This window comes from Dermacentor andersoni, chromosome 2, assembly GCF_023375885.2.
Source record: "Dermacentor andersoni chromosome 2, qqDerAnde1_hic_scaffold, whole genome shotgun sequence".
Lineage (NCBI taxonomy): Eukaryota > Metazoa > Arthropoda > Arachnida > Ixodida > Ixodidae > Dermacentor > Dermacentor andersoni.
Genome location: NC_092815.1, coordinates 79,243,996 through 79,388,174, shown reverse-complemented (window position 1 = coordinate 79,388,174; position 144,179 = coordinate 79,243,996). Strand labels below are relative to the sequence as shown.

Sequence of the window (144,179 nt, the reverse complement as noted above, 5' to 3'; positions counted from 1 at the left end):
CTTTCTTTGATGAAGACACTTACTGCTCAAATAGACAAAAATCATGCAGAGGTGCTCTCAGAACTTTATACAGTAAAGGAAATTCAGATGAATCTGGAAAAGCAAATGACAGATTTAAATGACAGGTTGACAGCTGTTGAAGAAAAATTAGAAGCAACTGAAAGCTGTGCCGAGGTGGAAGTTGCCCGAGCAGTGACTGAGGCTGTGGGTAGGGAGACGGCCGGCATTTACAGTCGTTTCGATGAATTCGAAGATCGGTCAAGGCGCGATAACTTGATATTTTATGGCGTCGCTGATGACCGGACAGAAACGTGGGCTGCTTCTGAAAAAAAAGTGCGGGACATAATTTCTTCAGCGCTCAAGATGGAACTGTCGAATGAGGCCATATCTCGTGCCCACAGACTGGGAAAGTTTTCGCAAAATAAATGCCGTCCGATAATAACTAAGTTCACTAGTTTTAAAACAAAAAGCGAAATATTTTCCTCGAAATCCCAAATGAGAACGACAGGTATCACTGTAAGTGAAGATTTTTGCATTTCCACCCGCACAGCGCGCAAAAAACTAATCGAGTTTGGAAAAGCTAGCGGTGAACAATTTTCAGTACGCTACAATAAATTGATAATCAAAAAGAAGGCTTATATGTACCACCCATCTACTAACAGTGTCTGTGAGATCGAGTCCGGAATCGAGGCTGATGAATCATCCTTGCATCTTTCTCAAGCCGGTGTTCGATCTACTGCGCATGACACACCTCCGGCATAGCTAAACTCGAACACACACCACCTTGCACCTGATATTAATCTGCTCTTTTCTAACATTCGTAGTGTTGTAAATAAACGTTATGACATATCTTCCTTAATCGATACATGCACTGCCGACATTGTCACTTTGACAGAGACCTGGCTATCGTCAAAAATATCGAACAAAGAAGTATTCGAATGCCAACAACAATATTGTATCTATCGGTGTGACCGTGGTACTAGATTAGGTGGTGGCGTGCTTATCGCAGTGGCCGACAGGCTCAATTCGTTTCACATTCCTCTTTCTTCCGGTTTAGAAGCAGTTTGTGCAGGAATTAGAATAAACCACCGTGATGTTATTTTTTGCGCATGTTATAGGCCACCGAGCGCTTCCTCTACGTTTTGCGCTGAACTTCATGACCTGCTTAATACCATCGTAACAAGGTTTCCACACTCGCCCATTTTCCTAATGGGGGATTTCAATTACCCCAACATAAACTGGTCCTATCCTGTGCCAACTGTATCCGACTCATCCAGTGATAGCAAGGCATTTCTCGATTTGTGTTTTGATTTCCATCTTACTCAGCTGATTACTCAACCTACTCGAACTACAGCAACCAGTGCTAACATCCTTGACTTGGTTTTCACTACCGCTCCGGATCTTGTCAATTCTTTAAGTATTTTGCCAGGGCTTAGTGATCATTCCTTTATTCATTTCCAGCTGAAAGAAAATGTCAACCGTCCCAATAGCAAACAAAAATACATTCGAGACTACAGTAAAGCCGATTACGCATCAATGAACACACAACTTGAAGCTTTTGTAGAAGAATATATGCCGGACTTTTACACTCGGAGCGTTGAACAGAACTGGTCGCTCTTTAAAAATAAAGTTAATGAATTAGTACAAAAATACATACCCCTCCGAGTTGTCCGGTGTAACCATCGAGCAGCGTGGTTTAATGCATCCCTAAAACGTATCTTGAACAGGAAGAAGCGGCTGTTTCGCCAAACTAAAAAACGGAACACAATTGATAGCTGGCGTGCGTATCAGCAGGTTGCTTCACTGTTTAAAAACGCAGTCAAAGAAGCTAAACGCGTGTTCTTTTACAATACACTTCCATCTCTGCTGACTGAAAATACTAAAAAATTTTGGAAAACTGTGAAGGGTTCCGAGTGTAACACAATATCGTTAACTGATGTAAATGGTGCTGTTGTTCCACAAGAAGAATGTTGTTCTGTACTCAATGAAGTGTTTTCTAAATCATTTTTGAATAACGTGTTGCCCTGTGCCTCTCTACCTGAAATTGTTAAGATGAAGTTTCCTCCGATGGAGCCCTTGTTAATTGATTACGATGGTGTCGTGAACTTAATTCGTAAGTTAAAGATTTTGTCATCGTCAGGAATAGACGATATTAACTCTAAATTTTTGAAAAATACTGAAGTGTACTCATCCATAATTTTGTGCAACATTTTTTCGCAATCTATTCTGTCGTGCTCACTACCAAAGGACTTTAAAGTCGGCAAGGTGATTCCATTATTTAAGTCTGGTGACGTGCATTCACCTTTAAATTACAGGCCAGTTTCTCTAACTAGTGTGCCATGCAAAATTCTAGAGCATATAATATACTCTAATCTCATCAACTTCCTAGAAACAAATTCATTTTTTTCATCTCGTCAGCATGGGTTCCGTAAATCATTTTCCTGTGATACCCAACTTATTTCATTTACACATGACATCTGTGCCGCGTTGGATAATGGATTTCGCATTGACACCATCTTCTTAGACTTTTCTAAAGCATTTGATCTCGTCTCTCACCAATTACTTTGTCTAAAATTAAATACACTTAACATTGACCGTAACATTATCACATGGATTGAACACTTCTTATCCAATAGAACACAATTTGTCTCAGCTAACAATTTTGACTCTTCACGTTGTTCTGTCAGTTCCGGGGTGCCGCAAGGTTCCGTTCTCGGACCTTTGCTTTTTCTCATTTATATTAATGATTTGCCTAACTGTGTAGCGTCCTCCATAAGGTTATTTGCCGACGATTGTGTAATTTACAGAGTAATATCATCAAATTCTGACACTTTAACGCTACAATCTGATTTAGACAAGGTAACTAACTGGTGCGACACTTGGAAAATGCGACTTAACAGCCAAAAGTGCAAACTAATGAGGATTTCCCGCAATAATGCTTCGTCTAACCTATCCGACTATCACTTGAAGAACTCTGTACTCGAAGAAGTCAGTTCCTATAAATACTTAGGCGTCCACATAACATCTAATCTTTCCTGGCAAACACACATAAACCACATCACTAACAATGCTAACCGTACGCTTGGTTACCTCCGTCGCAATTTCTCTATGGCACCCGCTAACTTAAAGCTACTTCTATACAAAACACTAATACGTCCTAAGCTTGAATATGCCTCTTCTGTATGGGACCCTGGCTTGGATTACTTAACAAATGCCATAGAATCTATACAAAATCGTAGCGCGCGGTTCATTCTTACTAACTATTCTCGGACATCAAGCGTAACATCTATGAAGGCTACTTTAAACCTCCCTCTCCTCTCATCCCGTAGGAAGTTAGCACGCTTATCACTGCTGCACAAAATTTATTATTACAATCCGGAATTAAAATGTGAACTTTTGTCCGAACCTGCATATATATCATCTCGTACTGACCATCGGCATAAATTGGGCGTTCCACACTGTCGCACGAACCTATTTTTTTATTCATTTATTCCTAAAACTACCAATGAATGGAATCATCTGCCGGCCTCAATTATTAACATAACCGATACATCTGCTTTCAGAACTACTATTGAAGAATACTTTTGTTAATCCGCACTTTCTCATTTTTTTCTTGTTATTATTATACCCTGTTATCTGCACATGCTGTATATTTCCACTCCCTTCTGTAACGCCTTCGGGCCTTGAAGGTACAATAAATAAATAAATAAATAAATAAATAAATACATAAATTACTTAGCTAATGTTACAATTCTGGTGCATAAATAATAATATTGTTATTAATCTCTCGAAAACCAAGTTTATTGTATTTAATTACCCCCAGAAACCATCTTGTTCAGTTCCATTGCTGAGTCTTGGTTCCCATTTAATTCGTTCTAGCACTCATTGCTCATTCTTAGGGGTAAACTAGACTCTAACCTAAAGTTTCATTATCATGTCTCGAATATTAAAAAGAAAGTTGCTTACGGCATTCGGTTACTGATTAGAGCCCGCCAATTCTTTAACCGTTCTACACTTGTCTGGCTATATTACGCTTTTATACACTCACACATTAACTACTCGTTAATATGTTACGGAAATACAAATAATACTCACCTCAGTTCACTTCAAACTTTGCAAAACCAAGCAATTAGAATAGTCACCTCTAGTCCCTATAATACTAGCGCTCTCCCATTGCTACACTCTAATAACATTCTGTCTGTCAAAAAAACTGTGTTGTATAATTTGGGTATATTTATTTTTAAGTTATGGAATAATCAAGTTCCTGCATGTGTAATTCCTAAAACCTGCCTGATAAACGCTAATGTCACTAGATTTGCTCTAAACAATAATCTCATTTTACCGCAGGTGCGCACGAACTATGGCAAACAATCAGTTCATTTTTCAGCTTTTTTAATTTGGAATTCCATACCACTTTACGTTAACACTTCACGTTCAACATCCATATTTAACAAAAACATCTGAAGAATTTTCTTCTCACAGAAAATATTTAACATTACCTTTCTTCTTTTTTTTCTTTTTTCTTTCACCCTTATTACTTCAAATATACCGTTGTTCTGATACATTTCTTTTTTATTAATGCTCATGTATATTTCGAAGCCTTTCTTTGTTGTTTCTATTGTTGCATTTATGGTAATGTATATTTTGAAATTCTTTTTTGTTGTTGTTGTTTGTATTGCATGTTAGGGTAATTTTTTTTTTGTCCGTTAGTGTCAATTTCGTTTAGTTCATTTAGTTTTGCTGCATTTGCTCCTTGCAATTGTATAATTTCCTTCGTTAGATTTATTGTAACTCCTATTCTTGTTTCGCATTCTCCAGTACTTACTTTCTTCCATGTTTCCTTATATATGATTTTATTTGTAGTTGTCCTGGTTGCTTTACAAAACACATATTTATAAGTAACGGGAGGTCCCGATACATTCTTTGCCTATGGGACCTCCTTCTGTATATTATTCTTTTGTATAACGTGTAATCTATAATGAATAAATAAATTTCAATTTCAATCATTCCTTGTTTCACCTGTCTCGCGCTGTGCTTCTGTATGACGCCATACTGAATGGCAGACCTGTCCTTTTATCGCTTTTGAAACCCTCCTGAAAGGAGGCGCTTGATTGAATCAATTGGCGGCAAGTTTCATGAGTCTATATCCGAGTCACTGCATGCATTCGCGCGAACAGGTGCTCGCAATTCGGCACAGCTTGAATGACGCGAACCTTCCGACCTTGGCGATGAACAAGCGTAAAATTGCTTGACATTCTATTAATTTTTAAAGCAGGATATTATAATGTTCCAGCCTGTCCAGTTGAAGACCATTTAAGGCTACCCAACTGTTACACGCTGGATACGACGAAAACAAAGACAATTGTGTGCATCGTATTTATTTGCGTAGCAATTAATAAACAGCTTTAGTAAAGCTTCGCTTCTCATGCACTCTAACATGCGTGTTCGATCTGCATAATATGAGCAACCTGAGATAATCGTCAGAGAAACACGTGGTATAAGGCTTGCATACATAACCGGCGTTTAGTAACCGAGCGGTGCTCTCGGACCCCCGGTCGTCGCCCGTTCCAATTCTAGCGAGAGAGATCGTGGCTTACCAGCGTTTCACGAGCCAAGGGTACGGAACGCTTCACAAGTTTCTGGAGAAAAGGCGACCGACCTAAGTTGGATACAGACGAACGTATATCCGCATCTCTTAAATTTACATGCCATACATCCAGCGCGTTACCCGGTTAAATGTGGATGGTGCCGCAGGTAGCCCGACACTCCACCACGTTTCGTGGAGATGTGTGCCGAAGCCAAAAGACCTGAACTTCAGGCACTCAAAATGTAAATTAGTAGGGAACAGTGGAAGGCACAGCTCGCCACTCTGAACCTGGCAGTGCAATAAGGACTTATGGATCAAGTCCGGTGAGTGGCGGAGCTAGGTCAGTGGAGCCCTGGACGGAGGGCCCAAACCACAACACTCTATATGACCCCTTCCCCCTTTTTCTTTTGAATAAAGTATCTAATTAATTCGTTTAATTTTCAGCTTACACAAGTGGAAGTGACGATCGCGCCCAATCGGGTCAGATTTCTCGATCGCGCTTGCCTCTTTGCCTAAAGAGTGCCCGTATGACACTCGTACGACAATCTGAGCACTTGCATGTTAAGGCAGTGTTGGCATCACATTTCTCGCCGCCTTGTGCTTATTCTTATGGTGCTTGCGTATCGCCGGCCAAAGTGCAAGCCGAGCCTCAACGCAGGCGACCAGTGTTTCATTATTTATAGTGACCATCGTACAGTGCTGCCAGCCTTCGAGGCAAGTTTTCCTCTATGTCGGATAGAGAAATTCTATAGATTTCCCTAGTTTGTTACCATACTTTGCGTACTTTGCATACTTTTAGCGTACTTTGCTTTTTTAGTTCACTTTGCCAATGTGCTTTTCGTAGAGAGAAACTTTTGTTACGCAGGTAGACTGCGCAAGTATAGTTTAAGTTCACTGTCAAGCTCGTTTTTAAAAATTTAACTGATGAAGTCGTCGCGCTCGAGCAAAAATCATGTTATAGTACAACAGTTCTGCTTTCATTCACAAGTTTTCCCCAGATACAAAAATTTTTCCTACGGATGACTTGAAATCCCTAGATCTAGGGAAATGTTCCTATCGTTGGCAGCACTACCGTCATCTTTGCGCGGCACGGAACCAGCGCCGTCTCCCGGCGTCTCCGCACGATTCCGAAACCACAACCACCTGTTTCAAAATCCGTGCCGGAAGTTCACATGCCGGCCAGGTGATGGGAGGTAGCAAGGCGCGTACGATTTGCCGCGTGTGTGGTTGGGCCACAACTTCTCGTACGCCGACAGTACGCCGACAACGCCACATCGCAGTAATCACGTAGGAATAAGAAGCATTCTGTCTTCCTGTAGGCACAGGAAGCATTCTGTCTTTATCGCCACGTGAACAATAAATCTGTGCGGAAAAACGGTTTTCTTTTTCATCAGTTCAGAACAGCGACAGCTGTTCTGGAGTAATATGACTTGCTTGGCTCTTTTTGTTTTTTCATTGAAGTTGTCTTTTTCGTCGTCGGCGTTTGTCGTAGCACGCTGAACAAGTAATGTTTGCTTAACACAGCTACATAAAGAGTGTTAATTTTTTTTTGTACGTTTATAACCTGTTTGGAATCCCTCAGTCAAAAAATAATTTTAAATGAATAAGAGTGAGACCCGCTCCACGAAAGCTGTGGGAGGCGTAAAGGCAATAAATAAAAGAAACGAACCCCTAAGGCCAATTGTGTAATAATGCAAATTATGGAAAGAAAATAATAGGGTGTAAGTTCTGCGGTTCTTTGTCAAAGAAAGCAGCGTCTATAATAAAGGAACCGAATGAAAACGGAATACATCTCGCGCAAACTGTTTCGTAATTAGGCTTTGCGCTTTTTGGTGAGTTCTTATAAAAGAAGAAAAGAAGGAGTCAGAAGAAAGGGAGTGAACAGACAGGAAAAGAGTGAAAATAAAGGGGAAAATAAACGAAAGGAAGGTCCAGGTAGAAAGGAAAGCAAAAGAGAGACAGTACGTGGAAGGCATGTACAGGGTCTTTCACGTAACTTGAGACAAAAATTTAAAAAGAAAAGCGGTTAGTCGCAACTGAATGAAACCAACGTCATATGGTTGGCCACCACGTCGCGCTCCTTAGAGAATTTTTATATTCCACTGAAGTAGTCGTACGTGTGCACTAGAGGATGGCAGAAGACTAGGTGGGGGGAAGAAATGAAGAAATTCGCAGGCGCTAGATGGAATCGGTTGGCGCAGACAGGGGCAATTGGACATCGCATGGAGAGGCCGTCGCCCTGCAGTGGACGCAATTTCACTACCCCTGGCTAAAAATTGAAGTGGATCACTGCCTCTTCTTTACGTTTTTTGAGGTAGAGGGGTGAAGGGGTCGAAGTAAGTAGCCAGCTATCGTCTTCTTCGGTCAGGCGTCTTCATTCATTAATTCACAAAACTTTATTAGAGTCCTGAAGCCCGGTCTTTTCAGACCGAGGCGGGCCGCGTCCACGTCGGCACCGCCAGGCCGAGCCTTATGGAGTCATCGTGGACCCCCCTCCGGACAGCCCGTAGTTGTTCTTGATATGAAGAGCTGGATATCATCTTGTGCCAGTAAAGCCATTTTTCTTCGGTGTCGGCGAGAGTGGCGGGACAGCCCGCCTAACTTTTCGAGCTTGATGACATTCATGTTAATATAGTTCAATATAATGAACATGCAATCCCGATTAGATCCGCACTTAAGGAGTGTAACGAAGGCGAACTTTATCAGGTACTAAGATCAAGACTGCACGTTTGTTGCCTCAGTATTACGCAACTTAAGCTTTAGCACTACTTTCGAACTGAAGCGTCACGTTTTTCTGGGCCCGTGTGGAAAAAAAAACAATTCGTTCGTAAGCTTGGGCAGCACTGTTTTTGATTGGCCGGTCACCTTCTCCAACATTATATTCGCTGCGACAAATTGAAGAGACTCCTTACGGACTGCTCCAGTGCACGATACGCTTCAGGAAATTAGCACCCGGTTCATACTCCAGCGAGAAAGACGAAGGACAAAAGAAAGTAATCTACGCAACCGCGACTCGTGTCTCTCCCCTAATCACGCGCATAGAAAAAAGAACAAAAAGAAAGTAGCTGGACAGGAAACCATGCGCCGAACCGTAACTCGTGTCTCGAACCTCTGATTTTGACGGCGAAGACCAATTCAATTTTGGTTTTAGCCTTTGCGGTTTCTTTTGTATAGCAGGCATTGAGAGACACCAACGCCGAACGGCACAGAAGCTTTGCAGAGAAATGTCAACGTTCCTATACGTCTCGGTTTCAGACGAAAGAAATCGAGGGTATGTGTACCTTTTCTGAGAACGCACGACCAACAAGACGCAAATGCAGTCGCAACCAAAAATACTTGGCAACAAAGGCATTACGGAGGGGGGAAAACAGTGAAAATTACTATAAGGAAAAGAGGAGGTGATGAATATGAGAGGAGAAGAATCGGCTCCGCAAATTCAGGACAAGGGACATGCTGCACCCTACACAGGAGCGATAATTTCATTTCGGGTCACTAAATGAAAGCATCGATGTTAGGAAAAAAAAAAGTTCACCCTGGTCTAAACGAAAGCTTTCGTTTCCGCTCTTCATGTATCGTAATCAGGGGCACGATTCCGCATTAGGTGCACAGCATTTAATGAGCAATTTTGACTAAATATAGGAACATCTTATTAGATTCACCGCTCCTGGCTGATGGACAGCAGGAAGGAGAAAAATACGTCCCGTGTGGGTGAGTACTGGCGTAGCATTTAACATTAGATCGAGGCACTACTGGCGCCGACATAGTATTCCTCGTGGCAATTTAAAAATGAATTAATATTCCAAGCTCCTTATAGATATTCGTGAAGGATAATTGGAAAAATCAAGGCACAAACAAAAGACCGCGCCGAAGTACTCAGTCACATTTTAAAAACGCCATCTCCAAAAAAAAAAAATTGTTTTCGTAGTGCTCGGCTACCAAGTGGGAACTATTAATCTACAAACCCACAAGCGCAAGTAATAAAACCCTGCTCGACGAGGGACACGAATACTCCAAAATCACGGCGCGCAAGCGGGTATGTCAGGTGGTAATTCCTTTGGTTTCGCGGGCATCCGCTGTAAGCTGAACAACACTAATACTTAATAGATAGAAAGTTAGAAACTGTCGAATACGACGTTTTGCAAAGGGCTCTACAACTTTCAAATTGGAATTTTTTGCCTAACTTCATTGTTCGAGAAGTTGGTTAATTAATCTTGACTAATTATCTAATTGAGCAAAATACAAAAGATAGCGTCGAGCACTACATACAAAAGTGAGCAACATGCAGTTGGTAGCGTGGTCTTAGATTGGATTGGATTGGAGAAACTTTATGCCTGCAGTTGGGCGCTCGCGCGCCCCGACGAGGGCCTACGTCATCCTCGAGGTCATCGGCATAACACCCTGCGTGTGTGTGTGAGTGGGTGTGTGTGTGTGTGTGTGTGTGTGTGTGTGTGTGTGTGTGTGTGTGTGTGTGTGTGTGTGTGTATATATATATATATATATATATATATATATATATATATATATATATATATATATATATATCCGCCGTGGTTGCTCAGTGGCTATGGCGTTAGGCTGTTGAGCACAAGGTCGCAGGATCGAATCCCGGCCACGGCGGCCGAATTTCGATGGGGCGAAATGCGAAAACACCCGTGTACTTAGATTTAAGTGCATACAATGCCACTCGCGTCAGTTTGTTTCTGGCTATGAATATACGAGCCCTTTGTGGAGCACAGACGGACATTTCCTCTGGACTCTTACTGGAATACTTTCAACAACAGTATATTGCACTTAAAATACATGTCCTCTGTACTTGATATAACCCCCCCCCCCCGGGGGGGGGGGGGCGCTATAACATAAAGCTAGTTCAAATTTTATATTACTATTCTGCAGTAAGCCGTCCACGAGTGGCGAAAAAATTTTCGGCCGACTCCACCTTCGCCGGTCTGTCACGCGACGTCACGAGAACCTAGATAACGCCCCAATTTAATATGACGTGTACGCGATGATTACACATGATCTGAGTGAAAGAAAGAAAAATTAATTATTTCTAACTCGACGCATTTTCGCTATTAGCCATCTGCTATAGGTTTTTTTTTTAATTCCGAGCTGCGCCCACGTCGCCTGTCTGTCACGCGACGTCACAAAACTTAGAAAACTCACCGCGTCAAAGTGAGGTGTACGCGTTATAAAGATGCATTAATATGCCTCACAAAACTTATATATGTTTTTTTTTTGGAATAGCCGGAGACTGCCCCGTTTCGAACATAATAAAATGGCTGCCCGCTGATAGCTCAGGCACTGGCTACTCGCATCTGCCGGAGAGCATGGATTTATTTGCGTATAGTAAAATTGTTTGCGTGGCAGTATAACGTTATCGAACCCTTTCGACACGTATACGACATCGCTCCACCAGCTCTTCTTTGCTGAGGATCTATTTTAGCGGCATTCTTAACCTTCCGTTGGACATCGCCTCTATTTTCGGCCAGCCAGCGCAAGCTAAATAAGAGAAAGCTGACTAATCGTAGACGCCGGTACCACTCTATATATATACGCATCCGGTTATCGATTGTCACTGCGCTGGCTCTACCCCATCGAATACCCTCTCTACTTAAGCGTGCTTCTCACCTGTTGTCATCGAAATGGATGCCAAAAACCGCTTAATGTAGGCGATGTTGTTTGCTATGAAAGCAAAAAAAAAAAAAAAACCTCAAAAAACAAGGAGAGCATTGGGCTTTTGAAACGACGTTGCGCGTTACCGTCCAATGCTTGCGTCGTAAATTTGATGTCAGGAGATTCGAGCAAAAACCGATTGGAATAGTTTTACGTCATAGGGCCCCTGTTCTCCTTGAAAGAGCCTCCGCTACAGCGTGACAGGACATCAGCAGGTCTGTATAGTGCAAGCCAACGCTGCCAGGCACAGACCGCAGTTCTGACGGCTCGCCACTCGAAATTAGACCACTGTCTACCTACACGATTCGCTGCTCTTCGCGATTCGCTTCAGGTTTCGCTGACATTCTGGTCTGCATTACTCATCGCGTTTGAGTTCTCTCAGCTGCCACACCGTTTTCTTCTCTGTGGTATTGCTCCTTCTTGCTCGGCGTAATTCGTCATCGTTTCCTTCTCAAATACCCCCTACGACAGCTTGTGGTGTGCCACCATTCCATGTAATGTTTTCTTTTCCTTTTTTTTTTTTTGACGCTTTGCCGACAGCATCGCAGGCGTGAACACGTCGCTGCCACTTAGGTAGGCCCGATGCGTCGCTATACTGTTTGCAGCAGTTTACCCGATTCGTCGCGTCTGCACACTAGCATCATCACTTCGGAAGAATTACGCGCGCTCAGCTGGATACAGTAACGCCTTTTAATGATATAATACTTCGCAAGCCGTCAGTCGATCAAAGTATACTCGCAATGAAATGTCGTCCTAATGACTCCAATGAGTATTCTGTCACGCAACGGTTGTCGGGTTTTCTGCATTTTCTACTTACTGGAGCTCCTACTTCAGTTCAAGGGTCAGTATTAAAATTCTACAGCACCTATTGTTGTATTCGGCTGAGCTTAAAAACGCTCCTTCAGGAGAGGATACGTTAACTCTGTTGCGAGGAGAAAGGTTCTGTGGATTCTGTACAATTCTGCGAGAGGAACAGGAAAAAAATAAAACTTGACGTCGTTCAGAGCCCGTCCTAAGCCTTTCTTTCATGCCTACATGATGGTCACCATGTAGGGCAGTATAGTACAGCGATTTTCCTGAACTTTGTTCAAATGACTTCGGTTAGAACGACAGAAAGCTGAGCTAGTTAGTAAGGATTCATTATGCAAAAAAGAAGTGAAGTGTGCAGACAGGACACAAGAGTAGAGAAGGGAACAACACGAACGCCGACTATCAACTGAAGGGAGCACTGAGGCGAAAAAAGAAAGAAGACACAAAACTCATCTGCGCATGCTCAGGAATGGTAACACGACGTGTCAGTCGGGTACACGTGCCGGTCTACGTGAGAGATTACTGTTAAGACACTTAATCTTATCCTTATGTAAAGTAATCGAAGGCTGACTCACGCACGCACTTCCACCATTATAGATAGATATGCCATGCCTCTACCATAAGACGCGTATCTTCATTCTTATGCATCTACAATATCGCGCATTCATCTAACTCTGGCGTGCAGTTACAATCTCGGCAATGTAGCGAAAGATTAGAAGGCGATCCACCGGTTAACGACCTTTTATGTTCCATTAACCTCTGATTGATACACCGTCCCGTTTGCCCTACGTAGAACTGGCCACAGCTAAGGGGAATTTTTTAAACCACACCCATACGACAGTCAGTAAAAATGTTGTTCTTATTGTGCTTCACTGGACGAATATCTGTTCGTTTCTTGCCATTTACCCGCTCCTTCTTTCTCTGTACGGCAGCGCATATCTTGCCTAGCTTATTGGGAGCAGTGAAAGCAACATTAACATCATATCTACTTGCAACTTTTTTAAGCCTGTGCGACACTGAATGAATGTACGGAATAGCCACAACTCTTTTTTTGCTATTACTGCTTTCTGTAATCACGTCCGTCCCTCTCGAAACAGACTTCTTTAGGCGCTCAGCCACAGTGGCCACTGCTACACTATGATAACCTGCTTCTAATAGGCGCCGGACCTGCGCATTAAAACTGGCGCTCATTTTGTGCATGCAGGATCTCTTCTCTTGTGTCTTGTCTGCACGCCTCACTTCTTTTTTTTTTTTGCATAATGACTTCGGTTAACCTCCCTGAAAGTAGAATGTCGTAGAGAATTTGCAGGAAGTTAAAGATTTGCCTTATTTCATCATCATCATCATCATCATCATCATCATCATCATCATCATCATCATCATCATCATCATCCATTTTATTTCCACTGCAGTACGAAGACCTCTCCCAGCGATCTCCAATTACCCCTGTCCTGCGCCAACCGATTCCACATTTACCTTATTGCCTTATTTACTCCCACATTTTTCCATTCAAGCTTTCTGATCATTATAAACATATATTTGTTTAATATATCAGAAAGACTATTCTTGAGGAGTGTCCCTGCCAAAATGCGATGTCAATTTCCTTGGGCGAATAAAATAATGCAATAAAGTGTTTTAACCCTCAGCGCAACGTATGTGCTATGATTAAGCTTTGAGAGGCTGTCACAAATAACAGAGAACGATACTGAAGCCCCGAAATTTTCCGTCTAAACCAAATCAGGCCATAAAGTACAGTACCTGATGTGCTAGATACTCCGTATTCCCGCTATGTGGGTTAAGTGATTGCAGCACTGCATTTCGACTTAAAAAGTTTAGTATAAGATACTCTGCAGCTTCAAGAGGGGGAAGGGGGGCGTGCGGTCAGTATGAATATTTTACAGCAGGTATACTGCTCGGCTGAGATTAAAAGCCAGCGCGCATGAGGCGCCACTTAAGCACATGGCTGCGTGTCTGCGTAAGTTGACCCATGGGCTCGGACGCGTCCGAGTGGAAATCGAGCGACTACCCGCACGATTTGCTCACCTGAAGGGAACCCTCATTTGCTGCTTGCACGTATTCGCGGAAATCTTGACACGTTCAGGTCAGCCGTCATGTCGGCCTTACCAGACGACTTCGTTGACGGGCTTTTGCTACCTTTCTGAGCTCCTGTTATTCAGGATCCGTGGAGTCTGATTGGTGCAATGGAACAGTGACTTGGCGTACCAAAGCTAAAAATGCACCCAGGCTCTTCGACGTCCACGCAGAAGGAATGGCAGTGTGCATGCGTCAGATAAGCAAGGAACCGGATAATCTATATTAGGAAAACGAGGGCAGCAGTTTGCACTGCACATAGGTAGGTCTGTACGGTTTAAATGAGATTCGAGGAATTTCGGAGACGCTATCTTTGTTTTGTGGGCCAGTGTTGAGGTGTGGTAAACATAAGTGCCCGCCTTGGCACCCACGCTCCTATGCCGATTTGTGACTTGTACAAACACAGGCGCCTTCCCAACGAGACAGGTATGTAGGTAATGTGCACCGTGCTCTTTGTAGGTCGGGCTTTACGAGGCGGCGGTACATGCCGTAAGGAGCGACATTGTTGAAACCGCCCGTTCTGCGGATTATACTGCCCAAGGGACGCCGAAAACATTAGGTACGGGGTCATAACGTTCGTAAGATGTTGTAGGAAATCATTTGTCCGAACGCAACATGGTCTTATTGTAAAGAGCACAGTTATAGTGGGGCGCATGTTGGTCTCGACACGCAAGATGGCGTGCTGACAAGCTCTTGGCTCGACAGAGGTGTCGAAGCTCCATGTTTGGAACAGGAGGCACTGAGCGCGGGGGTGACGACCACAAAAGGCGCTCGTAGTTCTTCGCAGACATGCTCGTACCTGCAGCCTCAGAACACACAGGAAAGGCTGAAAGGCGATCAGTCCATGTCGTATTGACAGTAAATAGGAACGGCCACATAAATAGTGAGATGATGAAACGAAGGTCACAAAAGATAGGTACTAAGTTACCTCAGGTCTTGGTATCGCACTTTCTTTTTTTCTGCGCTAGCCATTTAGAAGCAATGAGGGTACTATTCCAACACTATGCTGCGCGATCGAACTGATGGATATTATTTAGCCTTATGTTGTGTGGTGCATTAACGTTTCGACAAAGAACCCTCAACGTTATCAGAGCGAAATCACCTTGTTCGGGTATGGCAAAGCTCGCAGGTGTTGATTTAGCGTCAACCATTGCCTTACCTCCGTTTCTTTCTGCAACAACCGGCCGGTACTTTTGCTCTTCGTGATTTTCAGTCGTGTGTGTTCTCCAAGAATTGTGCAACAGCTTATCCAATGGTGTCTTTTGAAATGTAGTTTAGTTCTTGCTGACGGTTTCTTTTAAGATCTTTTTTTTTCTGTAGTTCAACCAGTTGTACTACGGTGGCTTAGCGGCTATGGCGTTGCGCTGCTAAGCACGACGTCGCGGCATCAAATCCCGGCCGTAGCGGCCGCATTTCGAGGGCGCGAAGTGCAAGGACGCGCGTGTCCCGTGCATCGGGGCCGCGGTAAAGATCCCCCTGGTGGTCAAAATTTATCCGGACTCCCCCGTTACGGAGTGCCTCACAATAAAATCGTGGTTTTGGCGCGTAAAACCCCGGAATCCATTCAGGATAGGTTTGTGGAATAGGATTTCCACAAAAAGAAAAATGTAATTCACTAAATGTGGAGAAGAGCATTCTTGCGACTTGCAGATATTACAAGTTTGAAGATCTATCCCTCCAAAACTATTACATGGTACGATACCAAACACTTTTTGCTAACATTAAGCTGTTAGAACTACAAGCCCTATCAAACTTAGACTAATGCTGCTGACAGTACTTTTTGAAAAATTCACACTCTGCTTTATGAGCAAGCGCCTCTCACTGACGCCGAAATCGATGGCACTGTGGGGCCATTGATGCTATGGCGACGTAGCTGAAAAGTTGTCAGACAAATTTTCATATATATTAGTGCAAATAAAATTAAAAAAAATACGCAGCTATTTTGCGTATTTGTCTCGTAATAAAATTCCGAACACGTCAGAATTGTTAAGGTAGCGAAAAGTGACAAAAATTAAGAGCTCTTAAAAAACAATAAGGACCGATATTCCTTAAAGTTTCACAGAATGCCCTCGCAGGGCTGATAAATTTAGTACTGCAAAATCATGTACAAATTTTTTGTTCCAAGTGGGAAAATTGAGCCTATATGTAGAACATAGTATGGCCATCCCTGTGATATGTGTATTTATAAATATTAAAATCGAAATTTCCTTCATGTTGCATTCCGAGCTCGTTGTTTGTATTTCCTACACCACGCTTTATTTGAGGGTGGCGCATTTTGCGACTCTATAGTGATATTTGCGCTCTTCGTCTCAGTTAAGATCGTCTCTTTGTCAAAGACGTATGCGAGATATGTACCTCGGCTGCATTGTTTGGAAGGATATTTAATCCTAATATTAAGATTTTAGTTCAAACAAAAAAATAATATTTGGGGCCCCTTTGGCGATTGTCTTTATCTCAATACACCCAGCTAACACCTCTACCGCAGTGGTGTGATCGCGCTTTCCCAACACATTGGCACGTCACTCATATAATCGAAATCAGCTCAGATAGCAGGTGTAATTAGACAGCAGTGCGAGCAGTAGCTTCCCCAGACCAGCCTTAAAACAGCTCGCTGTTCCCGTTCTCGCGTGCTTGCTACCTTAGCCTAGCGTATTAAAAATACGGATACAGAAGTCCTTTCAATAGATAAAGCGCCAAAAGTGACGGCACACAAGAAGAAATACAGACAGGACAAGGCGCTACTTGCAACTGTTTATTGAAATGACAGGTGGCTGATTATATAGCCATGAGGAGAGGGGAACGAAAAAGGAGGGACACTAAATATGTGAATGCGCACGTGCGAGAACACTGAAGATCAAGGGAATCACGCTTAATCTAAATCTAAAACTTATCTAAAAACATGCTTTCATTCGAGTATATATTCAAAGACGGGGTACTGATACAGTTGTCCCCTCTTTTCTTAATTTGGTTGGCCTCCAACAATTCACGCGCAACAGAATCTTTACTTTTATGCATGATTGTCGTATCATGAAGCCTCGCTTCACATACCCGTTCATCCTCATTTCCGCAGGCCTTATAAGAAGCGGCAAGTTTGAACCATATCCATTTTTCAATGAAAGCTTATGCTCCCGCAGGCGTTCATTAATACATCGGCCAGTTTGGCCCCGATATACTCTTTTCCCCACTTCAGTGGTATGTAGTATACTACCCCTTCTTCACACTTAACAAAGGGGTTCGTATGTTTAATAGAACACCCTACTTTTTTAGAGTCATCCGGACCAATCAGGCGGCACAAAGTAGCAAGTTTTCGCGGGGCGCGGAAAAAACCACAGGAATTTTGTATTTCACGGCGACGTGTTTCAGATTATGCGCCACTTTATGAGAATATGGTATCACTGGTGATACAACGAGAGAGCCCACTGTAGTAGTAGTGACATAGAGATCGCCACTGGCATGTCTTTATTTGCGGGTCGAGAGCCCTTGCGAATAATTTAGCTTTCCAAAGCCCGTGGGGCGGTATGTGCTTGGCCCGTTGGAAAAAAAAAAAAACTATTCCTGTGCCTCACATGCGACGAAGACACTTGTTGACTTGTTTCCAATTGAAGCGTCGAAATTAGTTTCGAACATGCGCGCGCTTTCTCATCTTTTGGTTTCGCGTGGTCGCGGAGTCAGCGTAATATTTCTCCTGCGTACACGGAGTAACATGTCAAGTGTATGGCGCGACTAATATTTCAAGCTTCAGCAAATGCAACACGCCGCTTAGGTGTGCACCAGAAACATGGGCAAACACGTGAAAAAGAAAATTATCTTGACGCCTCTTGTCTACCTTCTACTCCCCGTGATACTCCTCAACGAGCAACTGTGAAGCGTCAGGTAGTGAACAAAAAACATTAAAGATGCGCCAGGGGAGGGGGAGGGGAGAGGTCGAAATAGTCGCGCCTTGTGAACCGCAAGCGATGCATGCGACTTCCGTAAGAGTGTTTTCAGAGTAGGAGACCCCAGTAATTGATCTACGTCTTACTTCACTCTCTCTCTCTCTCTCTCTCTCTCTCTTGACTGCAGAAACACCCATTGCCTGAACAAATAACGTCAAAGCGCGGTTGAGTGGGGAAGACGAGATGGTGGTTCTCGTACGCCAGTCCTCTGCAGTGGTCCATTCGGGGAGGCTGCCTAAATAGAAACGACAACTGAGTTTGGACCGACTAAGGCTTTCACCAAAACTATATTTTCGCTACTTTTACGGTAATTGGTTATTAGAAAAGCAAAGGAACTTTAATGTACTGTTTTTTTTTTATTTAGCGCCGAAACACCAGCGCCGGTGCGGCAATGTGGAGTCACAAATTTCAAAGCATTCTTGTGTTTGTGTTTGAGCTATTGTGGTTCAGTTAAAACGCGAAATTTAGTCGCTCGTTGTATTATTTATTTAGTTATTTATTTATTTAATTGATTTATTTAGCAAATACTACCGGCCTGTATTACAGGCCTTAGGCAGGAGTAGGGTACCGAAATCATTTAAGAACGGAGAAAACATACATTGTAACAGAAGCAGCAAACAACGAGGGTCCACCAGAATCCGAAACACAGTGTAAAATCAAGTACAAGAACGACAATATCAAAACACTTGGCTGAAAACAGAGCTTACATGTGTGCCCTGTGCTTCACCCAGGGCTTGCAGAAACAAGTTCACCGTTCCAGAACTGACCACGTTTCCTGGCAGACCATTTCATTCAACAATGGTACCAGGAAGAAATGAGTATTTAAAAATCTTTCTTTTGCACGAAAATGCGCCGACTTATTTAGAGTGCTATTTAGAATATAACACATTTGATTTTTACTGAAAAACGAGAAATTGACTCTGTCAGACATCGTCAAAATAGGGGGTGTCAAGTTGAGCTGGTGCGGGAACTTCAATGCCCGTCGGTGCCTTTTTTTTTTTTTTGCCTATTTATGCTGATTTATTGGCACTGCTTTGAACCAGGGCGGGCGACAAATAGTCACCTGGACTGCTTGAGTTAATCAGGTATGCTATGCATGCTTTCGATTCTAGCATTTCTGCATGTATCTCCTTCGTCGTCTTTCTCTTCCTCAAAACTTCACTATCTACTTTGTACTGCTACCAATGCCTGTAACGGATCCAGTCGTATCAATCTTTTCTCTGCTTTTCTTTCACCGATAACTTGAACATAGAATGCTTGTCTCGACTCCTGACTGGTTGATTCTTCCGTCCACGTTAAATCCAAGCGTTTATAGAAGGTGCACATTCACTACGGGTCTCATTTGGTGAATTCCTTCTCATTCGATTAGGATGTGCTGAGTGGTGTCCAGATTTTCACTGCAGCACACGCATGCCTCATGTTGTTGCGAATATTCGCTCCGGTATGTTTTTGTCCTTAGGCAACAAGCTCTGGCTTACTAAGCGCCTTCTCACGGTAAGAGCAACATTTTTGTATGCTAGAAAGCTAATTGACTAATATAGCTGAAACAAATTTTTATCTTACGTGTTCTTTTAGGCGTGGTGAGCTTTCCACAATATAGGAACATACACGAAATACTTCATCTGGATAAAAATATCCCGCAAATAATAGGGCCATAGAGAAAATTGCTCACTACCTGCGTAGCGCGTAATTCTATAAAAATAACGCAAGCAATTAAGGGAAAGTGCTAATACTGAGGTTACCGCCTCTGCCAATGCGGTGTGTGCTCGCAGAAAATTTCGCTACATATATGTGTACCTGCGTCAACAGGTGCCTTCTCGGATGATCCCAGATCCCTGTACTGTGACAATGCTTCTAGATACATAAACTTGTGAGAAAAAAGTCCCCTTAAAAAGTCAAGTCAGAATTAAAACTCGAAAAATTTAACAACTTTCCCATTACATCACAAACACTGCTGCATTTGGCGCCAAAATAAACTAAACTGTGTACTGAACTAAGCTGCATACTAATTTGCTGTCGCAATTGATGCTTCGCCTTTCTGGCAAAACTGTGACTTTTTTTTTATACAGCCATCGTAATAATTATGTCTGCCCGGTCAACACCTGCACATATGTGGGTGTCATTCTAAGATACAAACTTACATGGTCTTGTCATATTTCAAGCGTTTGTACATCCGTGGTCAGGCAACTTTGGACTCTGGTGAGAAAACTGAAATGTGCTCCAATAAGTGGAAAGTTGTTAGCCTATTATGTTAGCTTAAACGTTAGCTTAAGAGGCTTGTATTTCGTAAAGTTGGCTGGGAGGACAAGAATTTTAACTACTCCGGCGTCACTTGCAGGATTTTTCTGCAATACTTCCATAGCAAAATCTTATATTCTCTGCCAAGTGAGAAGCAGGGTGTCATCGTCGGACCGAAACACAAAGCAATGTTCGCCTGCGCAAATCAGATTTATTGTCCAAATTAGATGTATGTTCTCCACTTCGGCGTCTTTCATTATTCCAAGTGTCGCCTTGCCAAGTTAACAGACGAACTAAATAATGAAATGCGTCTTCAAGGCTGCTCCGCCGGTTTTCTCTGAAGCGTCGGCAATACGAAAGCGATACCGATATCGAACAAACAAATGTGCATATAACGAAATATCGAAACAAAGAAAAAATAAGACATTTGAGTTACCTCATATGTTGGGCACTTCCGCACTCACTGAGCTGCCCTGAGTCTCGGGTTCCCATTTGCGTGCGCGCATGAATCCAAAGAAGGGACGACAGCTGCCGGTGCTCTATCCGCGGCCAAACCTAAGTTCCGGCGCAAAAGACGTTTCGTGTTTCTTTCGTCCTTCCGTCACCCGTACCGCGCGTTAGGTTTCTCAAGTGTGCGATTCGCTGCCGTCTCGTATGGCACACGTCGCCATTTTGTCTGCTTTTCTTCAGTTTGCTCTCGCTGGGCGGTTGACATGAAGGGCGTCGTGCTCCCTCTAACGCCCCAGCAGCGTCAGCTTTCTTCTATTTAGTTTACGTTATTTTATTTTGCCCTCCCATTCGCTTGCTGAGCTTCACTTGGCGGCTCAGAGAACGTAGCAAGAATGGCTACGCGAGCGGTCTTTGTTTGATCAATGCTTCTGATGCCTTGAGCAAGCCGACAACGTTTGTTGCGCCTTCCACGGTGAATGCAAACTGAGCTGCGTTTAGAATGCTGTTTCGTTGTATGTACCTTCCTCGGTATCGTGTCTGTTTTTTTGGATTGCTGGTACACGTGCAAGAACAGTTGTTCTGAACTCTCCAGCTCTTTCCGGCCCTGTGTTCGACAGAGTAGCCGCCCAAAAGTGAAATGCTGCCACAAGGGCTTCTGCTTCGTCTTCTGCTGTGGCTGCGAAGAGAATGGCACAAAGAGGGCTTCGAGTACTGCGTACAGGGAAATGCCATTCGTGCGCAAGAATGCACAAAATGACAGTTCTCACGCGACGGATACACTACTGCGCACAGCTGCGCAAGGAACGAAGGAAAAGACATTTGTTAGGAGCAGTGGGTGGCACGACGTTACAGGCGGGAAATTTCCGGACAAAGGACATTTGCGGAAAGTATACGAACACTTGTACCTCTTCGACCACTCAAACGCAATTCAGTAGATGTTCTGCGTTCCTGTCGCAGCGGTCTACGCCTTTTTGCCCGAGCACACGAAATGTGCTTGACATTTTTTTGGCGCAGCTATAATTTGATACCACTTTATTTATTTATTTATTTATTTATTTATTTATTTATTTATTTATTTATTTATTTGTACGAAACATCGCTAAAAGCCCTCACGGCTGAGGGTAATATATAGGGGGGAGGGGGTGGTACAGTCAATTGATAAAAATGCAATAGACCACAAATTCATTGAAAAAAAATTAAGCACATATCATGAGACATTAGACTATAAGTGCCAAATAGTGTTCATTCCGAAAAGCAGAATTAAAAAGAAAATAAGCAATAACATAAACAAAGCAGTAGTCAAAAATTATACCAATTCTACGCCTTCCAAACAGCATCATATGAAATGAAACAACGAGATCTACATTATAAGAAACATAAATTAAAAAGAAACAGTTCAAACATGAAGTAATATATGCATCATATTAAGCAGTAGTTAAGGCAGACAACAGATTGCAAAACTCATCGGGATCATGGCAGCAGCAACACATGGAAGCGGAGCATTCCAGTCAGTTATGGTGCGTGGTATAAAGAATGTGCGTTGTTAAATGTACGACATGATAAGCGCTGAACCTTAAACAGATGATCGCGTCGGTCAAAGATGGAAGAAGGCGAACGAAAAATGTCTTTGTGTAAGTGTTGAGCGATGATACAGCTTATGAAAAAGTTATAAACGTGCAGCTTTTCGGCATGACATAGTTCGTGCAGGCCTGCGCGTTTATTTAATGCTGTGATGGTGGTATAACACAATTGGAGTAAATAAAACGAACTGGGCGTTTCTAGAACGATTCAATGTTATTTATTAAATATGCTTGATGAGCTAGGGTCCCAGAAAAAGCAACGGCCCAAGCATGCTCCCTTGTGGGACGCCGGAGTGTACTTGGCTGAAGGATGAATTATGGCTGTTAGCACTCGTGAACTGATACCTGGAAGAGATAAAATCTTTAACGCATTCAATAACAAGAGGGTGAATATTTATCAGTGTTAGTTTGCTTAATAACCGATAGCGAGGAACCCTGTTGAAAGCTACAGAAAAATTTTGAAATATGGAACCCACTCGTATACCAGAATCAACAGATGAATGCAGATCATGAATGAATCCAGCAAGCTGGCGTTTCGCACGAATAGCCTTTGAGGAAGCCATGTTGGTGTTTAAAGATGATGTTGCATTCTTCTAAATAGTTAATTATTTGTGAATGAATCACGTGTTCAAAGAGTTTACAAACGGGGCTAGTTTGTGAAATGGGTCGATAATTGAGTGGTGATGAACGATCTCCAGATTTGAATATTGGCACAACCTTGGATAACCGCCAATCTCGTGGAATTGAACCAGATGAAAGAGACTGCGTAAAAATAGCAGACAAGATGCGATGAATACCTTCAGATGAATTATTGAATAGTTTGTTATTAAGACTAAGGTGGTCCGACGCTGACGAGGGTTTACGTTTTCTTAGTAAAAAAAAGATACCGTTATCATTATTAATTATTTCGGACATTGCAGTATTAGAATAATTCATAGTAATAGGAGCTACAGAGCCCTCTTCTAAGGTGAAAACTGATGTGAATGCGTCATTGAGAATTTGGGCATATTGAGCAACAGGAGCACTGCCTCCCTCAGCATTGGTTAAACTAACGTCAGGATTATTCGAAGTGGTTATTGTCTGATAGAATTTACGCGGGTTGTTTGTTAACATTGATGCCAAGTCATGGGTGAAGAAATGGCGACTAGTAGATATCAGCGCCGACTTATATTTCCTATCAGAATCTTTGTAGCTTGCCGGGAATCTGATTGCCTGTTCTTATTGGCCTGTCTGTAAAGACGCTTTTTTATTGTTAAGGCGATGGAGATGCCTATTAAAGCAAGGCGTGGTGTTCGTGCATGCTATACGGATGAGGGGTATGAACCTATCGATGAGAGCAGTACGTTTGTCTCTGAATAGGTTCCAGTTGATCTCCACTGAACATGTTCAGAAATCCCGAAGAAAGGTCTCAGCAAAAACTGTCAACTCAGCGTTCAATTCGCAGAAGTTAACATGGTTGTAGCACCTGATTTGTTTGTTGCGACTGAATTTTGTATGAGCTACGATATTCACCTTTCCGATGATTATAGAATAATCAGAAAGGCCTCTTAAGTGCTCAATATTGAAACAAAGGTAAGAGTTATTGGTTAGGATAAGATCTAGAATATTTGCAGAAGTTTAAGAACGACGTGCAGGTTCAGAAATAAGTTGTTGCAATGAGAAATCGAGGCAACACTGGAAAAAGGCCCGAGCTTCAGGATCACTAGCAGGAGAAGTTAATGAGGACCATTTCAATGTCGGGAAATTAAAATGACCTAGTATTAGCAAGCTTGAATTCGGAACCCGGAGAGCAAGTTCGTGTAACATTCTACAGAATTCGCTTGAGAACAAGGTGTTCATGTCAGGAGGGCTGGAAATTGCACCAACAATGAGATTCGTAGCGCCACATTTCAAAGGAATCCACACAAACTCGAGGCACGACGTCACCTCAGTACACGCAGCAGTGGCCTCTTTCTTATAGCCAGAAGTACGCACCCCCCCCCCCCCCCCCCCTACGGCCCGTGCGGGAAGTGCGAAATATGTCAAAGTCAGGGTCGCACACGAAAACAATGTTGTAAAGAATTGTGTCATTTAAACAAGTTTTCGTTAGCGCGATGATGGAGGAAGAGCACGAATCAACCAGTGAAGAAAGGGCCACGTTTTTAGGAAGAACGCTTTTTATGTTAGTGTACAGGAAAGAAGTATTGGAGTCAGCATAGCGCTGTGTGTGCGACCGCGAGGGTGGTTTGCCTGTCAATTTACAAGTGCTGGAGGGTGTGCGTCACTCTTAGGACACAGGTACGGTGCGACTGGCTACAGCATCCAAGAAATAAGACACACCATTGATAAGCAACTTATCAAAAACCAAGCGCCCTTTGCCAACTTCTTTTTTGTTACCGATTTTGCATACTTGAGAAGTTGGCGGCATTTATCGCGAACGATTTGAGAGTCATCGCGTGAAATACTAAAAGCTGTATTGCTGAATTTAAAGCCTATACTCATCCTGGTGTCCACTTCTTTTTCGTTAAACAGTTTAATATAATTTGCCGCTTTCTGTCTGCAAGAAAGCTGCCTATGCGGTGAGCCCGTGTTAACGATGACAAAGAAAGACCAAGTTTTTGAGAAGAAAATTCCTTAATAAGACGCTCGGAATCTTCCCGGGGCTCAGCGTTATCAGTGTCAGTAAACAAAAAAAAGAGCACGTTGGAACGGCGGGAACATTTATCGAGGTCATTAATTTTAACTTGGATGTTAGACACGTCATGTGTGTACAACTCGAAGAAGCCCCTGATATGCACATAGATCGGTTTTTTAGCTCAAGAACATCCATGCGTTTGATCAAAAATTGCTTTTCAGATTGCAGGTCTGGATTTGTCTGGTTTTTAAGATCAAGTTGTTGCACACGTTTAGCTACATACTGCATTTCTTTTTGCAAGTCTGTATGAAGAGTGAGGATCTTATTGCCACTTTTGAGAATGTTCGCGTGGTTCGCCTCAAGCCTTTGAACGACGTCGTAAACAAGCTCAAGCTTTTCCTCCTGAACCTTTGTCATAGGACCAGAGTTAGACTCGATGTACCCTCCCAGAACCAAAATGCGCGAAATGTACACTGCCGGTTCTCGAAAACGTTTCAGTATGGGGGGGTCACGACTCTGCTAAGAGGCAGATATCATCATCTCGATAACGGAAGTAATCGTAATAACTAACCTGAAACAGCATGAACTGTGAGTGGCGTGGCATTTCGTGAGCGGTGCCGAGGTCCAAGGGGGCGGTGAAATCGTCGCGTCTTATAAAGGTTCGCTGATCAGCTGATGTAGCATGTTGCCAGGTTAGAAGGCCGGAAGTGTCCAAATACGGCAGCAATGCGCACAGCTGATCTGAAGGGTTGTCGCAGTCATCCAGAAACTTGTCAGCGGCCCCAGCTTGCGGAACCGGTAAGGATGTCAGTGAAACGGGCAGGTGATAGCCGAATCCAGTCAGCAGCAGTGCCTGAAACAGCAAGAACGGTGAGTGGCGTGGCATTTTGTGAGCAGTGCCGTGGCCCAAAGGGGGGCTAAACTAATATGATACCTTGTTTTTGAAGGCATCAACGTCGAAAGGTGCTACTATGAGCTAGTCAACTCTGCAAGAATATAAGCGCTCCATCTTACAATGCAACAGGAACACTTAATCAGCAATCCGTAAGAAAACTCCTAACATATAGTTTTGAAGAAGTACTTTTGGCAGCACAACTGGCCGCACGAAACGAGCTTTTGGCAGCAGAAATCCCATGATTCCTTCCAGAGACGTCTTCTTTTATGTTGAGTGTGTGTTCTTATATTGGTGGTGTAGGGCGTAATGCGTGGTACTTGTGATTCTTGTTTGTTTAATATAATAAGCATTCTTAGGATGCTTCCTCCATGCACTATCCGGTCGGTGCCTCTGTGTCTCTCCAGCTGTTTTCTCTGAGCAACAATTAAAAACATCCTTTAGACACCTTTGGTGTCGGACGGTATCGAGCCCCTGTGACAGGGGTTCCTCAAGCAAAACAACCCCATGCTTTAGCGCGGTGCGCGTAGGATACCCTTAGGGTATTAATGGCATCTTTCAAACCACTATCGATTTGTGGCGCTGCATGTCCGACTGATAAAAGTGAAAATACCCTCTCTAATTTTAACTAAATATGAAAGAAGGATTTACGCCTGAAACATATATGCAATCGTGCCGTAAATAATTCAATGTCAGATATGCTGAATCCTAATTCGACATTTCCCGAGGGACAGAGAACTAGCTGCGGTTGGGCGGCCGCGTTCAGTGAAGATTTCTTTGTAGCGTCCGCAGGTGACCACCCTATGGTCTGTGGTGACGCATGAGTTTATTCATGCGATTATCATTTTTAGCTTATTTTTGCCCTGCATATTGTAAATGAGGCTGCCTTCAGCAATATGGTGTCGCTAAATTTCTTCAAAGCTGTTAGTATCGACATCAACAGCCATCGTAGGTGGATTCTACCATAAGTTTTACCCCTTTATTTTTCTTTTTAAATGCCTAAGCATTTCAATGCCTACCCAACGAGGAAACCCCTCCACCTGTCCGTCTGTCACTTAATAAGAATGCATATAAAGAAATTAATGTATAAAACAAGATATATTCGAAAGAAAGAACCTTGGCGGTAGTGAGTTTCGAACTTGTGATCCCGCGCTGAGAAGCCGACTGACTCATCCACTGGGCTAAACAACATCGCTTGCAGAAGGGGAATATATATGAAGCATATGAATGTGTTGTACCGGTGGTACAAAACAAATGTCACAGGTCAAGAGTTTCTGTGAAGGCTCTGTTGAAAGATTTGGTGAGGGTGGAATAAAAGCCATCTCTAGGACCGCATGCTGAGCCGACTTGGAACATTGTACACATCAGGAAGATTTCGATCTTGCGAAAATGTAATGCCAAACACGCCACATCCCCGATGCATTTCAGTGGTCGCGGGACGGGCCTTTCGTTGGGACGTTGCTTCAACGGCCGAAATGCCACCAATCTCTGGAGGCTCACGCGCTTCACGTCGCGCAGCACAGACATATAAGGAATCAATGATTGATAAGGATGCTAAGGAATGATGAGGGTCTCATCATGGTTGATAATGGTTCGACGCGGATAGATAAAGTGCTAAAGAGCGGTAAGCACTTATAATGGTCGGAGCAAGTCTGGTAGGGTAATAAGCATCGATAAGGGTTGCTACGGGTCTGTCAAGTCCGATAAGGTTGATAAGCACCGGCAGGAAGTGATAAGAGTCAGATCATCTCCGATAAAGTTGATAAGAAGAGAAGGTGTCAGTAAGGAACGGATCGATTGCGATAAGGTTGATACCTGCCGATAAGGGTTGATAAGGCTCGGATCGACTCCTATAATGTTGATAACAACCGATAAGGGTTGATAAGGCTCGGACCTAGTCTTATAAGGTTGATAACAATCGCTAAGGGTTGGTCATTGTTTATATTGGTTGGACCAAGTTTCATAGCATTGATAATGACACCGGGATGCGTGGACATGAGTAAGTGGCACAATACTTACGAATACTTAGACAACTCCGAAAGGAGTTTTTACGGGAAATATTTTTCCCACGTACTACACTGAACCTCAAACGTAAACATTTGGCAAATATCTGGCTTGTTGGGGACAACTAAATTAAAGAGAAGGAAAACTTCAACGAAAATTTATTTCTAAAACGCCCGACGTTTCGGAGCCCGGCCGATTCCTTCCGGGGTGAGACCCACAGATAACTTTCGTACACCTTGAAAGTAAGCGGCGGGAAGTGTTCCTGATGAACGATTGGTGTTACCCGCCGTCTTCCTGATGTGCCAGGATTCCGAAAGAAGCTGCCTCCGGTGGTTGCTTTCTTGCTCCAAGACGACAGTGCCGTCGGGGCTAATCTGGTGACCACAAAGCTCGCTGTGTTCTGCCCCAGCACTATTTTCTCTGTTTAGCTCGAAAGGAAATTCTTGTGGTAATGAATTCTTTTTCGTCACCGCAAGAACCGATTTGCCTAGCCTCTATATGATGTACTTCTTGTTTCGATCCGTGCTGTTTCAGGGTGACCCACAGCATGAAATACGCTGACTGGCATATGAAGAAAGCGCCATTGAAGTGTTACTCGTATCGTTGTTTGATGTTGAACAAAGTCTATATTGTGAAGCAAGGAAAACCTCAAATGCGAAATGTATTCGAAGCTCGAAACTTAAATTCCGTAGAAAATTTTGATATTTGAAATCCACTTACTGGAAATATTCATACAATAAGGCTATGCATTTCACTTATAAGGCTATGTGCTTTATTTAAAAAAAAGTATACCTCAGAATATTTATACTAAAGTTTATACTAATCTTTGCTATCACAAAAATAATGGTTCATTTCGCTTTCTTTGTTACGGAATGAGCTTACAAAAGCCAACACCGCTAATTACGGTGCAGAAGGCAGGAAAATGCCAACAATTCATCAAGAGCCATGTAACATAATGACGACTTTGCAATGGAGACAGTCAACTAGTTGATTTCAAAACTTGCAGCCTGGAGTAGAAATTTCAGATGCCGGCGATATGCCAGATAGCACAAGGTTCGTCTTTTCTGTGCAGTTATATCGCGCTATGGATGAAAAGTTGTCAGCAGTAGTAGTAATAGCTACTACTACGGCTACTGCTAATAATAATAATAATAATAATAATAATAATAATAATAATAATAATAATAATAATAATAATAATAATAATAATAATAATAATAATAATTATAATAATAATAATGTAGTGGGGAATATGCCTGTAGCGCTGTGCGCACTGCCACCGCTGCGGCGCCACACCCGAGCTCGAGCTGCCAATGCCAAGAGCTAGGATTGGTCATTAAGAGCTACTAGCGATCCCAGGAACACACATTACTGTGTGCACATTACTGTGCGTTACATCGTGGCACGACCAAGCCGCTCCGTCTTCCAAACTACTCTGCCTGCTCGTCGAGCCACCTCGTCTCTCGTCACGCTCTGGCGACCCACGGGACCAAATGGTCCGACGAGCTCAGGAACAATAGGAAGCTGCTTGCCTCTCCACGACTGTGTTAGCGGCGCTGCGGCTGCGGCGGCAATGACGGCCATGTCGAGATAGACGCGGGCACACACTTTGTGACACACTTGTTTTCCCGGCAATATATTTAAGGAGATCACTCCGGATGAAAACGCTCCGTGGCTCCTTGGGCGCTCCTTTGTCGCATCCCCCTCTTTTTACGCCTTATCGAACCGACCGGAGCACCAAACGCAGACGCTGCTCGACATAGCAGACTTATTGAGCCATTTTTAGTGCATCGAATCTGCCGATAAACGGTCCGTCCGGAGAGGCAATCCGGTCGCTACGACTTCGGGAAGCAACATGGCCTTTCACTCGACGAGAGCTTGACGGGTTACGGTAAACGATCGATGACAGGACCGATACGGGCCCTTATATACACTGGAAAACAGATTATGAGTTCACCGGAACAACAGATTCCCGCCTTATGACCGCCGCTCGCTTCGCTGAGGCTTCAACGCTCCGGGCAGCAGATAAGAATTTCAGTGTTCTTTCTTGTCCCAAGGCCTCGGGCGTTTCGCGTGCTGAAACGTTCTCAAATGTCGTTTTAGTTGATCTGTTAGTCATGCTTATTATCCTTTATTTTTTGTGTTGTCTACGTTGCGAGGGGCTCTTGTCTTTTGCAATACGCCGCGAGCATCACTGCACTCAGCAACTCACAGTGATCGTTGGCTTGCACTTTCTCTCCCTGACACACTCGTGCGCCGCGACGGCTGAGTGGCTACGACGCTGTGATTAGATCGCGGGTTCAACTCCCGCATGCGAGGGCCGAATCTAGACGGGGGCATAATGCAAAAAAAAGTAATTGCAGAAAAAAATGCTCGTGTGCTTAAAATAAGCTGCACGTTGAAGAACTGCCGCAACCCCCGCTCTGTCGGAACCCCCACTACAGCTTCTGTCTGTCTCGTCCGTTGTTATGCGACGTTAAGCCAAATTATTTCATTTAGCCAATGCGAATTGTTGGGCGAGTTGGCACATATTTGGATGATATAAACGAGCTAAAAAACTACAGGTTCCAGTAATGTAGAGCACTTAGGTCCTTACACTTCCCAGTTATTCCTCTGCTCACTTCTATATCTACGGTTTCTGAAACAGCGCAACAAGACGAGTTTGTAGGGAAGCAGGTGAGCATCATGTCTTGTTGATAAAACGAATAATAGCAAATTTTTTCAGTTCCAGCAACATTAATGGGCTATTCTTTTTCTTCTGTGATTACACGCTAACTACTGAAGGTTTAAAGCGGTAAGTCAAAGCGAGTACGGAGATTGCAAGTTGGGATGGCAATAAGCGTGCGCTTTACAGCGAAGCTGCATATGGCTAGCCGATTCGTCCGTCCGTCGCCTGTACACCGAAAACTACTCTGGCGCAACCCCATGCGCATGCGCAAGAAAAAAAAAGAGAAAGGGAGGTGCGCGATTGGATGCGCCAATAGTGACGTCGTTGCTTTCCGTCGCAGTCTAGTGCGCGCCTAACAGCTTCTCTCCGGCTCCGAAATGGGTAGGCCACGCGTCATACGTACTCCTAAGGAGCAGGCAGCTTTCGATCAGCAACGCCGCGATCAGAACCGGGAACGAGCTCGTCTACGCCATGCCGATGTTGCAGACCGCGGGCACAAGAACAGGCTTGTGCAGCTGAACGCAAGCAGCAATTGCGTACCGAGGATCTGACAGCCTACCAAGGCCTCGTTTAACGAACCATCGGGATTAACCAAGTGATAAACACCGGGGCCGCGCGTTTCAGCTTCACTGTTTAGCCATCTGTACGGAGTGCTTGGGCCGAATGTTTTCTTGTTCTCTTTTTTTTTTCTGGGGGGGGGGGGGGGTCAGCGTTCTGGTAATTATTCTACGTTCTATTTTTGTTAGGCTATGTTCTGCGTCAGCCCAGCGTAGTAAACTAGTCCGGTTCACTTGGCTGGTTTGGCCAGTCAAGTGAAGGAGAGACCGTTCCGGCTTGTTACGGTGAGACGGAATAGCAGGAAAGGAGGCAGAACGAGAAAGAACAATGAGAGGAGCACTATAAACGTAAAGGGCATCAATAACCCAGTCATAGCATGAAGTGTTCTCACACTCTGCCATCAGGGCCCCACCATTCAATAACTAAAGCCGTCAAAGTATGTAGTGTTGCTCGCGTATTTTCTCTAGGTACCCCGACCCAGAACATGTTGTTGTCCTAGCGAACGATTGTCCAGTCTGCTAAGCATGTGGAACGGCACTGGTTTCACAGCTCGACAACGACGGCAGACGCAGAGATGCTGCACGAAATTCTCGTCACAGCTGAACCTGTCACTGATTGAACTGTCAGCCGTTGCAGCGAGAAAGCAATGTATCTTTGTAATAGCGGCCGCGAGCCACGAACAGTACGAAACGCTCGGCGCATGTCGCGGTAGCGCGAGCGGAAAACGCTGCTGCAGGCCAGCAGAGTAAGGTCCCTAGATAGAAAAACTTGTTTTATCTAGGGACCTTACAGGGGAGAAAGCAAGAACGATGTTTATAAAGTCGGCGCTGGCCAACCGAGCACGATGCACAAGGCCGCCACAAAGATACGAGCCAGAAACTATTTGTTGTTTTGAACGGGGCGGTCTGTGAATCGGGACGCTGCCGCCTACAGACGTTTTCAAGGAAAGCCTACGGTGCTACGCTTTGTTTTTACGACACCGCGCGCTCTTACCTCACATTCTTCTGTTCTTAAACAACAACAACAACCAATTAACCTCTACAATCAATCAACCAATCAAACAATGAGCTTATGAGCTTATGAGTTTTTTATATAAAATGTTGAGGTAAGTAGGCCTCTCTACAGTCGAATATTTCACTTCCTCGAATGCCTACTACTCAGAAAAAAAAATAAAGCAAAAGAAAAATAACAACAATCACTGCACGCTATAACACAAGTCACAAGCATTCTAGGGCTATCAGGGTGCGCGAAATAATGGAGATGTGTCGGCGACTTAATATTTCCACCAGAATGTCTAACCTGCTAGTTCAAACAAAAGCTATGTGCTTAGTGTCCGTACGCGCACCAACTCTGGAAGTATGGTATATAATTCATTGGTATGGTCACTACAATATTGTTGGCTTACGATATGACGAATAAAAATTGGTCCCCTCGGTTTCTTTTCTTCGCGTTCATATATATATATATATATATATATATATATATATATATATATATATATATTATACTAACCTTATATTATACTGTCCCAGCTAACTTTAGCCAGAGTTTAAAAATACGCGTACGCCATGTAACTGGACCGAACAAAGGTAATGTTGTTTACCGTCGCTTGGAGATACTCAAATAAATCTTTTTTCATTCCGCCTAATTGAATAATTAGTCCCAATCAATTATTAAACTTCCCAAATATTATAATTATATGAAAAGTGTGAATGAGAAAATTGGAGAGCAACATGAAAAATCCCGATACCGCTCTCTGTTACTCAATACGGGCTTCATAAGAGTGTTTTCCCGAGCGTGAAAGAAGCCCGCGAATACACGCAAAACGCCTCGAGCGGCCAGTCGTCCGGCAATTTTGCATGCATTTGCAGGTGTGTTTCACGATCGGAAAAACACTTTTATCCAGCACGTATTCAGAAACAGAAAGCTGTATCGGGAGCTTTTCATGTCGCTCTACAATTTTCTCATTGACTCTTTTCATCTGACTATAATATTCGAGAAGTTGTTTAATTATTTAGACTAATCATCTAATTAGGCGGCATGAAAAAATTATTTGAGGATGTCCAAGGGACGGCAAACAACATCATCTTGGACCTTGGTTCTGTCCAGCTACGTGGCATTCGCATATTTTTAAACTCTGGTTACAGTTAGCTGGGACACCCGGTATATATATATATATATATATATATATATATATATATATATATATATATATATATATATATATACACGTGCGGGATACGCGTCTTCGCCACGGAGCTCCTCAGCGGACGTCTCCCCCAGCCTGGCACGATGCTTCCAGCGGCTGCAATCTGCAATCTGCAGCTGCAATGCCGACTACGCATACCCAGTACGTTGCTCTACCTCAGCCGCAAGACCCCGGCAAGTTTACCGGCCTCGATGGTGTTGACGTGGAAGAATGGTTGACGATGTACGAGCGCGTCATCAAGGTGAGCAGGTGGGATCCGACCATAATGCTGACGAATGTCGTGTTTTACCTCGCCGGAACACCGCGAACGTGGTTTTACGCACACGAGGAAGAGCTGACCAGCTGGGACTTGTTCAAAGAAAAGCTGTCCGACGTTTTTGGTAATCTGAGCGGTCGACAACTAGCCGCCAAGCAACAACTCGTTACGCGTGCCCAAACTACTACCGAGTCGTATGTCTCCTACATTCAGGACGTCCTAGCCCTCTGTCATAAAATCCACACGTCCCTGCCAGAGGTAGAGAAGGTTGGACACATTATCAAAGGCATCGCTGACGACGCATTCAACCTCCTGGACTTTAGAAACTTATCGACTGTCGACGCCATCATGAAGGAATGCCACCGTTTCGAGCAGGCGAAGAGTCGCCGTATATACAACCAGTTTACACGGCTTCCAAATACTGCAGCGACCTCTTCCTGTACGGACCCGACCGACCAATCTAGCTCGCCACCTCCAAGCGAAAACGTGACCCGAATTGTATGCCGCGAACTCGAAGCAGCGTTTCCTCCCTCGCCTCAACAGACGTTTTGGAACAACACTGCTGAGACGATATCGCTGATCCAGTCCGTGGTTCGCCAGGAAATCGCTAATATGGGTCTTCCCAGTGCCTGCTCCTTGAGTCGCCCTGACACCCGCCCTGCTGCTATGACTCGGTCCTATCGTAGTCCACTTCACAGCGTCCGTTATATCTACACTACCAGGAATCCATCGGACTGGCGTACACCTGACGACAGGCCGATCTGTTTCTGCTGCTGCCGAATCGGTCACGTTTCCCATCACTGCCGGAGCCGTACGTTGCCCGTCCCCTCCTCGAAACACCTTCCGGAATTCAAGTCTGCCCCGAAGTTCCTCACCCCGTCGCTTCTACGACGCTTCCGACGCCACTACCTCGACTCGCCGCTATGGTCGCTCGCCCTCACTTACACCGTTTGCCACATAACTTCTTCAATCCGTATTTTTGCGAACACCTGTGCAGTATCTAAAATAACTCACCTCTCGGACGCGAACGCCCCACAGGTAGTTCTCTTTTTGCCTTCAGAATGGCGTAAAAGATGGCACGCGGATGTAACCGTGCAAAAAACTGAACATGTTAAACTTTCCTCCGCTAGTCTTCCTCGCCTACTGTCCTCCTCGCCTACTGTGTATAATATACGGGATAGGTGGCGTCGCTGTCAGTTCAGGCTCATGGCACAAATACCGGGTGATCATATTTACGTTTTACGAAATTTTTAAATAGAGCCTGTCGCAGATGACATCATCCTAAACCTTGAGCTGGATTATTCAGAGAGACGGACATCACTTGCACGAGAAACCGAAAAGCATATTCAACTAATTAACAAAAATCCACTAATTGCCTCTTTAATTAATGACCTTACGGCACATAATGCAATTTCCAAATTGCAGCCGGTGAGTTTGCAGGCGTATCCACTTGGAATGAACTTCGAGTATGACGTCAGTTTGCAGATATGCGCCATCATACTTGCCGTAAAAATGCACTGTTGTTCCACAAACTTTTTTGCCAAAATGCTCTTTCATGTATTGAACCACAAAAGTAACTGAAACGCCCATGTATTTCGTTCCACACTGGGAAATATTTCGTAACTGGAGCATCCTGTACACTGATTTCAAATGGATACGTCATACTATCTCACCGGCTACAATTTGTAAATTCCATCATGTGCCGTAAGGTAATCAATTCAAGAGATAATTAGTAGATTTTTATTAATTAGTTGAATATGTTTCAATTTCTCGTGCTAGGAATGTGCGCGTCTTCGAATAACGTAGTTCAAGGAAAAGAATTATGCCATCTGCCACAGGAAAGCTTTAAAAATTCCATAAGACTTGAAAATGATCATGCTGTGTATATAGGTGTTGTTTTTAGTTGATATCTAAACTGGACAGCCCCATATAGAGCAAAATACTTCTAACGCCTTTAAAAACTGGGACGTGTGAAATTTCGGTTACGTCTTGCTGATAAAGAAACCAGACTTCTTGCATATATCTCAAAAATCCAGTCTTCTTTGGAAATTGCTTCCATTATATGGCCATCCCCACCAAGCTCATCTTACAAATATGCTCAAATCAGTGCAGAGCAAGGCTGGGCGTTGCATTTTGTCATCATATTGAGGGTATCAAAGCATATACGCTTTGAAAGAATCCCTAAATCTCAACCCACTTACCACGCGCAGAAAGCTTTCCCGGCTATTGTTTTTTCGTTCGCTATCCCATAGTAACTCTTCGTTTGCGCTTGCGCATTTTCTACCAGCATGTCACAGCTCATTATGCCTTAATTGCTACATAGCTTGCCCGATATTTGCAAGCACGAATAAATATCAGCACTTGCTGTTAGCTCAACCAATTACAGAGTGGAACTCATTTCCATGCATCATTGGCATCACGAAAGAACCAGTTTTCTTTTTCTTCAGTCACTTCAAAACTACCTATTAAGGGTAGCCTTCCACTTCTTTCGTAAAGTGTTCAATAACTTCTGACGTTAACGTTAACTGTTATAATGACGTATGTCACTTATATTGCGGTTCCTATCGACCCTTTGGCCACAGTGGCTTGTTCTAGAGAAACGAGATGGTACTTTTGGCAGTGCGCTGCACGTCGCCTCAACGACAGCGCACGAATGCGAAACGATCACCGCTTCCACCTTGCGATGAGCTATCGGAAACGGAACTGAGTTTTCGCTACCGCACTGTGCTCCGTTCATGCCGAATTGAGTCATGTGGATTGAAGACGTGTGCAGTAGTTGCCTGCAAAAATTGTGACTGACATACTAAGGAATGGAATGAATCTGTGTAGCCAAGTTCGCGGACCGTTGGTGCAACTGTCCGTACGAGTAATCGGCACTTCGAGATGTACGAATTTCTTCGAGGATAAAGAAATTTGCTCACCCGCCAGCGTTGTATTGCTCACCTTTAAGGAAAGTGCTTCAGCCCTGGGACGTCGGCAAGAGTGAGTACCGCTCTTTAAACAATGACAAAGGGAGTAGCGCTGCTTTCTGTCATACTACGTTTCACGCACAGTATCTACACACATCTACCCCAACTGGCACGAAATCTTGTGCCTACTTTATCGCCAACGTGTCAATGAGTGAATAGACACACACTTTAATATATACGCACCATATACGCACAATAAATGAGGGACTACACCGATAGCGCACGAGTGGTCGAAGCTGAATGTTTCGTGACGGTCCACAAGAGTAAGCGAGCTACTAGCGATAATACATTTTTGCTACCACGTGTTACAATGTACAAAACGGCTACGTTTCAAGCCTTGCGCGCAGCAAGAACCAATTTATCGGCACTGAGCACACCTGCGAGCGATTAGGCAGGAATAATCAGGTAGTGACTGTACCAAGGAAATTCACTGAGTCATAAATGTGACAAGCCACTGCTTCAAAATATAGGCCAAATAAAGAACGAAGAGTAACACACACTAATCCTGATTAAATTCATGAGCGGGAAGTTTGGATAGCTTGGAATACATATTTAGCCTCGCTTTTAAAACACGCAGCACATACGCTGCTCGCGCCGTTTGGACATAGCTTAATCTGCTTCCAAAGCGCTTTTGCATGTTCTCTGAAGCTGTGGCTAAATCTTTGTGTCGTCCACCCAGTCACCGTCTACGATAGCTCCCAAAACAGAGGTTTGCTAAGCCATACCTGCGTCCTACACACCCAATGTAAACGCGAAGGCAACGGAGGTAGTTCAGGCAAGCAATGGACGTGTCACCACGTGATCAGACGTGGCAGCCAGCGCCCACGGGATCGTCATGAAAAGGGTCAATATTGTCAAGGCCTTCTCCTTACTGTTTTTGTGTTGAAGCTCAATATTCCAGAACAAGCGTGAACTGCTTTGATGTCTCATTAACTAGTGTATAAAGTGTTTTGTGAGCTTGTATTTTTGTCAGTATTTAAAAGTGTATCTTCATCCCTTTCTCACTATAAAATGGCCATTATTGGGAGCTTAGAATGCTGAACTAAATAAATTAAAGTAAGAAATGAATATTCGTGAGAACTCTTGATCAAATATACGTTTTCATGGATGATATCTACTCTTTTCCTAAGTGCTTGTTGTTTCGTTGGCCACAGTGGCTTTTATTACTAGAAAAACAGAAAAATATAAAAGAAGAGAAAGATGGCACGAACGCAGGGTGTGCGTAACGCAGTACTCTTGAGAATTGAAGCTCTACTTTGTGCCAAGAAGTCATCATAAGACTTTTCATACGCGATTATTTTTCCTGAATTTCCTTTGTTTCTTTAAACGAAGGCTTTCGAGTTTCTTTTTTTTTTCAGTTTCTGGTAAACACTCTTAAGTTTCGACAACTGAACTCTCGAGGGACGGACAGACAGACAGACAAAGAACTTTATTAATGGTCCTGAGGAACCGGGGTTAGGGTACCTCCCTTTTCAGGGAGTCCCCGTAGCCGTCGCGGGCCGCACCCACGTCGGGGTCGGAAGATCGTGGTCCTCCGCCCTGTCGCAGGCCCTCTGGACAGCCCGTAGTTGCTCTGAGAGGTCGCCGCTCTTAAGGGCTGCCTCCCAGTCGGTTAGAGTGGTTAGCGATGAGCTGCGTAACGCAGGGCATTGCCAGAGCATATGGGACAAGGAGCAGTACGCCTCCCCACAGTCTGGACAGTGGGGTTCTACATTAGGCGCGAAGTGACTGAATCTGCCCCTGGAGGGAAATGACCCCGTTTGAAGCATGCGAAACGCCGACGATTGTGGTCTATTAAGTTTAGGGTGTGGTAGCGGAAAGGCCCGCCGAGCAAGTTGATAATGTTTCAAGATTTCATGGAAGGTGAGAAGCGAATCTCTGTACAGCCCTAAGTCGCCGCCCGTGAGTCCACCTGAACCGCCGCGGTGTGTAAGACCTCGCGCACAGTCATGGGCCAACTCATTGGCGTTAACAAGCTCAGAGTGTACATTGATTCCCATATGGGCCGGGAACCATTTGATGCTATGAAAACCAGCAGCCCCCTCAATGCCGAGGATGGCCGCCGCCTCCTTTGAGATCGAGCCGGAGGCGAAGGCTCGGGCTGCCGATCTGGAGTCTGTATAGATATTGGAACGTAGAGGGTCCTTCAGTGCTATAGCTATAGCAACCTGCTCGGCTACTGTTGAAGAAACCTTCCGCACGGATGCTGAATTAATCAGAGTGCCATTGAAGTCAACCGAAACTACGGCATAGTGATCAGAGCACTCGTACTGGGCGGCGTCAACGAAACATGCCAGATTCGGAGTGGCAGCAGCCGCTTTTAACAGGGAACGAGCCCTGGCTACCCGGCGCCCTACATTGTATTGAGGGTGGACGTTACGTGGCATGGGATCTACCTTGAACGTATCTCGGACCATGGGTGATAGGGTCACGTTGCGCTCCGTGATTTCCTGGTGACCGCATCCAACGGATTCGAGAATGCGTCTCCCCGCTCGCGATGATGATAGTCGAATTATTTGAGCCACTCGTTGGGCCTCGATCACCTCTGATAGGGTGTTGTGCATGCCTAGTAGCATGAGACGCGCGGTGCTGGTAGTGAGTGGTAAACCCAGCACGCGCTTGATGCTTTTGCGCATGAGGGCGTCGATTTTGGCCTCATCCCGTTTAGACCAGCGCAACGCGGAGGCTACATAGTTAACGTGGCTCATCAGAAACGCGTGGTAGAGTCTGAGTAGATTGCTCTCGCTTAAACCCCCTCTGCGGTTCGAGACCCTGAGGATAAGCCGAAGCATATTCTCCGTCTTCGAAGTAATACGGGCTATAGTCTGCGAGTTGCCCCCGCGAGATTCCAGCAAGAGTCCGAGGACCCTGATAGTATCCACTCTGTGAATTTGTTGTCCGTCCCTCGTATAGAGGGCTATGGGAACTTGATCTAAGGGTGTGGAGCACCTAACCCCCCGTCGGGTGGGCCTATACAATAGAAGTTCGGACTTGGTTGGTGACAGACTAAGGCCCGTGTCTAGTAGGAAGTGTTCTGTGATGTCGAGCGCCTCTTGGAGCGCACTCTCAACTGCAGCGTCAGACCCTCCCATGCACCACACGGTAATATCATCCGCGTAGAGGGCGTGACCCGTTCCTCTTACTGTGGCCAGTCTGTCCGAGAGGCCCTTCATGGCGATGTTAAACAGTAGGGGAGAGATGACCGCCCCTTGCGAGGTGCCTCTCGCTCCCAATGTAAATTCCTTCGATTTGATTTGCCCTATTTTGACAGTGGCCTTGCGATCCCTGAGGAAGGAGCTAACGTACGCATGGAATCGTGGCCCCAGGCCCAGATCTGAGATGGCGTCTAGTACGAACCGGTGCGAGATGTTATCAAAAGCCTTGGACAAGTCTAGAGCAAGGATGCCCCGAGTGTCTCTAGTGTCGACATCAATGATTTGCCTCTTTATAAGTAACGGAAAGCTGCACCACCCTAAGCCATTTGCTTTGTGAAAAGCGTGCCAATAAACCTTGTCTTAACTGTTTCTTTTCCCAGGGTTTTACAGAAATTTTATTTGGGATGCGTGGTGCCTTTAAAAACTGCACGCCCCTAACTCTTTCATGTTATGTAGTTCGCAGATATACGCAGTAGTGGAAGAACTGAGTGATTAGACATATGTTTCGTGTCCTGAAACAAATATGCGCAAGGTGCAAAGGTGTTTTGAAAATGGGAAAATTGTAATATGGCGTGGAGTGAGGGATGACGATGAGAAAACTTGGCTCTAACACTGCCTTCTTCACGAAGCCAGATCAAAGAACTGTAAGAAATGACTGCCGACGAACGAAAATTATATGCACTTCCTTTTATTATTTCTGTAAGCGGCCTTCTCTGAAAAAAATGGCAGAATAACGCGGAAAGCGTTATTCTGCTTAGCGTTAGGGAATGACGGGAAAGCGCTGAGGTTGTGGCTTTAAATTATAAGTTCTCCGTTCAGTAATGCGATCTTAAGCCTTTCAATCAGCTTTGTTTTGATGTTCATGCTATCGTGAAGCCATCAAGGACTCGGAGTGAGTCTTCATCCAATACAGAGCGACCTGGAAGTCTTCTGAAAGCAGCATTACAGATAGGTGAAATAAAGGAGGAAAACTACATACCTGAACGAAATTCGCCTTGTCATTCTTGATAAAGCCCGAGACTGTCAGGGCGAAACACTTTGCAAGAAGATGTTGAGCACTGTACAGATGTTTTTATGAAACGACTATGATCGAAGCGAACGTGGCGTTCTTACAGAGAAGGTGTAAGGCGGGGCGGACACATTTTGCCGGTAACAACGTGACGTTTAGAGGACTAATTAAAGAAGTCCGTTTATTCCCCTTTTTATTGGAACCTTGTGGGTAGTTGCTTATATGGAACACTTGGAGGCCGACATATTTTAATGCCCGGTCATTAAGAAATCTTTAAAATGGCCCCTATACTTCGAGATACACGCCGCCAAATTTCAACGCTCAATCTAGGCAACATGGAAACCGAAGGCATTTGGAGCGCAGAAGGGTTTCTTCAAACACATCATTTCGTTTTTCAGACAGCAAAGCCACGCGTTCAAAGCTCTTTGCTTCGAGCTGGGCCTGGGCTAGTGCACAAAAAATCTCTCCTCTGACAAACGGATGTTGTAAAACACGGAATTGTCGCGTGATGTATCGCGTTTTACGTAGGCACTTTTAGAGCGCAGTTTTTAGGCGCACGTTCCTGCGGTGTGCGTAGGCATAATCGAGGAGACGAGCACAGCAAAAAAAAAAAAAAAAGCGAAAACTAAAGTGGAACGTAGCGGGGAAGAAAAAGAACGCGAGGAGGAAAGCGTAGGCAGAGGGTATGGCAAAAGGGTGAGAAAAAAAGCTTAGTGCGGCGGCGGTGGCTACGAGATGGCGCAAGAGTAACGCCCGTCGTCTGGGAGGTCTCAACTCCCCTCTTCTTCTCTAGAATGGCTGAACTCCCCTATTCTTCCCTACTTTTTCTCACCTTCTTCGTCACTTCGTTTCATTAACTTTATTTTTATTTCCCGGCAGTAAAACAGTGTGACGCGTTCCTGTTACCAATCACAGACGCCGAAAGCTTTCTGAATGCTCATTTCCTGCCCCCTGTCCTATTGCCGCCGACAGTGCCGAACAATGCGAAACTTACGCGTTGAGTGTATAGTGTAGCGAAGGGTACACTTCCTGTGAAGACGCCAGAGTTTCCCTTGCTTTCTTTGCGTTTCTTCTTTTCGTTTGCTAAAAGGCGCCACGCCTAAGTGCAGTTGCCGGAAACCCTGTACCTCTGTCCGCACCCGTCACGTCAAGCTCACTTGTTGTGTTGAGCAAGTTTTCCTCGTTTCTCTTCTGTAGTAAGATACTGTCGTGTTCTTGTTTGCCCTTGCGGAGATCAGAAAAAAAGTACCTTTCCGCGTTTTATGTCAGTGGACCATGCAGCGTTGCTGTAGAATGATACTTTGACAGGCGCTAAAAGTACAAGACACTTTGGTTCCGTATAATGCAAAAGTGAGGAATGCTTTTAGATAGTGGTGGTTTGATGTCCCGTTAAAGCATGGAAGCATGCGTAGAAGCATATCACGCTAAGCTGGTGTTGTTAGGCTTCAACGGAAGCTGCAAGCTTTGGCCCGTCTTGGCGCCATTAGCGCAAGTACTACAAAAATGACACTGAAGCTTCAGGGAACAGGTTGAATGTGCACTGCGGCGAAACGAGCGATTCGAACTCTGGAGTGCTCAGATTTGCACTCAGACTCGCGCTCAGGTTAGAATAACGAATAAGACGAGTGACAATTTTCCCGCCCTGGTTGCTCAGTGACTTATGTGTTGCTCTGCTAAGCACGAGGTCGCGGCATCAAATCCCAGTCACGGCGGCCGCATTTCGAAAGGGGTGGAAAGCGTAAACTCCCGTGTACCCAGATTTAGGTGCACGTTAAAGAACCCGAGGTGGTCAAAATATTTCGGAGTCCCCCACGCCGGCTTGCCTCATAATCAGATCATGGTTTTGGCACGTAAAACGCCGTAATCTAACGAGTGAAACTTTTATTGAAAAATTTCACCGACTACTACGATACTACCTAATGCGAATTTTGAGCGCAGCGGCTTAGGTGTTTTGAATTCGTGGTATACGGTTGCAAAAAATTTGATTCTGAACGACAAGGTGCTTCCGGCGGCGACACTGAGCCACTGCTCGGGCAGCTCGTTTAGCAGCAGCGGCAGACGATGCATTTTCACCGGTTGCTTCGCTCGTTATTAAAACAAAATTATGGCGTTTTACGTGCCAACACCCCGATATGATTATGAGCCACGCCTTAGTGTGGGACTCCGGATTAATTTTCAGTCCTTTACAGTTACCTAAATCTGAGTACGGGTGCTTTTGCGTTTCGACCCTATCAAGTATGGCCGCCGTTGCCAGGATTTGATGTCGCGATCTCTTGCTTAGCACTGGTCGCTCATTGTTCAGAAAAGACGTTAACACGGAAATGCGTGGCTGGCGCGGAGATCTTTTTCTAGCGGCGCTGGCGCCGTAGCGCCAGCGCCGGCGCCAGGCGCCGATTTTCAAGCGTGAATTTCCCTATGTATCTTGAAAGGTGATCTTACCTCACATACTTATTAAATTTGACAGAGCAAACGTGTAGGCTATTGTAATACATTTTAACGATAGCTTTAACTCCGTGGCTTGAACAAACAGCGTCGTTAATTTGTTTTCGAATATTTCATGCATGTTAAGTTGCATCGCTGCTCTGGAGATTTTTTTTTGTCTTCCACAGAAACCAATAAACGTTGAATATGTTACGGACTTTGTATTCTTACTGCATCCGTATTAACATTTACTTTGAATGGTATTAAACTCTACAGTTCATAACTTAAGTAAAATATTCGCTTGCTATAGTGGAACATTGATAACGCACCCTCCTGCACCATCATGTAAAACTCGTGCAGCAATACGAAAAGCAGGCGAACAGCCTGTTCTTGTGGAGATGAAACAGCAGAAGACGACGCGTTAAAGAAAAGTAAATCAAAACTGTGCAGTGAAGCCAGCTAGTTGTATCCTTTCCTGTGAATCTTTGAATCTTTTAGTAGAAACGGTTCTTGCACGTCCACAACTGATCAAGTGTGCAGAAACATCCATGCCTTACATGTTTCTTATAACAGTTTCCAATGAGGTTGTGACCACATTTATTAGTGTGTAAACCCATAAAACGATATCCTCTATGATTACTACCTGTATAAGAAATACCATGCTACTTGCAAAAACATATCACCCTGTGATTTTAAAAGAAATTTCTGCATGTCAAAAAGTCCCCTTTTCTCTTTCCCTTTCCCGCCCCCTTTTCCCTTTTCCCAGTGTACGGTAGCCAACCGGGCTCAGTCCTGGTTAACCTCCCTACCTTTCCTTCATCATTTGCTCTCTCTCTCTCTGCATTTCAACTATACACAATATGCAGTTTATTCAATTAATAAAGGACATCAACCTGCTTTTCTTTTGGAATGACAAACTTATGGAAAGTTTTACGCACATACCGGCAAGAAAAATAATCTGTAGACAAAAATATTCTTCTTCAAGTTATTCACCTGATACTATGGCTATAGCATTCTGCTACTAACACAACTTCTGCTACTACTAGTTGAATTGCCAGCAATGGCAGTCGCGTTCAATGGGAGTTATAGGTAAAAAAGAAAGCTCTAGTACTTTGATTCAGTTTATCATCCTTTATTGAAGCCTTAAAGGGACACTAAAGCAAAACAATAAATCAGTTTAGACTAATGAAGCATTGTTTGAGAACCCTGCAGGCAGTCATTTCTAAAAAAAATAGATTGATTATTAGATGAGAAAATGAAGGTCCTACTATCAGTATTTGAATTTCGCGCCGAAACCCCCGCGCCAGTACGTCAGCGTGACGTCAGGGATACCAAAGTGTGTTTTCGCGTTTGGGCCGCGTTGGCTGAATAAAAATTCCCGAAACTTGCCATGTTTAATATTTGTTTCCTTTAGAACACAATGTAATCAATCTGTACTGCTATATATAATTAGTAGGCCCTAGAAGATGCCATCAAAATACAAGACGTCACAGTCCCCCGGTGCGGGAACTTAAGTAGGCGTCGCCACATGTATTTCGTTCTTGCACTTTACAGCGTCTTATCGCTGTAAGAGTGGTGTTTTCGGTGTTGTAGAACGGTAATTTATTGTTGCTGAAGAAATCATTTTTCACTTTAGGGTTCCTTTAAACTTCCAAAGACTATTGCATAGGGGGGAATGTTTGTGCAAAATCTAACAAGCAATACTAACACCACTCGAAAGCAAAGGGCAAAATTGTCAAACAAGCATCTTTGCTGATACTTCAAATGCGTAAAGATTCATTGCATCAATATGTATTGTTATACGCATAAGCATAATCAGGCGTAGTAAGCACTCTATCAGGTAGCAGATTTGACAGATGGATAAATGTCAAAAAACTTGAATGCCCATACTACATCATGTACACAGCATAAAGAAACCCCTTTTCAAGAGTTGTGCCTTCCGGCAGATATAAGAGGGCTATAAGCAACATAATTTTTTTACGGAACATTGTGTAATACAGCTTATAAAATAAGAAGGGAGTGAAGAGGCTTTTAATACAGTACCTTATGCTACTCTAGTAAGAGGAACGAAGAGCAAGAACATTTCTGGTAGAGCACCTAAGTTCAACTGTAACTTTTTGAAAGACAGGAAATTCCAAGTGAGAGTTGGAGGCAAATTGGCCCACCCACACCAACGACACAGGCATACGTACTACAAGAAGCACTAGAGTCTATGGTGTACTGCAGTTTATGGGCAAGCTATCTTATAAAGAAATCAAGAATGATGCAACAAGCTCTCGACAACACTGCAGACTTTCTTGGCCAGTCTGGCCTCTCGCTTTCTGATAAGTCAGCTTACATCGAGGTCAGAAAAAAGACTAGAATCAAGAACTACCCAGATTGCACAATGTGCTCCACATAGCTGGACAAATATACCCGCAAGTCAACATCCACAAATCCTCAGCTAGTGTAAGACCAAGACGGCAGGGACAGCACGTGTGTGAAACAATTATTTCATGCCTGGACACAAATTCTCACCTGGTGAAGAGAATCTCTAAATAATGGGGGGTGCACGAGTGCATACTATGGAAAATCTCAGATGCTGTACTTGTGTCCAAGGTATTGCACACTATGAATTTCCAGCAGCGCACAAAAAAGACTACTCATCGAATACAGGCACCAGGTAGCGACAAGTCTTTCCCACTTTACCATGCTTGAAGACCTCTACGAGAAATAGCAGACGAACAAGCACTTATACAGAATAGAGTTACAGCCTGCAGCACAAATTATTTGCCTCAAGAGCTCAGAACCTGGTCCCAAGATACTATGCCACATAGCATATGAGATGCAAAGACGACTACCCCTCCCTTCAGTAACACAACCTCAGGAGCACCTGAACTTGAAACAAAAGAGGCCCATACCGTGCATATGGGGGCAAACAATCAGGCCAGGAGACTATATGCAATTGCTAAACACACAGAGGAGGTTGCTAATCATGAAAATACGAAGAAAAAGCCGTCACATATAGTACACTGATGTGGCAATAGCAGTGTAACAGTAGTATGACATTACAAAAAATTAAACATCATACAAGTGAGCACCAGTCCAGGTCATCCTACACCTAGAAAAGCTAACTGAAAGCAATCAAAGCAGCACTTGCAGTGCAAGTTTGCAGACTACAACATCCGGCATGCCTGCAGGGATACACCAGAAACTTTCGGAGCCTGTACATCACACAAGATTGTCAGAAAAATCAAGAGACTGAGACACGACTTGCTAGCACATGACCAAAAATTATATTACAGAGTACATGGCAATGTAGATATTCCAGGACACAAGCGGGTTTATGAGCCCGACATAAGAACTGAAAACTGGACGTGTTGGTGCGTATTCGTTTTTAACTAAAGCGCAACAGATAGACAACGGACAAGAACAAACCGCTCAGTGTGTTGATTTCGTTCTTGTTCGTTGTGTTCCTGTTGCGCTGTAGTTGATGAATTCATGAGGCTGCACGGGAGAAGAACGATGCCCCCGCCCAATGCTCTAATTTCACATCCAAATCTACGCCCACACGTGCACACACGCACGCAAATTTTTAAAAGTTGCAAGGGCGCATAGCATGAAGCAGTCTGAAGAGGTTGACACTAGATACGGATGAAGGCTAACTTCCATCTCACGTTTATTGTAAAAATGTGGCGATATATAAAGATTAGCAGAAAAAAAAGACAGCTTTGAAGGCTAGATAAAATCGGTGCTTGATGCAGCCAAACATAAATAAAACGCTAGTGAAAGAAAATACAGTTAAAAAATTACAAGTGCCGGAAAAAAAAAATTTACAATCGCAAACCGTGTATGCCAGCACCTTTCAAGAAACATTGTTCTTATTCCAATAGGCAGACTGACAGCTTGCTTATGCAAGCACACTCTTCCAGTTCCATGCCATTGGAAGAAAAAACGAGATTCTTGGAAGGTAGCGGCATGTGCCTGTGGTGATCACAATGTTTTTTCCCTGGACTTGTATATTTATTTTTACTTAATCTATTTCCTGTTTTATTATGTTTGGTTTCATCAAGCAGTAGTTGTTATCGGGCTTTCTTGCTGTATTACTTTATGGTAACTATGATAAATCGCGACACTTTGACAATAAACCTTTTTATTAGAAATTATCGTACCCTGTTCTTACTGCTTCACACTGTACGCTCTTGCAACATTGCCCAAATATATTACTTTATAAGGTACACAGAAGCATCATAATTGCAATTCAAGTGACTTGTTGCAGTCTAAAAACAAAAATAAAGAATAACCTGGCTGAAAACGGCCACATAGAACACATATGACGAAAAAGAACACAGATGATCTAACAACCGAAAGTTTAATGTATATGCCGGGTAAATGCTGGCTGACAAGAATAAACCGGAAATACACCAAAAGGAGACGCAAAAAGTAATGTGTGTTTCGTGACAGGAAATGCATGCATCTCTAACGGAGGCCATGCTGAGAAGATTCTTCCAGCGTTTTTTTTTTTTTGATCTACAGACACTGGGAGAATCTTGTGTCAGCATGGGCCCTGTTATACTTTCTGAGATGGATACGTTTCCGGTTGGGATCTGTATGGAGACGCATCAATTCTTGCTTCTCTCTTTTGGGTCACGGTCTTTCGCCCGCGGCGCGAGTGCAGCACGGGACTACGAACGCGTGGTCCCTTAGGACTAAATAAAGTTTCTTCTTTCTGTCTGTCTGTCTCTTTTGTGTAGCTTCCATTTATAGCTTGTCAACCAGAATTTACTCGGCATCTTCAATAAACTTTCATTTCTTAGTGCACCTTATGCTCATCTTGGCCTCTAGCAGAAAGGTGTTCATTCTTTTTACAGCGAAACTGTATATGCCTAGGCAATACATTCCTGGTCCAACCACAGAAACCGTACTGCGGGGTAGGAGCCATTCTTTAGGGAGGTATGAGCCAGTGCATTCGTCTTACGTGACGGACGGCTGTCGAAGTCACCCTGTACGTCGATCAGCAAGAGCATCACGAGGTCCCCGCCGGCCTTGGCGTCCTCCAGGGTGGACACCGTGTCAGCGATGGAGTCCGCAGTGCACCGCCGCCACCGGAAGCCGTCTGTTGGTCTGCCAGGAAGCCGCGAGCACGGGCCACCCAGTCCAGTCGTGCCAGGGCCATGGCCCCCATCACCTTGCAGGCAGCGGAGGTGAGGGAGACCGGTCGGAGCAAGGCAGCCACGTACCTGGGGTTACGCATTGACCATCGGCTGACCTGACTGCCGGCTACCAATGCCCTGTGCGCCCAGACGATTTGGGTCCGCAAGGCGATCTCACAGCTCCTTGCCCGTGGACAGTGCTGTACCACCAGGTGGGCCCTACAGCTCTTTGAAGCTGCAGCCACTTCACGGCTACTCTATGCCCTCCCTCTTGTGGCGCTGCCCCCACCCTGTGTGCGGAAACTGGAGCTGCAGCACCGGTCAGCAATACGGGTCTGTCTTGGCCTTCCCCGAACCTCACAAGTGGCTGCCACTCTTGCTGAGGCAGGTACCTGGCCCCTGTCACTACTCTTCCTGCAACAGGAGCTACGACACATTGATCGCCTACACCATGCCGCAGATGGTCAAGCACTCCGGAGCCGCCTACGCTCCCGGCCAGCATCACACATGGGACGGCTGTGTGGCCTCTACAAGGAAGTCATAGGGGACACGTCTGCAAACGCCTGCCTTTCCCTACAAGAACCACTTCTCTCTCTCTCTGACGGACGGACAAATTTCTCGTTGGGTAAGCATAGAAAGGCTGACGCATTTAAAACATGTACATCTATCTACGTATTATTGCAGGGAAGGGACTCAGAGGGAGACCGGGTTAAGACAAGGTCCATGGTGACATAATTATCTCGCAGCAAAGGTGCGGCGGCCCATTGGCTACATCAATAGTGACGCCGTTTCTCTCTTGCAGCATAGAGCGCGGGCAGCAGTCTCTCTGCGACTTCGCAGTAGGTTAAAAATGTGTCCCTCTATTTAATTACAGGAAATGTACGGCCCCGCTGTGTCACTTGGTATCTACAGTGCATGACTGAGTCATAAATACTATGATTACACATTACGAAACACAAATGCGCAACATAATTCAGAAAGAGTTTGATGAACCCGTTAGAATAACACAATGAACCACTCATTGCCCCCTCCATGATGGTTATTATGCGAAGCGCAATGTGTAGCATTTAAAATAAACAATGTTATAAACCCAAGCCAAACGTGTGCGTAGCCTGATTAAGAAACACACGTAACCAATAATTGAGAAAGACTTTAATAAACCATCCAAATTGAACCAGCGATAAACACTGGAGCCGCATATTCCTGTTTCGTCGGTTTACCATCTGTACGAGGTGCATGGGCGGTAATTTTTTCTGGTATTGCTTGTTCAGTATTGTATAATGTTGTGCCTTTCATCGTTTGTAACTAATTTCTTATTCCCCCTCACCTAATATCCAACCTAATAAATACATAAGCATAAATAAATAAATAAATAAATAAACACATAAGCACATGTCATTCATTCATCTGCATACAACTCGCACCATCCCTTCCTCAACAAACATCACCGTATGGATGTCTTGGAGTGCGCATCCACATTAACTGTCCTGTGCATTTTGGTATATTTTGTGAACAGTGTAGTGCATAAATATTGGATGACATTAAGGTTGTGACCTATGCGGTGCATAAGCAAGCTCTGCAAAAGATGACATGTTGGTTTATTGAAAATAAGACCAATTTTATATATCGCAGTTACTTTAACAGTATTTAATTGACCATTTAACAAGAACTTCACTTTGCATAGATTCCAACATGTGCACTGAATTAGCAGTTCTTTTTTGCGTATTAATGTGGTCGTTACTGCGTGGCCCCTTCTTGTGGATTTGAAAACATAGTTCAATAAATTGCTTCGTTGCAACTTATCTTAAAACATGTACACACCACGGCGATTGCAACACTAGAACTTGATACAAACACGCACGATATAGGATGCAGACAAATGCTCAGGACAAACTCCAGAATGTTTGTATCCTGATACGTAGGAAAGTTAACAGTTACATTCCATGGCTGGTAGATCATATGCCTTCTATGAACGTTTCGTTCAGCCTGCGCCACAATTATCTACAAGATGACCTATCAACAAGTTCATATAGCTGCCCTCACTGCATATGCCGCATTGTGAATTCGGCTACCACGAAGTCGTCGTAGCCCAACGAGATCCTCGCGCTACCCGTGCTCAGCGTCAGCTTCTGGTGCAAGGATGTGGGTAGAAAGCTTGTGATTGCGCAAATGTGGTGCCTGCTTCTCGCCTTATTCTTGAACCAAACGCAAAAAAAGCACCAACCGAAAAGCCCGCGTCTGCCCCTGAAAGAAACCGCAAATGATCTGTGTGATTGCTAAACGTGGAATGGAAATTGTGTTGTGAAAATGAACCTTAGCGCTAGCCTGGATCGTCCATAGCGGTGCGTGTACCATATATATATGTATATATATATATATGTATATAGGAGTCCTCTCTGAATATTTCTAAAGGCGCAAAAGCCGACCCATCAAACTTTTTTTTTTTTTTTAGCAGTTACCGTCACTTCTGTAGAAACTGTACGTGATAGCATAGCACTCCAATAGACACGCTTCTCGTCCACTTTGTTGTCCTGTGTCTCACGCTGGTAGTATACTGTGAACTTCTAACTAAAAAAATTGGCAGTGGCTTAGCTCGGCTATGCCAGGATATACGTAGCGAAAGCTAAGGCAGTATACGCGCCATGGTTAGCCTTGGTTAATCTTCATTGCAAGTTCAGGTTACTCTGGTTGTCTAGCTATGTTGCGGCGTTTAGCCAGTCGTTCAGCGCGCTGTTCGTCTGTTTCCTGGACGATTCGTTTCCTCTTCATCTCGTTCCAATGTCTATTCCAGGCCTCCTCCTGCTTATCAGAATTTTCGCCGTCCATACTGCCGCCTCAACTGTGGTTGCGACGCACGCGAGCTCTCCTTTTCAATCCTCCGACATGTTATCAGACATACGACGCAGCTGGCGAAGCGAGTGGAGGCGAACGCAACGACGAAGGACGCGGTGTGACGAGGAACGCGGTGTGACGTCATGTGCCTCCTCGGAGCACCGCCACGGCGAAATCGCAAGTTCGCGGCCAGTAAAGCTTTCGCTTTAAGAACTATATCAATATGTGCTATGTGTAATGCAGGATCGTAGGCCCACGGCAGGTGCACTTGCCGTAGGGTTTTTCAGCTTTCTGCTCAGCCTCGCACGCCGCTCACGGTTAGCCTGTGTTGTGAAAATAAATATTATTATTATTATATTATGAATGTTATTAAGTAGTATAGTTCCTTCGCAGTAATATATAGCAATCATCCAGATTTGTTAAGCTAGTCATGCATTTACCCTGTATTAGATCGACATTGTCACGACGTGCTAATGGAAGTCATTTCAAACTAGATTGCTCAGCCAAAGAAAGCAGAAATGAAAGCATCAATGTTTATTGCTATCTAGTATTCTTAAACAGATTCTATTTGCAGAATTTTATACGTGCTTGAATTGCCTGCAATTCAATGCTCAAAGCTGGGAAAACTGATTCCTTATCTTGCTGTCAAAAGGCTGCTTCAATGTCGATAGCAAGCTATAATTATTCATTTCGAAAGTATTAAGCAATGACTATATCTCTAAGCTTATCAATGCGATTTTGTTCCATGAACACAGTTAAGTTTTCTTTCTCCCTGTCATACTGCGGACGCTATATACGCGACGATAGATCGCAGCACAGCTATTCGCTATACTGCGAGGAGGAGGGAAAGAGATAAGTAGAAGGCAGGGAGGTTAACCAGAATAACGTCCGGTTGGCTACCCTACACCAGGGGAATCGGAAAGGGGGGAAACAAAGATAACAGGGAGAGAGAGAAGGAAAGGAAAGAAAGAAATTGCGGTGAGTTCGCTGACGTGTGTGGTCTTACAGAAATTGCATTAATATTCATAGATGGTCGCGCAAACCCGTCGTCCTTAAGAAGCACAAAAGCTCCTTCACCGCTTTATGGGCCGACGGGTGATGGGGGCGGTGTTCCAGCAGCACCTGCACAGAAAGCGGCCGATTGTCCAGTTTTTGGAAAGCTTTGGCAAGTTCTTGTCTCTCTGGGGTCTATCGTGGACAGGTGGTCGATGTTTTCTTCGGTGCCACAGACCTCGCATGCTGCACTGTCAGTCACTCCAATTAATGTAGGGTATGTGTTTGTGAAGGCAACTCCTAACCAAAGGCGACAGAGAAGCGTAGCTACACGTCGAGGAAGTCCGAGTGGAGGTCGGAGTTGGAGGGAGGGGTTTAGTCGATGCAGTCGTGTAAGTCGTAAGCTTGGCGAGTTCCACTCGGTCAGTATGAGACTGTGTGACAGGTGTCGAAGCTGCCTTGCGGCGTCTGTCCTCGAAAGCGGGATTGGAACGCTGTGCTCTTCTTGATGTGCTGTGCGAGCAGCGTTATCGGCGGAATCATTGCCGCTTATTCCACAATGGCCAGGTACCCAGCGAAAAACGATCTCGTGACCTTTTTGTTGGACGTGATGTTAAAGTTTCGCGATTTGCGAGAGAAGATAAATCAGTTATACGTTGATGTTTTCTATAGATATCACTTGCAGGCTCACAGTTCAAACACGTATAAGGGATGTTTACAATGATATAGAACAAGTATTGTTTTTCAATTTGTTTCAATCATCACACATCTAGAAAGCAACCAGGCAGCTACTGCCCCATTGCAACTTTAACGTAAAATTCCACTTGCGTTTGACTACGCTGGAAATTGTGGATGCCTTTGGCACAAAGTCTCTGTGATAAAAAATGTGCAAAATCAATCGAGACTTACGGCGTAATGTCGCCAAGTATTTGTCTTACTTTGGTTTGTGTTCGCCGATGATGCTTTCATGTCTCCTTCTTCTGATTCAAGCTTCCAAGTGCGACTTCTTGCAGTACCTGAGCACAACGATGCTACTTGTCGTCAAGTGCTACAGGCCGTCAAAGTAGGCGTGAAAGAAAAAAGAAAACAAAAAGACGAAAGAAGAGGCGAGAGACGGCCCGAAGTACAAACAACTCGAGTTTCGCCACCGCGCTGCGACCATGCTACACCGCTGTAGCTGGCTGAAGAACAAACAGCGCTACCGAGGATGCGCACTTTGCCCAAGTGAGCGCCCGAGTCGAGCATTCGCTGAATGAGCGAGGAGGGTAAGAGGGACGTGATGCGAAACTGCGATAAGGCAATCACTGTCACACTCCCTTCACTTGAAGCGAATAACCGAAGGAAAAGACAAACAAAAGTGTAATGCATGTAGTGAAACTAAGTTGACGAGAATGTTTGAAAAAGCTATACAGGCTATTTGAAACCAACTCTGGGCCGTCCAGCGAACCAAGGAAGCTGCCAAGGGCCAACAACCCTTGGCTGAAACCTAGGCGGGGTCCAGGCCCACCCCACCAAATCGCAGGGCACTGAATAAAGTTATTTGAATGAACTTGGAAGCAGAAGGAAATGCGTCCTGAAACGCGAATGCGAAAGAACAATAGGACTTGTTTGTGGGTGCTTGGTGGAGGTTTATTCTACATTCTTGTCAACAGCGCAAAAAAGAGACACCACGTGAGAACATGCTTTCGTGTGTTCGTGCGCGTGCGTGCGTGTGTTCATGGGTGCGTGTGTGCGTGCGTGCGTCAAAAATGCTTGACCATGGCCACATGGGTCTCAATTGTTTTAAGCCGCAAGGCAAACTGTGCGCATCTCGACGAAGCGACGCCCTCAGAGTTTTGTTCCTTTTAATCTTTTAATCTCCAACTCCATGCGTAAGGTCTCAAAGGGGACGTGCGTCCGGTTGACTGGAATCGCATAATGTGTAGTGCAGCAAGATCAGGGACACAAGAAACGAAATACACCCACAAGCAAGAAGTCCCAACACCAAAAAATTATTTCAGGACCACTTGCATTTGTGCTTAAAGAAGACCCCGTTACAACAATTTAAATGTCCTTATTTTATAAAACTAGGAAACATAAAAATAATTTCAATAAACAATAAAACAAGAAGAAATGATGGGAATGTCTCTTCCAGATGTAGCCGTCTCTCAAGGCACGTGCAAATAACCCAGTTCTTTAGCGGAAAATGACAAGATTGACTGACATATTGAATAGCAGCAAAGAAGACCTGCTCGGATTCTTTGATTAACTTTAGAGTCTCATATTTACTCCTGCCTACTATATAGTGGTATCTTTTAGAAGGGGATGGAATACATGCCTGGTCGACATCCATGCCCTTCTTTTCCTTCCCTCGCGCTTGAGTGTACTGTGCATTTCTTTTTTATTTCAATCTCAGTGTATGCAGCCGCAGAGAAGGCACAGGGGAGCTTATAGTCTACTTTTTGACGTCGGTACATGCTTGTTCAACAACTTAGCCTCATAGTGCAAATTTGCGTACATGCATTTGCACATGATAAGCTGTGGAATAGTATGTTTAATATACAAGTATGCTGAAGTACATCTTATGGTCCAGGCGCGGATTACCATAACTAGTGGCGAACGCGTGCATAAGACAGCCCTAGGTTATTGGTGTAAATTTCTAGCATAACTCCTAACTTTAGCAAGAGACTCTTTTAGCCGAAGTCACCGTGCTCAGAACATCGCCCGTGAGTGCTGTTGTGGCCTTCACTGCGGATAACAATAAAGTTCATGAATTCATTATTTTTTCTATTGTGAAGATTCTGCCGCCAAGTCGGCTTAAAGCGGCATGCAGTGTTTGGCTTTCGTCATCAAAACAGATGCAGTGTACAGGGTGCGTTTTTTTATGCAATACAGATCTTTTATTAAAAAGCTTTGACCATGAGACACCTGTCGTCTTCGCATACGAGGTCTAAGGCGAGGCGGAAATATTTTGCCGCCGCTTAAGTTACTCTGCAAAGCAAACATTTATCGATTAACTTCAATATAAGTCCCTTAGTATAGCATTTATTTGGATTTGGCCTTCATTTTCGATGATGACTATCTCAAATGACGTGCGATTTTTCAGTTTTCTAAAAAAAATGGTTTTGCCATAAATAGTGACGCCCTTTAGATTTTCCATATAAAGAACTGCCTTCAAGTTAATAATGAAAAATATATTTCATACATTTTTGTTAATTAGTCTTGTCAGAGTAATATAAGTAGCGGCAAATCATTTCTGTCTCACCGCACACTCTTAAACAGATATATACCCTTCTGGTCGTATCTTGCCCCACAGCGATAAGTGTCATCCGTCTTGCTTGCGTTTTCTTTTTTGAAAACGCTGCGCTCGCTACTCTGCTGTCGAGAATGCTCTACCATGCCGTTCGTGACTTGGAAGTACAGGGCTCGCAGCGTTAAAGAAAGGAAATACAAGACAGATGCGACAAGACAGATGACGATTATCATTGTGTGGCAAGATACGACCCAAAGGATATAATAATCGCTCGTATACGAAGACGGCAGGTGTCTTAGCGTATCACGGTCATATCGTTTTTATTAAAAATTTGTACTGACTAGAAAAAGCACCCTGTATATTTAGTATGTTTTATGGACCCGCCGCAATCACAAGCGCTGCACAAGGAGAATGCATGAATGCGAAAGCATTATATGCCCCACGAAGCGGCAAAACTGGCGACCGTTGTTATCATCCGATGGCACCAAAACCAACGTGACCAAGTGATGACGTCACTTTCCCGGCGCTGCACCTGCTACGGCTCGCACTGCGAAATCCCGCGGTGGACAGCCACGGCGTCGCACCTGGCTGGCTCCCAAAACTGGATAATGCTGTAATAAACGGATTAAAGTAGATTATTGTGGGTTAAGTTGGATTAAAGTGGATTAAGGGGGAGTACGGTTGTTACGAGTTAGAGCAAGGTGGATTAAGGCGGAGTTTTAATTTGAGGTGATAACTTTGACAAGTCCTATGCTTCCGCATTCAACTCACGTAAGGATACCTAACTGACCGAATTTTCCCAAACCACTTTGCGAATCATCTCTAAAGGCTCCGACTAAAGCACGGAGCTCTGCCTCGCGAAAGCATGCGTGCAGTGCTGCTGCCATAGCTTCCAGGCCAAAGTCTTTGCAGATTAACGGCACAAGATACTGCACCGTCGCGTGGCGCAAGACGCCGCTGGTGTTCGTAACATACGTTGGGTGTTCACAGGTTCGGGTGCTTAAATAGTCGGAAATATGGCGAGTGCTGGCTAGACCGAGAGCAACTGCCAGATTAATTTGCATACGAATTTCTGACGCGGCAGTTAGCGGGCTGAAGGGCGCGTTGCGCAATTAAAATGCCATGGCAACCTGGTAGGCGGGTGAGAGGGGAAAGGAGAGGGGGGCACAGTCGAAACGATGCAGCCGCGTCCAAAACTGCAAAGCTTCTGTATAGGAGCGACAAGGCCGGGCTTCTGAAGGAATCGCATTATCCGGGTTTTGCCGCCTGGCAACTCCGTGTGCGGCGATTCTCACGAGGCGCCGAGAGTTCGCTTGCGCATAATTCAAGGAGCCGTTCGGCTCGACCGAAACGCTCAGATGAGACCAAATTTCCTCTCGGCTTAGTGGTATTAGCACGCCAAAAAAGAGTTTCCTCCACTATATAAGGACGTGAAGACTGTAGAGAGCAAACATTTTAAAACCTAGATTACGCTGTACATACTGCAGGACACGTTCTACCAAAGACCCCTAGTCAGGAAACGAAAACTACCAGTTTTTTTTAATGTTCCGTTGAAAACGGAAGTGCGGTCTTTTGAAAGGGCTCTATATAGGAGCTCTGGGAGCTCTGTCGCGGCGCGCTTTTCTTGCAAGTTGTTTATATATATATATATATATATATATATATATATATATATATATATATATATATATATATATATATATATATATATATATAGTATATATATGCGCGGCTGGGCTCGGCTCGCGCTGATGATTGCTGGCATCTTTTTTAACAGTGCTTCAGGCTGTCTCGCCGTTCCCGGTCGCTGTGCCTTGCATAAGGAGCCGCAAATAAACCCCTTCTTATTGAGGAGAAGAGGTTTTATTGAGAAGAGGTATTATATATATAAGCGTCTGATATGATACATGCCGTAAATTGCTACTGAGTGTCAAACGCTACAAGTGGATGCACAAAAACAGCTTCCTTGCTTGAACCATGCAGAAGAAAATATGATGAAGGGAATGCAATAATTATCTGGCCTCATGATCTAGTCGTGCCGCTTGACGAGACGGTATTCGTGTATTTCTGCCGGTTTTTTTTTTCCTGAAGCCTGTTAGCCACTGTATGTGACGAGAACATTTGAGGTAAAATTATGCCTGTAGAGGAATACAGACAATTTATTTGCAGCCACAATTTTTACACACTAGCGTTGGTTGCGGGCACATAAAGTGCCCCTCATCATGCCTCGACAAAAATTTTATTATACATTCGAAACTGTGAAGGCTTGTCTAGGGAGCGTTTTACCGCAAGAATTTTTCAAACAGGTTGATTATTTGTGGAGTTACGAAGAAATTGACATGTTGCTTCGGCGTTTTGCTAGTGGCGAGCTATACTGAAATAATTCAAAAAGTAAATAAAAAGAAACAAAAGGAAACAAAAAGGAAAAGAAAGCACTTTCTCCTTTTGTCTCGAATGGAAACCGCGAACGACATTGTTTGCTTGCGTTCTCCCATACCGAAACCATAGGAACGTGTAACAATGACTTCTTGAGCCTCACCTCCTTTTTTTCCCTATCTGTTTATTGCTGCGCGACTGTTATCTAATGGTAGGCTTGCACGTTCTGTATTGAATGATTTTCCAAAGTTACGTGACGTAATTGGTCTTGTTACAGGCAGTGCGTCTGACGCAGTGCCATTTATGCGTGTGACCTGTTTGCCGGCACGAAGCGGGCCTCTTTTGAGAACAACGGTGCATGGGCTTTTGCTCGAAATTTCGCCCGTTTTCCCGACGCGCAGCGGGACGTTGAAGGCACGATCGTCGGCGCATAATTGGTTAACTCGGTGAGGAGACCTCGCAGATCACTTCCGTGCAATGGCAAGTTAACACCTTAATCAGACAATATATGGCCAGATTTCCTTACCACGGCATCTATGAGAAACATCTTTCATGGAAAGCATTATTTGCCTCATACAAGTCACGTTACTGTGCGTAGGTAGCTGTTGTGCCTCGTTTTGGACCTCCCTAATGCCGCAAACTATCGATTATATAATCGATAGTTTCGACATAAGGGTGTATCACTCACCGCGATAGCAAGGTTTAGCGTTTGGCCGAACTTTTCGGATAGTGTACCAACTAAACGCGGGTAGAAGTGCACGCGGACGTAACACACGCGGGGCGCCAAAATTTATGACACTTCAAAGCTTTAAGAAACTGTGTACTGCCCGTAAAGAGTCGCGCCAGTAAAATATATCGCTTTGAGGTTTCAGCACTGATATTGTTTTGCACTTCTAATATTACAGCGAAGCTGTATATGACTAGCCGATTCGTCCATCCGTCCGTCTGTCGGTCCCCTGCACGCCGAAAACTCCTCCGGCGCCACCCCATGCGCATGCGCGAAAAAAATTATATAGAAAAAGAGACCGAGATTAGCCAACACAACCTAGGTAGCACGTGGCCTGTTTACTCCGATGCATGACGTCCTGTTACTTGGCCTAAATTTCCATTGACAAGGCTGGCGTAATGAAAGCGGCGTCGTCAAAATCCCTGTTGCCTACTCGGGAGCATCCCCATTAGATTCTATGATAGTCGGGCCAGGTAACATGACGTATAGTGACGTCTTTGCTCTCCGTTGCAGCCGAGTGCGTGTGCTCTCCGGTTCCGAAATAGACCACGGGTCATACGTACTCCTGAGGAGCAGGCAGCTTTCGATCAACAACGCCGCGAGCAGAACCGGGAAGGAGCTCGTCTACGCCGTGCCGATGGTGCGGCCTGGGCAGAAGAACTGACTCGTGCAGCCGAACGCAAGCAGCAACTGTGTACTGAGTATCCCGCAGCCTACCAACCTGTCGTTTAACGAACCGTCTGGATTAAGCCAGTGATAAACACCGGCGCGGCACGTTTCAGCTTCACTGTTTAACCATCTGTACGGAGTTCTTGGACGCTGATTTATTTTTAATAGTCTCAAAAAATATATAAGATAAAAGGCATTCGCTATGAATGTTACGTTTCCTGACACTTGTTTGTGGGCTGCATTCTCAAAGTTCTGTGGAACAGTTTAGTGAAGAATAAAAGACCCTGTATGGCCAACCTTAGTGATTGAACACTATAGCAATGTAACGCGCATATATGGCATAGACAAGCATATAGCATACATATGCTATATATTTATGTATATATGTATATACATAAATATGTGTGGTGCCCCACGGTGACGCTGACGCCGACGGTTACGACGATGGCGAAAGTTCGCTTGGGGTGTCGCTATAATGGCTATCGCCATAAAAAAAAATAATTTTATGTTTGGTGGTGGCCTCCTCACCTTTCCGCAATATAGCCTGATCCTCTAGCTAACCGAATATAGAAGCATGCATTTTAGTGCGACAGCATTTCTTGCCTGCCAACCTGGATTTCGGCTCTGTCTGTGTCAAGCCTCTTCATACGCGCTTTTCTTCACGCGCGTTTCGTGTGCACAACCTCTTGTTCTGCTTCTTCTCACACATTCACATTCGCACGCATGCGTGAATTACATATCTAAACTGAATCGCGATTGTCGTCGGAGATGTTTAAAGAAGAGATTCGTCGCGCCAAGCAATGAGCTCGGCGACAGATGCAGCGGGAATCGACCGACGAAGTCATGGCCAAGTGAGTGCGACTGTAGCAACAAAGAAAATAATTTAGGGCGTTCAAAGTGCCAGCTAAACTTCTGAAAAACGACAGGACCACGACAGATCGCACAAGTGTGTCAGGTGCGCTGCCGAAACGGATGAATAGCGACAAACCCTACTAGCTGCGGACGTTGCATACCATCATCACAATGCTGAGGAACGTCTTAGGCGACGGCCGCGACGGCCATCTTCAAGTGACACTTCATCGACAACCCGTTTGGCTTTGCATGTTCTGTGTGTGACAGATTGTGACGCTAAAAAAACTTGGCCTGCGTCACAGCCTCCACGTACGCGATCTTGGCTTTCCCGACGCTGAAGAATTCTCTTCGTTTAAGGTGTGCAGAAAGTGTAAATCTTCACTCGCCCAAACTAAAGTGCCTTTGTACTCTGAACAGTTGGCATCGATACACGCCCAAGGCCCTGCCCACCTCCCTCCGCTCAACTGTATAGCGGAGCGCATGATTTCCCCTCGCATACCCTTGATGCAAGTGCGAAGGCTGCTCTGGTGGTGGTGGTAAACTTTATTGAAGGGGGAAGGCGAAATGGGGAGGTGCCTGAGGGATCGGGTTCAAGTAAGGCCCTGGGCCTGTTTTGCCTTCTCCGCCCAGTCCACCAGTTCAAGCTGTCGGTCGACGTCCCCGGATCTGAGCCAGGCTGTCCAGTCAGTCTCGCTGCTGACGGGGGAATGAGAAAACGGGAGTGAGGTGCATTCCCACATCACGTGTGTGAGGGTCCCTGTTTGTGAACAGAGCCTACATAGGTCGCTTTCCTTGCCCCTTGTGATTTTGTTAAAGTACTTTGGGTGCAAGTATGTGTTTGTCTGGAGTCGCCTAAACGCGACCGCTTGCGTTTTATCAAGTTGCCTTGCCGGTGGTGGGAGCGCGCGACGCCTCATGCGATGCCTATGGGTTATTTCGTGATAAGCCTCGCAGGGTTCCGCGTGTCTCTCCTCCTCGTTCACGCCGTCCGCATCCGCGGACGAGGCTCAGCGCGCGAGATGTCGAGCCAAACTGTGAGCCGACGCGTTGCCGGGCACAGCCGCGTGAGCGGGGGTCCACACGAGGGTTTTCCAGTCGCTTAGGCTGCGCCGCGTGAGGACACGGCACGCCTGTTCAGAAATGCTACCGCTGACGAAATCGCCGATGGCCTGCTTGCTATCGCTGAAGACGTTATTCACTTCTGCATGCATGGCCATGGCAGTCGCGGTTTCCTCCAATTCCATCACTCGGCCAGCCGTGATTGTTGTGTGTTCTATTAGTCGTCCGTTGTGATCCGCTACCACCGCGGTCATGAGGTTGCCGCGAGGGTGTCTCGCTGCGTCTGTGTAAACTACTCAATCTTGCGAGCCGTAGCGTCGGTAAATGGCTTCACTACGGGCCCCCGGCGGCCCTGATGGAATTCGGGGTCCATGTTGCGGGGTAGAGGCGGGACACAAATATGCCCCTTGGCCTTTCGCGGAATCGTCATGTACTCTCGAACCTCGGGGATGGCCTCGAGACCGAGCTTCCTGAGCACTGTGCGGCCAGCCGGGGTTAGCGAGAGACGACGGACTTGGGCTGTGTGGTGAGCGTCTAAGAGCTCCTCGATCATGTTGTGCATGCCTAAGGCCTCTAGCCTTGCGGTAGCCGCGTGGTCCGGAAGGCCCAGGGCTGCCTTTGTGGTTCTTTTGATCATTGTGATCAATTTAGCTAAGTCTGTGGCTGCGAGTTTGACATATGGTGTCAGGTAAATGGTTCTGTTGGTTATACATGCCTGCACAAGTCGAAGCACCTCGCCCTCGGCCATGCCGTAGGGCCGATTAGCCAGCCGGCGAATGAGCTGTAGTGTGTAGTTGGTCCCCCTCTGGAGTTTCTTTAACATGAGCCCGCAGAGCAGCGTGTTCTGAAAGTCAAGGCTGCTCTACAGCACTGGTGAGTATGGCGTGAAACAAAACCGTCTTTTTGCAAGTCTGCATTCCTTCTCCTCCTCCTGTGTTCACCAAGTAACCCTGTATGCAATTTGCAACCTAGTGTGCATGACTATGCGTATCATGTGTGCAGTAAAACAACTGTTCGACAAGATATCGCGACTGCAAATGATTTAACTGGCAACCGGTCAAGCAAATTCCAAGTAATACCTAACTTGTTGCAAGAAAACGGCTAATTTGGTCCGAGAAGATGCGCTTTCTCACGAAATTCCGAGCTTGGCGCACCGAAACCATGTAGCTTTTTTCACTCGTGCCAACATCAACTAATGCTTGGAGACGATCGACGCGTGCCTCAAGTTGCATATCAACAATTTGCTTTGGATTGACAGCACGTGGCGCACGATTTTCCATTCGACCACAGATGCAGGGATAGAACGCACAAATAATTGACAAGCTCGCCACTGGTCTCCGCGCGTTTCACCTTGCATAGGGACGAGTTGCTTGTAAAGGCGGCAGTGCTCCAGTATCGCCTCCCTTTCGCCAGTGCCTTCTAGCTTCTCACCCGCCATGGTTGCTTAGTGGCTAGGGTGTTAAGCTGCTGAGCACGAGGTCGCGGTATCAAATGCCGGCCACGGCGGCCGCATTTCGATAGGGACGAAATGCGAAAACACCCGTGTGCTTAGATTTAGGTGCACGTTAAAGAACCCCAGGTGGTCAAAATTTCTGGAGTTCTCCAGTACGTCGTGCCTCATAATGAGAAAGTGGTTTTCGCACGTAAAACCCCATAATTTAATTTTTTTTTCTAACTTTTCGACATGGATCTGTGGCATTGTATCGCTTCGGGTTCAGCCAAGTGCAACCGAACGGGCTCTAATGTTTTCTGGCCCTGAATATATAAGAGTAGTCATGCCATCACCATCGCCTTCGTGATATCTCTTCCTGCGTTACTTATGTCGCCGTGCTGCTGTCGTCGCAAAACACGCTGACGTGCCACACAGGATTGAATGCGAAAGCATTATATGTCCAATGAGGCTGTGAATGTCAATGAGGCTGTCAGGACAGGGGTAATTGGAGATCGCAGGGAGAGGCTTTCGTCTGATGATGTGAAAATGCCGGCGTTGTCTGAAGCGAGTGGTACCAAATATTGAAGCGACGTAATCAACGTCTTCTATGACGTCAGTAGTAACGCAGAAGATACCAAGTGGAACAGCAACGACAATTAACAGTAGTTATATGTAATTCTTGTGAATTAACGTAAATCCAAGTGAAATATAGTTATAAAAAGTTAGACACAGGTTAGTTAAGGTGGAGTAAAGTGAATAAAGTGAAGTGAATGAAGGCAAATTAAAGTTGATTACCGTGGATTAAAGTTGGTACAAATTAGTGCAAGGCGGATTAAGCTTGATGCAAATTAGAGCAAGGGGAATTAAACCAGGTTAAGGTTGGTACAAATTACAGCAAGGTGGATTAAATGGGGTTGTGAAGTACACGTGAAAATGTATGATGTCACGTATCACTGATGTAACTAATTAATTAGAGAGGTCATTATGCTTTCGCATTCAAATCATGTAAGGATTCTTAAGTGACTAAATTTTTAGCCGCACACAAACATGTTGCTCTATCTGGTAACGCTTTGCAGAACACCAAACGAGGCTGGATAGCTAAACATTCTCAAAATGCTTTATAACATCGATCCTTACATCATCTGGAATATGCATAATTTTAATGCGCAAGCATTCTAGGGCGACTCATCCAGGAAATCTGTCGGTCGGTCTTCTGTCTATTCGTGACGCGTAACATAATGCGCTTTGTAAGGAACCACAGAAATAAAAATCATAGGACACACGTTGGCACTGGTGAGTTTCGAATGTACGGCCCCACGCTCAAAAGCCGAGTGTCTTACCCACTGGGCCAAGCAACCACGCTTGCAATTGCTGAATATATTTGGACCTTATGAATGTGTTGTACCGGCGATAAAAGACAAATGTCAATGGAGAACAGTTTCTGTGAAGGTTTTGCCAAAAGATTTGGTGATGGTGGGATAAAAAGCCATCCCTAGGACATGTCGAGCAGACTTCGCCCATTGTAGACATCAGGGAAATTCTGAATTCGTGAAAATTTATGGCAAACCCGCTACATCCCCGATGCGTTTGAGTATTTGTGCGATGCGCCTTCCGTTGGGGCGTTCCTTCACCGACCTAGACGCCAATGATCTCTGAGGGCTGATGCGCGTCACGTCGCGCAACAGGCACAGATAAGCAGCCAATAAGTTGATGAGGTTCATAAGGAGTGATGGGGGGCTGTATGGTTCTCATTACGGTTGAAAATGGTTCGACGAGGATGGATAGGGCGCTAAACAGCGATAAGGACTTATAATGGTCTAATAAATTCTGATAAGAACCCATAAGGTTTGATAAGGGTCGGATCATGCGCGATAAGGCAGATAAGGGCAGATAAAAATTGATAAGAATCGGATCATTTGAAATAAGTTTGATAGCGACCAGTAAGGGTCGCATAGAGTTCGATAACGTTGATTACAACCGATAAGGGTTGGTAAGGGCGTGATCGAGTGCGATAAGGTTGATAACAACCGATAAGGGTTGATAAAGGTTTATACTGGTCGGATAAAGTTTGATAAGATTGATGATGACACCCAGCTACGTGGAGATGAGCAAGAGGTGCAATGTTTACGCACACTTAGACAACTCCAGTGGACTTTCTGCGTAATTTTTATTTCACTTACATGAAAGCGCATATCTTATAGGTTTTTCTGATATGCTCGCGGCCTGACAAGGGTTCTGATAAACAGAAAATTGTCACCGTAGAATGACGAAGACACCGATTAATCCATTGACACTCGATAAAAACTGTATCTATCGATACGTACATTTGACGAGTGCAGTTACGTGCTTATGGACCATGACTCATGATCTTTATTCTTATCATATTATTTAAGTGTTGACACCGTTTAGTGAGTGAAGTAATAATAGAAATGACAGGTTAATAAATGATGTTTAGTTTGTTGACGACATGAATTCTTGAAAACACTACGTTTACACAGAGCCTGCGCAATGACAAATTTTATACACGTGAACTGTTTTATCATGTTTTTATTAACCGAAATCACTCTAACGCACCTTTTATTATTTATTTATTTATTTATTTATTTATTTTGTTGTTGCCGGCAAGCTTGTTGGCATTCTCTAAACATGCCATCTGACTTCACAGTGATAAACCAATATAGTCGTTAAGAGGCAGCATCTTTCTCGTATGTATTGGTTTGAAGTGATAAGGTGTAGCAGAAAGTGGGGTGGCACCTGCGTGTACATATATGGTGTCGTACAACTTGTCTTGCCCGATTCATCGTCCTTCCTGACGCTGCAAATCCCGCTCTGTTGTGCTGATTTTGTTCATCTGCCACCGGAAGCATTTAATCTGCATTTCTAACAGTGCCCCCGTGTACCAGATGGCGACTTGTTACCACTATATCTGACACTGCTTCAGTATTGCAGGCCTCTATCAAAATGTCACAGGCAGCGTATATCAGTGAAAAAGCCTTTTTTTTACAAGCAATCATGGTGCAGAGCCATTTTGGTTTGATTTGGTTTGGTGCCTAATGGTATGCCCCAACCCACCAGTGGGGCGGACAGACTACCCTATACCTGCATCGTATTCTTGGTCCCATTGATGATCGTCGTTGTTGTCGGTCGTCTCGTAACACCGTGACAATAGCTTCACAGTACCGCAATTGAAAAGGAGAAAAACAAACGGAACGCATTGGACGAACATCATATTTATTTTTGTGACACTCAAGTTTGTACAAATTTGACACATGTTTTTGTGCGAGTCAGTAATTAAGCACTCTTAGGGAAACATGCCTCAAGTCTGTTTCTTTATTTTCTGCTCGAAGTTCGGAGGCGCCGGTAGGCACATACATAGTTAAATTATGTATACAGCTTCAAGTAATCAGACTGCAACGCTATGCCCACTATGCACTCGTGTAGGGAAAGAACCACTATTAGCGTGTAAGAGGCTATTTGTTCTGTAAAGCACACGATAGTTTAAAACGTAGCGTAGATTTGGTGTTGCCTTTCCAGGCGGCTAACTTCAGCACCAGAAGTGATCAATGAGTTGAAGGACGGATAATTAATTGTTCTGAGCCGTTATTCACGTATCGTCTAGCTTTACAAGGTGGAAAAAAAAGCTCCCTGTTTGATAAGTAGTACGACTGTAAGCGTTCTTCCTATTACGTAGGACGCCTGCCAATATTCAAACAACATCTAACGCGTTTTGTACATCACATTAGCACACAATTACTGCGACTAGCTTGATGAACGTTTCTTCTTTGTGAGTCACGTCGACAGAACATCCTCATGCCCCTAATAAAGGCCTTTGGCACGGTGCACCGCCTGTTAGAGAGATATCTATTGGCGTACTCCAATTTCTTTTCAATTTCTGTATGTATGTATGTATGTATGTATGTATGTATGTATGTATGTATGTATGTATGTATGTATGTATGTATGTATGTATGTATGTATGTATGTATGTAGTGCGTGGCTGTGAACTTGGAGGCACTTTAACAAAACTGGGACAATAAAGATGACCCGCCGTGCTTTCTCCAAGTGACGAAGCTGTGGCACTGCCAACACGAACCCAATAGCTGAACCTGTAAAGTGCTTTACACAAAACGTCTCTTGTTTGATGCGAAAGCATCAAATGGCCCACTGGGCGAAAAAGCTGGCGTCTGTAGAAGCGAAACGGCACCTAAATTCCCATTGGCTGCGACGCCGCGTCACGTGCACGCATCAACGGAGCAGACCGGGTGAAAGGGTACACCTGCTGCTGCGTTGGCGAGCCAGGTGTTGCTTGAAGGGGGAAGGCATCGCCACGACACTATGCCACGTCGCCCTCGCTCTCGGATGTCTGTGTTATCCGCGCGTTACATCGTCCGCGCGAGGTCTATGCCTGCATTGTAACTTCGCCTTGCTTATCGCTATAAGGAAAATATTGTATGAAAAAATTCGCAGTTCTGCCGGAAAAACGAAGCCCCTATTGCTACAGCAAATTAGTACATGGCTGTACGAAGTAAGGATAGTAGTTTTATTGGCCGTACAAACTTGTTAATAATCGCTTACTAACTAAATTAACAATAATAGAATGTGTAAGCATAACTCAATGAGGACGTAGGAAGAAACAGACAGCGACGACTTTGTGTGTCTGCTTCTTTCTACGTCCTTGTTCAGTCGCGCTTACACATTCTATCATGGATTCAAACCAACTAGCCCGTCAACGTGTTTTAACTAAATTTACCAGCACGATGTCACGTGCGCACAGATTAACATGAACACACATCGCGCGATGACAGCGGGAACTGACTGTGAAAACGCTGGAGTTAGGAACCGCGGCAGGTAGCCGCGAGCCAATTGACCTCCGTGCATCTGTCGCTTCAACGCATACGAAACGTGAAAAGCACGGCGCATACGAAGCTACCGGCACTACGCGTACTCTGAAAACATCGCAGATCACTTTGACGATGAGGCCCGCGCGGACACGCACTTTAGCCCCGTCGCGGACCACTTCAAGACACATGGGCGCCGGCAACGTGTCCCTACGGCGTCCGCCAAAGGCGTCTGCTATGGCGTGTGCGATTCGCGTGGCCAACGCCGTAGGAAACGCCGCGGTTCTCTCCACGCTGTACGGAGCGGCGGGTGAGGAGGACAACGAGGCACCGTAGCAGCTGCCGGAGAAGAACGTGCCTCCTCCCACGCCTCACCCCCCCCCTGGCTCGCGCATATGGCTCGCGCGCCACAAGAGAGGGCTCGCATGCGGGCCGCGTTCCACGTTCGCGCACGCGAGATTAAACTGTGTTCGCCAGCTCACCATCACACGCTTTCACTCATACGTAACCTTACGGCGACGCCGACGGTGACAGTAACGCCGAAGGCGACGGGAGAAATGCGCCTGGAGTGTCCATATAATTGCTATCGCAATAAAAGCCGAATAAATTGGGAAAGAAAAATGTTTGCGGTAGTGAGTTTCCAACCTGCGACTCTACGCTCACAAGCCGGGCGTCTTACCCACTGGGCTGAACAAGCGCCTCCTACATAGCAGATCTGTGCACTCTGCTTGATGACATCATGCTACTTAGACCGAAATTTCTATCGACAAGCCCGGCGTGACGAAAGCAGTGACGTCAAAATCACCGCGGCTTATTCAGTAGCGTCCCCATTATATTTTATGGCAGTCGGGGAAGGTAGCATCCCGTCACAGATTGAAGTGCACTGGCCTTGTGTCTCAACGTGCTCGCTTGCCCGCGAGGAGTTCATAACTCGAAGGACCGCTCAGCGGCGTTCATTAACGATTTCGCATTCACAAGTCATAAGAAGTGCTTATACTCCGTTTCGTACATCAAGTGCAACGCTGTGGAAGCTACACAAGTAGTGCGGTCTCCAAATTTTATCACTCCGAGCGTTCCGTCTGCTCTTGGCTGGGCGCCAGCGGCGTTTGCTCGCGCGAGCATGCACGTGAGGCTGCTGCGACGGGATGCAAATAAAGAACAGCGAAAAGCAAATTGATATGAAACAACGTATTAGAAGCCGAATGAGCGCATGCTTTGTCTGCTTCTTAGGGTAAATTCTTATTTTCATTCAGAACTGACCTTGTATAAAGAAAATTTTCACAAAAATCGGTCAAAAGACACCGAACTATTTCTGGGAGAACGCGGCCTCTACAAAAGGTACCTCTAGCCTCCACATCATTGCACCTGATGTATGAAACGGAGTATAGGTGCGCTCGGATTTTTAAAAAATGGTTCGATAGCAAAGGAAGGCGGAAAAGAAAAGTTTGGCCTAGCCAGGTACCTACAAAAATTTGGTTTATGCAACTCCTCTCCTTTTTCGGAGGGTGCGCAATGACGGGAACAGCACCTTTTTTTGCTGAGACAAATGCGACCCCTTGATCGTCACTGTTATCCTTGCTGCTCCTGAATGACGTACTATTGTGAAGACCCATTCTAATATTCTGAGAAGCGAGTAATAATCTGGCAATTGATTTCATGAAATGAGGGCCGATATCTGGCACAAGAAGTTCGGACAACAAAGATAGCTACGGTGCCCCTCAACCACATGAATACAACTAAAACCTAAAGGCGCGTAGGTCTCATACAACCTGCACCACAGCACATTTTACCGGTACTTATAGAAGCGCCAATCGAATACTGGGCTTTAAGGAAGACATCAAGCAGAATTAGTCCAATATTTTGGTTCTTATGAGCACGCGGTAATATCTTCGGGTGTGCAGTTGCGGCTTTTGAGCTCGTAGCATGTACTTCAGGGTGAATATTTGACATGACCGTCCGTAATTGACACTTGCAAGCAAGCAGTAGGGTCTGGTCATTTTCAACACGTAATCCTCGGAGCAGATAGCGCAGTTTCAGAGAACGAGGTGACTTATGCGATGTTTCAAACTGTACTGAGCATCGCTCATCGTGCGACGCCGTAGCTGCTTTTACAAGGCTCGCAGTGACGTCACAATATCAGCAGTGGGCGTTCTCCGAGCATGCGCAAGAGTCACAATTAACTGTGGTTATCGTACGCGAGTGCCTACCCGAATAGTTCACCGTCAACATGACCATTTGTTGAGCGCCCCTGTCTGTGACAGCTAGTCGGCTGCCCAGGCAGGGAAGTCGTTTCAGCATTCCGCTTAGGGCACTGCCTGTACCACGGCGCTGCCTCTTTTCAAAGTAGAGGAATATGTATGGGTTGATGGCACTGTTCGAAGCGGAGATGACCCCGAAGAGAGCAACCACGTTGGCGTCCAGGATGCCCGGATTGCCGAAAGCCAGGATGACCTCCTGCACCATGTACGGCACGTTGGTCACAAGGAAGGCGCCGAACACCACGGCCGTCATCTTGAGCGTCTTTACCTGCGTGAAGAAATGCAAGAGGATACGTAAATTATGAAGTTATAGGGCACAACTACAATAACAGTACCACAATGAAATATCCAGCTATATAGAGGTTTAAAAGTCAAGCTTTTGACTAGGACAACGTGTGAATCGTTTATGAAAGTCAACCGCTCTCTAATCTCGACCTCACTTTTTTTCCCCGTTCTTGTTCTCTCTTTATCCATGCTCCGCGTAAGGAAGAATTCCTCAACTGCCTTGTGATTTTTTGCACGCGAAGGTTGCTATTCGCGTGAAATTTGAATAAGGTTTGGGTTTCTTTGCGTTCACCATATCATTATTATGTCGTAAGTGCTCCCTCTCCACTGATTCTTTTTCCATCTTCCCTATTGCTAGCCTTGAAACATGTCACATTTCGCGCCTGCGTATTTGTCACTTTGCTCTACTTCCTTTTTTTGAGTTCGCGGCGGCGCTTCCTCTTTCTTTGTCATTACCCTGGGGCAAAGTGTGCGTACACAAAAGTCCCTAGCTTTGCGAAACGGTAACGGCAAAGACACGTGGAGGTATGAATCTCCAGCCCCTGCGGTGCCACGATAAAGGGCAAGGTACAGAGTAACTGCTTCTATGGAGCCACTAGTACTAAGCCTTGGAAAATTAAGGTAGCCCAGAATAATAAATTGGCTGCAACAAAAAGACTCGAGAAATGTTGAAAATAATGCTTGAGGCAGTGTCGTTTGCTACAAGCAGCGGCAAAGTGGAGAAGGGGAGAAAGAAGTTGGAAGCGTGCGTATACCACGTAGAATGCGCGCAATAGGCTTTCCGGAGTGAAGGGGCTCATACGTTTATTTTTTTCGTTTTGTGGAAACCTTGCACGTGCCACGAAGTTCAGTCCGTAGCCGCGAAGCACCAAGAGTTGCAATAGGACGGCTGATTACTTTGAACGTGTGGACTTTTCACACCAATGTTCTGCCAGCTGCTACAGAATACTAGGTCACAAGTTTTTACTAGCCCCAGATGTCCGCGTTGTTGTTGTCAAGTGAACCGCAATGCAGCGTCCTTATTTTTTTTTTTTCGTGTGACATCGCGCAATGCTTTTCTGGGGTTTCCAATCACTGTATTCATATCTCCGCGCTTGCATGTGTCTCTCTTGACAAAACTTTGTAAGCTTCGAAGGGAAAGCTTTGTGATGTCTCAATGCTCACTACGCGCACAGACAGGACAACAACACGTGCTAGCAACATTCTGCATACATGCCTTGCGGCAAGTGCTTCAGAATAAAAAAAATATAAATATATTGGAGCACTCTGACATTTACGTATTCGCACGTACTGCATCCACAAGAAGAAAACAAAATAAAGAACTGAAATATTTTCCAATGCAATACACGACAGGCAACCTGAATTCACACACTGTACACAACGCTATACGCTCCTCATTCATGATAAGCATGCAAAAATGGCCATGAGGCTGCTCAACGAACGTAGAGAATATTCGAAATAGATAGGGAAAACAGAAAGATTACAAAAAAAAATTCTGCCTCCAAAAAATCCGAAAGTAATTCAGATGGCAATTACAACGAAGTCGAAGATGTTAATGCAACTTCTGAAAGAAGACAAAGAACACGATGTTTACTTCGACAAACAGCACTTCACTGAATGAACCCCCATCAGGAGAAAGATGTTGAGCTTGACAATCGGTAAACTACTCTTCACAGAGGTTACCGCAAGCACAACCAGTTCTGTGTGACATGCAAGAAAGAGTGTCATCCTAACACAACTGCTTGTGATACGAAAGAATTGGGGCGAAACTTTTGTTTCGTACTTTCAGCGAATACTGCCGTGTATGAAGGCCAGCTAATCTTCTTAGAAGCCTGCACTCTGACTTTTTTGTTGTTCTTGTTCCCACCACGCCCACTACTAAAGATTACTTTTGCTTCTCCTCGACAGACTACAACGTTACGATTTTTTCATCACCGGTTGTAGTGGGTATTTTTCGTAGTTTCTTAAAGGCTGTTTTGCAAAGGACGTGCTGATACAGATGCTTTCCGTCTTCTACAACTGAGCAGTGCAATAAGCGAGATGTGTCTGAACCATGGTGAAAGATGACGACAGCGCTAGAGTTTGGGAAGCTAACGCGTCTGGCACGACAGAACGTAACGTATTTCCTCTGATATTTACAAACTGTCGTCGCAGGGAGATGGAGCGCAGAACTCGTGAAAAAGTTACAGCTGAGCCTAATTCTCATCAACCCGTCAAAGAATGAATGAAGTAAGGAAAATAACGGCATAAATGCAATATTCCAATGCGAAATACACGACCCGAAAATAAGAGACGCACAAATGGTTCAGGCGATGATTAACAGCTACGTATTATAAGTATATAATACAGTAAAAGGAAGCTCGTAACAGTTACCTGTATACTCTCCTTCCCATATGACTTTATCGATTGTCATTTGGCCGCATGGCACTTACTGTTGTATTCTTTATTGCATTCATTACCTTCTAAAACAACTTATCTCCTTGTCGTTGGAAGCAAGTCTGAAACAACATCGTGAAAAGCATTTTTCTTTTTATGCGATGAAATTTATTATTCCTCATTATTGCCAAATCTTTCAAAAGTTAATGGCGCTCGGGAAGCTGTGACGCCTACACTGAATTATGAACGTCGAAGTTTGTCGGAGCAATACTTAGAAAATGTGGTGTTCAGCGCCCGCCTTTAGCCTTTCGATTGTCTGATCTCACAGATGTCGCAGCCTGCGATCGCATTGCTTAGAAAAAAAGTATTCCACGCAATTCTGCACAACCCAACCGTACGGTTACGCAATTTTTTGAAAAGTCGAAATGAACTATGACGAAGGTACCGAAAAGTGTTTCTGAATTCAAACACGATTTCAAAACACTTTGATAAGTCTGTGGGCTTTCGGGCAGAACTTCAGTTATAAAACCGGAAAAAAAAATCGCCGACGGTTGCAGCACGTACACTCCCCAACACGAAATTTGAGCGCAGTTTTCATTTCAGGATATATTGGCTGGCGCGGACAATATGTCTCGTGCGGCACGTTGCAAACGGAACGAAGCATTGCAAAACGAGCAACACTCAAGCACCACGACAGCGGCGAGCAAAGCCGGCAATCGTCCAGTACCTGCGGGTCAAGCGCGTTGGCTTTTAAACGTGACTCGCCGAAATTTCCAGCGTAATCGCTGGTGTCCGCGTGGCTTCAAGAAAGTATACTACAAAATTCGTCTCGCGCATACAATCAGATTACAAATACCGTGGCGCCATCTCGTCGTCTCTGTGGCACTCTGCTTTTCTCTTCGCAATTTCGCCATACTCTGCTCCTCGGTTGTGCACCTCACTGCTTTCCCTGTAGCTTCCTTCCCCGCTTTCCTCCTCGCACTCACTTCTTCCATCTCCCGCTGCGCTCCGCGTTCACTTTCGTCTTTCGCTGTGCTCGTTCGCTTGGTCACGAGGGGCAACGTTGATGTTAGCCGCAGCAACGGGCGTCTAAAGCCTGTTTCACATGCAAGCGATTGAGCAAACGGAGCGAACAGCGGCGCGGCGCTGCGAAGCTTTTCGCGAGGCTTGGTTTCACATGCATTGCCGCCGCGCGTTTTCCGCCGCTGCGAATACCAATGTTGCTGGCAAAAAACACGGGACTTTCAGCCAGTTTCGGTAGTTTGCGACTACCAACACAAGCACTGTTTTGTCCCTGCTTATCACATCTTTATTTTATAGATACATTTCCTGCGTTTTAAGCATCTAAATCATGCGCACTTGTTATCTTTTGTGTTGTTCTTTGTAAAAAAAATTCGCATATGGGGGCGCAAAAACTCGCGAGCGGCTCGGTACTGTGCCATAATGGACGCTGCGTGTCGACGGAGATAGATTTATGTATCCCCATGATGGTTCTTACACGCATCTCTTACACGTATTTAGATTGGAGCACCCGAGCTTAAGCTTCTGCTTAATTACCTAAAGGAATGCCAGCTTTCTTTTTCTCACGGCTGCATAATTAAAGCAATACTTGTACAACTCGACTGCGCAGAGCAACCGCACGCCATAAAGAAACAAATCCAAGGAGCGTGTGGCGTGTGCGTAAACCGGGACAATAAATACATACAAACGCGCTCTCGCAGGATCGCCACGAAGAGCACTTCTGTGCGAATCACGGCAAGCGCCCGAAGTCTGCGCGGCAACATAGATCGAGTTTCCGACAAGCTTCAGCGTTTCGCTAGAGAGGCGAGAAAAATTACTTTTAACACAAGCATCGTCATGCCGTTCAAGAGTCTGCAGCATTAAAAGAAAGAATAACGCTGACAATCTCGCAGTTCAATACAACTGGCGTTTTTGCTTACCGGTGTCGTAGTGTTTTAGCAAGGCGTCCCTGACTTCTTCCGAAAAGGACTCCCCTATTGCGACAGTTGTCTATCACATGCCACAGCCGTGGCCGTTTCGAAGCCTCACTGGTTAGCAATTCGTCGAAAAGCTATCTTGGCATGCTACTCGTACCATGCGTAGCAACTAAATAAACATCGTCCTATGCGCAGGCTTTCCCTCACTAGTTCTCCACTGCTCCCGTGGCGAGGTGGGCCGTCATAGGTCGCGGTAACATAGGTCGCGAAACGTTGAGTAGTAGTTGATTCGGCGCAGTAGAAAGAGGGGGAGGAGTGTTGTCTGCTGCAGGCGGACTTAACCTCTCAAAGGTTGCCGCAATCGCTCCGTTCGTGTGCCACCCGTAAAACGGGGTGTGGTCTGAAGCCCGTCACTCTCCATATGGTAACAACAGCCGATGCCATAAGGACCTTGGCACAGAGCACAACATACGTTGCGCGTTATCAAGACCGCACCGACCTACATGACGCAAAATATGCGATAACGGCGCTCATTATCAGCCGGTTGCGTGCAAGTGGAACGGGATAGCTAGCGGACACGGGCTACAGGTCAACTCGAAAGCGGTCCGAAACTTTTGGGCCAAGAGGATCGGCGATAGCCAGAGAAAGTAGGCGTGCGTGGAGTGTGTCCGTCCTGTCGGGTAGACGTACTCAGTTTATACCGCGATACTAGCAATTATACAGCGATACTAGCTAGCAATTTGAACAACTCAACTGAAGAACAAGGGAAAAAGAAAGACTGACAAGAACATCGCTTGAAATAACAATTGAGTTTTATTTTGGCGCATGCGGCTTTATATAAATTAGAGCACGCGCAAAAACACTAAGAACAGATGCACAAAATCTGAACTTCGTATCGGCCACGCAAATTACATGGTACGTGATGATATACGTGAATATACATGGGGCCGATACATGATCGGAAGAGACCCGACGGAAAGATATGCTCTTTATTAAGTTGTCATAGCTATACTGAGGTGGTGCTGACACACATGTTCTCCTCTTTAAGACAGCTCGAGAGCCTCCCGGATTTCAAGCTTTTGCGTGTTGTTGCCCTTTCATAAAACGCTGACGTGAGGGAAATGGGCTTGGCACGCACAGGATCTGCGTCGAGCCGCTAAGTGTCCATGGGTTGCTGTTGCCTTGAATGAGGCAGCATGTTCTCTGGCCCGCCCATTGAGGCATCGTCCTGCTTGCCCCGTAGAAGCTCCGCCACGTGATATGTGGATGCGATACGCGGAAACTTGCTGGCATTTCGCGCATTTCGTCTTGTGTTTAGCCATGAAAAAACCAGCTCAGCGAAATATTATTCTGAACTATGGCGTCGAAATGACGGGAACGTACTATGAATGAATGAATGAATGAATGAATGAATTAATGAATTAATGAATGAATGAATGAATGAATTTATGGATTGGAGCCGGTTCGAGAATGTACTTTAGCTACAAAAATGTAGTTTGAGGAAATCTGGAGCCCAGACAGCAAGTAGCAACATATATCACAGGGATGAAACGCAGGCACTATTTATGACAGCATATGTACAATGACGAAATAACGTTTTAACTATGAAAGACACAAGATGGCGACGACGGCATGATGACGATCGCATGTTTCTATCGTAGTTTAAGTACGCATTTAAGTACATAACCTGCCGCCTCAAAGGGCCTCGGTTTTACCACGGGCCAGTTTGCATTATATCAGGGACAGGCCTATAGCGTAAGCCATCAGCCACCCGCAGAGTAGGGGGGAAGAGGCAGAGAACGCTTCGCTTTGAAAGCGCATGTGAGTGCTTCTGGACGCCGTTAACACCACGACATTTTCTTATGAGCAACCGTATTAAAACCTAGTAAGGGCCAAATGACTTTGAGAGAGCGCACCAAGCATAAAACAGGATAATGTCGTACTGACAACAGAAATAGAAGAGCTTTTCATTGATGGTTTGAGCATCAGAGCCAGGAAATAAATTCTGGGCAGTCCATATAGCAGGTCCCTGAAAGGTGATGACCTGAAGTGGTTCAACACATTCATATAGGAAACCTCTATATATGGTGAGCTCACCTTGGCACGTGGCAGTGAAGAGCTTGTCTGCTGTCCCATTTTGGCGCTTCTGGAACTGTGCTTCCATATCGTCCATAGGATTCCTGTGTAGAATGTAAAGAGCAACACGAGTGGGGCCACAAACACCATGAAGAACACAAAACCCATGTAGATCTGGCGGTGGTATAGAGGCGTGCCGCGGTCGTAGAAGATTGACGCGCAGAAGCACTTTCCCGGCGCGACTTCCACACTATGGAACACGTACACGTTCGGCAACGACGGCATGCACGAAGCCAGCCACGTCAAGGCGGCCAACTTCCAGGGGTCCGGGCTGGGCGCGAGCGGCGTCGTGATTGCGATATGTCTGTCCACCGCGATGGTCACTAGCATGTAAGTGGACGAGACCAGCGCGAACGTCTGCATAAATTTGAAGAAGCGACAGAAAGCATCACCGGCTATCCAAACGCGGCCCATCACCTCCCACACCACTTGCGACGTCATCGTGATGCAGGCCACTAGAAGGTCAGCGATGGCGAGGTTCAGGAACAACACTCTTGCCTTGGACACGCGCCTGTGGCGTCGCTTGAAGACGAGCTTCCAGCAGACGACCGTGTTTCCGACGACAGACGCAACTATCATGATGACGATGATGACGATGCGAACTCTCTTGTGGTACCGAGGACCAAGGATATCGTCCGAGCCGGCGGCAGTGGCATTGCTGACGTTTCCAACACTATCGGCCTTTATTATGGAACAAGAGATGTTCCCGAATGCATCTTCCATTACATTGGAGTCAACAGACGATGCTGTCATATTAACAGAGCCCCGCCTTTCTAAAATTTCGTATTCTTTGGTAAAGCACTGATCCAATTATGATAACAGCACCTAATACACTATTGAAACAGCAGATTTTCAAATCCTCTTTTCCATTGGAGGACGGGTGTGTGGACACGATGCTCCACTGGAACAAACTGCAGAGATCATTCTTCGTCATTGCTCTTGGCTGTTCCGATAGTTCTGTAATAGAAAGAGAAAGAAACCAATTTGATTGTTACTTGATGCAGGCGACAATTTCTCAAAACTGCTTTCATATGTTTTCGGGGAATTCAAACCTCTTGTTTTTATGTACCGGAGTAATCTAACGCTTCAGCCGCAATTTAGCTTCAACAACGCCATGATTTTAAAACACCACATGGTCCAAATCAAGTTGCCAAAAGTAATAGAAAAGAGAGAGAGACTAAAGAAAGCCAGCACCCCCCCAACAGATCTGTGAACGTCCCTACCAACTGTCCACTGGCGTAAGAGTTTTCTTACTTCAAACGCACGTATTGCTCAGACAAACGGGCGTAATGTGTGTTACTGAGTTATATTGTCTCCAACCGAGTGACAATATTGCATAAAGCCTGTAGCCTGCACTTGTGATTTGTAGAAAACGCTTCTATATCCGTTGGCTGCCTATTCCACCTTTCCGCACATAGAAGCCGGGAGCCGTAAAAAGAAAAAAAGAAAAGACGCATTCTGACCATTCGAGTTTCAATTTGACTTTATTTCTCGCAACATGCAAGGAGCACATGGTATGATGAGAAGGGTAGGAAAAAATTGGCAGTGGCTTAGCTCGGCTATGCCAGGATATGCGTAGCAAAAGCTAAGGCATAGCATGGTTATATAGGGAGACACTATTTTTTAGAAAAACAGAGAATTTTAGCATGGTTAGCGTTGGTTAATCTAGACTGCAAGTCCAGGTTAGTCGGGTTGTCTAGCTATGTTGCAGCGTTTAACCTGTCGTTCGGCGAGCTGTTCATCTGTTTCCTGGGCGATTCGTTCCCTCTTCATCTTGTTCCGATGTCGATTCCAGGCCTCTTGCTGCTTATCAGAATTGTCGCCGTGCATATTGCCGCCTCAACTGTGGTTGCGGCGCACGCGAGCTCTCCTTTTCAATCCCCCGACATGTTATCAGGCATGCGACGCAGCTGGCGAAGCGAGCGGAGCCGAGCGCAACGACGAGAAACGCGGTGCGACGTCATACCAAACGGCGGCGGTCGAAAGGCGCGGCGCTGCGCAGCGGCGGAACACCTGTGGCTCGGTGCTACTAGTGGCTCATACGCAGTAGTGACTAGGGAGCGAGACAGAGAGAGAGAAATATCCGCGGAGAGGCGCGCGTTGTGATGTCATGCGCCTCCTCGGAGCACCGCCATGGCGAAATCGCAAGTTCGCGGCCAGTAAAGCTTTTGCTTTAAAAGCTGCTATAAGGCAGTTTGACAGGCCCCACCCTCTCATAAAACAAGGCAGTACAGACGGCAGGCGATTTCCGTATCTAGCCGAAACAAACTTAAGAAAAACGCACTACAAGTTGCATATAAACACATACCAGACGATCATTGTAGAAAATTAAGCATACGTCATAATCTCCAACTAAAAAAATAAAAATAAAAATATGCGTTCACAACGTTTCTTCCTTTTTCACATGACAACACAAATTTTATAGAAGCGAATAGATAATTAAAGAGCTCAAATTCAAGAAAAGAAATGAATGAAACAGTGAAAAAATGATTGAAGTAGATCGTACAAGGCTGTTTTCAGGAGGACCCGCAATTCCTATTGGGTTAAGTTCAACTTATTGAGTGTATTTGGTACAGTGTAGAACAACATCTGGAAGCCGCAATTTGTGCGCGACCTCGAAACAAACCAGTGTTCAGGATGCCTTGTCGACCGAGATGGCATACTGAGTTCTAGTTTTGCAGTAGGTCGTTGTTATCTAAGTGGATAGGGATTTCAACCTTTAAAAATCCAAGAATTTAAAATTGAAGTGTGAACGGATCAATCTGCAACAGATCCGAGCTCTTAGAATTCCGGTCAAACCAGGGATTTCTACACATTTTCAAGGACAAAAAGTGGTTAGTGATAGTTATGTCATATTGCAATACCATCTGAAGGAACTGAGCATTAGACCGAAATGTCCAAATGCACACATCATCTGCATACAGTGAAAATCCAAACTGTAATGGTAGTCTTCTCGTTAGATCAGTCATGACGCAGTTAAAAAGAAAAGGGCTGAGTACGCTTCCCTGTGGTGCTCCCCGTTTTACAACATATTCAGCCCCCTTTCCTTCACCCGTCTAAATAAATACTTTGTTTTTCTTTACTTGTTATACCATCCTTTATATTTTTCTTTCAGCCATGTCTGTTCCAAACTTGACTTTGTTATTTCAACGTAATAATGTTTACGCTGCCTTCATCTCGCTGACGCACCGCTTCTACGGCGGATATTCAAGACACCGGTAAAATTCTTCTTTAAAATTATTCGTTGTTCACAGGGCTGTGACAGAACATTCACGAAACCATTTGCCATTTGTGCAGCTGCTGTAGCCTACAAGCGCTTTATACTAGCGTAAAATACAAGCAACGCAGACAAAACCATATATCACTGGTATTTCCACAGAATATTGATATATCCAGCCAGAAAACAGTGCTTCACGCTGCGACGAGAATACGCTGATTTATATGCGTTCCTATCGCGTCGTTCTGCGCGAATATGATTGGACAGGCACGCATCGAGACCTTGGTATACAAGCGGAAGGAATGGTGGCGACGAGCGGCCCAATAATACGTTCGGCACACGAGGTGCACATTACTTTTCATGGCCCGATGCTCTTCGTCGCTCGCCTGGTGGTGCCTTTCCAGATGAGGCCATGGCACGACATCTTTGTTGCCGGGACCGCAAGCACTGGAACTGAAGCTGGGGGGTGCACTCCTTCGGCGGTTCGCCTCGGGCACACGCATCACTCGCGCGCGCCCGCTTTCAGTGTTCCCTGACAAAGAGGTTCTGTTATCGCCTGCAGTATTGGGGACTTCCGTCAGCTTGCGTCAGTGTGTGTCCGGGAAGCCTGCCACCGCGTAGCAGGAAGAGCGCAGCGTCAGTAACTCAATCGGGAAGACATATGGAACCCTGGCATTGCTTTTTTTTTTTTTTCTTGCGTCGCACTAAGCTGCTCGAAGTGAGGACCCTGTGACCCGTCGCGGTGGGTCTGTGGCCATTGCGCTCTGCTCTTAAGAACGTGTTCACGGACTCCAATTCAGGCTCCATAAAAAAGGGGCAAAATGTATGGGAAAATAAAAAAAACAAACAAAATGACGCGCGTGTACTTATATTTGGGTGAGCTTTAGAGAACTCCAGGGGATCAAAAACAATGACGCGGAGCTCTCCATGGACTAAGGTGCCCCTCAGAGCCCACTGTGTAGTTTTGGGAAGTTCAACCCTTCAATTCCTTTTAAGTTATAGGCTTCTAGAGATTTTATGCATTATTCCAACCCCTGCCTTTCTCTTCATTTTTCTTCTCTTTTCTTTTACGTTTCTTCTTTCGTAGTTTTTTTTTTCTTTAATCTTGGCGCCACGAACCTACTGAGCCCAAGATCCGCCTCTTTATGCAGCCCACATTATACCAGATGACACCCGGCTTTCACAGATCATGGCTCGAAGAAAAATAGGCTGCAGGTGACAGAATTTACAAGCAAGGTTGCTAGAAGAAAAGAAAAAGATAATGACATGACTTACAGCAGCACCTTTCATTGGCGTCTGAGCCTCTGAGTAGCTGTCATCGCTTCAATAGAGTCAGTGAGAAGAATTACGTATTTTCTTACTTTAGATACATATATGTGCATAATAGTACGCATGTACACGTGTACACACACATGTCCCTAAAGCTCATGCACCGTAATGTTCTGTCCAATGGAATCCTTGCCGTTCGTAACCACGGCGATATTGCGGTCGCGGTTACTTCATCGTCTCGAGAAACGTGTGCGCTGTTCCCACCGCCCTCCTTGATACCACTGAACGTCATTCCTTGCTCTGCTGCGTTTCGGGAAGAGTTATGAAATCTTTTATTCTGATGCCGCAACAGACTTTGACCACTGCGCTACCTGAGAGTCTGCATGAGTTTTCAAGGAAAGCTTTATTTCCTCCTTGCTCCCACTTTGCGGCTGCCGCCTTGTCGAGTGGACAACGTGAGCCACTGGGTATGTCCCAATCCTTGGCCCATGCCCGAGAAAGGAGATACGCCCCAAGGCAGGTGCTCGGACAGGCAAGTAGAACAATAGGCAAGAAGTGAAAGAATAGGCATAGGAATTCGAAAAAAAAATCGACTACAGAGCACCATAGTCCAAAGAAGCAACTAAGTGTGGAGAAGAAAGTGAGATGAACAAAATAAGAACAGAACGTGCATTCAGTGAGGCACGTTAAGCTGCAGGGTTGTGAAGGAGCTGGCAACAGAAAATTAGCGACGCGAGGCTACCCAATAGTGAAGTTGGAGTGTGAAGAAAGAATTGCACTAAACGTAAGTAGAGTGTGCACCGCAACGCGGAGAAGAATGCATTGCTTGCGCTTGTGAAATGGAAATTAAGTACGACTGAAATAATTCCCTTCGACGTGATACACGTGCTCGTATTCTCCCGCGTGCGCGCTGCTTGCCCCGTAACCTCTCAAAGGTGGTATTACGTTACCAGAGTAGGACATTCGTCGTTTCGCTCTCGTCGTTATTCCATCGTCGTCATTACTACGTTGTCGTTCCATCCTCGTCATTCCGAAAGTGCGTGGAATGCGCACGTTCGGGCGCGACATGTTTATGTTGAGGCAGGCGTTACCAGGTGAAACTATGTAGAGCTTGGTCGTACGTTCTACAATTGCAATTGATCAGACAAAAAAAAACGACCTTTTTTAGCGAACAACAATGAAAGTTCACATGGACCGATTCCTACAGCGAATGGAATTGGCAGATATTTTTTTATTATTAGGCTTTAAGGAAAACCACCTGAAATTTAAAAAAAATTACATTACACATAATCCTCGGCTTTAGCTTACATTTGTGCAAATTTAAATTATATTTCCATGATTCTGTACAAAGATTTCTACCATCCACATTGCGTTTTCATAACATCGCTTGAACATTTGCACGAACATTAAAGCTTCTGTTAACTACGTAGGCGTGCAATCCTCAATTATTTTTCTCCATTCTTAACTTTGAGGCGCAGCGGGCGCAGAAAGAACCCATATTAAATTTATGTAATAAAGGTGAGTCCATCATATCCTCCTTTTTTTTTTATTGATATGATATAAGGAGATGTTGGCGCGCAATTTAAGGCGCCGGCTACTCCTTATCTCGGGTGGTTCCGTCATACATCATTCAGAGTTCACGGTTACATATCAAATAATCTTTTCGCACAAGCACCAGGACTTATAAAGCAACGTTTCCACAGGAAGATTATGGCAAATGTCTCCACACCTATGTAGTCGAAAGTCTCAAAAGTACAAACGATACTGTCGCCTAATAACACATTTTCTAGTCAGCGGGTCAGCGGGTACATACAATATACATTGCAAATGTCTCCACATTTATGTAGTCGAAAGTCTCAAAAGTACAAACGATACTGTCGCCTAATAACACATTGTCTAGTCAGCGGGTGGTATATATATCGTGTAAATATATTAGCACATACAGTCACAACAGAGCAGTCAACATAACATAATTCCCAAACAGATGGACATATAGAGTGACATTGAAATGAACAGAACAATGAAAGCACTAATAACGTCCAACGATGCCGCTGTCTTCAAAAAATGTCTTTAGTGCTTTTAAAGCGCTCTTCTGCAAGGCCGTTGTTGGCCAAGGGCCCTACAGTTTCCTTAAACTGAAAGGTCTGCGGTCTAATTTACTTAGCGCTGATTTAAGTCGGCATCTTGGTGTGTCGTGATGTGGGCAATCTAGAAGGAGGTGATATATACCTTCATCTACAAATCCACAATCACATTCGGGGGTTTCCGCACGGCCAATTCTGTGTAAGAAATGCTTTGTGTAGGTAGTGCCTAGCCTTAATCGATGAATAAGCGTTTCCTAGTTCTATCTAATGGCAATGAAAATTTGAATTCAATAAATGGATCAATATGATATAAGTCAGAGCTCTTAGAATTCTGGTCAAACCTAGTGTTTCTAGACATGTTGAAAGACGTTGTCCTTATAATGCAGCGTAATTCATTCTTTGATATTGGGAGCGGAGCCGTATCATCTTTCAGGTGCGCTTGTCGTGCTGCTTCATTGGCTGCTGTGTTGCCAGGAATGTTGCAATGCCCTGGTACCCACTGGAATGCTATTGCATGTTTCGCTTCACTTGCCTTTGTGAGGTTCTTAAGTGTTTCATATATTATACTGTCGCTGAATGTTTTCCCCTTTGTGCTACGGAGTGATGTTAGGGCCGCCTGTGAATCGCTGAAAATTACCCATTTTTGCGCTTCTGTTACTGACAATATAAATTTTACCGCACATAGGATTGCGAACAGTTCAGCCGTTGTGGACGAAGTCGCACGAGATAACTTAAATGATTCTTGTTTGTTGAGGTGCGGTATAATGAATGATGAAGTTGAAGAGGTTGCTGTACTGGAGCCGTCTGTATAGACGTGTGTGTATCCTGAATACCGCATATATATCTGGTATAGTGCTAGTTGTTGAGCAGCTTGAATGAACATGTCTCTTTTGCTGAATATCCCTTCTACTGACAATTCGATTCTTGGAGCTGTAAGCAGCCATGGAGGATATTCGATGTCTGAGTTCCAAAATTCATTTCCTGGCAATATGTGAAGATTTTTTTGAATTTCTATATGAACATAACTTCTATCTCGTTTCATTATGTCTAGAGCCAATGGGTGGTTTTTATGCTGGGTTTGAAGACGGAAATAATGCCGGCATGTTTCTGTAGTTCGCATAACTGGAAATGGCGATTGACGAGCCTCAGCTATTACAAGAGAACTCGAAGTCGCTCGTGGAACTCCTAGACATAGGCGTAGTCCTCTAGCTAAGAGTCTTTGAAGTCTCTCTTCTGACGTGTGGGAAAGTCCGTGTAAGATGGGCGCGGAATATGCAATTTTTTGTCGTATTAATGCATTGTAAACAGTCAGCATGGACGATGCTGATCCGCCCCATGATGTGCCTGCAAGTCTGCGAAGTACAGTCACCATGGCATTGACCTCGTTTTCGAGTTTTTTTTTAAGTGGGGTGCCCAGGATAGCTGCCTATCAAGTATTATGCCAAGAAATAGATGCTGTGTGACAATCATTAGAGGGTGTCCATCCAGATTAAGAGTGAAATTTTTTGACTGCCTCCGAGTGAAGGGCAATACAGCAGTCTTTGCGTGTGATAGTACCATTCCTCTTTCTCTCAAAAATTGGTTGACGATATTTACGCCGTCTTGCAATACCATCTGGAGTAGTTGAGCATTAGACCCAGATGTCCAAATACACACATCATCTGCATACAGTAAAAACTTTAACTGTGATGGCAGTCTTCGCGTTAAATCAGCCATGACGCAGTTAAATAGGAAGGGGCTGAGTACGCTTCCCTGTGGTACTCCCTGTTTGACAATATGTTCAGCACTCTTTCCTTCACCCGTCTGAACAAATATTTTGCGACCTGATAAAAATTCAGAAATCCATCGTAAGGACCTGCCAGACAGACCAAGTTCCAACATGCTTAGCAGAACATGAACGTGACTAACGGTGTCAAATGCCCTCTTGATGTCTAGGAATACTGCTATAGTCATGTTTCCACGTGCACGCTCGTGCTCCACACAGGCTACTATATCTAATATTGCATCCATTGTGCATCTATGTTTTCTAAAACCTACTAAGTAGTTGGACAACACCTTCGTTTCATTACACCACCATTGAAGTCGCGCGTCAATCATTTTCTCCATTACTTTGCATAAACAACTTGTCAAACTAACGGCGCGGAAGGGTTCAAGGCACAAGGGCGTCTTACCAGGTTTTAAAATTGGTATGATTCGAGCGACTTTCCAAGAGTCAGGTACAGTTTCCTCTATCCATAAGTTATTATAGATGTCTAAGAGCGCATTTGTACCTGTCGGTCCGAGGTTTCTTAGCATATTGTACGTAATGCCGTCCGGCCCAGCAGTGGACTTACTGCCACAGCCCTCACCTCCATCATCATCGTATTTATCATCCACTACACGATAAAGGCCTCTCACAGCAACGTTCAATTACTCTGACTTGCGTCACGTGGCTCCATTCGTTGCCTGCAAATTTCCTCGGCCCATTACACTATTTAATCATCTGGCTTCCTCGTACTATGGTTCTCCTCTTTTTGTACACATTGTAATTCCAATAAGCCATTGATTATCCGCTGTACACACTATATGACCAGTCGGACTCCCCTTCTTAATCTCAAGTAGAATTTCAGTAATATCTTTTTTTTTTCGCTAATTCATTCCACCATCTCCCTGTGACTTAACGTTCCATCGTTTGTTGTGTTTTCTTTGTGTGCTTCTTAAGTTGTGCTTCCCTTTCCCCTTTCTCAACTGCGCGGTAGCCGACCGGGCTCAGCCGAGAACCTCTTTGCTTTTCTCTTGTGAGTTTTCTCTCTCTCCTAATTGTTCCTGCTAGTCTGAATGTTTCAGCCACACTGGTTATATGGGTCGTAAAGTATTCTGACTGCATACTTATCTTCTTACCGATATTGGAAAGCCGCAGGTCATCACTTGGCAGTGCCTATAATGTGCGCGCCAGTCCGTTTTTATTTGTATGGGCATTTTTTTTCTTGATCCGGTTCCCCAGTGACTACTTGGTGTAGGAACATTACTCTTATGTAGCTTCAAGGTCCTGAGTGCCAATCACAAAATCTTGTTTCCGTGCCCTCTATGAAACACTACCTTGCATGACACCATAAAACGCCTTGCTTTTCGCATCGGTCCTGTGTACGCGTGACTGCTGCATACTTTGTTCACTTTGATTGCAATGAACATTACAATAGAACGTTACACTGGAGAGTAGAAGGGTACATTGAACGTGATCGGTCAAGGAGTCTTGGAACTCTTCGAACTGCAGCAAAGAAAAGCTGTTACCCGCAATTTCTTTCTTTCCAGAGTGTGTCAACAAAAATCTCTGGTGCTCTGAAGGATTATTTAGGTTTTATTTAGCACGACCCGGGGAAATTTTACGGCTCAGAATCGTGAATCGTGCTATGCCGGAGCGCACGTAATGATTCGATAATTTCATCCATCTAGATTTAACGCGATAGCATTAAGGGCCCCATGTCGCAGAAAATCCGGTGTCGGCGTAGGCATCCCGTGAGCGAACATTGCCGTATGTATTTAGGTATATGTATATGCCATGCCTTGGTATATGACACTCGGCATATGCGGGTTATATTGCCACACCGTTCTATCTCGGAAGTTGCTCATACCTTGTCTTATGTTCTTGACAGTTATTCCACTGAATGTTAAGAATGACCACGCACGAACAAATGCCATGAAACAAAACACCGACAGAGCATGCGTTTTTTGTTAAAATCTTCTCATACTTAAATATTAAAAGCGCGAATAAATAACACAAAACTGAGAATGACCTTTTTTTTTTTTTTGCCGTGGCTGTGTTCTACCTTTGGGATCAGCCCACGCAAGAGACCGCGTTCCTACCAGAAACTCGCCTTCGTGCAAAGCGTTCGCCGCCAGCGTTTCCCGGTAAACCATTACGGTTACATAAGTGCAGTTGCCAGGAAGCGTGAGAAGCAGTCAGGAATCCTTGAACGCTATCGGCGTTCGACTCTTATATGCGAAGCTTAAGCGTCCTGCAAATTTTTCTGCCAGATCTGCAAATAGCTCCTGCCAGTTCTTTAGCAGCGCAACACAGGGCTTGTTATTGAGGTGGAGCGTTGGCCGCTCACTTGAGTAAGGCTAAGTGATCCCAACATATCTGCCTAGTTGTGCGCTCGCATTGCACAATAGAATGCATTTAGGCTCACAAATAACCATGTTACGCAAAAAATGCACCCAACATGCCTTTTTCTGAAGATAACCAGCTATCCCAACACCACGTAATTTTGGAATACGTCTACACCGTATGCATCACAAATCTGGCATGTCCATTGCATGGGACAATAATTTTCTCTTTTAATTTCAATAAGGGACATACAAATAACGGTTTAAGTAAGCTGTCCGCGTTATATTCTAAATGTCCGCGTAAGATGCTAAAAAAAAACTTAGGCAATTACTTTAAATGTTGTAGGGTAATAGTTTAATTAAACACTCGTATCTTTCGCTATGCGAAACCACCAAACGCTGCACTGTGCGCCAGCGTAGCGGTAGTCGTATTTCGCTTAACCATCACGAGCTACAGCCTTAACGGTTTTGCTAGCAGAAGAAATAAAATGCTTCTTTCTGCTCCTTCCGGGTAATTATCATCTGCGCGGATGGAGAGTTCTTGCCACTGATCATACATTAATGTTACTGACAGAATGAACAATAAGAAAGGTCGTTTAGAGAGAATGGAATATTGACCCTATTTTTCCGTTCATTGCTACGCGAGCTCACTCTGCGCGAGCATATTAACACAGTTAGACCACCGCAATAACGTGGCGATTAGTTTCGATTAGTGGTTTTTATATTCACTTCATGGACACTGACTAACCTGGAGGTACGTAGACAAAGCACACTACCGCAATCAGATTCATGTAGCCAGTTATTACTATATATGCTTTTTTAGTATTAGTGTTACATCCTGCCAATACTTGTGGGGGTTTCTCAGCATTTTTTTTTCTAAGGTGCTCTTGGGGGCATTCAATGTCAGCCCAAAGGATGGAGATCATGAATCATTAGCTTGATTGAATAGTTATGTTAACTGAGCTGACCTATCAAAGCGATTGCCTTCAACTCCGCTATTGGCACGCATACCCTATGTGTGGGCAATGATAAACACTAATAAACTTCGTTGTTCATATCAGTGAGAGTTGCCATTGTTTTCTCGGTATGTATTACAACCACTGAATGAAATTAGGGGGACATACATTTATATACGACTTACTTTTTCCCTTAATTTTGTCTCTTGGGTGCTTTCGATGTACATCCTAATGTTAGATATCAGGGAAGTGAGATAGAAGCTTTAATAATATAGCGGACGTGTTAGCCAGACTGACCGCCTGGTATGCTACTTCAGATGCTGAGTGTTATTTATACATGTGCACAGTGATGTTACAAACTTACACAAAGAAAATACAGTCTCACCCACACATATGTACATAATAGAGATACTTTTCACAGTTTCCTTAAGTCATTTGGCCTTAAGGAATATCAGCAGTGCTTTCGTGGCGCGTAACGTGTAGATGGTGCTTTGCCATGGAGCGATAATTTGCCGCAGTTCCAATTTCCAAGCCCGAGTCCTGTTGCAAGTGTAGTGCCACCTTCAAAGACTGTCTCTCTGACATGTAGTGACAGCGATCGTACAGAACCTGTTGCCAGTTAATGAAGGGCGTAGCGCACGCATCACATTGACGAGTCCGTCAATTGAATTTTCGTGTTATAAGTTCGTGTAGGCCACTTTGAGTTTATTGGAATTAACGCATGTTTGGTCTCACCTATTGAGGCCTCGGGATGCCTCATGTGCTTGAATAAATAGTTAAGTAAACTCAGGTGATCTCTGAAAGCGATTACCTTATTTGATTACTTAAAAGCTTTTACTAGACAGACTAGACAGACTAGACAGACAGACAGACAGACAGACAGACAGACAGACAGACAGACAGACAGACAGACAGACAGACAGACAGACAGACAGACACAGACAGACAGACAGACAGACAGACAGACAGACAGACAGACAGACAGACAGACAGACAGACAGACAGACAGACAGACAGACAGACGGACGGACGCACGGACGGACGGACGGACGGACAGACATATTCCGATTAATTTACATTTATATTGTTACTTCTTATGACTTTAGCTAACACTACATTGGGCAAGCAGTCTCCACACTGGACCAGTGACATAAACGAAATGCCGCACAGCAGTTGTCTACAAGTACGAAGACAAGGTCGCAACAGTAAATATCTACTCCTTTATGATCCGGTTATGTCTGATGCATAGCCTTCACCGCTGCACTGTTCCTGTTACACTGGTTTCTGATGGCGCCTCTCAGCAGCGTCCAGGAAAAGCGCTCGGCGAAAACGCACGCAGGCAGGTCTTGATGCCAGTCGCGATTAAAGAGAATGAGAAGCAAGAGTGCCCTCGTTGGCCTCAACTACGGTGAATTGTCAAGTCGGCATTCTAAAATGATTTCCTCTGACAACGTCTTTTGATCAATGCGTGCTATCGCGATTGCGATCGTCAGCGTTGCCGGAGTGTTCATTACCAATGAAGCCCCAGTAACTTCGAAGCCACTGAAATATCATGTGATGTATTTCCTTGCATCAGCGCTCAAGGCCACCTGCAGAGCATATTAGAAAGACACGTTGATCTCAAACAGTGTCGTATCTGCTGGTTAGTTACGATAAAGCATTAATAAGGTTGGACTTCATTCTGGAGTATCCGAGTCTCTGGTGCCAGCTGCTCTCTAAAAAATGTTGACAGTGAGCGCATGAGTGGAAGGAGAGTGAAAAGGGGAAGGTTGTCGCGAGGTTTCCATACAGCCGCTAATATATAACCGTGCGGGCTCTGTATGCGCTGCTGTCAAGCTCAATGTAAGCCATTGCGCTGCACGTGCAATGGCACAGCGTGGGCCATAGTCCTAAGCACGAGTCAATCGCTCGAGCGCGGCTAGCCGAAACTGAACGACCATCTGTCGCGAGTCGTTAGTGTCGAGGTCTGCGCATGCAGTAATATACTCTGCGGAATAGCAGCAAGCCGTCACTTCCAATGAGTGTTTCCAGTGCTTTGCCGATCGGGCGATCATAATGCAGCGCTATTCCGTAAATTACCACGCTTACACTATTTGTGTCCGAGTCTGCTCAGAGACTTGAATATTTTTCTACTTATGTGACAGCTCATAGGATCAATTTCTAAAAATTAAACTTTCTTACAACTTGCAAGTCGCTGCTACGCTAGACGCAGCTATGACGTGCTCGAAGCTTATATTTCGAGAAAACGGGGCCATTATCACATTTCTGCTAATCCCTTAATTTTTGTAAACATTCCTTGTTCATTTTTTTCTTTACGAATGTACCTGCAAATTTGAATGATCTCAAATATCAACTTCGCAAGCACATTTTACGATATTTTCAGCCACAGAAAGCATTTCGGTTGCTTTGCTTGCCACTGAATGTGCAGAAACCATAAATAGGAGAGTCTGACTGTAAAAAACCTCTGGATGTCCGTTATTCATTGAAATGCAGTTCGGCCTTAAAAAGCACGCCGCCACTGGTCTTTGCACTGTTAAATTGTGGGAAATCTCATTCAGCGACAAACTTAAGCACGGAGGCCGCATTACATTCTTGTATAGAAGACCACAAAACCGATGCTGTATTTTTGATGTATCATTGAATGTCACTTACATGAGATACTGATTAAAACTGATTTGTTCAGAAAGCCAATGTGTCCAGCCTGCGGTGCTGATGAGGACTTGGACCACTCCATTTCTATTATCCGACATTTTACAACTTCAAGGGATGTCTTGAAGAACGCTCCAAACAAGCGATATGACACACCCATTGATCTACGGGATTTTCTTGGAGCATGACGGTGTCCTGGCACTGATGCAGGTTCGCGATGCAGACCTAAATTAGACGCTGGAAACCACTGTGCAAGTGTATCTAGCGAGCGTGTATGTGGTAGTGGGTGTGGGTTATTTTCTTTTTTTTTCTCACCTCCTTTCTTTGAGTTTCGCCTTCGTATAGCTTGACAAGTCTGTAGCGAGACTAACATCTCTAGATACCGTTAAAATTCCTCTCTTCTAAGTCAAGCTCTGAAACTCCCAGGCTAGTATCCTTTTATAACACTTATTGGTTTATGGCTTTTGCCTTTCACCATGGCCCCACAGAATGTAAAAGAGTTGCATCTGGGCATCAGAAGCTGAGTGTCCAACTTGTTCAGCCCAGCGGTGAGTGATCATCCGTTCGCACAATACTGGTGTCACTGGCACAAAATGTCTCTGATGGTGTCTTACTCGCAGCAGGAGTTTACATGTAAGATGCGGTGCTGGTAATTCCTATGTGAACAACGTATGTACATCGGTGAATGCCTTGTCCAATATAGTCTCTATAAAATGATCGCGTCTCTTTCGGGCAGTCCTGGTGGTAGCCAATGGCTTAACGTAGGGCTCTGAAATTAAGTCGGCCATGTCTGTAATGCGCTTCATTGCATTCAGATAGAGTGAATTCACGTGCACAGAGAAAGAATAACTTTTGGTGAATTATATTCACGTACGTGAACCGATAATAGGCGAAGCCTTTCTTGATGTTTGCTGCAGTGTCTTCGCTTCTCTTCTTCCTCTTCGTCAGATTTATGTTAACTTAACGTTCCTCGCTCAAAGCAAGCTCTGGTCCCGTATAGTTCACGTAACTTGATCCTCACTTGTCTGTTTCTACTGCCGACTTCATCGTTCCTCTGTAGCCTACTTAAATTGTCAGTTGCCAACTTTTTCTTCAATCTTTTGTTGCTCTACGCGCTTCGCTCATGGCACGATGTGGTCCCATTTTGCTTCCCTTCTATGCTTTCTCTGCACTTCTAGTGACGACTTCTTCAATTTTCTTTTACCGATTTCTTCGCTGCTTTTCCCTTGTTCTGCTTTTCGATTATTGCACCTACCCAGTGTCATATACCTATTCTGTGAAAGTGACGACGAAAATTCACGCACCCAGTGTCCCAAGTTGTCTACTCGGACACGTACTCACTAGCACGTATACAGTCGCCCAAGATGCAAACGCTGCCAGACAAGAGCAGCCACCTGCTGGCTATTGGCTGATCCTCTCAAGGTCACGTGCAAGTTCTAAACCTATATCCAGGTGTCGGGGGCATGCAGAACTGCTGCTCAAACTAATTAAAAGAATAAACAGTCCTTGGAGTCTGACAATTCTCTCGTACAAAAGCGGTGTATTCCAGGCTTATCATTCACCGAAACTCCCACGTGGCACAAACTATAACATGGCGCCAATACATGACTCTCTTCGACCGAGGCTCAGAAGCGACTAAGAGGTGAGCTGGAATTGTGCCTTGTGTAACAAAAACAGGTAGGTGTAGGCCGCAGCCCTTGAAATTGTGATGCGGTGAAGTGTATCCACAGCCTAATAAAAAACGAATTAGTCTGGGAACTTTCAAAGCGAAGGTTTTTTTTTTAATCCCTTCTTTTGCGTTTTGCGTGCCGTCTTCGCGTTTCTTGCCGTGCAGATTGGTATATAGCCCCGGAATGTTGAACGAGAATGTAGTGACACTGGGTCCACCTCTGGTCTGCGCAATAAAAAGATAAAGCACGTCATAGAATTTGTACACATGATGTCGGTTTCTAAACAACCCTGACTTCTTGATAATATCGAAGTTAATAGTCATGATATTCAAAGGCTTCTTTGATGGTGTTTTCTTTATTTGAGCTAACAAATTCTTAGGTCATTGGGCATGCCACCACTGGGTATGTGGCCATTATGAGCAACATAATATAAAACAAAATCCTTAAGCATAGTTCCATATTTCGTTTATGCACTGGCAGAGAACTTCGCGTCTCCTAGATGAGACAAGAGTGCGCGGGGTCTACATGGATTTTTCATAACATATCGTGTTATATTTATAAAAGAAGATGCGCAACATTCACGACGCAAGCAAGATCTTTTCGCTGACCCGAACAGAATCATAGTGAAGACAGGTTAGCACAATGCAATGCGCGAAATATAGAAAGCAGCTGCGAGTTGTGCGTTGGTCTTGGTGCTTTTCATTTATTTTTTCCGTCAGGGGGCATTTTTCGCATTAACTCTCTTTTTTCTTTAATGCCAATCGATTTGAAACATTGGCGTCTGCAGCAGAGAAGACAGCGCCGTGAAATAACAACGGATGTCGCTTTCACATTTGTTCCTCACATAATAGCCAGGAAGATTCCGTAATGCAGGCAAACGGAAACCACACTTTTATAAAAAATAAGAGATTGTTCGACGATTACGATGCTGCCGAGTGAGAAGCGTGAGCGCAGCTCGATACGGGGTTTCATTTCGCGATAAATGAAGGCAAGGAATTTGAGACCGCCATAAAGTCTCTAGATGTTCTGTTTTTTGTATCTAGGGACTTCATTAAGTGAGTGCCATCAGCGCCTTCGCAGAAAGAGCGGCGGTAGCATGATGAGTGGCATCGCAGCCAGCTGCGGTAGAAGACGACGACGAACGTGCGAGCATCGGCACGAGCTCATTCGCCCGGTTACGCTGAGGGACGCCGATGCTCAACCCCGGTACGGGCGCCCAGAGCTTCGCTCTAAAAGAATAAAGATTGTAAAGAAAAGGAAAGTCATTTGAAGTAGTTCACGTTCGCGCTTTCAATTTCAGGAACCGTGATGCTCAAATAAAGCGTTTCAGTGCGCTAAAGCTGTGTTTTATTTTGGAGTCAAATATCGAGAGACATTACATGCCGATGCTCTGTATTGCGCGTTCAAAGCGACCTCGCACGGCGTATTTCACGTAACGTGCAGTTTTAGGCGACTGCCGACTGTTTCAAGAGTTTTGAGCTCGAGACGATGTGTATTAGCACTCTCGTGCAAACTTGCTATACGGGAGTTTATTAAATAGTGAACTGCGCCCTTACTTGGCCACGTTCTTTTTAATTTTTTTGTTTCGTCTTATCAAACGGCGCACCAAGCAACCAATTCCAGTTGAAGCGAAACATGCGAGCCAATCGACAAAGAATGAAAAAAAAGGAATACGAAACAGAACAGAGCCTGGTCGGTTCACGGATGCACAGGTCTATATAGTGTGGAGATCAAGCAGATGCTTCCAGAAGGACTTCTTACGCAAGAAGCGTGGAGCCTTAAAAGAAACGAAACTGGTCATGTCGGCTCTGCGTATCGTTTATATTCTTTGTAGAAAGAGAAAAGGCAGAAATGACATGTTCTTGCGGGACTGAATACGTCAGTTATGTTTATGTTACGCATTACGAATCGTTGTGTTGCAAGCAACCAAACTGGTATGTGGAGTGCAACCAAGCAGATCTAGTCACAACATTGTGCTAACTTGGTTCGGCTAGCACAATGTGGCTAGGATAGCTTATTGCACCAGGTGAAATGGCATTAACTCAAGTGCGAGTCGAAAAGTGTGTTGTATAGAATGAATTTCTATTTAACCGGTAGAAAATTTTGGCATTTTCTAAGAACCCCTACAGCGTTCAATAATTTGGATTTCAGGTTTTCGTAGCGGGGATCCCATAACATGTCTTTGTCTAAGAACACAACCGAAAATAATGACGGCCTTTTGTGGTTATTGGTCATCGCTCTCTCGTTTTTTTTTTTTTTCTGCTGGCACTGCACGTATTCATTGATTGATCGACTGTTTGCTCGCTTTATTTATTTATTTATTGGTTGATTGACTGATTGATTGAATGATTGAATTATTGATTGATTGCTACAAAAAGCGTTTTAACAAAGTGGGGGAGGGGGGGGGGGGGGGAGATGCACCTCCGAGAAGCATTATGGATTGGAGAAATTGGGGCACTTTCAAACCGGCGTTGAGGAAGTAGTATTTTGCAGGGCTCCCAGCATCCTTTCTTTAACTTTTATTGCAATCATGATTCGGCGAGGCTGATTATACTGCATGTAATAGAACAAATAATCAACGTGAACGTGGCGCTTATTTAAGAGGAGAAAATATTATAGGGCCTAGATGCCATCTTTCAGACCACCATTAGGTCACCCCGCCGACTATGACGGATTTTCGCGTAATGGGGCACATAACGTTTTCGCATTAAAACTGTGTTAGCTAGCCCGATGACAACGACGACAGCGTAACGATAATGGCTGCCAAATCGCCAATCATAGATGAACGAAATAATTTGGCGTAGAACGTTTATTTTTGTTTATTCTGCCAATGAAGTACGACAAAACAACACGGACAAATAAACCAATTGTGGAAAGATGCCTCGCAATTTTTGTGAAGCACTTATGGATCTCTTTAGCGCAGTTATGTAGCACTTATTGAAGCAATAACTTGTGTAAAAATAAATGATGAAAACCAAAGGACCACAATATGAACCATTTCGGCAAACTTTAGGCTGTTGAAGTGCCACTTGGAATGGCTTCTTCATTAAAAGAAAAAAAATATCACTCGCCATTACGGCCTGTGTGAAAGTACATGTCTAGTGAAGCTGTGGAAAAATGCCACTACAACTTCTGAGAATGCTATGCTTATCAGGACCATGAAGCGAAAAATGCGGCGTTAACATGCGATGGTACTAAAACAATTGTGAGAAAATGGTGGCGCCACGTATGACATGATGAAATAGCATGATTACGTCATGACATTAAACTTCCCGTGATGACATCATGACGCCAAACGTTATGTTACGTGGTAATGGCATCGTCACGCGACGATATTACCTGGTAACGTCATGTGATGATGTCATCACGTCAACCGTGATGCCAAGCGATGAAGTCATCGCCAAGTGATTAGCGCACCTGAGGAAATCATGATACGCCTCTTGGAAAAGAAGCACACAGTCCGCTGGCCGCTTCTTGCAGTCTCTGGGACCGGACCACATTTTTGTACGAGCATGCCATGAAAAATCCAGACCAACTAGAGGCTAACATCTTCGCTGTAAAAAGGGAGCATAGCATGACTTTTCGTTGGTCTGAACTTGGTTCGTAGAAGGCCTATCGTTTCTGCGCTGAGCGTCGGCAGCATGCATAGCTTCTCGATGTATCATGAAACTAGGACTTTTCCACTTGGTGCCTTGCGAAGGCGTGTTCTATTTAGACTGTGGACTTGCTAGAGATACTCTTCTCTCAGGGAGGGACGGTTTCAATTAAGGTAATTGATATAGGAGAGCATCCATTGATTTCTCGATCGATGAGATTTGTGGCACTTCGCGTTCTGCAATACGATTGAAAAGAAAGGAGTATTGATCAAGCGAAAGTCACCCTTCTGTTAGCCTTTACATCGCTAGGGTAAGGAACTGATGACTTTCGGGCCACAAAATAGACACCTGTTCCGAATTTGCGGATAAGCATATCACCGAAGAACTCCTACATGTCTGCGGGCAGCTGGGATTTCCAAAGGTCTTCCGTGAAGCCGGAAAGAATTTGTACGCCTTGAACACCGTCATCATGCTTACTTTTGGGTTCTAGTTGGTAGATTTTTTATGTGGATACTAAATAGGGCGTCTTTTCAAAATTGAGAAATGGTGAAGTCAGGATTCCACAGACAGAAGTGAAGAAGCAACTGATCAGTAGAGGTGCGCAAAACTCATTAGTTACCTACAATATTAGTTCCTTCCTTCTATGGTAATGTAACTGCGCATCTTTAGCAAAGCACCAGTGACAAGTTTGTTTTGTGTTCAGTGCAAGTCATGCTGATGAAACGCCCCATGACTAACTAATCTAAGCCCGTAAGTTCTTCCGTCTTTATTTTATTGATACGATATAAGCGGATGTTGAGGCTGAATTTAAGGTGCTGGCTGCTGCTTAGCTCTTGAGTGGATCTAGCCTACAACATAAAGGGTTCAAGATTACATATAAAATAACCTTGCCATGCAAGCACTAGAACTTGTGAAGCAAGGTTTTCACAGTAAAACTATGACGTAAAATATAATACATGGTGCATACAATTTACAAGTTAAACGATGCCACAGTTCTGTAGAAGAAAGCCTGAATAATATAAATTATACTCTCTCCTAATAATACAGTCTCTAGTAACGGGGTGCTGCATACATTATGTTAATGCAGTATCACGTGTAGTCACAACACCACAATCAGCATAACATAATCCACAAACACATACATCTATGCAGCGAAATTGAAATGAAAGGAACATTAATAGCGTGAATAACCGTCAACAATGCCGCTGTCTCCGAGAAAAGTTTTTTAACGCTGTTAGAGCGCTCCTCTGCAGGGCCGTTGTTAGCCAAGGACCCAAAAGTTTTTTTGACGGCTTGCCGTCTGATGTAATTAAGGTTGATTTAAGTCGGCGTTTTGGTGTGTCGTGATGTGGGCAATCTAGAAGGAGGTGATGTATACCTTCATCTAAAATACACAATCACATTCAGGGGTTTCCGTAGGGCCAATTTTATGTAAGAAATGTTTTGTATAGGCAGTACCTAGCCTTAATCGATGAATAAGGGTTTACATATTTCTGTCTAATTAAAATGGAAATATAAATTCAATAAACGGATCAACATGCTACAAATCCCAGCTCTTTAGAATTCTGGTAAACCACGTATTCTTAATCATCTTCAAAGACGTTGCCCTTTATAATGTAGCGTAATTCATTCTTTGGTATTGGGAGCGGAACCACATCATCTTTGACATGTGCTTCTCGTGCTGCTTCATCGGCTGCTGTGTTGCCAGGAACGTAAGAATGCCCTGGTATCCACTGAAATGCTATTTCATGCTATGCTTCGCGTGTTTTTATGAGGTCTTTAAGTGTTTCGTATACTTTACCATCACTGATATTTCGTCCTTTTGTGCTCCAGAGTGATATTAGAGCCACCTCTGAATCGTTGAAGAATTACCCAATCTTGCGCATCTCTTACTACCGCATGTATATGTGGTAAAGTGATAGTTGCTGAGCAGCTTTAATGAACATGTCTCTTTGTCTGAATACGCCGTTTACTGACAATTCCATTTTCGGAATTGTAAGCAACCATGGACCATATTCAACATCGGAGTTCTAAGATTCATTTCCTTGCAATGTTTGGAGATTGTCTTAACGTTCCTTACGAAAATACCTTTTATCTCGTTTCCTTATCTCGAGAGCCAATGGCTGACTTTTATGCGGTGTTTGAAGACGGAATTAATGTCGGCATGTTTCTGTAGTTCTCATAACTGGAAACGGTGATTTGCGAGCCTCAGCTGTTGCAAGACAGCGAGAAGTCGCTCGTGGAATTCCTCGACATATGCATTGTCCTCTAGCTAAAAGTCTTGGAAGTCGCTCTTTTGACGTGTGGGAAAGTCTGTGTAAGATGGGCACGGAATACGCAATTTTCGTCGTATTATTGCATTCTAAACAGTCAGTATGGACGATACTGATCCCGCGCATGATGTTCCTGCAATACTGCGATGTACAGTCACTATCGCATTGACCACGTTTTCGTGTATTTTTTTTTATGTTGGGTTCCCTGGATAGTTGCCCGTCAAGTAATATACCAGGAAATTAATGTTGTGTGACAATCATTATAGGGTGCCCTTTCCGATTAAGAGCGAAATTTTTTACGTGCGTCCGAGCGAAGACCAATATAGCTGTATTTGCGTGTGATAGAACCATTCCTTTCTCCCTCAAAAATTGATTAATTATATATATGTCATCTTCCAATACCATCTGAAGTAATTGAGCATTATAGACCCAGATGTCCAAATGCACAGATTATCCGCGTGCAGTGCAAATCTTAACTGTAATAGCAGTCTTCTCGTTAGATCAGCCATGACGCATTCAAAAACAAAAGGGCTGAGCACGGTTCCCTGTGGTACTCCCTGTTTGACATGTTAAGCACTCTTTCCTTCACCCGTCTGAATAAATATTGTGTTTCTTTTTACTTGTTATACTATTCTATATTTTTTTTCAGTCATGCATGTTGCAAGCTTCACTACGACACTGCAACGTATAATAATTTTATCGCTGACATGATCTCGCTGATGCACCACTTTTACTGCGGATATTCAAGACACCTATAAAATTCTTGTTTGAAATTATTCTTTGTGCACAGGGCTGTTACAGAACATTCACGAAACTATGTACCATATGTAAAGCTACTGTAGCGTGCAAGCGCTTTATACTAACGTAAAATACAAGCAACGCTGAGAAAACAATATATCACTGATATTTCCACATAATATTGATATATCCAGCAGGAAACAATGTTTCACGCTGCGACAAGAATGCGCAGATTTGGATGCTGCGCTCCTATCGCGTCGTACATGCGTGGATATGATTGGACAGACACGCAACGAGACCTTGGTACACAAACGGAAAGAATGGTAGCGACGAACGGCGCAATAATACGTTCGGCACACGAGGCGCACATTACTTTTCACCGCCCGATGCTCTTCGTCGCTCGCCTGATGGTGCCTTTTCAGATGAGGTCGTGGCACGACATCATTCTCGCGGGGACCACGAGCACTGGCACCGAAGCTGCTCCTTCGGCGGTTCGGGTCGCATAACGCCTCGGGACACGCATCACTGGAGCGCACCCCCTTCCAGTGTTCCCTGACAAAGAGGTTCCGTTATCGCCTGCAGTATTGGGGACTTTCATCGGGTTGCGTCACTGTGTGTCCGGGAAGCATGCCGCCGCGTAGCAGGAAGAGGGCAGGGTTAGTAACTCAATCGGGGAGACATATATGGAACACTGGCATTGCTTTTATTTTTATTTATCGCGTCGCACTGAGCTGCTCGAAATGTAGACTCTGTCACCCGTCGTGGTGGGTCTGTGGGCATTGCGCTCTCCTGTTAGGCACGCGTTCACGAGCGCGATTTGAAGCCTCATAAAATGGGGACAAAATTTAAGAGAAAATAAAAAACAAAAAATGCGCGTGTACATATATTTGGGTGAACTTTAGAGAACTCCAGGGGATCAAAAACAATGATGCGGAGGTCTCTATAAACAAAGGTACCCCTCGGAGCCCACTGTGTGGTTTTGGGAAGTTGAACTCTTTAATTCAATTTAAGTTACAGGCTCCTTGAGATCTGATGCGTTATTCCAACCCCTGCCTTTCTCTTCATTTCTCTTCTGTTCTCTTTCATGTTTCTTTTTTCTTTGTCTTTTTTTAAGCTTGAACCCATGAACCTACTGAGCCCAATATCGGCCTCTTTGTGCAGCCCACATTATACCAGATGACAGCCGGCGTACACAGATCAAAGCTCGACGAAAAATAGACTACAGGTGGCTGAACATACAAACGCGGTTGCTAGAAGGAAAGAAAAAGATCTGTAGAATACTAGCGGAATGTATTGTCGTCTAAATCCAGGGCCATTATGAATTGGCTTATAGCAGCAGCTCTCATTGGCGTCTCAGCTTCTGAGTAGTCGTCATCGCTTCAAGGAAGTCAATGAAAATAAATACGCATTTTCGTACTTTCTTTAGATACACATATGAACATGATAGTACACATGTACACATGTACACAAACATGTCCACAGACATGCCCCTAAAGTTCATGCACCGTCATGTTCAGTCAAATGGAATCCGTGCCGTCGGTAACCCCGGCGATATTGCGGTAGCGCATTACTTCATCGTATCGAGAAACGTGTGCGCTTTTCCCACCGCCCCCCTTCATACCACTGCACATCATTCCTTGCTCTGCTGTGCTTCGGGAACAGTGATGAAATCTTTTATTCTGATGTCGCAAGAAACTTTGACCACTGGGCTACCTGAGACTCTGCATGTGTTTTCAAGCAAAGCTTTCTTTGCTCCTTGCTCCCACTTTGCGGCTGCCGCCTTGCCGAGTGGACAACGTGAGCCTCTGGGTATGTCCCAATTCTTGGCCCATGCCCGAGAAAGGAGATGTGCCAAAAGGCCGGTGCTCGGACAGGCAAGCCGAACAATAGGCGAGAAGTGAAAGAATAGGCAGTAGGAATTCGAAGAAAAAAGTCGACTACACAGCACCATAGTCCAAAGAAGCAGCCTAATGTGGAGAAAAAAGTGAGATTAACAAAATGAGAACAGAACGTGCATTCAGTGAGGCACGTTAAGCTACAGAGTAGTGAAGAAGCCGGCAAAAGAAAATTAGAGACGGGAGGCTACAAAATAGTGAAGTTGGAGTGTGCAGAAAGAATTGGACTAAACGTAAGCAGAGTGTGCATCGCAACGCGGAGAACATCGTGTTGCTTGCGCTTGGGAAATGGAAATTAAGTACGACTGAAATAATTCCCTTCGACGCGATACACGTGCTCGTATTATCTCGCGTGCACGCTGCCTCTCCTGCAACGTAACAAAGGTGGTATTACGTAACCTGAGTAGTACATTAGTCGTGTTGCTCTCGTCGTTATTCCATCGTCGTCATTACTTCGTTGTCGTTCCATCCTCGTCATTCCGAACATGCGTGGGACGCGCATTTCGGGCACGACAAGTTTAGGTTAAACCCGCCGCGGTTGCTCAGTGGCTATGGTGTTAGGCTGCTGAGTACGAGGTCGCGGGATCGAATCCCGGCCACGGCGGCCGCATTTCGATGGGGGCAAAATGCGAAAACACCCGTGTACTTAGATTTAGGTTCACGTTAAAGAACCCCAGGTGGTCGAAATTTCCGGAGTCCTCCACTACGGCGTGCCTCATAATCAGAAAGTGGTTTTGGCACGTAAAACCCCATATATTATTAAACGTTTAGGTTGAAGCAAGCGCTACCCGGTGAAACTATGTCGAGCTTGGTCGTACGTTCTACATTTCCATATTGATCAGTAAAAAAAAAAAGTTTTTTCGCAAACAACAATGACAGTTCTCATGAACCGATTCCCGCAGTGCGTGCAATTTGCAGATATTTTTTATTATTAAGCCTTAAGGCAAACCACCTGGAATTTTTTTAAAAAATCACATTGGCTTTAGCATTATATTTGTGTAAATTTAAATTTTATTTGAATGATTCTGTACAGAAATTTCCACCATCCACATTCATTTTCATACCATCTGCTTGAACATTCGCACGAACATTAAAGAAAGCTTCCCTTAACTACATAAGCATGCGATCCTGAATATTTCTTTCTCCATTCTTAACTGTGAGGCACCGCGAGCGCATAAAGAACCCATACTACATTTATATTATAATGGTGACACTATGATTGCCCTCATTATTACTACCACAGCCCTCCCACCATCATCCGCGTATTTCACATCCACTACACGAAAAAGGCCTCTCCCAGCAATGTTCAATTGCCCTGACTTGCGTCCGGTGGCTACATTCGTTGCCTGCAAGTTTCCTCGTCCCATTACAGCATTTAGTCATCTGGCATCCTCGAACTGCGGTTCTCCTCTTCATGTACACATCGTTATACCAATGAGCCATTGATTATCTTCTGTACGCGCTGTATCACCAATCGGACTCCACTTCTTAAAGGGACACTAAAGTAAAAAATGATTTCTTCTGCATCAGTAAATTACCGTTCTACAACACCAAAAACACCACTCTTAGAACGATAAGACGTTTGGTAAGCCAGAAAAAGCTCAAGAACGAAATACGGGTGGCGACGCCCACTTAAGTTCCCGAACCTGGGGGCTGTGACGTCTTGGATTTTGATGGCATCTTCTAGGCCCTACTAATAATATATAGCGGTACACATTGACTACATTGTGTTCTAATGGAACCAAATATTAAATATGTCAAGTTTCGGGAACCTTTATTCAGCCAACGCGGCCCACATGCGAAAACATACTTTGGAATCCCTGACGTCCCGCTGACGTACCGGCGCTGGGGTTTCGGCTCGAAATTGAAATACTGATACTTGGACCTTCATTTTCTCATCTAATAAACAAACTATTTTTTTGAAATGACTGCCTGCAGGGTTCTCAAACAATGCTTCATTAGTCTAAATTGATTTATTGTTTTGCTTTAGTGTCCCTTTAAGTTCAAGTAGAATATCAGCTTTCCTATTTCGCAAATTCCTTCCACCGTGTTCCTGTAAGTTAACGTTCCATCTTTCGTTGGGTTTTCTTTGTGTGCTTCCTAAGTTATGTGCTTACCTCTCCGCTTTCTCCACTGCAGGGTAGCCGACCGGGTTCAGCCTAGAACCTCTTCACTTTTCTCTTATGAGTTCTCTCTTCCTCCTAATTGTTCTTGCTAGCCTCAAAGTTTCAGCCACACTGGTTCTATGGGCCATAAAATACTCTGATTTTATACTTATCTTTTTATGAATATTGGAAAGCCGCAGGTCTTTACTTACAAGTGCCTGTAATGTGCGCGCCAGTCTGTTTTTATTTGTCTGGCCATTTTCTTTTCATGATCCGTTTCCCCAGTGACTACTTGCGCTACGTAACGTATCTCTTAGGTAGCTTCAAGGTCCTTAGTGCCAATCACAAAATCTTGTTTCTGTGCACTCTATGAAACATTACCTTGCATGTCACCATAAAACGCACTGCTCCATAAAACGCATGTCGCCATAAACGCATTGCAATCATACACGCATTGCGTACGTGTGATTGCTGCAAAATATATTCACTTTGATTAAAATGGACATTACAATAGAACGTTACAGGGAAGCGTAGAAGGGCACAGCGAACGTGCTCGGTCAAGGAGTCTTGAAACTTTTCAAAATGCAGTAAAGAAAAGCTGTTACCCGCAATTACTTTCTTTCCAGATTGTACTGACAAAAATCTGTGGTGCACTGAAGGATTATTTAGGTTTTTATTTAGCACGACCTGAAAATTTTACGGCTCAGTATCGTGAATCATGCTATGCCGGAGCGCCCGTAATGATTGGCGAATTTCATCCATCCACTTTTAACGCGATTACATTAAGGGCGCTGTGTCGCAAGAAATGAGGTGTCGTCGTAGGCAACCCGTGAGCGAAAATTGCCGTATATGTTTAGGTATATGTATATGCCGCACCTTGCTATATGACACGCGGCATATGCGAGTTATACTGCCCCACCATTCTATCCCTAAAGTAGTTCATACCTTGTCTTATGTTATTGACAAAGTTATTCGTCGGAATTTCGAGAATGACAACGCACGATCAAATGTCATGAAACAAAACACCGACAGAGCATGCATTTTACGTTAAATCTTCTCAGAAGTAAATATCAAAAGCGCAAACAAATAAAAGAAAACAAAATGATTTACTTTTTTTGGCGCGGCTGTGCACTACTAGCCCTCGCAGCCCACTATCAGTCCACGCAAGAGGCTGATCCTGGCGAGCTTCCTACCAGAAAGCTCGCCTTCGTGCATAGCGTTCACCGCCAGCGTTTCCCAGTAAACATTGCGGTTACATAAGATGCACTTGCCGGGAAGTTTAGAAGCAGTCAGAAATCCTTGAATGCTATCACATTCTACTCCTAAAGGCGAAGCTTGAGCGTCCTGCAAATTTTTCTACCAAAACTGAAAATAGCTCCTTACAATTCTTTAGCAGCGCAACACAGGGCTTGCTATTACAGTGGAACGTTGGCAGCTGACTTGACCAGGGCTAAGGGATCCTACGATGTTTAACTAGTTGTGCGCGCAGATTGCACCATAGAATAAGTGTAGGCTCAGAAGTAACAATGTTACGCGCAAAATGCACCCAACACGCGTTTTTCTGAAGATAAACTATCCCAACACCACGTAGTTTTGGAACACGTCTACACCGCTTATGTCACAAATCTAGCTTATGCATTGCGGCGGACAAGAAGCTTCTTCATTTAAGTTCAATAAGGGCCATACAACTAATGGTTTAAATAAGCTGTAAGCGTTATATTCCAAATGTTCGCGCAAGAACCAAAAAAAAAAAGGTTTAGGCCGTTACTTTAAATGATTTACGGTATTAGTTTCATTAAACACTTGTATTTTTCGCTATGCGAAACTACCAAACGCCGCACTGTGCACCAGCATAGCAGTAGTCGTATTTCGCTTAGCCTTCACGAGCTGCAGCCTTAACGGTTTTGCTAGCAGAAGAACTAAAATGCTTCCTTTTGCTGTTACCGCATTATTATCGTCTGCACGCATGGAGAGTTCTGGCCACTGATTGTCCAATAATGGTATTGTCTGTGAATAAAAAGTAAGAATGGTCGTTTAGAAAGAAAGGAATTTTGACCCTATTTTTCCGTTCATTACTAAGCGAGCTCACTCTGCGCGGGTAAATTAACACAGTTAGAACACCGCAATAACGTGGCGACTAGTTTCGTTTAAAGGTTTTCTCTTCACTTTATGGACATTGACTAACCTGAAAGTACGTGGTCAAAGCACACACAGCAATCGGATTAATCTTGCCAGTTATTACAATATATGCTTTTTTAGTTCTAGTGTTACATCCTACCAATACTTGTGGGCGTTTATCAGCATTATTTTTGTTTTTCTAAGGTGCTCTTGGGGGGATTCAATGTCAGCGCTAGCCCAAAGGATGGACATGATGAATCATTAGCTTGAATATATAGTAACGTTAACTGAGCTGGCCTCTCAAAGCGATTACCTTCAACTCCGCTATTGGCGCACATTCCCTATGCGTGGGGAATGATAAACACTAATAAGCTTCGTTGTTCGTATCAGTAAGAGTTGCCATTGTCTTTTCGGTATGCGCTACCATCACTCATTGAAATTAGGGACACATACATTTATATAGGACTAACTTTTTTTCCTTAATTTGGTCTCCTGGGCGGATTCGGTGTAAGTCCAAAAGTTAGATATCAAGTAAGTGAGATACAAGCTTTAATAATATAGTGGACATGTTAGCCAGGGTGACAGCGTGGTATGCTACTTCAGGTGCTGAGTGTTATTTATAGATATGCACAGTGCAGCCATAAACTCACAGACAGAAAATGCAGTCTCACCCACACACGTACATAATAGAGATTCTGTTCCAACTAATAGAGACGCTCTTCCAACTTCCAAGCTCGATTCCCGTTGCAAGTGTAGTGCCACGTTTAAAGACTGTCTGTCTGATAAATAGCGGCAGCAGTCGCACAGAACATGTTTCCAGTTATCAAGGGCGTAACACACACAACACATTGGCGAGTCCATCAGTTGGATTTTGCGGTTGAAGTAGTTCGTGTAGGCCATATTGAGTTTGTGGGAATGAACGCTTGTTTGGTCTCACCTATTGAGGCCTCGGGCTGCCTCATGTGCTTGAATAAATAGCTATGTAAACTCAAGTGATCTCTGAAAGCCATTACCTTACTTGATTACTTAAAAGCTTTTACCAGACAGACGGACGGATGGACGGACGCTCTGAAAGCGATTACCTTACTTGATTACTTAGAAGCTTTTACCAGACAGACGGACGGACGGACGGACGGACAGACAGACAGACAGACAGACAGAGATATACCGATTAATTTGCATTTTATTGTTACTTTGTATGCCTTCAGCTAACACGTTACTTTGGGCGCGCACTCGCCACACTGCGCCAGTGGCATAAACAAAATGCCACACAGCGGTTGCCGTGCAAGTACGAAGACAAGGTCGCTACAGTAAAGGTCAATTGCTTAATGTTCCGGTCATGTCTGATGCATAGCGTTCACCGCTCTGCACTGTCCCTGTTACGCTGCTCCCTGGTGGAGCCTATCAGCACGTAGCCAGGTCGTGATGCCAGTGGCGATGAACGAAAATGTGAAGAAAGGAAAAGGAAGCGAGCTTAACCTGACGGAGTAATCTGGTTTGCCACATTACAGTGGGGAATATGAAGATATAGGAAAGTACAGAGAAAGGGAAACAGTGCACAAACAAAAACTCACAGGTGGGCACTATCACCACACACTATCACGGCCCGGTAGAAGTTGTAGTACCACGAATACCAATTCAGGCTACAGCTGCTTGTGCAGGTCTGCTTACATTAAAGCGTGCAAACGTGCCCTCGCCGTCCTCAACCACGGTGCCTTGTCAGGTCGCCATGCTAAGAGGATTTCCCCTGATAACGGTTTTTGATCAATGCGTTGTATCGCGATTGCGATCGTCTTTGTAGATTGTAGCGACGACAGTCACACGGAACGGGGTAAATAGTCTGATCACTACCATAGTTATCACACATGGTGTTGTCGGCCCATGCGAGTCGGAAATCAGAGTACTTCGTAAAATCCACTCCTAGCCATATTCTATAAAGCAGAGTAGCGTCTCGTCAACATAGTCCATCTCGGATGCGAAGGCGGACAGAAGAGTCCAGGTGGTGCAGACCGTTGCCTTGAAAACTGGTGGTGTTCCAAGCGGATGACGTGATACCTCGTGCTAGCATTCGAAGTATGATGATGGTCCGGGCAGCGTTATCTAAGTGTTCATTATCCATGAAGCCCCAACAACTTGGAAGCCGCTGAAACGTCATGTGGTGTATTTTCTTGTATCATAGCTCAAGGCCACATGCAGAGCATACTAGAAAGGCGCGCGATCTGCAACAGTGTCGTATCTGCTGGTTAGTAATGATAAAGCATTACTAAGGTTGGACTCTATTCTGAAGTATCCGAATCTCTGGTGGCAGCTGCTCTATAGGAAAAGTTGACCATGAGTGAATGAGGGAAAGGAGGGTGAAAATGGGAAGGGTGTCGCGAGGCTTCCTTTCACCCGCTAATATATAACCGTGCGGGCCCCTGTACGAGCTGCTGTCGAGCTGAATGTAAGCCATTGCACGTCACGTTAGCGTGGGTCATGGTCCAAACCACGAGTCTATAGCTTGGGCGCGGCTAGCCGATACTGAACGACCCTCTGTCGCGAGTCGTTAGTGTATAGGTCTGCGCATGCAGTAATATACTCTGCGGAATGGCAGCAAGCCGTCACTTCCAACGAGTGCTGCCAGTGCTTTGACGACCGGGTAATTATAATGCAGCGCTATTCCATAAATTAATGCACTTACACTATTTGTGCCCGAGTCTGCTCAGAGACTTGATCATTTTTCTACTTATGCGACAGCTCATAGGATCAATTTCTAAAAACTAAAATTTTGTTACAACTTGCAAGTCGCTACTACGCCAGACGCTGCTATGACGAGCTCGAAGCTTAGACTTCGAGAAAACTGCTGAGCCATTGCCACATTTATGATAATAAAATTATTTATTCAACCATTGCTTGTTTGTCTTTTTTTCTGTACGAATGTACCTGCAAATATCAACGATATCAAATATCAACTGCGCAAGCATATTTTAGGATATTTTCAGCCACAGAAAGCACTTCTAGTGCTTTACTTGCAACTGAATGCGTAGAAACCATAGAGAGGGGATTCTGACTGTAAAAAGCATGTGCTGTCTTTTATTCATTGTAAATGCAGTTCGGCCTTAAAAAGCACGCTCATTTGTAGCACGCCACCACTGGTAATTGCCCTGTTAAATTATGGGAATTCTCATCCAGTGACAAACTTAAATACGAAGTGCGCATGACATTCTTGTATAGAAGACAGCAAAGCCGGTGTCTTCTTTTTGATGTAACATTGAATGTCGCTTACATGAGACACTGATTAAAATTGATTTGTTCAGAAAGCCAATGTGTCCAGCCTGCGGCAATGATGAGGACTTGGGCCACTCCATCTTTATTAGCAGACACTTTACAACTTCAAGGGGTGTCTTGAGGAACGCTCTAAACACGCGATATGACACACCATTTAATCTAGGGGACATTCTTGGAGCGTGACAGTGTCTTGGCTCTGATGCAGGTTCGCGATGCAGACCTAAATTAGACGCTGGAAACCATTGTGCAAGTGTATCTAGCGAGCGTGTATGTGCTGGTGGGTGTGCGTTATTTTCTTCTTTTTTTTTCTCAACTCCTTTCTTTGAGTTTCGCCTTCGTATAGCTTGCCAAGCCTGTCGCGAGACTAACCTTTCTAGATACCGTTAAAATTCCTCTCTTCTAAGTCAAGCTCTGAAACTCCCAGACTAGTATCCTTTTATGACACTTATTGGTTTATGGCTTTTAGTTTTCACCATGGCCCGACAGAACGTAAAAGAGTTGTATCTGGGCATCAGAAGCTGAGTGTGCAACTTGTTCAGCCCAGCGGTGAGTGATCACCCGTTCGCACAATAACTGGTGTCACTGGCACAAAAAGTCTCTGATGATGTCTTACTCGCAGCAGGAGCTTACGTGTAGGATGCGGTGCTAGTAATTCCTATGCGAACAACGTATGCACATCGGTGAATGGCTTGTCCAACTGTAGTCTCTTTAAGATGGTCGCGTGTGTTTCGGGCAGTACTGGCGGTTACCGATGGCTTAAGGTAGGGCCCTGAAATGAAGTCGGCCATGTCTGAAATGCGCTTCATTGCATTCAGGTAGTGGGAATTCACGTGGACAGAAAAAAAATAACGTGTGGTGAATTATATTCACGTGTGTGAATCGGGGATAGGCGATGCTTTTCTTGATGTTTACAGCAGTTTCTTCCCTTGTCCCTCTTCGTCAGATTTATGTTAGCTCAACATGCCTCGCTCAACGCAAGCTCTGATACCCTATAGTTCCCATAACTTGATCCGCACTTAACTGTTTCTCTTGCCGACTACTTCGTTTCACTGTAGCCGACTTAAATTGTTAGTTGCCGACTTTTTCTACACTGTTCTGTTGCTCCACGCACTTCGCTGATGGCAGGCTCTGGTCCCATTTTCCTTCCCTTCTATACTTCTTGCGCAGTACTAGTGACGACTTCTTCGATTTTATTTTACCGATTTCGTCACTTTTTGCCAGTAGTTATGCTTTTCGATTCTTGCGCCTACCCAGTGTCATGTATCTATTCTGTGAAAGTGACGACGAAAGTTCGCGCATTCAGTGTCCCAACTTGTCTCCTCGGACACGTACTCACTAGCACGTATACAGTCGCCCAAGATGTGAACTCCGCAAGACAAGAGCAGCCAGCTGTTGGTAATTGGCTGGTCTGCTCAGGATCACGTGCAAGTTCTAAACCTATATCCAGGTGTCGGGGGCACGCATAACTCCTGTTCACACTAATTAAGAGAATCCAGATTCATTACAGTTTGACTATTCCCACGTACAAAATCAAAACATGGCACCAATACGTGACTCTCTTCGACCGAGGCTCAGAAGCGACTAAGAGGTGCGCTGGAATCGTGCCTTGTGTAAAAAAAGCTGAAAGGTGCAGGCCGCGACCCCTGAAACTGTGGTGCGGTGAAGTCTGCTCACGCCCTAATAAAAAAAATTAATCTCGGAACTTTCAAAGCGAAGGGTTGTTTTTTTGTCCATTCCCCTGCATTTTGCGTGCTGTCTTCGTGTTTCTTGCCATGTAGATTGATATGTAGGCTGAAATTTTGACCGACAATGGCACTGGGTGCACCTCTGACTTTCGCAATTAAAAGAGATAGAGCACGACACAGAATTTGTACATATGATGTCGGTCTCTAAACACCCCTGACCTGTTAATAATATCCAAGTTATAGCCATGATATTCAAAAACTTCTTTGATGCTGTTTTCTTTTTAATTTGAGCTACCAAATTCTTAGGTCATTGGGCATGCCACCACTGGGAATGCGCCCATTATGAGTAACACAATAGAAAACAGAATCCATAAACATAGTTCGATATTTCGTTTATGCACTTGCACAGAGCTTCGCGTCTCCTAGATGACTAGAGTGCGTTGGATCTGCGTGTATTTTTGATAACATATCGTGTTATGTTTATGAAAGAAGATGCACAACATTCGCAACGCAAACCATGTCTTTTCGCTGACCCGCGCGCAATCCTCATGAAGACTGGTTAGCACAGTGCAATGCGCGAAATTTAGAAAGCAGCTGAGAGTTGCCCGTTGGTCTTTGTGTTTTTCATTATTTTTTTGCGTCACAGGGAATTTTTCGCTATTAAATCACTTTGTTTGTGCAGTTGTGCATTTGTGCATTTGTGAGATATTGTGGCGTGTGGACATGTTATTTCAGGGCTCCGTGGCGGCGACAAAATCATAAGTTTTTTTGTACATGCACTGAGCTTGCTTTTGTTTTTGATTTGCTGATTTTTTAGCCTTTAAATTATAATTGGGTAGTTTTCCTTTTTGTCTCCCTTTTCGTGTGCGCGGGTGAGTTTCGTGTATATTTGGTTTCGCAGGGTAATCAGAGTGTCCTTTAATGCCCCGTGCTTCAACACGTGCAACCATGGGGGAAGTTAAGTCTTTGTAACCTTTAAATAGTAGCTTGGAAAGGGCAAGACTGATATGTTGTAGTGGTTTTACTGTGTGCTTTGGTATCGAGAATACTGATTTAGTAAAACTCTTGCTTGGGCTAGTTGGTTCATGTTTGAATTAGTAAAAACAAGGCGCACAAGACGAGGACTCAAGAACAACACAAACGACAGCGCCAGTCCTGTCATTTGTGTTCTTCTTGAGTCCTGGTCTTCTGCGCCTTGCCTTTACTAATTGCTTTAGTAGGACAGTTAGAACGTTTCCGCGTGGCTGTACACGTGCGAACACGTGTCATACCTTTAGTCTGTGAGGCATTTATTGCTTCTAAGACATTGGTGATAATTACTTTGTGGCATTTTAAGGATTTAGATACTGTGCTGATCGGATACGCACAGTATACGCAAAGATTTAGATAACTGCTCTGAAAGCTTCGGTGTTTGCATTAGAAGAAGCTAAGTGCAACACATGGCAAGAAAGGTGGCAAAACGTGCAGTGGGTGGAGGGTCCCTCAAGGTAAACGAGGGGAAGGATGAGAATGGAGAAGAAATTGCGTCAATCGGCAGACACTGTGATGTCGATGCCAGGCTGAAGAAAATGGAGAATTTCGAGCATGTGCTTCTGAAATAGGTCGAACAGCTCAAAAATGAGCTAAATATGGAGCGTGATGCACGGAAGGCGATGGAAAAAAAGACTTCAAGCAGCCGAGGAAAAGCTGAACATGGCCGCCATCAACAAAGAGAATGGTGATGACAATGGAATACAGTCTCCCGAGGTGGCAGTGTAAGGAAAGCACGTGGAATGCGTGCAACGTGGGGAGAGGGTAGCTGGAAGAGCTGTAGTGAAAGGGTGATTATTGCCGGTGACTCCAACCTGGTTAGGTACTCAGAAGCAATTGTGGAGAGGGTGAAAGGCGATAAAACAGTGGCGGTAGGGACATTTCTAGGGCGGATACTGGGTTCTGTCATGGCGCGAGCAAACGCAAAGCTCTCGGAAAATGCCCACGTGCGCAACCTTGTCATAGTAGCAGGTGGGCTAAATGACGTCTTAAACAGGAACGGGACAGGACTAGCCCAGCACTTGGCGAAGGGTGTAGACGACTTGCGCGATCTGTCCCCTCAGGTGCAGATCGTGGTGTGCACGGTGCCGGAGGTGCCTGTACGTGACAGTCACGTACAGAGAGCCGTAGTGGCTGCTAATGAGGCGATATGGAAAATGAGCCGAGAGAAAGGTTTCGAGCTTGTCGAAGTAAACACCGAAGCGAGAAGGTGTGGTGGTTTGAATAAGACGGGATCAACTTCAATTACAGGCTTGGACGAGAAGTGGGCTGGCGACTTTCTGGCCACCCTGTTGCTTCTTTAAGGGGCCTACACGGGGGCTCAGGAGGCCAGAGTAGGTAGTAATGAAGAAGGTCCCCTAGGGGAACCTCAGAGTAGCATCGCCGTCAATAACAGAAAAAGGAGGAAAACTAGAAAGAGAGCTCGCCATGCAATAGGCCACATAAACATGCAGGGGGCCAGAAGAAACTAAAATTGGGCAGAGATTGAGGAACAGTTAAATGGAGAACAGATAGGGATGTGTGCGGTAACAGAAACGCAGCTTAGAGACTCGGAAGAGCGGCCAGTGATTGAGAATTATGTTTCGAAAGGGTACAACAGAACTAAGTCTGAAGGAAAGGGGGGGGAGTAGTCGGAATGCTCCTACATCAGGAAGCCAAAAGGAAAAGAGTAAATTCAAAATGTCAAGAGCATCTTTCTTTATCAGGTACAATGAGTGGAAAGAAAACTTTCTGGGCCTAACGTATTTGTGGACCGGAAATAATTGCACAGAGAAGAATCAAGAGTTAGTGGAATGCCTAAGTGCTGATAAGTGTTTCGGGAATGATGCCGAAATTATCCTATTACGTGATGTGAATGCCCCCATGCAGGATATAGATGGCTATACCGACAACAACTAAAAGTCAATGTTAGATCTTTGTGAACAACATAACCTCGTTATCATGAATACAGGGCCTAAATGTGAAGGACAGATCACGTGGGAAGTGGGAAACCAGCAAACAGTCATTCATTACTGTCTGATGACAGAAATTATTCGTGATAAGTTGCCAGAAATGGTAACTGACAAGGAACGGTTTAGCAGCATATAGAATGACTATAAACGCATTATTTTGAAAATGGGATATATAGTTGGGAAAGATTGCAAGTGCAAAAGGGCCTGTCCAAATTTGAACGCTGAACAAATAACAAATATAGTCACGAGAGTCGAGGAAGAACGTGGCAAATGGCCAAGTAAAACATGGGAATATAGTGAGCTTCTAAGTGTAATAACGACAGAAATACGGAAAGAGAAACAACATGTTCATTGGAAAGGAAAAAAGAAACCAAGAAGCTGGTGGAACAGGGAGATACCAGAAGCGATCGCCGAACGACAGAAAGCATCCCGAGGGCACAGGCAGGCAAAGAAGCCGCAGTTGCCGCAGGATGAAGTGGATCGTAAATGGGAAATATACCGGGAGAAAAAATGTAGGGTTGAAATACTGGTGCAAGGAAAGATAAAAGGCGAAAGAGAACGTTGGTTGTCAAAAATACGTGAGAAAAAAAGGCCCCACCTAGAATATTTTGGAACTACATAAAATTATTAGGTAGGAACTCAACAACAATACAACATATCTTGGACAAACATGGAAACAAACTGGAAGGGAAAGTGGCAATAAATTATATCCGAAAAATAACAGCCGGATCTTTCCAAGGCAGTGACGAGGTTGTTGTTCAAGAAAAATGAGCATGAAAGAGAACCAGATGGAGAAGGAACTGGTGCCGACAAATTTCAACTGGAACCCGCCGTGGTTGCTCAGTGGCTATGGTGTCAGGCTGCTGAGCACGAGGTCGCGGGATCGAATCCCGGCCACGGCGGCCGCATTTCGATGGGGGCGAAATGCGAAAACGCCCGTGTACTTAGATTTATGTGCACGTTAAAGAACCCCAGGTGGTCGAAATTTCCGGAGTCCCCCACTACGGCGTGCCTCATAATCAGAAAGTGGTTTTGGCACGTAAAACCCCATAATTTAATTTTAAATTTCAACTGGAAGAAAGCCGAATAGAAAATTCCTAAGCGCACAGCCACAAGGCTAGACGAGGTTCTCGTTAGGCTGATTAATGAACTAGGACCAAAACGTAAGGAACCTCTGGTGAAATCAGTGTAAAAAACTTTAATATAGAGAAGAATACCAGACAGTTGGCGACAAGGTAGAATGAATGTAATTTATATAGATAAGGGGGAGAAAGATAACATTCACTGGCATAGACCGTTGACCAATGCATCGGTAATATGCAGGTTAGCAATGCAGGCAATCAAATTAAAGTTGCCAGTATGGGCACTGAATAATGGCATTTTGGGAGAACTTCAGAATGGCTTCACACTAGGTAGGCGTTTGAATGACAACTTATTTGTACTTACTGAGTGTATTGAAATATGAAGACTAGAAAGCAGACAGTTATATGTGGCCTTTTTAGACATTACAGGAGCGTATGACAGCCTACATCGCAAGATTTTGTCGGATATTCTGGAAGGGGAAGGCTTAGGCAACGATTGTCTACAGCTTTTGAGAGAATGTACTTAGAAAATGCCGTTTGCGTTCATGGTAAGGGACGAGAAGCGAGGAGAAAGTTGATATCAACAAGGGACTGAGGCAGAAGTGCCCTTTATCCTCACTGCTGTTTATGATGTACATGGTGAGGATGGAGAGGGCAGAAGGAAGTAATATCAGGTTTAATCTATCATACAAACAAGCGGGTACAGTAGTAGAGCAGCAGATTCCAGGTTTATTTTATGCGGGCGACATTGTGCTGTTAGCTAACAATCAAAGTGATTTGCAACGTCTGGCTAATATCTGTGGACAGGAAGGCAACAATTTAGGTTTAAAATTTAGTGTGAGAAAATCGGGTGTTATGGTATTCAATGAAAACAGTGAACAGACAGTGGCAATACAGGGCCAGGAAATACCTCGAGTAAAATAATACAAATATCTTGGTATATGGATAAATGAAGGCAATGGATATATGGAAACACAGGAAAAAACAATACCAGTAAAGGGGAAGAGAAATGCAGCCATAATGAAACACAGAGCGCTATGGGGATACAATAGGTACGAAGTGCCCCGGGGTATGTGAAAATGTGTATCGGTTCCAGGAATTACATTTGGAAATGCGGTTGCTTGCTTGAAATTAAGGGCACAATCAGGATTAGATTGCAACCAAAGGTCAGCGGGACACGTCGCATTGAGCTCTCACGGGAAGACTACAAATGAAGCTGCGCAGGGAGATATGGGCTGGATTAGTTTTGAAGTGAGGGAAGCTCACAGTAAAATTGATTATGAAGAACAACTGAGGAATATTGAAGAAACTAAACGGGCTGAAATGGTGTTCAGATATTTGTACAGGAAACACATTGATTCACAGTAGAGTAAAATAACTATAGGATGCTTGCAAGCAAGTATGCGGTCTGTACTGTGAGCAACACAGCAACAAGCAACGTCAAGCGGAAAGTCAGAGAGGCTGAAACAATCTCATGGGTGGCCACAACGGAAAAGAAGCTTGCCATGAGTAACTACTTAAGAGGAAAAAAACGAAATCAGGAAAGAAACAATTTATGATAACTCAAAGGGAAGTTCATTACTTTTCGAAGTGAGATCAGGATGCCTTAGAACACGCACCTATAAAGCGACATATATGAAAGAAGAAGAAGCATGGTGCTTGCTGCGGTAAAGCTTTAGGGGAACAATGGAGCATGTTTTATTAGAATGTGGAGATATCTGCCCATCGGTCCATTTAGGCTGGCCTCCTTGAAGACCTTGGGTTCAGCGAGAACAGGAAGAAAGTAAAAATGTGTGCAATAGAGATTATAACAGGCGATTGGAAGATTGGTGGAAGTAGGGAAACCACAAAAAACGAGATGTACAAAAAGAAAGTTCACAGTAGGGAGTCAGAAACTTTGGTTATGCGAATTCATTGTGGATATTTTTCTTTTCCTTTTTTAACCTAGACAGGACATTAGGCAGTATAATAGCAAGAGCTTGGTGACGCAACTCGCCGCCCCTTTCCAAAGGGGAAGCTCATAAGATCCATCCACTTTTTTCTTCAATGCCAATCGATTTGAAACATTGGCGTCTGCAGCAGAGAACACAGCGCCGTGTAACATCGGATCTCGCTATCGCATTTGTTCCTCACATAATAACCAGGAAGATTGCGTAATGCAGGCAAACGGAAACCGCACATTGCTTGAAAAAAGAAATGTTCGACGATTACGATGCTCCCTAGTGAGAAACGTGAGCGCAGCTCGACGCGTGTTTTCATTTCGCGATAAATGAAGGCGAAGAATTTGAGACCGACATCACCGCGCGGACTGGCAGTGGGCCATAAAGTCCCTAGATGTTCTACTTTTTAGATCTAGGGAATTTTGTAGGACAGTGCCATCAGCGCGTTCGCAGAGGGAGGGGCAGTGGCATGATGACTGGCATCGGAGCCAGCTGTGGTAGAAGACGACGACGAACGCGCGAGCAGTGGCACGAGCGCATTGGCCCGGTTACGCATAGGGACGCCGACGATCAACCCAGCTACGGGCGCCTAAAAGCTTCGCTCTAAAGAAATAAAGATTGTAAAGAAAAGAAAGGTAATTAGAAACAGTTCACGTTCACGCTTTCTAATTTTGGAACCGTAATGCTCCATTGAAGCCTCTGAGTGCGCTAAAGCTGTGTTTTATTTCGGAGTCAAATATCGAGAGGCATTACATGCTGATACTCTGTATTGCGCGTTCAAAGCGATCTCTCAAGCCCTATTTCACGTAACGTGTAGTGTTAGGCGACTGACGCCTGTTTCATCATTTCCTTTAGCTCGAGACGATGTTTATTGACACATCTCGTGCAAACCTGCTAAACGGGAGTTTATTAAATAGAGTACCGCGCCCTTATGTGGCAATGAATGGATGGATACCACTTTATTGAACGTCCGGCAAGGTTTAACGTGACCCGGGCGAAAGTCGAGGCTCTGCCTGAACGCCACCTCATGGGTTTGCTGGACTGACCACGTCCGGATGCCGTCGTCTGAGCTGCGCAGAGCGGCGGCCCACCTCGACGACAGGGTATCCAGAGCAACTGCTATCCTTCCTATACTACGTTGCACGCCGACAACATGTGTTTGAGTGTTTCTGGTCCTTCGTGGCACAATTTGCTCATGTCGTCCTGACGCTTATCTGGGAAGATACGTTTCAGACAGGAACGGATTAGGGAACATGTTCGTCTGGAGTTGTCTCCAGGTGACGGCCTGCCTCCTGCTTATTTTGGGACTCGGCTGTCGGTATATCCATCTAGCGTTTATATATGCACTGTTTATGTCATTGTATCTAGTGATGCTATCCCGTTCTGCGCGAGGATTGTTGGCCATCGTGCGAGAGGCGTTGCCCTGTTCGGCGCAGCGGGCCATGTCTCGAGCCGTCCGGTGCGCCGCCTCGTTTAGGTTCGGGAGCGCGTGGTTTTTCATGGTGACGTGCATGGGGAACCATATGATCCTCGAGCTCGCGGTTTTGGATCTGCCCGCTTTGGCCAGAGTGGTCAGGGCTTCCTTGGAAATTCAACCTTTGTCGTAGTTCTTTATTGCCGTTTGCGAGTCGCTTATAGTACGACTTCGCATTCCTGATCTGTGAGGGCCACCGCGATGGCTATTTCCTCCGCTGTTTCCGAGTGATTGGTGTATACGCTGCAGGCGATTCTCATTTTGGAGTCTGTGTCTATGACTACGGCGGTGTGTTTATGGCCGTCCGGATATCCGGCTGCGTCGGAAAAGCGCGCGTTTCTCTCCCTGCCGAGTGAACGGAGAAGAGCCTCGGCTCTTGCCTTTCTTCTGCCTCGGTTGTAATAGGGGCACACGTTTCTTGGGATGTGGGATGTGGCAACGTTTCAATTTTTTCCTTCGTCTTATCAAGCGGCGCGCACCAAGCAACCGATTCCAGTTGCAACGAAACATGCTAGCCAATCAATAAAGAGCGAAAAAAAAAAGGAAAACGAAACAACTTTGCAGAATGAGGAGCCTGGTCGGTTCACGGATGCGCAGGTCTACATTGTGGACATCGAGCAGATGCTTCAGAAATGCTTCTAACGGAAGAAGCGTGCAGCCTAAGAAGAAACTAAACTGATCATGTCGGCTCTGCGTATGGTTCATATTCTTTGTAGAAAGACAAAACGCAGAATTGGCATGTCCTTGGGACTGTATACGTCACTTGTGTTTATGTTACGCATTACTAATCGTTATGTTGCAAGCAACCAAATTGATATGTGGAGTCCAACCACGAAAATCTAGTTCCAACATTGTCCTAACTTGGATTGGTCGCTGCATACTTTAGTGAAGGAACAGCGCTTTTGAACAAGACACAGGCGACAGACGCGAGTGGTCGTGTCAGTCATCTCTGAATTTCTCCCGATCAAAAGCCCCGTTTCTTCGCTTAAATCTATTTCCCATAATCGTGAATAATTCTGGTTTGCAATCGACAGGTTAGGGATGACGATAAGCGTCGCTGTCCCTTCTTCCAATAACAATGATAGACAATCAATTTACTTCAGAGTCGTCGGACAATTCTTTTCTACACGTTCTGTGCGCGCTTGTTTATTTCTTTCCGTTCTTCTTTCTTTCTTTTTTTGTGCTCATTTGACTTACCCGTCAGGGATAATAGAAAATCTAGCAACAACAAATACGCATTCGTTTTGGTAGATACAAAAGCCTGCTGCGTAGCATTTGCTGTTTTTCTAGCGATAGCGGCGAAATATATTGAAGGACTTCCATTCCACATGAACGGTTATTTTAAATAAAGTTATATGTCCTTATCCTGCTAAATATGTTCTGCGAAAAATGCGCATACTTTGCCAATTAAGATTTTCTCTCAATAAACTCGCTAATTAGGTATCGAACCGTTGCTCCTCGAATGTCCACTTCATTTGAATACGCAAAAGGTCTAAAAGAACGGTACGCTTGTATGTGATATATTGTACTAATGTTTTACAGGTCCGTACCACACACGTTCAAAATAACACTTATAAATCTGCAAACACGCTTTGTTTTGCTAGCGCTTACCATCGGTACAATAAGCAAGCTCAAATTGAGGCATGGTGTCGGAAATATCTCAATATGGTCTACTGTAACTCAAACCATATAAAGAGCTCCGCAAAGATGTGTAGTCGAGCATTTCGGCGAGAACGGCTAGCTCTCTGAAAACGCCACAGGTGTTTCACACATCAGCCGCATAGTTTTCAAATTTCGCCGCATAGTTGAAGTGATTTCGTTGCCTTTAGGCAGATATAACCTTGCCCGATTTTTTAGAACTTTTCTCACCTGTGCGCGCACAGTGTCATTATTGTTATTATTTTTTTGCTCCTCACCTAATGACTTTCGACATAAATCGTCGATGCATTAGAGCGTTCGCGATAAGAAAGAGGCCAAGAAAACGCATGTTCCAACAAGATGGCGTACAGACAAAATGGGTAAATTGTTATGAAATACCACAGAAGTGATTGCCACGTGGTAGTTACCTGCGTCAAACTTTGCAGCAAGGATGAAGGCAGGAGCTTCGGACGTGTCGAAAACGCCCTGCTGGCAGATTCACTGCGTAGGTCCCCGCGGATGAACTTCTTCGAATGATGTGGTTGCGTTATTGTTGCTGTTCTAGTTATACAAGTCGTTCTCAACTTTCGAAAGCCTTGGCGGCATATCCACCATCTGAACTCCATAATAACATTTTTTTCTGCCTAATACGCAGTTGAGGGCTAGTTCCTTTAAAATTTGAGCTTGGGAGAAAAAAATAAACAAAGAGAAGGACATGGACAAAATTTATATGACAGGTGCTATCGTCTGCCTTGCCTTATTTCTGATTATCGGTTTTGCGCTGTCCTTCCGTTTAAATAATGTTCCTGTCCTTGCCGCTGCCCAAGCCCAATGTCTTCCTAGAATGCCGAAAGCGCCTTGTTGATCCCGCGCCTGTCTGTGCGCGGACAACTTCGGGACGTTGCACATGTGTAATGCTCTCAAAGTGTTGCTTTCGTGTGACAGCAACCTCCTCGCTACAGGCAAATGGCAGTGCAGTTTCTAAGCCTGTGCTGGGTGTGACGCCAATCGCAGGAACATATAACTGCGACTGAAGAGGAGACCAGGCCAGCCCACCTGTACCACGGCATTTTAGCTAACGGAAATGAGCTGTATAGCAGACAAATGCGATGACAAAGTAGACATTCGCGTCGTGGCTGAATGACTGGACGTCCCTTCTAGGAAGTCCACAAGAACCGATGTTTAACGTGTCAGTTTTTCAGAGGGAAACAATTGAAGATTTGGTTCAGATGCCGCTTGTTGCGACCGGACACCACGGAGATAATTTTAGCGGTTGAACATTTCAGCGTAAAGTTCTGTGATATGTGCAATCTGCGCATTTTTTTCTTTGCTCTAATCCCCCTCCAAACTCTTGAGCCCGTGAAGTCAATTTAATGAATGAATAAATAAATTATTAAATAAATCAATAAAAGATACATAAGTAAGAACTGCATTATAAGTTAGCTTTGAAGCTTGATAATATCACAGGCGGGACATGACGTCTACTGTAACTCGACAAGTTCAAAGAATACGCCTATTCTGGGAAAATTGTTTCGTGTTTAAGAATGAATTAACAACGGGAACTGACTGCCCATGAGGCTTGACTTTCCGAAACAACGCTTTTGATCTGAACTTTAAATGAAACTTTCGTAAAATTTTTCACATGACGTAGCCATTCCGTTGGTTACCGTTTTTAACAATAATATTTTTCGGTTAATAAAAATATTTTTTCGTATTTCCAACTGACCCCAGAAATGCACCGTGTTTTGTAGTTAGTATAGCTGGTGCATATTTAGATTTTTTATTATGAGCTATAGAAAAGGGAGGTCTTCTTTACAGTCTATTTACACTGGGACCTTTCTTTACATATAGATACATATTTTGTAACTATACTACATGCAACGAACTGAAACTGAACTCTAACTACGCAGCGGATATGTGCTTTCGCTTGTAGCCTGTTCATCGTTCTGTTCGAAAGTTTTCAGAAAGGTTAGCACCTCGAGAAAGAAGCCAGCAGTTTCCTTGAAACCAACTTAAACAACCCAATATTGCGTTGAGTTGTGGCTGCATGCGTATATAAACCTTAATCAACCTTTAACCCTTTATAGACAGTAAGAGGCAACATCCATTTTTTTTTCTCAGTGAGTTTTAGCTATGAGTTCGGAATATTTGGCTAAATGTCCTCCAATGCTGAATTGTAGACAGCAAACGTGATTTGTTTGATTAGGTCAGGAAGAGAGGACGAGGAAGAAGTCTGGCACACGATTCGTTTCTTTTTTTCTTTTGAAACACGTTGAAAGAGAAAAACTGACGCAACATCCCCAGGTGCGGTGGTATCACAGTACAAATGTCGAGGAAATGCAATGTTCGCCCCATACTGCATTTCCGACGAGATGCTCTCGGTGCGAGCTCCAAATGCAGCCACAGGTTCCTCGGGGCAAAAGTCGCAATCTGTTCCAAAAGGACCTCTTCTTGGGCGAGTTGGTGCTTAGATTTCCTAGGTATACTTTGTGGCGCAAAATACATTTCTGGAAAAGGGACAGAAGAAAGGGAGACAGTGAAGCGCCAAACTACCAACTGTTTAATGACAGCCTGAACAAACGTATAGAAGAAAATACAACTTCCGCTCATGCGCAGATAGCCAAGGTGGGACAGAACAACGTGGTCATGATAACATACTTTGTATGAAGCACATTTCTGCGGAATATAATACGATAGATGTATCGCTGACACAATCAGACCCTTTCTTTTTAATATAAAACGCTTCCAACAACTCCCTTGCAGTTTGGTCCCTACTTCTGCCAAGAATCAATACTCGTTCAAAGCATGGTCTACAACCACAGGCTTTACAGTGCGCAGGAAGATGCGCGTTCTCACTCTTGCCGATGCTATTAGCGTGCTCCCTCAGTCTGTCATTAATGCAACGTCCCGTTTGTCCGACGTATGACTTGCCGCAATCTAGGGGTATTTCGTAGACCACCCCTTCGACGCAGTCTCTGAAATGTTTGGCGTGCTGCTTCTGGCAGCCCCGCGGCCCCTCGCGTGTGATCCGGGGGCACAATTGAGCTAACTTGTTGGGAGCGGAAAAGACAACCGGAATGCCATATCTGGTAGCAACCTTCTTGAGGTTATGGCTCACACGGTGCACATAAGGTACTACTTCTGGCTTTACTCGCTCCCTTTCCTTCGAGTGCGTTTTCCCACTCGCAGCAGTAGTTTTCAGCTTCTGTAGGAGGGACTCGACCACGGCATTTAAGACAGACTGAGGGTAGCCTGCTTTTTGAAGTCTCTCAAGTTGATGGAAAAAACTCGCCTGCATTACATGCACACATGACTTGCGCAGAGCCGATTCCAGGCAAAGTAAGGCGATTCCACGCTTCACAGTTTTAGAGTGCGCTGAGTCATATTGTAGCAATTCTTTTTTACCTCGAGGGAGGTACGCACAGCAAACGTGATCACTCTTAAGTGTTAGGTTAAGGTCTAAAAACTGCAACGAACTGTCCTTCGGAAGCTCGTTAGTAAAAGTAAGTCCTTTTGCGTTTGCTCTAAAAACATCCAAAAGCTGCTCAACCATTTCATGGCATGGCAAGGGGCATCTATTGTCAATAACAACTAAAAAATCGTCAACGTATCTAAAAACTTTAAGAACATTAGGATGAGATGAAGTGAAAACACATTGTAGTGCGTGGTCAAAGTAGGATAAAAAGATGTCACATAAAATGGGTGCTACACGTGAACCAATGCAGATGCCCTCTTTCTGCAAAAATATGCCATGTTCAAAAGTTACAAAGGTGCGGTTGAGATAAGCTTCCAAGAGGGAAACAAAATTCGAAGCCGACATCTCCATTTTAGACACAAAATTAGCTTCACCCCTTTTGTCAATGCACTGCTTAACGGCTTTTAGAAGTTCAGTATGCGGAACCGAGTAAAAAAGGTCATTTACATCAACGGAGAACACATAGCCTATTTCTTGGCTGTCACGGAAATATTCAAAAACTTCATCCGAGTTTCTAGTCAAGAAAGGGTCATTGAGTTGAAGAAGCCGCAGGGATTTTAACAAAAAACTGCTGACTTGATATTGCCACGTATCCCGTTCACTAATAATCGTTCGAAACGGGACATCAACCTTATGGGTCTTGGCACTGAAGAAAGCTCGAAGAGTAAAAAAGAGTAAAAAAGATTCTCTTCGAGCTTTCTTCAGTGCGAAGACCCATAAGGTTGATGCCCCGTTTCGAACGATTATTAGTGAACGGGACTTCGAATTTTGTTTCCCTCTTGGAAGCTTATCTCAACCGCACCTTTGTAACTTTTGAACATGGCATACTTTTGCAGAAAGAGGGCATCTGCATTGGTTCACGTGTAGCACCCATTTTATGTGACATCTTTTTATCCTACTTTGACCACGCACTACAATGTGTTTTCACTTCATCTCATCCTAATGTTCTTAAAGTTTTTAGATACGTTGACGATTTTTTAGTTGTTATTGACAATAGATGCCCCTTGCCATGCCATGAAATGGTTGAGCAGCTTTTGGATGTTTTTAGAGCAAACGCAAAAGGACTTACTTTTACTAACGAGCTTCCGAAGGACAGTTCGTTGCAGTTTTTAGACTTTAACCTAACACTTAAGAGTGATCACGTTTGCTGTGCGTACCTCCCTCGAGGTAAAAAAGAATTGCTACAATATGACTCAGCGCACTCTAAAACTGTGAAGCGTGGAATGGCCTTACTTTGCCTGGAATCGGCTCTGCGCAAGTCATGTGTGCATGTAATGCAGGCGAGTTTTTTCCATCAACTTGAGAGACTTCAAAAAGCAGGCTACCCTCAGTCTGTCTTAAATGCCGTGGTCGAGTCCCTCCTACAGAAGCTGAAAACTACTGCTGCGAGTGGGAAAACGCACTCGAAGGAAAGGGAGCGAGTAAAGCCAGAAGTAGTACCTTATGTGCACCGTGTGAGCCATAACCTCAAGAAGGTTGCTACCAGATATGGCATTCCGGTTGTCTTTTCCGCTCCCAACAAGTTAGCTCAATTGTGCCCCCGGATCACACGCGAGGGGCCGCGGGGCTGCCAGAAGCAGCACGCCAAACATTTCAGAGACTGCGTCGAAGGGGTGGTCTACGAAATACCCCTAGATTGCGGCAAGTCATACGTCGGACAAACGGGACGTTGCATTAATGACAGACTGAGGGAGCACGCTAATAGCATCGGCAAGAGTGAGAACGCGCATCTTCCTGCGCACTGTAAAGCCTGTGGTTGTAGACCATGCTTTGAACGAGTATTGATTCTTGGCAGAAGTAGGGACCAAACTGCAAGGGAGTTGTTGGAAGCGTTTTATATTAAAAAGAAAGGGTCTGATTGTGTCAGCGATACATCTATCGTATTATATTCCGCAGAAATGTGCTTCATACAAAGTATGTTATCATGACCACGTTGTTCTGTCCCACCTTGGCTATCTGCGCATGAGCGGAAGTTGTATTTTCTTCTATACGTTTGTTCAGGCTGTCATTAAACAGTTGGTAGTTTGGCGCTTCACTGTCTCCCTTTCTTCTGTCCCTTTTCCAGAAATGTATTTTGCGCCACAAAGTATACCTAGGAAATCGCAATCTGTGTTCTGCATCGCGTTACGCGCAGGAAACGAAGCTATTGCTTAAGAAGTATCCGCAAAATATGCGCACTTCAAAAAAAAAAATTTTTCCCGGGAGAGGGACGTGGTCTATGTGGACGCGGCGGAGTACGCAAATGGACATAGTATGTCCATAGTTGCTACGAGTCTAGAGGGTGACTGCAGAGTTAGTGGGACGGTAAAAACATGGAAGGCAGAGGTGGCGGAGGAAGATGCCTTAGCACTGGCAATAGCCTCCACGGAAGCTAACATCGTAGTAAGCGACTGCAAGACAGCCGTCAAGAACTATGCAAAGGGAAGAATCTCGCCGGAAGCACTGAGAATTTTAAACAACTTTCGTGAAGATCGCGACATCCACATTATTTGGGCACCCGCACACTCCTCCCTTCCCGGGAACGTAATAGCGCACAACCTGGCTCGAGCACTGACAGGCCGAGCAGGTGACACGCAACAAATACTGGGAACGGAGAGAGACCGGATGACCAGCTTTAACGAGATCACCAAACACTATAAATTGGGAAGGGCCCATTTCCCCCCGGCACACTCCTCGTTAAATAGACGGCAAGCGACGGCATGGCGCCTCTTACAAACAGATACATATCCGAACCCGGTGGCCTACCACCGCTACTACCCGGACCTTTACACGGATAGATGTAGATTCTGTGAAGAAAGGGCGGACCTACAACATATTGTTTGGGCTTGTCCTCGTACACCCATACAGAATAAAATAATTAAGACCAGAAAGCAGTGGGAGACCGCGTTGCTCAGCTGTGCACCGGAAGACCAACTCAAGGCAATCCAGCAGGCCGAAGATGCCGCCAGGGCCCAAGGGCTCGAGGCCGTCATTTAGATAGAGGCCTAGGTCTCAAATCTGCTGTGCACAAATAAAGTTTATTCCTCCTCCTCCTCCTCCCGGGAGTGTTCATATTCTCAGTGTATGTTGAATTTACGACGAATAACAACCAAATCCTACGGATATGCGTACGTCTCGTTCCCGGAGAAAGGCTTGGCGTATGCAAATATCGAAAGAAACACGCGCCAACGCACGCGTGGCGGAGAGCGCGCACGAGGCGCAACACCACTCACCCAATTGGCGACCGTAATCCGAAAACGCGAGGCGCCCGGGGACGACGCAGGCGCCCGAGTGCGAAGGCAGCGCTGGGTGGCCACACTCGATGGAACTTCACGCGCGCCGCTCTCTGTCGAAGGCAAGGTATAGGTGACGCCACAGGCGGTGCCCTTCAGGCCCTCTCTGCCTCCTTCTTTCCACCTCTCTCCTCCCCCCCTCCCTTTGTACGCCCACACGCCCCAACTTTCGCTCTCCCCCAAACTCTACCGCTTCCAACGGTGCGGTTGAACTGCCGTCCTCCGCGTTGCGATACATCTTAGTGCACCTTTTCTAGCGTTCCTCTCAAACCTCTTACAACTCCCGCTTCTGCTGTGACGATCCCAAGGAGCTTTTTTTTTTCTTTGTAGGACCCGAACTCAGTGGAAGGCTGTCGCAACTTTCTTCGTCGCGTATGAAATTGAGAGCGGTGGCATTGGCCGCACGGACGACGACGCGGTGCATACCCGAGATGGCGTTCAATCACGCAAACAGCTTTTTTCATTATTTTCTTTCTTTTTCGTTCTTGAGCAGCTGGAGCGCGAGTTGAGAGCACTTGATAAATCCTCTGCTAGCGGTATAACATGGATCTGCATTTTTAACTTTCTATCACTTATCCATGGATGTTCTGTATTTCATAACCTTTCTTTTTCTGGTTTTCTTTACTGTTCTTTCTTTACGGGATCCACGGGCTAGCCATGCTAATGTCTCAGTATTTCGTTATAAAGTTGTTTTGACAGTGCCTTGAAATATTAGCTTTTTATTTCTCTTCTTTGGCATTGTTCTTTAGCCAGGATTTTGTGATAGCCGGGCCTTTTGTGGCTAAACATGCCACATTTTGCAGCGAAACAGAAAGAAGCGTGGAGTTAGAAGAAGCAGGGGACGCACAATAGGTTTACCAGTTTCTTCTTTCTTACTTTTTTTTCAGTGGAGACACTGTATTCTTTTAAAGATATGTACATTTTATTAAATGTGTGTACAGTTCTTCAAAGATGCGATGATTTTATCCTTCTTTCATCTTCGTCTCTTTTACAGCGAGGCTATTAGTGTGACTATAAGCACTTGAAAATGTTATATGCCTTTTTTTCCCGGTGTCCTCGGAGAACTGGCTAATTCATTAGGTTTCTACTTAGAGAGAATTTGGGGCATTAGGGGTGATGTGCGGAGAAATTTCTCAAGAAAGCACGCGGGTGAATTATGAGCTCATTGAAAATTGATAAAAGACGTTTTCAACATCTTTAGATGCGTTTTACTTCTTGAAACGCGTTGCCACGTTTACCGCTATCCTGTAAGCACTAAAAGAAAGAAGGCGCCAATTATGTATTTGGAGAGCATGGAGGCCACGTCAACGGTGACACACCACGAACGTTTAAAGTGTGCAGGTTAAACGGAGGTTTTTAAATTTGCATGGAAATGGGCTAAGATTGAGGATATTGCATGGCCAAAGTTTAAATTATGAATGTTGAAGAAATCACTTCGTAGAAAATTATTCATGCAATAGTTCCAGAGCTTAGAAGCACATTTTACGAATCGCGTGCGAAGTTAGCCCAAAGTCCTGAAAAAACTGCATCGAAGAGATAAGGACTATTTTGCGCATACTTATTGAGCAACTCTCGCGAGTGTGAGTTAATTACAGGCCTTGCAAAATAGCTTATTAGGGAAGTGCTCACGACCGTTATTTGTGATCCACAGTGTTTGCCAGCGTGCTGAGAGAACTGTTCGTGCATTGTCATTACCTTGCCTACTGCATTGCCCCTCCTGCATGAGCCAGTACGTTGGCCTGCAATATGAATAGACAAATAAAATAACTTGATAAAATTCTTCGCAGGAGGAAGGACATTGATGGACAGTTGGCGCGAAGAAAGAGACGTCAAGACAGGAAGAGGGCGAACGACCATAGACAAGGTAGAATGGCGAGTAACCGGTCGTGCGTTGAACGGCGGTATTATATGCAAAGGTCACGAATGGTAAAATTGCGTCCCAGTTTCTGTGATCCGGGTCGATGTACATGGCTAACATGTCTGACAGCGTGCGATGAAATGGCTCTGTGAGGCCGTTGGTTTGCGGATGGTAACTGGAGGTAGTCTTGTGGGTGGTTCCGGAGGCTCTGAGTACTTCGTCTGTTAGTTGCGAGAGGAATGCTTTTCCACGGTCGCTCAGGAGGACGCGAGGAGCACCGTGACGCAGTATTAAGCATTGAAATATGAATGCAGCAACTTCAGAGGCTGAGGCAGAACTCACACAAGTTGTTTCGGCGTAGCGTGTCAAGTGATCAACGGCTGTAACAATCCATCGTTTACAGGTGAGAGTCACAGGAAGAGGGCCATATAGGTCAACGCCAACGACCTCAAATGGTTGCGACGAACAAGGAAACGGTTGCAGTTGTCCGCTTGGAGCTGATGTAGGGAACTTTCGACGCTGACATAGAGCGCAGGAAGCGACATACCTCGCTACACTGGCGGACAATCCAGGCCAGTAGAAGCGCCCTTTGATGAGGTCATAATTTTTCTGGAAACCAAGGTGACCAGCAGTCATGTCGTCGTGAGAAGCCTGCAGGACATGAGCACGTAGAGAGCGTGGCAGGACAGGAACCCAGCGTTGACCGTCCGGGTGATAGACATGACGGTATAGGACGCGGTTGTCAATCTTAAATTGCGTCAGCTGCCGACGAAGGCGGGTGTTAGGCGGGCGCGAAGCTCCTTGAAGGTGGTCTATGATGCGCCGACAGTAAGATTCGGCAAGTTGATGAAATTGGAAGGATTTGTTGTCCTGTGGAGGCATCTCGTCGACAGTGGCCAACAAGAAAGCATCTGAGGAGGGATCGAGCGAAAGCTTGTCACGGATCGTAGTTGGTCCATTGCATGGTGTCGTAGGAAGCGGACAGCGAGAAAGCGCGTCTGCATCTTGGTGTTTTTTTCCGAACTTGTAGGTAATGGTAAAGTCGTATTCTTGCAAACGAAGAATCCACCGACCATGTCGTCCAGACAAGTTCTTCAGCGTCGAAAGCCAGCATAATGCATGATGGTCTGTAACGATCGTAAAGTGGCGGCCGTGAAGATAAGGTCGAAACTTCTGCACAGACCAAATGATAGCTAGACATTCCTGCTCCGTGATGGTGTAATTCTTTTCGGCGTTTGTCAGAACGCGACTTGCGTATGCGACGACCCTCTCACCTAAAGTGTCGTCTCGCTGTAGGAGAATGCCACCAATTCCGTGACCACTAGCATCCGTATGCAGGAGGGTAGGAGCAGCTTCATCAAAATGGCGTAGTACTGGTTCAGATGTGAGAGCACGCTTCAGATGGGCGAACGCAGATTCACATTCGGGAGACCACACAAAGGGAACATTAGAACCCAGTAATTTGTGCAGAGGTGACGCTATTGAGAGGAAGCCCCGTATGAATCGCCGAAAATAGGAAGCGAGGCCTAGGAAACTACGCAAATCTTTGGTCTTTTCGGGACGAGGGAAGTGCTGAACTGCGGAAACCTTGTCAGGATCAGGACGAATGCCATCTTTGCTCACAATGTGACTTAGAACTTTGATCGTCTTGCTCGCAAAATGGCATTTCTTGGTGTTTAGCTGAAGTCCAGCGTTGGCAAGGCACGTGAGAACTTCATCCAGACGTTGCAGGTGCTGAGAGAAGGTTGACGAGAAAACAACAATATTGTCTAGATAGCACAGGCAAGTCTTCCACTTTAGGCCACGAAGAACGGTGTCAATCATGCGCTCGAACGTTGCGGGCGCATTGCAGGGGCCGAATGGCATGACATTAAACTCACAGAGCCCATCTGGTGTTGAAAACGCTGTTTTCTCCTTATCGTCCTCATGCATAGGTATCTTCCAGTAGCCGGAACGCAGATTGATGCTGGCGAAGTACTCGGCACCCTGCAGGGAATCCAAGGCATCGTCTATTCGCGGCATGGGGTAACATGCTTCCATGTGATCTTGTTAAGTGCTCGGTAGTCGACACAAAATCGAACAGAGCCGTCTTTTTTCCGAACCAAAACAACGGGGAAAGACCAAGGGCTAGCAGAGGGGCGTATTATGTTTCGTTGGAGCATGTCGGTGACGTTCTCGTCAATGACTTTCCCCTCGGCTAGCGATACGCGATATAGTCTACGGCGCACGATGGATGTACCATCTGTCTCTATCCGATGCGTCGTAATCGAAGTCTTTCCCAACGAAGATGAATGCGCGTCAAAGGAAGCTTCATGTTTTTGGAGCAAAGCAAGCAATTGTTGTGACTGCGAAGGTGTCAAGTCGGAACTGATGGCAGCTGCAAGAGCTGAAGGAGATGCGGCCCGTCCGGTACAAGGACCTTCAGAGGAAGCTGGTTTAAAGGAAACAACAGATATAGACTCCGATTCAGTGGCGCAAGCCAATGTAGTGCCTTTAGGGATGAGAATCTTTTCGGATGTCGGGTTTGTAGCGTAGAGAAGTGCAGAGCCATGATCAAACCTAACGAGCCCTGATGCAAAGGCTATCCCTCTTGCAAGACAGCGTGCAGATGGTAATACGAGCACGTCGCCGCAGTCAATCACATCAGACGTGATAGTAACGATGCTTTGATGGCGAGGAGGTAGCGCGGTATCTTCTGCAGCAAGGAAGTGAAGGGGTGCGTCATCTGCATGAAGTGAATAGGTCGTGTCGGTCATGTGGAGAACGCGTTGTCCACAGCAGATGGAGGCGGAGGTCATAGAAAGAAAATCCCATCCCAATATGAGCTGCTGGGCACACGAACTTAGCACTGCAAATTGTACGTGATGTATAAGTCCATCGATGGAAATACGAGCTGTGCACATGGCGATAGGTCGAATGGAGGCCCCTTGAGCAGCGAGTAGCGTAGGTCCATCATAGGGGGTCGTAACTTTCCGAAGTCGCGAACACAATTCACGGTGAATGACTGAAACACTAGCACCAGTGTCTATTAAAGCTTCTACTTGTGCACCTTATACAACAACCAATATCACATTGCACGGACGCGATGGAGGAATTTCTGTCCTGTCGTTCGATGCAGCTTTTCCTCCAAAAGCTGCGTAATTCAGTTTTCCGGACGACGCTCGGCGAATCGAGAAGCAGGTCTCAGTGGGGACGTAGAGCGGCGAAGGGGTGACGGCGAGCGGCGTCTCGCAGGACGGTAAGCCGTGTCGGATGCTACAGTAGGCGATGGAGAGCGTCCGCGCGGTGGACCATAAGGACGGCGTTGGTCATGGAGGCTCCCTAGACGTTGGAAAGTAGCTCCGGGCGAAAAGTCATCCCGTTCGTATACGTCATATCCGCGACGCTCGTCTTGCTGGCACTTGAGGCAAAAATGGGCTATGTGGCCACGATAGCCGCAGCAGTAGCAGATGGGACGAGGAGGACACCACTGCGGATAGCTGGTTTGGGTAGGTGCGCTGGTAGTCATGGAAGCGATGTGAGCCGGTGTTGGTTTTGGAGGCGTCGGTGGGACGATGACTGGAGTAGCTGCGGCTACTTGTGCGTACGTTGATGGGGCCCTAGGGGTTAGAGGGTCCGTGTACGCTGCACCAGCCATGGATGCCAATTCCTCCTTGATGACGTCTCGCAGATTGGTATCGGAGGCATGAGAAGGCATAGGCCCTGCGGCTAAGCCAAGATACTGGAGCTCTTCTCGAATTATTGCGCGTATCATTGCTCGTAACGTAGGGTCGTCGGCGGTAGTGTTTGCAGTGGTGTCTGGCGGCAACCGTACTGATTCGAGTTCGTCAAGGCGCTGGCAAGTAGCGACGATATCAGCGACGGTAGCGGGGTTCTGGATGGCTAAAGCATTGAAAGCAATAGCTCCGATGCCTTTGAGGATGCGGCGAACCCTGTCTGATTCGGTCATGGCCGCGTTGACGCGTCGACAAAGAGCAAGCACATCCTCGATGTACGACGTATAAGATTCGCCGGGTTGTTGCTTGCGAGTGTCGAGCGTCTTTTTTGCGAGGGCGGAACGAACAGTCGGTGTGCTGAAGATTTGGCGGAGCTGCTGTTTGGAAGCGCCCCAGTTCGTGAAATCAACCTCATGGTTGAAGAACCAAGTCTTCGCTACTCTTGTCAGATAAAAGGCGACGTGACGTAGCTTGGACGCATCGTCCCAACGGTTAGCCGAACTCACTCGGTCATAGTCGTCCAGCCAATCCTCGACGTCTTCACCGCGAAGTCCAGCAAACAGATGGGGATCACGCTGGTGCCCACTGACAACCCAATACGGAGAGGCTGGGGTAGCCGAGGCCGAGATGGTGGAAGTAGAAGTGCCTGTTGGCTCGTTTTGCGACATGCTGGCGGACAGCTGGCACAATCGGCGACCCGATCGAAGCCCCAGGAGGTTGAGCGGGGAGTCAGAGGACGGGGGACCGAAGAGCACACTCCACCACTTGTGATGCAGCAGTTATCACGGCGTTTATTCCGCGTCAAAAGATTAGGCGAACCGACCACGCCCACAGCACGGAGCACACACGAGAGCCAGCCCCACAAGCGATGATGAAGAAGAACCCCGTATGAAACCCATATGATGATGATCATGTACAGATGACAAAGAATAGCTTATAAATTCCCACAATATTAGTAAGATCACATTCCAACCAACCCTGTTCCCGATCATAGTATTTTCGAAGGCAGCCGACTAATAGTAAACAGCATTGACGAACGAAAAGCTTTATGAATCATTCGGCCCCTATACTTTCTGCCAAAAACCTGGGCCGAATTCACAAAACCTTCAGCTTCGAGGAATTGCTTCTCATTGGTCGATCGGGTATGGATGGAACAGCGGGCGGATACGCCGCCGTCACTTATGGTTTCGAGAGTTACGCCACCACTGCTTGCTTTCTCCGCCAACGATAGGAGGAAAACGAACGAAGGCCAAACCAAACATCCCTGCCCTCCCCACCTCCACTTTCACGATCTTCAATTACAGCTGCAGTGTTCGTCATTGTAGTTTAACCGCCGCGGAAGGAGCCCAGTTAGTTCGATCGAGGCAATGAATGACAGTTTTGTTTTTGGTGCTTACTTCGTATGTAAGAGACAATTATGTGGAAACATTTAGTTTCTACTTCATTCCGGAGACTACATATATCATTCTATCCGCTAAAGCTTTCGAAAATGACAGGTTTTAAAACTTCGATATCCATTCTTGAGGCGCGATATGTAATGACATAGCTTGAAATCACTCGTTTATCGGGCTTATCGGTTGAGAGTCGGCACAATCATGGCGTTTTCCGTTTTTCTCTCGCCTTGTGTCGAGTGCACGGTAGTAAGCCTGACTCATGTATGACGTAACCCCTCTGCTTTTACGCTTCTTGCCACTTTCCTCCTTTGTCTCTCTGTCCGTTTATTATTCTTCTATAAAAATCATTGTAGGCACTGCTTCGAAAATTTTTATATGGTGTGTTCTTTGCTAATTCCAACGCTCATATTATAAAAAAAAAGTTTGCAAAATATGTTCGAATTACGTTACTGCAGATGACTTACCTGTCAAGGCGGACAAAATTTGCAAGAAAAACTAAAGAGATTACTTTGCTAGATAAATTAATTAAACTATTTGCTTCTTAGTTACAATCTTCACGGCAAGTATTTAAATTTGAATGTCGAAGCGAATCGTCATAAAGTAAAGCTCCGTGTTTTTTATTTTTATATTTCAAGGTGACCATGTATCCTGAAACAACTGACATTCAATTCATTCATTTTTTTTTCTTCAATTTACCTCATTACGCCAACGGCACCGCGAAACGGGGCCGGCTCTCCGTCCAGCGCTGCTGCGACAAAAATGCGGCGCAATATGAAGCTGGCGTGGCACCTGCCTCTTCCCGTGAGCTCGCTCTGAGTGGCGCAATTCCCGATTGGGCGCATATAGCTACTTCAGTAGCAGGAACGAGACAGACCGCCTGATCGCGTAGTAGGGTGAAGCTTTAATTAACGTCGCCCTGTTACGCCAACAAGGGCGCTGCTCCGCGGGCTGCGCTTTCCGGTGCCGAGTACGCAATCGGTTAAATCTAATAATTTGGCGGCCAGTCATCTCGATCGGCACGGCTAATTTGAAATGTCGAAACCCGTAGCTAGCACTTTATGGCGATTCCGTTCAACTCTCCTATATGAACATTTAGCCTAAAGTTTGTGATGGGACACCCTCAACCCGAGGGCCTCTAGCGGTACCTTAGAAATAAATAAATAAATAAATAAATAAATAAATAAATAAATAAATATATAAATAAATAAATGACTTAGTTGTTGTGGTTAGTTTAATAAGTGAATGGGTACCTTCCATTTTTCTTGCAAATGATATCTGGGCGCATAATTATTCTGCATTGACGTGATTGAAGTAAGTTTGTAGGCTTTCTTCTTACGTGTAGAAGTAAGACACGCACGCGCACACACGCGCGCAAAAGTACACACGCATACACACACATAGGAGAGACAGAGACAGAGCTACAGTATCCTCGCGCCGAGCCAATAACGCCACCCAGACAAAACAGACAATTCATTGGCAAGAACACTTTCTAGCTTTCGACACGACGAAAGCACCTGTGTCGTCGTTATAGTATGTCTACAGAGTACAACGCACAAAAATATTATTGCGTTTATGTATATTATAGTGCACATATTGAACCAGAAGGCTATTGCTTGTCATTTCAGCCACGCTGGTAGTCTATAAGCAGGACTTCGTTCTTTGTGGTTGCCGAAAAGCGTCACCGGCAGTGGTCCCAGCTCTGAGCAAAAGTGTTACTGGAAGTGCAACACAGAATTCTAACTTGGTTTTTCTCTCTTCTGAATTAGTTTCTCTAAATTCGTTCCGCTCGCTTCAGCGATGAGTTGCAATGCGAAGAGGGAGAGAGAGTACCTCATCTTTGCTATTTCTCTATGCTCTAAAGAAAAAAAAAAGAAATACGGAAATAAGATTGTCCCTGAACTTCAACGACGTTATTCAAATGCAGCTGAAATAAATAAACACACACGCTTGGGAAGCTTCAACAGGCTGGCTTTCGTTTTGGTTCATCGTATGTATAAGTTCCTTTGATTTATTCATCAGTTGATGTGCTTCCGAAACGGCGTAGAATATAGACGTACTAGGCACATTGAACCACTAAATAGGCTTCCAAGAAAGACATTTATTGCATTTCTCCATTCCAGAATGAATAACAAGTTGAGGCACTGTGACGTCCATTCTGGATAAATTCCCAGCATCGAGGGAAGTACACATCAACGCCTCAAAAGTCCCTGTATGCAAGCGTTACCTTCGGTTATAGGGAACGCTTTTTAAGGTGGTCAATTTAGTTGGCACGGCTGAATTGCGAAATGCCAGACCGCTACTGTATTTAGCGAAAGCAATAAGAGAAGATTGGAAGAAAAGCACATGTCCCGCTTACGTCACCGAGCAAGAGAAAAGACAAAGCTTAAACGCAAATGAAATCTTAAACTTGGCACTGCCAACATAGCTTTTGAAGCGCGGCGAATGGGCGACACCGGCTGCTTTGACTTTAAGTGGAGCCTTCCATTTTGCAATTCCGATTCAGACAAAACGGTCAGCGAGGAGTAAGTTCTGAAGCCCGAAATTCATTCAATGATTCAAAGTGCACTGTACAGCATTCGCGGAGTCAGGCAGTGCGCGGTTCTCTTTTCTTTCTTCATATATTTCTCCGTCTTTCTTTCTTTCTTTCTTTCTTTCTCCATAATTTCTTATAGGCGTACAACACTGAAAAATTACTCGCAACCTTTTCCTATTACTGAAAAGCAAAAGGTTCTTCAAAAGGAGTTCAAAACTGGATCAGGGTTTATTGCGGTCTCTTCTGTCCGCCAGAGTTGCATCATCAAGTGACAAATTACGGCCATGTAATTTGGCCATAGATGGCTGATGGGGCTTACCGCTTGAAGGAACAACCATGGCTACAAAAGACGCCGTCGTGGAGAGAGAGAGAGAGAGAGAGAGAGAGAGAGAGAGAGAGAGAGAGAGGCAAAGGAAAGACAAGGAGGTTAACCAGAGAATATCTTCGGTTGGTTACTCGGTATCGGGGGTGAAGGAAAGGGATGTAATAGATTAGAGAAAAAGAATATGAAAAAAATAAGGAAATAACACACACACACAATACACAACTGTGGTGGAATCCTGATTAATATTGAGCAACTTCAGGTACATTACTGTGCACCCGATTCTCGGCACAGAATATTTTTTGTAGGCCGCTCCCATCGGAATACCGCCGCCATGGTACCTCGTCCTTAGCAACAGTATACAACATAGCTACGAAACCACGGCGCTGGCTCTGCAATAAAATTTAGTTAAAGGAATCAATACGAACTGCGGGATGTCAGCGTCCATATTAAGGTAATTTATAAATGAATTGAGGAAGTTCTGACATAAGGATTTAACGATACAAATGTTATCAACTTTTGTGATCGCTTTATAGTACAATTTATAAGGCGGTTGGAGACAGGTCAGCGGAAAGTGTAACAGAAAATTGTTTTTAAAGGAACCCTACAAGCCTCTTTAGCCCGATATATAGGCGAAATGCTTCGCATAACGTCGACTCCACAGGGCGTGGGATCTGCGAAATTTTTTTACTGCGACACGTTTATGCACTTGTCTGGTCACTTGGTAACAGTATCATGAATGTGTGGGCCAAATTTTGTTCTTTCTACTTCTAACCTGGAACCTATAGAGAGTTTCTCTGGAAAGCCTGCTTGCCCTTTCTTTCAACTTTCTTAAAGGGTCGCCATTTCATCCCTTACTCTTGCGCAAGTGTGAACGTGATTATTGTTCGGTGGTGTTCTTTTAACGTCGTGATTAGTCAAGGCCTCAAGCAAATTCAGTAGCGGAGCGCGATACGGTAACTGTTATTGACGGGGAAATTTTGCTACCTGGTGGTGGAGAAGGACACTACTGTGGCGGCGACACTGTCCTCTCTCAGAGGGGTGGTGTGACTGATATTGATGGTCTTCGTGGTGCAATGTAATGGTGATACTCTGCACCTCGGCGGCCTACGCCGATGGCCGGAGTATGCGAATCTTCGTTCTCTCCTGGTGTGGCGTAGAGCTTTTAGCTCAGAAGAAAGAATAATGAAAATTAAAAGAAAAAGGATTGCGTAGGTGGAGAATGGCTGTATTTGATTTCCGCTAGCTCTGTTAATGCAAGCTGCATTGAAAATGTCTTTTTTTTCTTTTTGTCTTTTTTTTCCTCTTATGGAAAAAAAATAACGAGGAGATATGCCTCTAGATCTGCCCCTCTCCCGAAAATTTGCTGCAGGGCCTCTTTAGAGTGTGGGTAAAAGGCACACCACATTGTATGTAATGTTCGGTGGAATAAGTAAAGTTGCAAACAATACAGATTATCCAGAACAAAATCTTGTTTATGGGTAAACGAACGGGCACTGAGAGGAAGGTAACTGTATATTCGAGGGTGCCCTGGTAAAGTGAATTTGCCGGCACAGTATTGGTAGGATGGATTCAGTGGGCGAAGGGTAAGGATAGTAGGGATATCACTGGGACAGCCAGCTTTCCTGCAGGAAAAAAAAGAATTATGAAGTGATGATGATGATGATGATGATGATGATGATGGTACAGGTCTAGAAAGCAATGGTCGAATTGAAAAATGTAAACCGGTCTAGTCCTGTAAATTTAAGTCTGGCCAAAATTACAGTTCAGAAGCTAAATTTTAACCATTGCATAGGAACACCCACCCAACGCCGTTAGGAGCTTAGGAAAGGCTCCTTCTGCCACAGTCGTAACCAGTCGGAGTTCAAAAAAATCGGGTATCTAATTCTAGTTCCTCTATATAAGTTAAGGGTCTCTGCGTATCCCCCCTCGCAAACCTCTAGGTGGGTCTCCGGGGCATTAGACCGTCTTGCTCGGAACGCTTCGCCTCGAGCTAGGCTGTCTGCCCTTTCGTTCCCCCCTATGCCCTTGGTGCGGTGCCATACCTACACTCTACCACATCACCTGGGAGTGCGAACGCAACAAAGCATTCCACAAACACGAACACCCGAGTGCGGAGCAATTGGAGAGTCGGCTCACCAGCAGCGAGCTCACGGCCCAAAGGGCCCTAGTGCAGCACGCGAACGATGCAGCACGACTCAGTGGAGCCTTGGAATAGGGGCCCACCCTTGCTGAAGAGAAGTCTCAAGTCGCCAGCGCCAAGAAGATGAAGACGACGGAGACCTCGTAACCGCGAAACCCATAAAAGACGCAATAAAAGTTTTCACTCACTCACTCACTCACTCACTCACTCACTCACTCACTCACTCACTCACTCACTCACTCACTCACTCACTCACTCACTCACTCACTCACTCACTCACTCACTCACTCACTCACTCAAAGAAAGCGAGGTTAGAGATTTTGTTCCCTAACCTAAAAGAACCGATCCCCAAGGGCTAGCTGGTTGGACATACGGCTTGAATAACGGGACGACAGCGCCTTCCTCCATTATCTCTTGTGCGCACGTGAACGTCTAAGAGCGGGAAGCTATTATTGAAATCTTGGAAGCTATTGCTGCATTATGGCGCCTTGGTGCCCTCTTCTGAGTAAAGCGGGACATTTAAGTTTTTTTTTTCTTTATTTCTTTCTTTGTGTGGGGGCTTTCCATAGTGCCCATGCTCTGTTTTACCCAAAAATACAGATAAACTATTAAGCTACCACTTAAAATGGCCTCATGAGACTCGCCACTGGGCGTATTATCGATCTGCGAAGTCACCGCTTCGCCTCTGTTTTAAGCTTTCCTGGTCTGAAGAATGCGATAAGGAACAAAAGCCGGCCACCCATCAGAGCTCGAACACCACTCCATGAAGTGAAGATACAGTGCTCTCGCGGAATATTGAAAGGTAAGGCCGCCCTTCTTTTTAAACTTACATGCCGAGTGAACAAGAGAACAGGCTGGGCTGTCAAATCGAGACAAACAAAGAAAAAAAGGGAAAGCAACGCATTCATACTGCGATTCCTTTCTTATGACCCTTATGTCCTAATAGCCAATGCTATCCTACGAGATAAGAGGTTTAGGGCGGGTAGCTAATTCTTCGTAATGTAAAGATTTGGCAGGAAAGGTGCTATTAGTACTTTAGACTTATGCTGTGCGAGCATAGTTTATTTGCATGAAGTCGGCACGACCAATCTAACCGATTCGTTAGTATGATAAGGGATCATTTATGTGTTCTTTCGAGGGTAGCGTATACACGTAACGACTTCCGCAGCGTTACGCTTTCAGCCCATCGCGCTTTTTCTCTTTGTTCGTGTATAGCCCTCGAAGTAATATTCTCACAAGTTCATAAAAATGTCTTCACAGTGTGGTTCTCGCATTCGGTCTGTAATATTGACAGAAATAATTGTAGGCAGAACTGCTCCATGCAGGAGTTGTGTGTCGAGATAAGAGTGGCGGTAGCTATCGAAACAGCTTATTCACAAAAGGAGAAAATAAATAAACGTGGTTGTGGGGCACGAACTGAAAAAGCAACATAGGAAGCGTAGATTTACATCTCTAAGAATTTAATGTTTTGTTGCCTAGTATTACGTCTTTGTCGAGAACATTTTGAAACACTGGGAAGATATTCTTTCTTCAGTGGCAAATCCACATTTGGGGAAGCTACGGCAGAGATCGGCCCCAAAAGCTGCACACTTTGGAACTTTGATCCTCCGCTTAAAGTCAGCCGTTAGGTCTGACTTGTCGCCGCGCTTAGCTTCTAGAAAGAAAAAAAAAAAGCATTATTTCGGTTCTCAAAACGTGGAAATACTTTTTGTTTCTGTTTGTTTGTTTCCGTTTGTTTTTGTGTGACGGCAGTAGTACCGAACCAACTACCCGACGCTCAGAAACGGAGTAACTTACCCACTGGGCATAACCAGCCCACCAAGCGCCTCACCGCGCACGCTTGCCCGTAATGAGTTGATAACTCGAAGGGCCTTCCCGCGGGCTTCAATTGGACAATAATGCTACAGTAGTCAAAGCTCATAAGAAGTTCTCAGGTGTCCTCGGATTCTTTTACCTGAGAATAACGCCATCTTATTATGAGGCACGCCCGAAGTGGGAGACTCCCGATTAATTTTGACCACTTGGGATTCTTTCACGCGTACCTAAACCTAGTACACGAGCGTATGCACATTTATCCCCCATCGTCCGAAGGTGGCACCTGTCACACAGCGTCTCATGTAGCTGTAGATGACAGAGAGAAGGATCGGGCAATCTGTGCGCGCTCTCTGTTTTATGAACAACCTGTAGGTCCGTGACGTGGAGCACGTGAAGGACGTACAGTGGAGGGAAGGCAATTATCCGCGTGCTCCATTCCTGCCTTAGTGACCTAAAGATTTTGAGGAAAGTGTCGCCGCGTTACGTGACGCGCACTCCATTCACCATCAAGCGCTATAGTTACAGCGTTGGAGCGAGAGAAGTATGCGTGCGCCCTTGAGGTAATGAGCAAGGTGTTGGACATTTGGGCTAGGCGACCCGGGTTCGGGATCCACCAACGGACACGCAATTTCGGTTTATGACAGTTTGTGCTGAGACTGCGAGGCGGGAAGTCGGCCTATCCACCTAAACTAGAGCGAACCACGTTATAAGCTAGATGCCGACAAACATGGACGCTAAATAGTTGGTAATTGCGCGGTGTATTACGCAGTTGTTTCTTCGACAAATTGGGTTGAAGTGCGGGGTTCCTTGCAGCGGGGTTGATATGTGCATAGGAGATAGAGGGGGGACCAAATTTAAAGAATAATGAAGAGTGGTTAACTGAACAATCCATATTATTTGATGGGGTAGAAGAGAATGTACGGTTAAAACAATACAGAGAAAAGGCAACATGTTACTAACCGCGGGGTGCGGCGAAAACGTGTATAGAAATACCCGTAAATATAGCGAGGCGCCTGTGACGCAGCAGAGGGTGCTAAGAATCCCTGGATCCGGACAGGCCGCCATTGGAATCTGAACCTGGCAACGTTTAACGCTAGAACGTTATCTAGTGAGGCGAGTCTAGCAGTGCTATTGGAGGAATTAGAGGGCAGTAAATAGGATATAATAGGGCTCGGTGAAGTTAGGAGGACAAAAGAAGCATATACAGTGCTAAAAAGCGGGCACGTCCTGTGCTACCGGGGCTTAGCCGAGAGACGAGAACTAGGAGTCGGATTCCTGATTAATAAGAATATAGCTGGTAACATACAGGAATTCTATAGCATTAACGAGAGGGTGGCAGGTCTTGTTGTGAAACTTTATAAGAGGTACAAATTGAAGGTCATACAGGTCTACGCCCTTACATCTAGTCATGATGACAAGGAAATCGAAAGCTTCTATGAAGACGTGGAATTGGCGATGGGTAAAGTAAAAACAAAATACACTATACTGATGGGCGACTTCAATGCCAAGGTAGGCAAGAAGCAGGCTGGAGACAAGTCAGTGAGGGAATATGGCATAGGCACTAGGAATAGCAGGGGATAGTTATTAGTAGACTTTGCAGAACAGAATAATATGCGGATAATGAATACCTTCTTCCGCAAGCGGGATAGCCGAAAGTGGACGTGGAGGAGCCCGAATGGCGAGGCTAGAAATGAAATAGACTTTATATTCTGCGGTAACCCTGGCATCATACAAGATGTGGAAGTGCTCGGCAAGGTGCGCTGCAGTGACCATAGGATGGTAAGAACTCAAAATAGCCTAGACCTGAGGAGGGAACGGAAGAAACTGGTACACAAGAAGCCGATCAATGAGTTAGCGGTAAGAGGGAAAATAGAGGAATTCCGGATTAAGCTACAGAACAGGTATTCGGCTTTAACTCGGGAAGAGGACCTTAGTGTTGAAGCAGTGAACGACAATCTTATGGGCATCATTAAGGAGTGTGCAATAGAAGTAGGTGGTAACTGCGTTAGACAGGATACCAGTAAGCTATCGCAAGAAGACGATAGATCTGATCAAGAAACGCCAGTGTATGAAAGCCTCTAACCCTACAGCTAGACTAGAACTGGCAGAACTTTCGAAGTTAATCAACAAGCGTAAGGCAGCCTACATAAGGAAGATATGGATAGAATTGAACATGCTCTCAGGAACGGAGGAAGCCTAAAATCAGTGAAGAAGAAACTAGGAATTGGCATCAATCAGATTTATGCATTACGAGACAAAGCCGGCAATATCGTTACTAATATGGATGAGATAATTCAAGTGGCTGAGGAGTTCTATAGAGATTTATGCAGTACCAGTGGCACCCACGACGATAATGGAAGAAAGAATAGTCTAGATGAATTTGAAATCCCACAACTAGCGCCGGAAGAAGTAAAGAAAGCCTTGGGAGCTATGCAAAGGGGGAAGGCAGCTGGGGAGGATCAGGTAACACAGATTTGTTGAAGGATGCTGGGCAGATTGTTCTAGAAAAACTGGCCACCCTGTATACGCACTGCCTCCTGACCTCGAGCGTACCGGAATCTTGGAAGAGCGCTAACATAATCCTAGTCCATAAGAAAGGGGACGCCAAAGACTTGAAAAATTATAGACCGATCAGCTCACTGTCCGTTGCCTACAAAGTATTTACTAAGGTAATCGAAAATAGAAAGAGGAGCACACTAGACTTCTGTCAACCAAAGGGCCAGGCAGGATTCCGTAAAGGCTACTCAACAATAGACCATATCCACACTATCAATCAGGCGATAGAGAAGTGTGCGAAATATAACCAACCTTTATATATAGCTTTCATTGATTACGAGAAAGCCTTTGATTCAGTCGAAAGCTCAGCAGTCATGCAGGCATTGCGGAATCAGGGTGTAGACGAGCCGTATGTAAAAATACTGAAAGGTATCTATAGCGGCTCCACAGCCACTGTAGTCCTCCATAAAGAAAGCCACAAAATCCCAATAAAGAAAGGCGTCAGACAGGGAGATACGATCTCTCCAATGCAATTCACAGCGTGTTTACAGGACGTATTCAGAGATCTGGATTGGGAAGAATTGGAGATAAGAGTTAATGGAGAATACCTTAGTAACTTGCGATTCGCTGATGATATTGCCTTGCTTAGTAACTCAGGGGACCAATTGCAATGCATGCTCACTGACCTGGAGAGGCAAAGCAGAAGTGTGGGTCTAAAAATTAATCTGACTCGCCGCGGTTGCTCAGTGGCTATGGTGTTAGGCTGCTGAGCACGAGGTCGCCGGATCGAATCCCGGCCACGGCAGCCGCATTTCGATAGGGGCAAAATGCGAAAACACCCGTGTACATAGATTTAGGTGCACGTCAAAGAACCCCAGGTGGTTGAAATTTCCGGAGCCATCTACTACGGCGTGCCTCACAATCAGAAAGTTGTTCTGGAGCGTAAAACCCCATAATTTAAAAATGAATCTGCAGAAAACTATTTAACAGTCTCGGAAGAGAACAGCAGTTTACGATAGGCAGTGAGGCACTGGAATTGGTAAGGGAATACATTTACTTAGGGCAGGTAGTGACCGCGGATCCGGATCATGAGACTGAAATAATCAGAAGAATAAGAATGGGCTGGGGTGCGTTTGGCAGGCATTCTCAGATCATGAACAGCAGGTTGCCACTATCCCTCAAGAGAAAAGTGTGTAACAGCTGTGTCTTACCAGTACTCACGTACGGGGCACAAACCTGGATACTTACGAAAAGGGTTCTACTTAAGTTGAGGACGACTCAACGAGCTATGGAAAGAGGAATGATAGGTGCAACGTTAAGGGATAAGAAAAGAGCAGATTGGGTGAGGGAACAAACTCGAGTTAATGACATCTTAGTTGAAATCAAGAAAAAGAAATGGGCATGGGCAGGACATATAATGAGGAGGGAAAATAACCGATGGTCACTAAGGGTTACGGACTGGATTCCAAGGGATGGGAAGCGTAGCAGGGGCTGGCAGAAGGTTAGGTGGGCGGATTAGATTAAGTTCGCAGGAACGACATGGCCACAATTAGTACATGACCGGGGTAGTTGAAGTATGGGAGTGGCCTTTGCCATGCAGTGGGCGTAACCAGGATGATGATGATGATGATGTTGATAATGATGATGATGATGGTGATAGCGAGGCGCCTGACATGTCATTTGGTCTTAGTGGTAAGTGCACAGCATTTTTCTTCAGCAGCTCTCATCTCATGTACAGTGTTTTAGCCACGAAAAAAGAAAAGGCACAAGGTAAAAGAAAAGATAAACAAACTAGAAATGACCATGAGGTCAGATAGGTGGCCTCGGCAAGCCAACCTCCTCTGACACTACCCCGCCTTCCCTCCGGGGCCTTTCTGCGCGTTTACTCTTGCCGAGTAGGAGCTCCATGGTTGGCAGACTTTTCAATACGTTGTTTTGTTTGCGGTCGGTCTTAACGACTCCCTCGTCACGACCGACTCTGGCCACCTACTACCCGCTCTACTCTCTCCAGTACTCTCCACACGCTCAGGGGCTAGAAATTACCGTTCGTGTATCACATAGCGAGAGCATATTTCCCATGAGCATTTTATTTGTATTTCTTTATGACTAGGCTTCAAGATCCTCCAGGGACGTTGCTTCGTAGTATCTTTCTTCCCTCGCGGTTTTACGCATTACGTAA

At 44.9% G+C, this 144,179-nt stretch overlaps 1 protein-coding gene across 2 annotated transcripts; it reads right to left on the bottom strand.

Moving 5' to 3' along the window:
- Positions 1-65,635: 65,635 nt before the first annotated feature.
- Positions 65,636-125,714, bottom strand: LOC126541454 (gonadotropin-releasing hormone receptor-like). Of its 2 annotated transcripts, none has more exons than XM_050188190.3 (3): positions 125,664-125,714; positions 76,215-77,210; positions 65,636-69,787 (listed from the first exon to the last, which is right to left on the bottom strand). In XM_050188190.3, exons 2-3 carry the CDS (start codon positions 77,004-77,006, stop codon positions 69,398-69,400), a joined length of 1,182 nt encoding a protein of 393 aa, XP_050044147.1. In that variant the 5' UTR covers positions 77,007-77,210; positions 125,664-125,714; the 3' UTR covers positions 65,636-69,397. The 2 variants fall into 2 exon arrangements, with proteins under 2 accessions (XP_050044147.1, XP_054932896.1); XM_055076921.2 differs by lacking the exon at positions 125,664-125,714 and adding an exon at positions 77,973-79,039.
- Positions 125,715-144,179: the final 18,465 nt, after the last annotated feature.

Bases quoted from the DNA above. Each gene is read 5' to 3' on its own strand.
- LOC126541454 (XM_050188190.3), bottom strand. From the start codon at position 77,006: ATGACAGCATCGTCTGTTGACTCCAATGTAATGGAAGATGCATTCGGG. The intron at 69,788-76,214 runs GTGAGCTCACCA...TTCTTCACGCAG, and splicing joins CTTCACTGCCACGTGCCAAG to GTAAAGACGCTCAAGATGAC.